The 118230-nt window shown below is 40.8% G+C and overlaps 6 protein-coding genes and 3 long non-coding RNA genes across 18 annotated transcripts; 3 read left to right on the top strand and 6 right to left on the bottom strand.

The window, feature by feature from the left end:
• Positions 1–1558: 1558 nt before the first annotated feature.
• LOC143131501 (alpha-1D adrenergic receptor-like) lies at positions 1559–3111 on the bottom strand. Its single transcript, XM_076291152.1, has 3 exons — positions 2202–3111; positions 1735–1877; positions 1559–1624 (listed from the first exon to the last, which is right to left on the bottom strand). Exons 1-3 carry the CDS (start codon positions 3109–3111, stop codon positions 1559–1561), a joined length of 1119 nt encoding a protein of 372 aa, XP_076147267.1.
• A 4594-nt stretch (positions 3112–7705) lies between these two features.
• Positions 7706–12095, bottom strand: LOC143131500 (uncharacterized). The gene is made up of 3 exons (XM_076291151.1): positions 12077–12095; positions 10816–12016; positions 7706–7709 (listed from the first exon to the last, which is right to left on the bottom strand). The coding sequence occupies exons 1-3, from the start codon at positions 12093–12095 to the stop codon at positions 7706–7708; spliced, it is 1224 nt and encodes a 407-aa protein (XP_076147266.1).
• Positions 12096–14690: 2595 nt separating this feature from the next.
• On the top strand, positions 14691–23290 carry LOC143131203 (uncharacterized). Of its 5 annotated transcripts, XR_012988059.1 has the most exons (7): positions 14691–14829; positions 15398–15503; positions 16062–16134; positions 16661–16726; positions 21480–21978; positions 22071–22193; positions 22309–23290. It is a non-coding gene; the product is annotated as an uncharacterized LOC143131203 (long non-coding RNA). The 5 variants fall into 5 exon arrangements; XR_012988060.1 differs by lacking the exon at positions 15398–15503; XR_012988062.1 differs by lacking the exons at positions 14691–14829; positions 15398–15503 and adding an exon at positions 14836–15342.
• A 2045-nt stretch (positions 23291–25335) lies between these two features.
• LOC143131499 (uncharacterized) lies at positions 25336–31134 on the bottom strand. The gene is made up of 11 exons (XM_076291150.1): positions 30539–31134; positions 29864–30062; positions 29510–29741; positions 29044–29317; positions 28774–28954; positions 28580–28656; positions 28305–28485; positions 27975–28223; positions 27696–27867; positions 27454–27602; positions 25336–27360 (listed from the first exon to the last, which is right to left on the bottom strand). The coding sequence occupies exons 1-11, from the start codon at positions 30806–30808 to the stop codon at positions 27191–27193; spliced, it is 2154 nt and encodes a 717-aa protein (XP_076147265.1). The 5' UTR covers positions 30809–31134; the 3' UTR covers positions 25336–27190.
• Positions 31135–31947: 813 nt separating this feature from the next.
• Positions 31948–37739, bottom strand: LOC143131498 (uncharacterized). Its single transcript, XM_076291149.1, has 11 exons — positions 37150–37739; positions 36475–36673; positions 36121–36352; positions 35655–35928; positions 35385–35565; positions 35191–35267; positions 34916–35096; positions 34586–34834; positions 34307–34478; positions 34065–34213; positions 31948–33971 (listed from the first exon to the last, which is right to left on the bottom strand). The coding sequence occupies exons 1-11, from the start codon at positions 37417–37419 to the stop codon at positions 33802–33804; spliced, it is 2154 nt and encodes a 717-aa protein (XP_076147264.1). The 5' UTR covers positions 37420–37739; the 3' UTR covers positions 31948–33801.
• A 1130-nt stretch (positions 37740–38869) lies between these two features.
• LOC143131202 (uncharacterized) lies at positions 38870–47190 on the bottom strand. 5 transcript variants are annotated; one of them, XR_012988055.1, is made up of 9 exons: positions 47052–47190; positions 45741–45813; positions 45160–45225; positions 41318–41368; positions 39867–39956; positions 39677–39769; positions 39463–39548; positions 39200–39342; positions 38870–39031 (listed from the first exon to the last, which is right to left on the bottom strand). It is a non-coding gene; the product is annotated as an uncharacterized LOC143131202 (long non-coding RNA). The 5 variants fall into 5 exon arrangements; XR_012988053.1 differs by lacking the exon at positions 47052–47190 and adding an exon at positions 46377–47045; XR_012988054.1 differs by lacking the exon at positions 47052–47190 and adding an exon at positions 46377–47045 and having other exon boundaries at positions 39200–39336.
• A 6832-nt stretch (positions 47191–54022) lies between these two features.
• LOC143131712 (uncharacterized) lies at positions 54023–56808 on the top strand. Its single transcript, XR_012988182.1, has 3 exons — positions 54023–54132; positions 54965–55060; positions 55473–56808. It is a non-coding gene; the product is annotated as an uncharacterized LOC143131712 (long non-coding RNA).
• Positions 56809–72924: 16116 nt separating this feature from the next.
• LOC143131201 (matrilin-1-like) lies at positions 72925–83444 on the bottom strand. The gene is made up of 14 exons (XM_076290673.1): positions 83402–83444; positions 82856–82943; positions 82707–82759; positions 82547–82609; positions 75928–76049; positions 75685–75836; positions 75431–75584; positions 75184–75337; positions 74472–74593; positions 74229–74380; positions 73972–74125; positions 73722–73875; positions 73531–73589; positions 72925–73416 (listed from the first exon to the last, which is right to left on the bottom strand). Exons 1-13 carry the CDS (start codon positions 83427–83429, stop codon positions 73540–73542), a joined length of 1446 nt encoding a protein of 481 aa, XP_076146788.1. The 5' UTR covers positions 83430–83444; the 3' UTR covers positions 72925–73416; positions 73531–73539.
• Positions 83445–94355: 10911 nt separating this feature from the next.
• Positions 94356–102134, top strand: xkr9 (XK, Kell blood group complex subunit-related family, member 9). Of its 2 annotated transcripts, none has more exons than XM_076290671.1 (5): positions 94356–94575; positions 96593–96657; positions 97182–97608; positions 99709–99920; positions 100782–102134. In XM_076290671.1, the coding sequence occupies exons 3-5, from the start codon at positions 97283–97285 to the stop codon at positions 101420–101422; spliced, it is 1179 nt and encodes a 392-aa protein (XP_076146786.1). In that variant the 5' UTR covers positions 94356–94575; positions 96593–96657; positions 97182–97282; the 3' UTR covers positions 101423–102134. The 2 variants fall into 2 exon arrangements, with proteins under 2 accessions (XP_076146786.1, XP_076146787.1); XM_076290672.1 differs by having other exon boundaries at positions 97179–97608.
• The last annotated feature ends 16096 nt before the right edge of the window (positions 102135–118230 follow it).

Below are 118230 nucleotides of genomic sequence, written 5' to 3'. Positions count from 1 at the left end.
AAGTTAAGCGATCATGAAATAATACCATACATGATCAGATGTAAACAAGCTAAGAGATAATGAAGATCAGTAGTTCTACTCAAACTACTTGTGCACGTATATAGGCTATGGAAGATTGGTCAAATCTAGCAAGTAGGAAAGTTTAAGTTAATGACGTGAAAGTGAAAGTAAGACATTCGAAAGGCCAACGAAAGTTAAGGTTGCGTTTGGTAGTAGCCTACAAATACTTTCACCACAAAAACTGGTGCTCTAAATAGCGATTCTGTTGTCTTTGAAAGGTTCTCTTATTGACGCATTGAACTGCAATTTGGATTAACACCTGCTTTTACAAGGCGGAAGTATTTAGGTGCAGAATAGACGTGCGCTTTTAGGAGCAGACTTTGTACATACCGCGGAATACATAATTAGGCGCTCTTTACTCTTCCCCTCCCATCTTTTAACGCTAAACTCCCACTTTCCCCTGGATCCTCCCATGAATGCATATGCATGACATGACAAACGCAATCTGCCACTTTCAGTTCCCGCGACAGGCAGTTTGCGCTTTTACATCATTGCGGCCTGTTTGCACATACCTCGCAATGATTTTACACGCACATTGCGAAACAAATACGCCTCTAGTGGGCGCAAAAGCGTTAGTACATCTGGCCCTGTGTGTTTTGTGTTGTTTGGGATGTACACAGGGGGTAGCCGTGGCCTACTGGTTAGCGCTTCGGACTTGCAACCAGAGAGTTGCCGGTTCGAGCCCCGACCAGTATGCATGGCTGAAGTATCTTTGAGCAAGGCACCTAACCCCTCACTGCTCCCCGAGCGCCGCTGTTGTTGCAGGCAGCTCACTGCGCCGGGATTAGTGTGTGCTTCACTTCACTGTGTGCTGAGTGTGTTTCACTAATTCACGGATTGGGATAAATGCAGAGACCAAATTTCCCTCACAGGATCAAAAGAGTATTATACTTATTGTTTTTGTGGGAAAAATAAAATATATTTGTTACCATGTATTTGTGTGTTTTGAGTATAAAAACAATATTCTCAAATATTTTACAACACACATAGGTATGTACTGTCTATAGTAAGTGTAACACTGAACAAAAAAAGGCCTAAGTCATTATGATGAAGGGAGAAGAAGTGTTTTCCATTCATCATGTTTTTCATTGAGTACGTCAGTGTTCAACTAGTTCTTATAAATGTCTATTCGTATGATGGTTGGTCATTTGAAAAAAAAATACCGTTCTGGGAAGAAATAACATTGTTTTAAATGTAAAGTTCATTTTGCAGGAGAATTGAGGGCTATTGCCCATTGTGTGTGTGTGTTTTGATTTGTGTGTAGAGTTCTGAAAGTATGAGGCATGCTTTCAGAAAATGTGTGTAAACAATCAAGAAAAACTGTAACACAGAGACCAGACCCAAGTTGTATATAACTAGTGTGTTACGACCTTTTAGCATGTTAGTCTATAAAATTGTTGCTCAGTTTGTCGACACATTAGAAATTTCCATTGAAACTGAATTAAGGTTTCCTTCCATAGAATTTTGGGTGCTGTTCCTGTGTGACCTACGCCTGACCTTACTGGTCAGCGTGTTCATTATTTCCTGCAGCCATAAGGATGCCCCTCTGAACTGTCTCCACCAGCTAATTGTGAGGTGGAGACCTGTGAGAGGCACTGAGACTTGAAGGGGTGGCCTCTGTGATGGGTTTGTGCCTTGTAAAGAGCAGTCAGACTTCCTGGAGATCAGTGATACCCGCAGCAGTTTCATGAAAGCTCGACGGAACTCCTGGTTGGAGCAAGGGTAGATAAAAGGGTTGATGCAGCTGTTGGAGTAGCCAAGCCAGAACACCACCTTAAAGATGGTCTCAGTCGGCTTTAACATGGGGAACATGGCACCTGCACACACAAACACACACACACACACACACAAACACACCCAGACACACAGAACAAAGATGACAGAGAAAATTCCAATCGGTTAAAGCATCAAGATCTTTCAGTGTGGATGACACAGATGTCAGTACATGTGTGTTTGTGTGTGACATCACATTCAATATTATAAACATCACAATTTGGCCCACACATCATATAACACATATTCTACATGTTTCACATCATGTACACATGAAAACAACAGACAAACAATGTCTACCATGTCAATGTCATTATCTGAGTGCTTGTTGTTGGTGTTGCTGCGGTTGCATATTATTGTGTACATACCCAGTGGTAGTACAATGAAGAAAGGCAGCCAGCAAAGGATGAACACCCCCACCACCATGGCCAGGGTCTTTGCAGCCTTCTTCTCCCGGGTGAAGCGCTGCAGCACGCGGGCGTTCATCCTCCTGGCTCCCCCGGATATGTCCTCCCCCAGCACGGCCCCACGCCGATGGATCCTCAGCACCACCTCCCCGCCCTCCCGCTTCACACCCCTCTCCAGGAAGTGTGTGGTCCGGCGCGCCACCACATACACCTGCGAGTACACCGCCAGCACCACGCCCAGGGGCAGGTAGAAGGAGAGCAATGAGGAGAAGAGTGCGTAGCCGGGTTCCTGGGTGACTGTGCAGATCTTGGCGTCCGGCGGGCGGGCCTCCTTCCAGCCCAGCAACGGCGGCGCCGACAGGGCCACGCACACCGTCCACACACAGACCAGGACTACACCGGCCCGCCGCCTGGTCACCAGGGAGCGGTAGTGCAGGGAGTGGCGCACGCCCACGTAACGGTCTACAGCGATGGCGCACAGGCTCAGGATGGACGCCGAGCAGCACAGGACGTCGAGCGCAGCCCACGCGTCGCAGAACAGGCGGCCAAACGGCCAGCAGCCAAGCACCTCCAGCGTGGCCGAGAACGGCAAAACGCAGACGCTGAGGAGCAGGTCCGCCACTGCCAGGTTGCCAATGAAGAGGTTGGTGGCTGTTTGTAACTGGCGGTTCCACAGCACTGACAGGATGACCAGCGTATTCCCAAAAGCGGCAAGTGAAATAAACATGGCCAGTAAAGATGCCACACCCATGCTGTGAGCATTCAGGGCCAGGTAGGGACAGGAGGTAGAAGGCTCTTCACTGCTGTTGCTATGCAGAGGCAAGCCAGTGATTCGGCTGATAACAGTCACACCTACTTCTTTGTCAGTCATGGTGTTAACACTATTTTTTTCTATTCAGTAGACTTCTTGACCCAAAACTGACAAAATAAAAATCACCACACAAAAGTTGCATTGAATTAATGTACAAAATCTGAAAGTTTCTTAAAGTTACATTACTAACTTTTAAAGACAACAAATTCTACATAGCCTAAAGCTTTCTCACCCGTACGAATGTTTGTGTCATGATGTCGGAGTAGACTGATGTTTTTTTCCCCGTTGTTGTTGAGAGAAAGAGCAGGACGCGTCTGCCGCTGAATCCCGACTGGAACTCGGCTGAAACTGCAGGTCATCGCAGCTCCACCACCGCTCCCTCCACACATACACACGTTCCAACAGGAGGCGACAAAACTACATAGCCTATTTGGTCAGACACTACTTGAACCATAGGCTACATGTTAGAGTAGGCTATAGGCTATGCTTTTTTGTTTTGCTGTGACAGGTCAAAGATAATTTGCCACTAAGTAATCCGGAACACAGCCTCCACAGTGCCCAGTAGGTCTAGTGAAATTTGTTTAACGTAGCCTATTGAGTAGCCAAGTCTTTGCATCTTATTGTGCTGTTAATGTTAATGACATTATCACGCATTTAGTAGGCCTAGTTTTCTAACGCATAGGGATTTATGAAGCATGCATAGCATGAATGTTCCTGAGTTAATTTTCAGATTTAGCCTAAGTGTGATACAGTTTAATTTACAGCTTACTGACAGTTAGCCTTTGAATGTGTTCTTTTTTTTCTTTTTAGCTCTTTTTGCGTTTTCGCCCGGTTCCGTGAAGTGGAACAAGATTATTAAAACGGATAGCCTGGATAGACTATTGTCACACAAGTAGCCTAGGTTCTCCCATTAGAAATTCTTTCAGACGAAGTGTAGGCCTATTATTAGACTTAGTAATGCACATATTGGTTCCAGTCTGTTTTGGCATGGGTTAGGCTACTCTGTCGGGTAGATAGGTTTACCTACTAACCAAGCTAGTAGCTCTTTTTGTGTAACCTAACAAGATCATTTCAGCAAATCTGATATTTTGCCAGTGATGTCGCTGGATTAGCCTTCTTAAAGGAACACCACGAGTGTTCATGACGGTTTAGCTCGTTTGAACCTGCCCAGCCACAGCCAACCTGAATCAGACTATGTGGGAACATGACTGTGAAACGGTCTCACTAGTCCAGGCACAAGTGTACACTCACGCACATCCACAGCTCTTGCAGATATGATGGTTTCTCCCGGTAGCCTAAACGACCCACAGCAGCATTCACTATTAAAAACGGCATCTGCGGCAACAGCTGGCTGGTTGCATCTCACCTCTGCAGCGTACAGGTGCCACATGTAGGCTACGCATTTCATACACATGAACGCTCGCATCCTTTAACGGTCCTATGACCTTTAAGCCACATCATCCATGAATCACTGGAGGACTGCAATCTGGTCCATGGAAACACATTTCGTCAAATGAGAATAAACAAGGTCCAAGGGTGATTGCCACTTGACTGAAATTCCTGAATCAAACAAGCATCACTCATAATTGGCATATAAAAGACATAGGCTATTTATATAGGCCTATATAGATATTTTATATTAGAAGTATTTTGCGCCAAAACATAGGCTATATGCTACCAAAGTCCAAAGACTGTTTTTGAGTCACATTGCAAATCTATGATGATGCATCTTTCTACAAAATGGTTTGTCTTATATCATTAAGTTATTCAATAGGCTAAACATATAGCCTTACATTAAAGCTTTAGGCTTGGGCAGTTCCAGCGTTATGGATGTGACAATTGGACTCATATTGGTAAACAAAATGCCTTAGAGTGGGGGCAAAATTAGTATCAGTGAATTAATTTGCATAACTTTTAATGTAACCTCTGTCCTCTGAATACTGAGAAATCCTCAAATTTCATATAATCAATTTCATCCTAAGAATACAAGGCATTTTATCAGCGTTATGGATGTGACATGAAATGGACACACTTTTGTGAGAGATTACAGGTTTTCTTAGCCTAGAAATCTAGACGCACCCTAGCGGCGGCAAATTAATTTGCTCAGCCTGTACGTCTAGTATCAAACCATAGGGATTTCTATTGGCTGACGCCGTGGACGTCATCCAATCACAGCGCTCTATTTTGTTAGAGAATCTTAAGGCGGGCTTAACAGGATAACGACAGTCCTGCGACGGTGAACAACAAGGAAGGTGGCTATGGCGAACGAAGAGCGGTTGTTTGAATCGGCGTTGGCGTCAACTTTGGAGGAGTTGGACTTGTGCTTTTCTTTGAAAGTTGAGCAACACAATGCACTTAAGTCATTCCTTTTCGAAGAAGGATGTATTTGCCTTTTTGCCGACCGGATACGGATATGGTCGTAGCGCTGGCCTATTACATGCCTAGGCAGTTTGAAAGACAATTCTCTGCCCGCCCCTTGGATTAAGCGAGGTGAATGGTTCGATTCCAGACTATACATTTCAATGATAGGTTTTTCTACAAACTCTGTGAATTTTGAAGGAAACTGCTGAAACTATGATATATGAGGAGACTTGAATGAACACAAAAAGTGTGTTTTTGAAACTATGCGTCATTTTCGTAATGCATTAGGAAAAACTGGCGTTATGGATGTGACGGTTTCACGTTATGGATGTGACGTGTCTGAACCAGTCCTCGACAAACAACATAAAACACATAATTAAGTAGTGAATTTTGATATGAAACAATTGAAATAGTAATCATGAAAAACTAGTGATGAAATGATTGCTTCCTCAGTGCCCACTAAGAGACACAGGAAGAATCAGCACAACAAGTAATTTAAAATATAAAAAATAAATTAATTTTTTTCTTTTACCGTCATCAATTTTGGTCAGTGATTCCCGGGTTACTGAAACACCAGGGAACATGAAACTTGGTGGCCACTCCCTTAAATAACTAGCCCTACCTGAACCGTTGCACCCAAGATGACAAAATATTTATGGTATGTTAGTCTCAAGAGCCCGCATCAACCTAACCCATACCTACTCATTTGTGATTTGCACACATAAAGTACATGCACGCGCATGTGCACACACGCACATGCGCACACACACACGCACACACACACACGCACGCACGCACGCATGCACAGTCGCACACATACAGACAGGCAAGCACACACACACATAAACACATACAGACAGGCAAGCACACACACACACACATGCACAAACACACACCCACATGAATGCAGACACATAAACACACACACAGGCACGCATACGCATGTGCGCATGCAAACACACACACACACACACACACACAAACACAGGCACGCATACGCACATGCACACACACAGACACACACACACACACACACACACACACACTTATAAACAAAAGCAAACTCACATATGCACACACTCATTTACACGCACATGAGTTGCAGGAGTAGGAAATGGAGACAAATTGACAAGCGTGATTTATTTTTACGAAGAGAATATGCAGGACTGAGAGGCGGTCATATTTTGCACCGCTATGCGGTACATCTAGTTTATTGCTGCCGTTACTTATGTTACTCTGTGGGTATTAGCTACAGAGGACCTGACACTTCAAATGCTGGCATATAAATGCGTCACATTTAAAATTAAACTGTGTTAAGCAGAACACAGAAACGGCAGGCTGAACAGATCTGCAACAGAAGGAGGTTGCTATGTTAACTCCAGCTGCAAAGTCAGCCATCTTCACCAGCTAACACGATAATCCAGTTACTGTACAACAACAGTATGACAGTTACAGGAAGATAATCGCTCAGATTTTCTTTATTATGCCACTTGAAAATAGGCTATGGCTAGGCTAATCACTGGAGGTATTTTAATATTATGTTTGTTTTGCTAATGGTTAAGGCCTCCCTGTGGTTTTGATCAACCTAATAATCTTTGAAATGTCAATTGTAAACACTAAGGTGAAATGCGTTGAAACATGACATGCCACCAGAACAGACGTTTTATCGGCTTTGAGGTATAATAAAGTCTCCAGTCTTGTAAATTCACATTATGTAACATCCATAACGTCACATCCATAACGCACCATTAAAGGTTTTAAAAGTAAGAAAGGGGCACAATTTGGTCATCACACTTTACATTGATATAAATCAGCTTTGCACAGACACTATGGACATTGTTGCATCAACACTGTATGTGTAGCATAAACTTTTCCAATAAAACGTTATGGATGTGACATGGCCATGGAACTTGCTGACTTAAAAACAAAAGCCTTACAAATGTAAGGAGTTGTGCTCTTAAAGGTAAGCTAAGCATAGACATTGCTCTACCATTCCCTTGTCAATCTGGAATTTGTCAAATGACACAATTTGTTTGAACCTTGGGTCCATTTATCCACTTTTTAAATATGTATAATATTACCATGTGAAAAATGTTGTTTCTGTATGGTTGCACACCATATTTATGATGTAAAAAGATTGTAATTCTCCATCAAATTCAATCACATCAGTTACAAAAAATTAAATATAGACCTAAATGAAGATTTTAACAACAGTTCTATTTGCGTATGCACAACTTTTTTTTTCCATGGTAAGGATGACCTTTGCATGGAATTGCCCCTTATGTCATTTCGATCAGCTACAGACGAGTGGCAGACAGAGCGTGATGTCACGCAGAGATTGTTGAGTCACATCGTTGCAAAAACTGTAGTGATGCAATGCAATGTAATTTTCATCTGTAAACATATGCAGCTATGCCTAAATTCTGCTTACTACACATTAATTATAGGCTAATACATTATAATATAATATTCAGTATTCATTATTGAATGCTTAGCTGTAATTATGTTTTTCCTTATCATTTAAAGCAGGCATGTCATTGGGATTGGTTTTCTACAGGAATGTTTGAACAGGGACTGCACTAGTGTATTCTAATTTAAACTATGTATGTTAGTACATACATATTTGTAAATTGCTTAGCCATAGAGCTTCCCACCATTATGGTTCTTATATTTTCAGATTCCAGACAATCCCACACAGCTGTATTTCTACTGGCATGTGGAATACTGGAACAATTTCCTAGTGACATGAATGCAAACATAGGCCTACTGTATGAATGATGAGACGCAAATTATTTTTTCTTGATGTAAAGCCTGATATAAGACATGCTAATATTATCACATCAAACTTTCCCAGATATGGGTAGTCCAGACTGTCCTGAAAAAGGAAGATAGCATGTATAGATGGCCATTACATTAAAATTAGATTAACTAGCTGAACTAGGTGACCACTTCTGCATTATTTAATGGAGTGCTGAAATGTACACTATATTTGACTATTTCTGAACTGTTAAACTCAGTAAATATGCTTTGTGATTATCTTAATGCAGTATCATTATAACTACTCCAACTGTGTGTGTATGGTTACAATTGAAGTGCAAAATAGTTTAGGCTATAGCAGAAATATTTCCATCCATAGATAAAAATAAGCATGTCTAACCTAATTTCTAATTAATTCTAATTTCTTTTCAAAGTGCACCAGATTGATACATTTAAACGTTAAAATATGCAATATTTTCTTTTGGGGGCATGCCCCCAGACCCCCCTACGATAATTGGAGGAACACAGATTCAGGCCTTATTTTAAACGAGGTAACAAATGATGACATTCTGGCTTCTCTGGCTTAAAGTGCATGGAGTTGTGCTGTGTCCTAGTGCCTCAGCCTGCTAGGATGTTGTTCAGTTTATTTTGACTTTGTATCTCGAAATTCTGACTTTTTTCCACATTATTTTCACTTTATGTCTCTTTTTTAAATGTCTGAAACAAACATTAACTTAAACATTAACATAATTTTGTTGGCTTCTTACCCAATAACTAGGCCTCATTCCACTAGTTTGTTCTTTGCCAATAGCTCTTTATCAATACATGATATAGACAGCCCTGCCTTACATGTGAAAGGGGGATTGTATAATACTACTACTGATTCTTTTGTAGAAATCTGTTGAGTATGAAATATTTGCAGGGTATTTAAGGGTACTGTGAGGGTATTTTAATAAATCAGTTAGTCATACATTTGCTAGCCTATACATTACCCACTTGTTTTAAAGCAATTTTATTTTGTAATCTCTGTGCACATCCCTATGTGTATAAGAAAGTGTGTAATGCAATATGATGTGACGTGACCTCCACTCTGCTGGGGGTCTGCCATTTACATACAGAGAGTAAATTACATCTCACCTCATTTGACCTCTTATAGAGCATAAACCTCATGTCAGCATGCCCGTTTAGAGGCCAGAGGTCCATAATGTTTGCTTTTTTTTTTTTTTTTTTTTAAATGTATATTTTTTGGCCTTTTTATGCCTTTAATTAGATAGGATAGTGGAGATTGACAGGAAGTGAGTGGGAGAGAGAGTCGGGGTGGGATCCGGAAAGGACCACGGGGCGGGAATCGAACCCGGGTCGCCAGCGTACGGTGCAGGTGCCCCAGCCAGTCGTGCCACTGCTGGGGCCAATGTTTGCTTTTTTATGTTTAATTTTTTATTTTTTTTTGCCCCACTTCAAAGTCACATTTTGACATTTTAGGTGAGGAACTTAAAATTATACCCTACACATTCAATGAAGCAAGAATTGTCAGGGCTACTGTTGACTCTAATTGTTTGTTTCTCTAGCTTGGAGAATCATTTAATGAGCCAGATAATGTGTTCTACTATAACAGAAGCATAAGCCTAGGGGTGTCTTGAGATTTGAGACTTTATTTTAGTAACATATCATGTTGATCCAATGGATTGTCCTTTTTTCCTCACATGTGTGTATCGCATGTGTACCCATCCCCCCCCCCCCCCCCCACACACACACACACACACAAACACAAAAGAAAGAAAAAACAAAGTCAGCTATCCTTTGTGTGTGTGCATGTGCATGCAGGCAAGAGAACAATTCTGACTGGGTGATAGGGCAGCAGAGATGTTCTGAGACTTAAAGGTCAGTTTGCTAATTAAACAACTTAAAGCTGCTAACAACTTCCACCATCCCACTAACACACACACACACACACACACACACACGCACGCACACACACAGTAGCACTTGTGTGTGTGTGTGTGTTTCCTCTAAGGGTTAAGCCCTAAACACAGTGAGAAGTCTGAAGGCATAATCTAACTCAATCTAACCTAAAGGTTATGGAGGTGAGAATATCACCTTATTATTAATGCGCTAATATTAGCGTAATGATCGCTACTTATTCTTGCCATTGGGTGTATGTGTGTTTTAAAAGAAGGATAAAAGACACAGATGGAGATGTTGATAAAGGGAGGACTTGTAATAGAATTACTTTTAATTTCCACTTTTTAATAACATTTTCTTTCTATGGTTATTATCGTCAGATTACAGTTTTAGAGAACCTTTGGTGAAAGAAAACAAGTCAAACTCAGTCAGACAACACACTCACAATATCTCTGGGTCATGTGACATGTGCAGGTTCCATAACCATTCCTGCTTAAAAATGCTCGTGCATTCTGGGAGTTGTAGTTAATATAGTATGCTTGCACAGGAACTGTTGTTTGCTGATCTGTCTTAGATTGTATGTGTGCTTGTTGCTGTCGCTTGACCAAGCATTTCCATGTCAAAATAAAAACAGTCAAAAATAGGAGAGTTGCTGTAGAAACAACAATTGTCCTTTCCATTGCAAGGTGTCTCTTTTGTGGAGGGGCATCAGGAGTGACTGTGAAAGGTTCCACTGCACTGTACTGTTCCTCCTCCTCCTCCTCTTCCTTGTACTCCTCCATTAAAACTTGTTCCGTTGTCTCTGTGACAATGTACCATTCAGTTTCTGTTGTTATGACCACTATGTCTGTCTCAACTGTGATGTCCATTTCTGTGTTGGTGTTTATTTCAACAGTAATGTTTTTCTCTGCGTTGAAGTCCAAAACATGAGGCTGACAGGTTTGAAAAGCATGCACGGCATCTAGAACGTTCTCACCCTCAGCTTCCTCGGGCATCGAGCATACAGGCCCATTGTCTCGTTGTCCACGGTAACGGCCTAACCAAGCTGCCAGGGTGCATATGTTTTGTCCACAGTCCCATGGGTTCCCTGAGAGTGTGAGGTTCTCCAGTGAGACCCAGTTCTGCAGGACGTTGCGTTCAAGAACCTGTAGGTGGTTGGAATGCAGCAGGAGGCTCTTAAGGCGTGGAACCCCGTAGAATGCGGTAGGTTCCACCCACTCCAGGCGGTTTCGAGAAAGGTCCAGGTGCTCAAGCGTGGGCCAGTGCCAGTGTAGGGTTCTGCCCAGCCAAGCAGCCTTGTTCTGGCTCAAGTCGAGTGAGCGCAGTGAGGTGAGGCGTGCAAACAGGCCCAAGTTGACCCGGTTGAGTCTGTTCTGGTCCAGTCTCAGCTCTGTCAGGCTAAGAAGCCCCACAAACGCATTCCTTGCCAGTGTTATCAGACGATTCTCCCCGAGGTCCAAAACCCGAAGCTTGCGCAAATCCTGGAAAATACGAACGGGCACAGACGTGAGCAAGTTCCGGCGCAAACGCAAGACCATCAACTTCCTTAGGCCACGAAACTGGCTGGAGCTCAGCGCCGACACCTGATTGGTGGACAGGTCAAGGAGCCGGAGATTCGGTACAGGCCTGAAAGTCCTGTTGGGCAGCAGCCGAAGCTGATTGGCGCTCAGCTCCAGCTCCTTGAGCCTGCGCATCCCGAGGAAAGCCCGCTCATCCAGGCTCTGGATCTGGTTGTGTCCCAGGAAGAGCCACTGCAGCGTGTTGAGCCGGAACAGAGCCCCCTGGGGCAGGCACAGCAAGTGGTTATAACGCAGCGACAGGCCCGAGGAGCCAATGAGATCCTGTGGAATGGCAGTGAGTTCTGCATTGTCACAGTAGCGAAGCCTCCCCTCACAACGACAGGGCAGAGGACACCTCCCCTCCGAGTCCAAAGAAGTCACAAACACTAACAAACACCAACACAAACACAGGATAACAGAACGCATGGGCCACAAATACATCACACAGTCTGTGGGGAATACCATCGTATAGGAGCCACAGAATCTCTGTCTGACACACTAAGTCACAACAACTCTTTTACAAATGGTAGGAACTGGTCATGAATTTATATACACAGTAATACAGTGCAGTCCTGGATAGGATGGGGATGGTGAAGAAAGTCTTCCTTCAACATTTCCTGTTGAAGAGGAGAAAGGAGATGACACAATGAATATTGATAAAGTCAGACAGGGATACACGAAACAATCATTTATATATCATTACAAAAGGCAAGAAAAGCACATTTAGATTGAAATATTATCCTACACTAAAAATATTCTCTATATTCACATTCAGTTGTGTCCTTCACCACACACTTATGTAAAACATGAATGCACTAGTAGCCTCTATCTTTCACCTGCCCCATATATTTACAGTACAAATACAGTACATTAAAAAAAGGTCTTCCTCTTACCTGCCTCTACGTGAGGTTATCCAGTAAGTAGAGTAAATAATCCAGATACAGTGTATTCCATTTTAAACCTTGGCCCACTATTTTAATTTAGTGATGATGGTGCTTGTTTTTACGGCGTGATCTTGACCCTCCCATCTGACCCTATGCTGTGGGTTACCTCTGAGGAATCTTGGTCTTCACAAGTGCCTTTCAGTGTGGAGAAGAGGAGGTAACTAGGCATGCCTCATTTCTCTCTCTCTCTCTTTCTCTCTCTCTCTCTCTCTCACACACACACACACACACACACACACACACAAACACACACAGCTACCCTCTCCAATGCTTCCCCCAAGTGGCAAAAATGAAAAGTAGATCTTAAAAAAACCCCACATGTTTTTTGTGGGATGTGTAAATCATTAACGAAGTGTCATCATACAAAAAACACTGAAATATGTATGTAATCAACTCTGAATACAACACGTAATTACACATACATTCATTTGGAAGTGTCTAGTCTCACAATATGAAGAGTGAAGTTCAGTTCATGCATGTTGCAATGCCTGTACTCTCTAGCATATTATATAGTATAGATTAAGATATTAATGAAACTCACTGAACCAGCATTTATGTTTATGTGTTTATGTTTATGTGTTTATGTTTATGTATATGTTTATCAAATATAGCAGACACAAAGTAGGACAATACAGTAGTTAAAATTAACAGTAAACAGTTGGTAAGCCTACATTAAGAAAAAATAATATCAGTAATGTTAATACAGTATATCAATGATCAATAATGAAAATAAACAAATATCATACAAACCATAACTCATAGAACCATAAGAATTACAGTTTTTTTAATGATTGCTTACATAAACACTAAAATCAAAAGTATTCCACAGTTAGCGAAACCATACACTCAAGGAGCAAAACATCAGCCCAGATTTGCACAACTATAAGCACATTATCAGCTTCACACTGTTTGCAAAACGCTACACACAGTGATTTACAAAACACTAAATACATTTCTCTACTTTAGACACAGAAGTGAGGGGAATGTTTGCTTTTGAGATGTGTTTGACATTTTGAATGTTGTGCTTCATTTTGCTGGAGATTTGAGGCATTTGGCATTTGTCTATTCATAGATCTATACTAAGGCAATTATTGGATGGTGTTCAGTAATGAGTATTTACAGTACACATGCACTGGTAAATAAGTGTGGCATTTTTATACGTTGTGTTTGAAGTTACCTCCTGATAGATTTTTGTGTGTTAGGTAGAGAATTGTGTGTGGTGTTTTGCAAAGTGTTTCATGAAATTAAAAACTCAGTCAAAGGCTGAGAATTAGTGTATGGTTTTGCAGATTTGGTATGGGGTTATGGTGTTTGAGTGACATGTTTCAAAACATGTGTTATGTGCAAAGATTTTCTGTGTAAACAGTTGAAAAAAACTATAATTCATTTAGCAAAAGATCTGACAAATTCTGCTAATTGTGTGTAGTGTTTTGAAAAAACGGGCCCTGTTTTCAAAATTGTGCTTAAGCAATTGTAAAAAACTGTATTATCACACAATAAAGTTACAGTGCTGTTATCACAATAAGTGGTATTGGATTATAGTGAAAATTATTTTACCCTGTTAAACTTAATGACACAAGCATGATTTTTGGTGCGCAAACAGTTACATACCTTAAGGTGTCATTCACAGACACCTGACCTAATATCTGTCACACACCTGTTAAAATGATTAACTTTCATGGATGTTTCACAGGATTTTCATGTGTGCAGGTCCCTTTCTGGTTTTTCTACTTTTTCTTAATTTTAGAGCCGAGTTTTGCCAAAAGATCTCTTATCATTTTTACAGTCACCCTGTGAGATGACTTACAATAATTTAAGTCTCTGTGAGACATCTTCAGAATTTTACTGATGTTCAATAATGCTCCAGTTGGAAAGTGTTAAAAAAGGAGCAAGAGAAATATGTCCCTGACCATTTTGGCTACTGATTTTTCAATGAAAATAGAAAAAAATGTTGTTCAGTTTGTTCTTCCAGGAGGGTCATAAAGATTAGTGTGTTTACAGATAAATATCTAGGCTGTCGTTTGACAGGTGTCAAATGTCTGTACAAGTATACTGTAGGCTAGTGAAAACCAAAAACCAAGAGTCTGAAGTAGTTGCTGAGATGGGAGGCCAACCCGATCACACTCGCCATGCGTATGATTCCGGACGCAAACCTGTGCACGCCAATGCGTACAGTAATGTACGCAATTGTCAATAATTCGCACATGCGCGATAGCCTGAAATAGGCTTCCTCGAGCTTGCAATGGTTTTCACAGGTAGGCTACAGTAGGCTAGCTTAAATCCGTTCATTTGCTCGTGTTTGCTATTGTTTCTGTTTCAAAATGTGTGTTTAAACTGCTACCCTATTTTAGTTGGATAACATGACCTATCACGCACATCTGTAGGATATTTAATATTTATTGGCGATAGTGTTTTGTTTTTTTAATTGGTATAAGCGAGCGTGCCTTTAATAGGCTACGAGCGAGCCTAATTTTAATAATAATAGCCTGGTAAAGCTGTAATATTTTAATTTGAGCCTTGTTAAACATCCGCGATATATTTAGTAGTTTGTTTGAGATTTGTGGACTGTTTGGAAGGTGACTGCTATAAAGTTCTCGGACATACTTTTTTAAAAAAGTGGCGAAAGTCCAGTTCAAATCGGAGAAATTTTCCATCACGTCCTATTGATGTCATTAGTTTGCGACATAATTGTTCACTCCTCGGCTGCGCAGCCCAGATGGATGCATAGGGATGGATGTTGTGGTCAGCCTTGGTAAATTGGTACAAAAGTATGTCTTTTTTCGTGGTCAGTTAAACTCCTGTTCTGCCTTGTTCGCTTCCAAGTTTTGCAAGTATAAGAAAACAAGGAGATCACGTCAATAGGCCTAGGTTTTAAGACAACAGCTGGCAGCAGTCTGCCTGCCCCGTGTCTTACCATGCCGCCGGTGATGTAAGTAAGCAATGTCCCGTTTAATGTCAATATAACTTACTGTTCACGTTGATAGTTGGCTATTGGGTAATGTTTCCATTTTCTTTTCTAGTGTACTTTGATAATAAAACGATACATTTTCAATGATGGAATGGATCATTCTATACACATCGATGTTACATGCACGCAATGAAAAAGCTAATAAGCTAGCGCTGGCAATAGGCAAACTTCATCAAAATGGACAGTTCAAAACAAACGTTGAATCTTATAATTCTCTGTTGCAGTAACTTAGAAGAGATGGATATTATAACAATATTGCAGTATTACTACAATATTTTCTTCAAATAAATCAACTGGCCGATACAATACTGCACTGAGGTAGCCATCTAGTCATGAGTTTGTGGTTGTAGCTGTTGAGATGCCCAGCTGTTATGGGGAAACAAAAATAACATTGCACCAAAGAATTGTCTTGTTTACAGGGCAATCCATGTATTAGTGAACACATGATGATTTCCTGTGGCCCAGTGGTCAGATAAATAAATGAATGAATTATTGAAAAAAATATTCTTCCCCTTTCAGAAAGAAGCTGTTCTGATGTGTTTTCCTTTCCACCCCAAATCCCTATCCCACATAATTTGACCAGTGGTCCTTGGTATGTCCATCTTGCATTTGCATTGAACACATTCATATTTTTAATTTTCTTTCTCTCAAAATGTATTGCTCGGCATTCTTCGGACATTCGACTCTGGCAGTGATAGTAAGTTGGAAGAGGTTAGCAATGTAAGGAAGGGTATAGTACATATGATTTAATCTGGAGTGTTCAGTAGTATATATTATTTTAACCTGAGTGTCCAGTGTTCAGAAATCAGTCTTAGAATTAATATATAAGACTACTATAGAAATACTATTGCGTCTATAGAATATTATAGAGGTATTACAACATCACAGAATTATGTTATGTTCCGCTTGTGTTGTCCTGCTGTGGCTGTCTGTTGTTGTTGTTGTTGTTGTTGTTGTTGTTCTGTGGTGTATGTGTTGTTGTGTGTGCAATTGTTGTTGTGTGTTGTTTTGGTGGGCTGATGGTTGTTGTTGACTGTTTTTGAAAAAAGAACACTAACTGTAGGCATAATTGCTCTTGGATGGGGATTTAAAGCAAGGTTCCTATTGATCTCCTTCAGATAATGTGGCCTCTTCATTTTCAACTGGGAAGGACCTGCATGGACTTGAGAATACAGAGCCAATCGGTATGTACAGTATTAGACACACACACACACACACACACTCACTCACTCACTCACTCACTCACTCACACACACACACGCACTCTCTCGGAGGAATCAACGCTGTTACACCTATCCTGTAGATGTCAATTAATATGAATTAAGACATGTCACACCTTCCTATTTACTATGGTACATCATATTCAGAAAATACATAGTTTTCATGGCTGCAACTGCTTTGCCTTTGTGTTGGAGCTCAAAACATCATATGCCCCATTCATTCGCCAATATACAAAATAGAGCCATGTATACATTTATGTTCTCCAAAGTTTGCAGGAAGGTGGACCATGTGCTAATGTATGTTAACTCACATGTACAAGTGACAGGCTTTTTTTTTTTTTAGCTCCAATATAAAGGCAAAGCAGTTTCAGCCATGCAAACCATATATTTTCTGAAAGCCTGTCACTTATACATGTGAGTTAACATACATTAACACATGGCCCACCTTCAAGCTAGCAACCACCATAGCAACCAACATGCTTACCCTAACAACCACCATAGCAACCATGTTATTTTGCATAGCAACCACCATATCTACCCTAGCAACACCATAGCAACCATTCAAATTACCCTAGCAACAACTTAGCAACCACCATAATATGACCATAGTAACCACCATAGCAACGCCATTACTGACCTGACCAACAGTGTGTTTTTTTAAAAAAAATTGAAAAATGGTTAAATGTTAAATAGTCAAAAAACAAAAATTTGCAGACACAATGCAATGTGGGTCGTGTGCAGAAGGTCTGACTTGAATTTCAGCCTCGTAGCTCCATGCTACCACCCAAAACTCCACCTCTGAAGTGGGAGTGGTCAACTTTATTAAAGTTTTTCCTTCACAGTTTTTTTTTGTGAGTGTCTCAGAGATCCCACCTTTGGAGCAGTTGTCAGGGGCCTCAAGGCGGTGCCGTTCGTCTTGGTCCCATCCCTCTAGCACCTAGCGTTACCGCGCCAGAAGAGAGAAACCTTGTACGTTTCAAACAGTTTCGAACAGTTTATCTCCTTCCGGGAATAATCCACCGACTCCAAACTGAGCCTGGCTTGTTTGTGATGTCCCGTTGTTCAACATATTCTGATTTCATACTTATCGGACCAACATAAGTGAGTTTTTTTGGCTAAAAATGTAAAAATGGCTAAACGTTAGCAATTCCACTGCTTTGTTATTTTGCATAGCAACCACCATATGTACCCTAGCAACACCCAAGCAACCACCTTAATTACCCTAGCAACACCCTAGCAACCATCTTAATTACCATAGCAACCACTTGAATAATGTCAAGCTAGCAACCACCATAGCAACCAAGATGCTTACCCTAACAACCACCATAGCCACCATGTTATTTTGCATAGCAACCACCATATCTACCCTAGCAACACCATAGCAACCATTCAAATTACCCTAGCAACAACCTGGCAACCACCATAATATGACCATAGTAACCACCATAGCAACGCCAATACTGACCTGACCAACATATGTGTGTTTTTTGGCTAAAAAATGATAAATGGCTAAATGTTAAATATTAAAAAAATATTTTTTTGCAGACACAATGCTTTGCGTTACAGCTAGAGGGATGAAACTTTGCACACTCCATGTGGGTCATGTGCAGAAGGTCTGACTTGAATTTCAGCCTCGTAGCTCCATGCTACCACCCAAAACTCCACCTCTGAAATGGGAGTGGTCAACTTTTTTTATGTTTTTCCTTCACAGTTTTTTTTGTGGGTGTCTCAGAGATCCCACCTTTGGAGCAGTTGTCAGGGGCCTCAAGGCTGTGCCGTGCCTCTTGGTCCCATCCCTCTACCACCTAGCGTTACCGTGCCAGAAGAGGTAAATCGTGTACGTTTCGAACCGTTTATCTCCTTCCGGGAATAATCCACCAACTCAAAACTGAGCCTGGCTTGTTTGTGATGTCCCGTTGTTCAACATATTCTGATTTCATACTTATCGGACCAACATAAGTGAGTTTTTTTGGCTAAAAATGTAAAAATGGCTAAATGTTAAATCTCCAAAAAAGTTGTTTTTGCCAGCACAATGCTTTGCGTTACAGCTAGAGAGATGAAACTTTGCACGCTCCATGTGGGTCATGTGCTAAAGGTCTGACTTAAATTTCAGCCTTGTAGCTCCATGCTACCACCCACAACTCCACCTCTGAAGTGGGAGTGGTCAACTTTTTTTATGTTTTTCCTTCAGTTTTTTTTTGTGGGTGTCTCAGAGATCCCACCTTTGGAGCAGTTGTCAGGGGCCTCAAGGCTGTGCCGTGCCTCTTGGTCCCATCCCTCTAGCACCTAGCGTTACCGTGCCAGAAGAGGTAAACCTTGTACGTTTCAAACTGTTTATCTCCTTCTGGGAATAATCCACTGACTCCAAACTGAGCCTGGCTTGTTTGTGATGTCCCGTTGTTCAACATATTCTGATTTCATACTTATCGGACCAACATAAGTGAGGTTTTTGGCTAAAAATGTAAAAATGGCTAAATGTTAAATCGCCAAAAAATATTTTTTTGCAGACACAATGCTTTGCGTTACAGCTAGAGGGATGAAACTTTGCACACTCCATGTGGGTCATGTGCAGAAGGTCTGACTTGAATTTTAGCCTCGTAGCTCCATGCTACCACCCAAAACTCCACCTCTGAAATGGGAGTGGTCAACTTTTTTTATGTTTTTCTTTCACAGTTTTCTTTGTGGGTGTCTCAGAAATCCCACCTTTGGAGCAGTTGTCAGGGGTCTCAAGGCTGTGCTGTGCCTCTTGGTCCCATCCCTCTAGCACCTAGCGTTACCGTGCCAGAAGAGGTAAACCTTGTACGTTTCAAACCGTTTATCTCTTTCTGGGAATAATCCACTGACTCCAAACTGAGCCTGGCTTGTTTGTGATGTCCCGTTGTTCAACATAATCTGATTTCATACTTATCGGACCAACATAAGTGAGGTTTTTGGCTAAAAATGTAAAAATGGCTAAATGTTAAATCGCCAAAAAAGTCGTTTTTGCCAGCACAATGCTTTGCGTTACAGCTAGAGAGATGAAACTTTGCACGCTCCATGTGGGTCATGTGCTGAAGGTCTGACTTGAATTTCAGCCTTGTAGCTCCATGCTACCACCCACAACTCCACCTCTGAAGTGGGAGTGGTCAACTTTTTGAAAGTTTTTCCTTCACAGTTTTTTTTGTGAGTGTCTCAGAGATCCCACCTTTGGAGCAGTTGTCAGGGGCCTCAAGGCTGTGCCGTGCCTCTTGGTCCCATCCCTCTAGCACCTAGCGTTACCGTGCCAGAAGAGGTAAACCTTGTACGTTTCAAACTGTTTATCTCCTTCTGGGAATAATCCACTGACTCCAAACTGAGCCTGGCTTGTTTGTGATGTCCCGTTGTTCAACATATTCTGATTTCATACTTATCGGACCAACATAAGTGAGGTTTTTGGCTAAAAATGTAAAAATGGCTAAATGTTAAATCGCCAAAAAATATTTGTTTGCAGACACAATGCTTTGCGTTACAGCTAGAGGGATGAAACTTTGCACACTCCATGTGGGTCATGTGCAGAAGGTCTGACTTGAATTTTAGCCTCGTAGCTCCATGCTACCACCCAAAACTCCACCTCTGAAATGGGAGTGGTCAACTTTTTTTATGTTTTTCTTTCAGTTTTCTTTGTGGGTGTCTCAGAAATCCCACCTTTGGAGCAGTTGTCAGGGGTCTCAAGGCTGTGCTGTGCCTCTTGGTCCCATCCCTCTAGCACCTAGCGTTACCGTGCCAGAAGAGGTAAACCTTGTACGTTTCAAACCGTTTATCTCTTTCTGGGAATAATCCACTGACTCCAAACTGAGCCTGGCTTGTTTGTGATGTCCCGTTGTTCAACATAATCTGATTTCATACTTATCGGACCAACATAAGTGAGGTTTTTGGCTAAAAATGTAAAAATGGCTAAATGTTAAATCGCCAAAAAAGTCGTTTTTGCCAGCACAATGCTTTGCGTTACAGCTAGAGAGATGAAACTTTGCACGCTCCATGTGGGTCATGTGCTGAAGGTCTGACTTGAATTTCAGCCTTGTAGCTCCATGCTACCACCCACAACTCCACCTCTGAAGTGGGAGTGGTCAACTTTTTGAAAGTTTTTCCTTCACAGTTTTTTTTGTGAGTGTCTCAGAGATCCCACCTTTGGAGCAGTTGTCAGGGGCCTCAAGGCTGTGCTGTGCCTCTTGGTCCCATCCCTCTAGCACCTAGCGTTACTGTGCCAGAAGAGGTAAACCTTGTATTTTTCAAACCGTTTATCTCCTTCCGGGAATAATCCACTGACTCCAAACTGAGCCTGGCTTGTTTGTGATGTCCCGTTGTTCAACATATTCTGATTTCATACTTATCGGACCAACATAAGTGAGTTTTTTTGGCTAACATAAGTGAGTTTTTTTGGCTAAAAATGGCTAAACGTTAGCAATTCCACTGCTTTGTTATTTTACTATGGGGTGGAGGAGATAATCACGTACAAGAGGTTTCGGTGGGCATGGCTGTCGTTCCTTAAATTGGTGGACATCCAAGTGGTTGAGGGCTTTTGTTGTCCTCAATGCGGGCCTAATCCAAGGTTGGATTATCATCACCATGATCATCATCATCATCATCATCACTATTGCTATTATTATTATTATTATTAGTAGTAGTAGTAGCTATACTAGTAGCAGCATTACAATTGAACACAACTGAACATATAACAACAGATATGTGCTCCTTGCAGGGCTGTGGTGATGGATGGCTTGGTTATCATCGCCGGTTTGCCAAGCAGCCCCAGGCTACACCGCCCACTCAGGACCAAGGGAAAGAAGGAAGATAAGTATTTTTTAACATTGTACTGTATATGTATGCAATCCTTCAACTTTTCTGATATGTATTTACAAATGAACATCAGTCATAGTATGACATATGTCAAGATTATATTATACAAATATAATTATACAAAATAAATGACAGTCATCAATTTTGCTTTTCATTCCAATAGTCATAGTGATCGAATTCTGATCAAGTCCCCACACCTCAGGGAGGCCCTGAAGAGGTATGGGGAAGGTCTAACTGGGCAAGATGAATGGGCTCAACTTCTGGTGGTTGCAGAGAAGGAGGCCCCATTTATTTTGCCCCTTTTGAGGAATATGGCTGAGGAGGGCCACATCATGCGGTAATGGAGTCTCCAGAGTCCGTTGACTTGCCATTTACCGCATTGAAGACCAAATGGCTGACCGGTAAAAACTTCCTTCATGTTTTTGGTAGTACCAATTTCGACAAATTTTCTGCAACTATTGATTTCTGTCTACATTCTTTATATGGGTTTCAGCACCGGATGTTATCATTTATGACAATGCATGCAGGCTGCACAGCTTCAGCCTTAACAGGGATCCAGCTTTCTTCCAGAGCAGCTGGTTCCTCATAGACCGGTTGCACTGGAGGAATCACAAAGGTGAGCAATGTTCTGCAACACAATTTACTGCAATGCATTACACTTGTTGTTCACTTGTTCTTGTCAATGCAAGACAACGATACTATATTTTCTTCAATTGTTTGTGTGTGTGCAGGTTGCAGTGTTGGCTATAATGCTGACAGCTATCCTCAGCTGTCAGGCATAAACACCCAGCAGGCTGAGCAATTTAATGCACGGTTGAAACGGCTGAAGCACCATTTGCCGTACATGACAAGGCAGCACTTCCTGCAGCATTTACGGCTGTATGTTTGGTACCACTCTAGGGTACGGGCTCAACAAACTGTGAAGTAAGTACGCTGGGGCACAGCGCCTCTCATCCCCCCACCCCAGCAGCAGCATCAGGAGCGGCTCTCACCCCCCACCCCCCTCCCCCATGAGGAGCGGCAGCATCATCAGGAGCGGCACCAGCAGCAGCAGTAGCAGTAGCTGCAGCAGGAGCAGCAGGAGCGGCACCACCAGCACAAACCATCACAGCAATTATGCTCAGTTGTTTCATGATTATGACATTTATCCATATCAACAAATCAACATCACATCTGGCCCACGTCTTAGCACTTCAGCAGGTGATTTTCTCTGGTGGATCAAAGCACGGGCTGGTCGATCAAAGCTGGGCTGCAACTAATGATTAATTTCATTGTTAATTTATGATTGTTAATTTATGATCAATTGATTCATCAATTGTCACAGCTCTACATAGTGGGAGGCGTAGTGGTAGTAATCAAGAGATCAAACAGTGGCTGACAAAACAAACACAAAAATTTAGCACACTAAATAGTTGCTATAATATCATTATTGATTATGTTAAAGCAAGATATGGTAGTCATCACAATATGAAGATAAAGCTCATACAAGATTTTTTTTTTATAGTAAAAAGTAAAAGTTATGACACCATCGCTCAGACCAGTACAAACACCTGTACCCCTTGACAAAGAAGGTACAGAGAGAAGTACATACCGGTACATAGTTCCCCAGAAGTGGTTGTGCCTTACCAAATAAAAATGACAAATTCACTGTAATTAATCTGTAATTAATGTTCTGTGTTGCCTTCTTGTGTATAATAAAGTGTATTTTTCCCACCTGCCATCTTTTCTTTGACTTTACACATAAATATCTATTATATGCTGTAAAAGAAATATAATAATAAGCAGCAGTGGCACCACCACCAGCAGCTGCACTACCAATAGTTAGAATTCTATTGTCACACTTTGCTCATATATATTAGTGATGGGCAAATGAAGCTTTGGTGAACCACTGAACCACAGCAGTGTGAACCTAGCGATACTAGCTGAAAAGCAAGAAGATGGCCGCCACACATACATTTTTCAACATAAAAGTCCTTAGCAAACCAATATTTTTGGTTACATATACTGGTTTGGGTAAGGACTTTTATGTTGAAAACTCTACATGTGGCAGCCATATTGGATTTTTTCATTAGTGTTGCTAGCTTCACACTGCTGTGGTTTAGTGGTTCACCAAAGTTTCATTTGCCCATCACTAATATATATATACCAGGGATAACACGGGGCAAACGGTTCAAATGCGACATCCACAAAGTACCATCCACACAGCCATTCGGCTGCATTTTCTGACAGTTTTGGATGCACAAACCAAGCACCTCATAACATCTATATTGTACTTTTATCTGATAAATGCAAGTGTTTTGATATGAAATAAACATGATTTGCATGACATCACCCTGCTGGTCAGTTTTGACCTACGCGACAGCCCTGCAAAGTACCATCCACACAGCCATTCGGCTGCATTTTCTGACAGTTTTGGATGCACAAAAGTTCATGGATCAAACCAAGTACCTCATAACATCTATATTGTGCTTTTATCTGATATATGCAAGTGTTTTGATATGAAATAAACATGATTTGCATGACATCACCCTGCTGGTCAGTTTTGACCTACGCGACAGCCCTGCAAAGTACCATCCACACAGCCATTCGGCTGCATTTTCTGACAGTTTTGGATGCACAAAAGTTCATGGATCAAACCAAGCACCTATAACATCTATATTGTGCTTTTATCTGATATATGCAAGTGTTTTGATATGAAATAAACATGATTTGCATGACATCACCCTGCTGGTCAGTTTTGACCTACGCGGCAGCCCTGCAAAGTACCATCCACACAGCCATTCGGCTGCATTTTCTGACAGTTTTGGATGCACAAAAGTTCATGGATCAAACCAAGCACCTCATAACATCGATATTGTGCTTTTATCTGATATATGCAAGTGTTTTGATATGAAATAAACATGATTTGCATGACATCACCCTGCTGGTCAGTTTTGACCTACGCGGCAGCCCTGCAAGGTACCATCCACACAGCCATTCAGCTGCATTTTCTGACAGTTTTGGATGCACACCAAGTTGGGTTGATGATGCCATCCCAAACCCTCAAAAGCTTCCTCTGCCTTTAAGCCCATGTGAAATGTTTTTTGCCAAAGTTGAAACTATTGCTTTACGTTCTCATCATGTCATGCTCATCCAAATGTAGGCTATGCATGGTCATATTTTGCCCAGTTGAGGAAAAATAAAAATATTCAGAGGGTGAAATAAAATAGCATATGTTGTTCATCCGGATGCAGGGAAGCATCTCCAAGAATTTTTAATGCCCCAGGTACCCCGGTTACCTCAGTAGCGCCCCTCAAAGGTGTAAAAATGTAATATTGTGAGTTGCCAGAATTGTGGAACCACTGGTCAGATTTGTCTGAAATTTGGTATGCTTATTACTTAAGATATGTATTATAAATAATGTTTCTGTCATTTGTGTATCTCATGTGCAAAAATGGGAAAATTACATTTATTTTAACATATTACAAATGTTGCAAGCTTTTGACTTTATAGTCAAGCAGGTGATACATCTTAATAATTCAAGCATGTTTCTCATGTTATGTATAAAAATATTTTTGTAATTTTGAAATTATAGCTATTTCTGTAATTAGACTACGTGCCCCATGACGTGTAGCGTTCATTTCAACGCTGCTTTATAACAATGGCGCCGAATTTGTAGTTCATTAAAACGGTTTTGTATTAAAACATAAACAAAATATTGTTAGGATGCAAAACACTGGCACAGACGACTTTTGCTGGGTATAATATGTATAGAAATAGTTAAAGGGGCCCTATTATGGTATTATTTACTGTTTATTATTTAATTTGTTGGGTCTAATAGAATTGATTTACAACGTTGAAGCGTCGTCGGCCATATTATTTTTCCTCATACATCTATCAGTATTACAACCCCTATGTGAAACGCCCGGTTGCTGAGAATTTTGAGGCAGTTAGAATCTTGGCGCTGACAGAAACGTCTCGTCAGACATTTGTAAATTAGGCGATTATGGCGTCAGTGCTGCCTTACCAATTTGAACCAGAATCCGACCCCGAAAGCGATAATGGAGCTGATGGAGCCAATGATGACCGCGATGTTAGTCGTAGATTGGACCAAGACGTTTCACTGTGGTAAGTTTTTGTTTATTCTATTATCCACACCTGATTTACGAAATGTATCTCTATAGCCTAGCGTCTAATTTAGCCCGAGGCTAGTAGGCTACTCGTACTAACAAGCTTTATTTGCCTGCCTGACATGGAATATAAGTGAACTGCTTTTGTCTGCCAAAAATAGTTATAACTTATAACATCTTTGTTACTTAGGTGCACTTGTGGGAATTGTGCCACTATGCCCAGTGAAGTGGAGAACGTCTGCTGCAGAGAAATCACAAAGGTAAAACTGATGTAACTTTAGGCTAGGCTACTATACGGTTTGTGGAGAATGATCTAATGTCCTAGCATAACATCCCCTTTAGATGAGTAGCTTAGGCCTACTAGTGAACTAGGCTACACATGTTTATGACATCTCTAGCATAAAGCATCAGCATTACACTTGTAATGGTAAACGAGTGATCTCACCAGTTCATTGTAGTCTCAGCCAGGTGCATACTGTATTATAATCATTGTTATGTAAAAAAAAACGAATCAATGATACATTTTTATAGTTAATATGTAATGGTAAACGAGTAATCTCACCAGTTCACTGTAGTCTCAGCCAGCTGCATACTGTATTAAAAATCATTGTTATGTAAAAAAACTAAATCAGTGATAACATTTTGTTGTAAATAAAAGCCTGACAAGAAAACATGTTGCTTCCTGAATCAATATTGTCCATGCAGTCATGTAGCACTCTGAACAATGATGATGCCAAGGTCACTTGTTACACAGTAGTAGTTCTTGTCTTATTTTCTTTATTAGGTAGTAAGACGAATGAGCCAAGTGCCAGTACCCATAATGTGCATGACAGAACATCCAGGCCTAGAACCTGTGTGTCTAAACCCATACAGTCTGCAAAATATCTACAACATTTACAAATATGATTACGGACCTGTTAGGCACAGAACAGAAGAAGAGTAAGTTACTTTGTCTGTAATAAGCTCTTACTAAACAAAACAAAAGCATTATTCTTATGTAATTTGTATGCATGTAAACATTGATAACAGTGCATAGCTTCCAGAGTATGAACCTTTGAGGTAATATTTGAAGAGTTTGGTTTCAAAACGCTATATCTCCATTTTTACATTAAAAAGTCATGTTATTCAATTGTGTATTTCAGATAATATCAATCAACTTGCTGTTTTGTTGTTTTGATTGAGTAAAGGTAAATCAATTAACAATGCCCAATTACAGTTCTACTGAAATTACTTGCAAAACAAAATGTAAAAAAATAATAATTTATCAAAGTTCTTTAAAATGGTCGATGTAGCATTTTGGAACCAAACTCTTAATTTGAAAACAGTTGAACAGAGAACTCTGTGCCTTGTCCCTTCAGGCAGTTGAGGCATCTTGCCTATCGCAGCTTTGTAAGCTGGTGCTGGGGTTACTTAGGACCTAGTCGTCGGGTCATCATCCCGTCATGTGTGGTGCAACGGATACGGCAGCAGTTCCCGTCTGGTGATTACATAGGCTTCAGACCACCTATTGATTGAAGCGGGAGACGTGACGGGCAACCAGCTCAGCCTTTGGAGTTTTTGGGAATTCTGCTGAGAGGTCTGGAGGGATGGGGATGGTCTTCAATTCCTCTGCAAAAGATGTGGGGTCCTCAAAAACTTCCTGCATGAGCAGCCTCATGAGTTCACGTACATAGTCTGGAAGATATAGCATTCAAATCCAATAAATGTATCCATAACAATCTGTAAACTGGTGTGGCTGTATTTAAAGAAAATCTTTAACAAACTTACTGAAGGTTGGATTTGTTTTCACGGGCTTCACAATGCCTTCCCCCCTCTTCGCCTTTGGAAAAACAACCTTGAAAACAGCCTGTCCTGTAGATGTTGTGGCTTGCTCCCGCATAGCATTTTCATTGTGGTGCATTGCTGCTAGATACAACCTATGGTAACAACACAGCAACATTATTAAATACATAGAATGACTGACAGTCATCTCAATTAGTCACTTTTAAAATAATGACATTGTGTATTACCTGCACAACATTCCCATGAAGGGGAAAACTACATTCTTTGGTGCAAATCGTAGTATCAGGCTGTGAAAGGACTCCAGTGATGAGGTCTGGTGATGGTGGCTGAGTTTCTCTACATCCTTCAGGACTCTCTTGTTGAGCAGTATTTTCTCAGCTTTGTGAAGTGCAACTGATCCTTCAGTAAAATAAGAACACATGGTGAAATATCAACCCCTGCATCACAACAAAAGACTGGAAAAATGTAATACTTGATTTTCTGAGTAAAGATAATTTGGCACATACCAGGTTGTAGCCATTTGCTAGGGTCCCTTGAGACGTGGTCGGGATGCAGACATTTGGGGAAAAGGGGGTCTTCATGAACATGAACATTTTGTAGGTGGTTTAGCAGTGATGTCCACTTTGCCACCTTTTCTGGTCCAGTGCTTGATGACGTGGCACACCAGTAGACATGGTTTTTGATGCTCTGTAGCCACTTCTTCAGAACATCACAGTCTTCATTGTGCGAAGCTTTCTCAAGTTTCTTGGACAAACCTGTTTACCACACACACTAATTATACGATCTGTTAATTGCTAACTTCAAAGTTTAGAATATGAATTAGGAAAACACTTTACCTTTCTCAAAGTGCCAAACGTCATAGAACTGAGTTACGCTGCGTTCCCTCAGAAATTTCTGGATCTGTGGATGACGGTCTGTCACAATGTAATCCACCTTCAATCCATTCGACTCCAGATGATCTAGGCATCTTTTCAGTCCTTCCTTCTCCATATGATAGCTGCCACCTACTTCATTGCTCTGGTAGTGAATGGTCATTACAAACAAAAAACATTAGACAAAATCACACACTTTTAAGATTCAAATTCAAACAAATCCAAAGAGAGAAACATACCTGAACAAGTTGGATGTCCATAATGGTGTTGCTCTCCAGATTCATTAGAGTGTAGCTGCCAAACTTTGCAGAGTGCCCTAAAAAAATGTATTACAGAGTGTGTAAAGCTTTTCAGCACACCATAAAGGGATGTCATTTGATTCAGAATGCAAACTAATAATTTAGTTGCCAGACTATTTCAAATTTCAACAAACCTGGAGAATCGGCCCTCATGTCTCCTCCCACTGCAACCACCCCACCAAGGTGCAATTGATGCTGGAAATGACTCTGCTGATCCATCTTCCACTTGTGAACAATAGCCGGTTCCATGTAATTCCTTGCATGCCTTCTGAAGGTGTCATACTGAAATATCTGGAGTTGCATGGCCTTGCACAGCTTTAAAGAAAAGACAAATAAGAGGCGTTTTAGACCAGTTTAGTTCATCACTAGAAAGATTCACATGTTTGAAATGGTAAAATGCTTACCTTTTCCAGTTGGATGAAGGAGGTCCCTGTAAAGTAGGTAGCCGCCGAAAGTTGTAGGTTGCCGACAGGGGTACTTCCAACCATGGGTTGACTCTCCCACTCTCTGAAGTAACTGCAGTGTGGACATCGCTGAGTGTAAGCCACATAGGTTCCCATCCTTCGTCGTTGGAGATTACAGCCCTTCTTACACACTGGACAGTTTTCAAACAGCTGTTTGAGGCAGCTTTCAAAAACAATATACTTTTCCTCATCATGTGTGGACTGTGTCTCAAACCTAACAGATTAGAAACAAAACATAATATTAGCTTTCAAATATGTTTTCTAGAATAATAGTAATATTAGCTTTCAAATATGTTTTCTAGAATAATAGCAATGTTGTATAGCTGGTAACCATATACTGAAAACAGTAGCCAATACTGCTTTTAGTACAGCCAATACTATACAGTAGCCAATGCTAAAAACTTACGAGATGTCAGATTCCTCTGTAAGTACAGAATCTCCAGGGTTGTAAGTCGAGTCCAGAGGCTCCTTATGAAATTCATTTGAGGAGTCGCTCTCCTCCTCGTCCTCCAACTCAAGCCGTGGTCTCTTGCTAGGTCGACAACTTGGGCCCTTTATTGGTGTAGACGCCAGTGGTGAGTCTATACCAGAAATTATTCCAGTGCCTACACTGAGAAGAGGCAGCTTTGTCTGGATACCTACGAATAATATAGACAAATCTTATTAGAAAATAAAAAAATAATTCAGCTGATGATTTTGTCCTGGGTACTGAAGATATAATACAGAGTAGACCTTGGTTAACAACTACATCACACAATACCTTTGCTTCTCATGTGTGCCGTTTTCAGCGATCCCATGGACAACTGTGTGCCGACTGAAGTCGCCTTCAATGGCGCACTTTGTACTCCCACAGAATGCATTCCCACGGTGGTACTTGTCTGGGTTCCCGCCGAAATAAGCTGAGGAGAGTCGGTCTGACATCCGACGTGCTGGAAGGGGCTATATGGGGCACTGGAGTCCTGTAATTATAACACCAAAATCGGTTACGAAAATAATTTTATACAACCTAACAGTTAACATCTGAAACAAAAACTATAACCATTCAACCAAATAGTACCCCTCACATAGCTGACGTTAATTCATGTTACCGTTTAGAATTTGTTTGAGATCCCCCGCGAAAACTAACGTTAACTTATAACGTTAGGCTACAAATAGCACCAGTGAAAAAATAATCAGCCTTGCGTCAAGACTACAGACTGAATTCGCTCTACTTCAACATGGTAGTCTCACTATCAGAGCTAACTGCTACACATTGGTTTAATTATACCACTGAGCTACTGTAATTACACCTTTGCTCAGCTCAGACCACGAACTCAGTCAGCCTCGCTAGCACTAGTTAGCTATCTCCGCTTGCAAGCTTGTAGGGTTAATTACCCCAACTAACGTTAACCTTACACACAACAACTTTTGTTAATATCACAATAGGTTTACTTACATGTCGAGCGACATCTTCACCCATGGGGCCACACAAAGTTGGAACAGCATCTTCCCTCAGAGCTAGCAGCTTCGCAAATCCTGTGCTGAACAAACGCAGGTTGCTGAAGCAGCCATCCGTGAAGTGACGGGGACACAGAAAAATGGTCGGTAAAGTTGGGGGAATAGAGTTAAAAATAAACTCTAGCCAACAGGTACGTGTAGGCTCTGCCTTTGGCAAAGCATACAAGGGAGACGTCCCTTCACAACGAAGAAAACACCTTCTACCCATTGCTAACCGAAACTTTACTTGCTGAGAAACGCGAAATCGAACTGTTCTAGACTGACTGTGAAATCATCTGATGACGCTGTCCCATTTACTCCCAGCAAAAGTACGAGGTTACGTCACCTCGTACCGGAACTAAAATAAAGCAACGGCTGAAATTCGCATCGAGGCGTTTCTAGGCAGCTCAGTAGTCTGTCTTTGCGATATTCATTTACTCCCCCCTAGTGGTTACTTTTGATATTGTGTCTTTGGCGACCATTTACATACACAAAAAGCTATGTAATCCACGATAGGACAAGGAAAAAACGAAAAAGCATAATAGCACCCCTTTAAAGCAAGTTGGTACATGACTCACGACATTGGCATTCAATGAAAATAAGTATAATTCCACAAAATATCGAAAAACGTGTACTTCTGACCCTTGTTGCTAGGCAACGCCCCGTAGGCCTACCTGCTTGGCTGAAGAATAAGGAGGCTCGTTATCCTAATCTTTGCTGTTCAAAGCAACATAAATAGATAACAATATAACACTTAAATTGAACAGGTAACAAATGAAGATGTTGGTCAGACTGTAATTAGGACAATAGCAATAGGCTAGGCAATAGGCTAATAAACAAATGCCCATTCAATCAATGATAAATAACAAGTTATAGTGCTTTACTGCTTAATGGACTAAGTGCATGTTGAACAAATGTGCCTTTAGACGCCTTTTAAAAACACTGTAAACTATCACAGGAACAGAGAGCAGTGTGCAACGTATTGCACCCACATGGAACCACTGAGGAAGTCTTGAATTTAGCGTTCATGAGAGTAGGCCTAGTCGACAGAACAAATGGTAATCAGAAGACAGCATGGCGGTTGGGGAAGTACATCTTGATTACACAGACACTAAAAAAGGCAATAAAAATCGAACTGAATGTATCAAAAGTGTGTTTCCCAATAAGATAACAACGTCCGTTGAGCGAAATCTGCACTCAGTTGTTTAAACGGGGATCCGTGAAATAGCCACGGGATATGAGTGTCATTAACTTGCATTGAATCGAAATCCGTGTGAGTTTCACGGAAATTTCAGTGATTCCGTGGGCATTGAATTGAAATAACAAGGAGCAGATCCAGTCAGTGTCCCATAGGCCAAAGTGAGAGATTTAAAGGGGCCCTATTATGGTATTATTTACTGTTTATTATTTAATTTGTTGGGTCTAATAGAATTGATTTACAACGTTGAAGCGTCGTCGGCCATATTATTTTTCCTCATACATCTATCAGTATTACAACCCCTATGTGAAACGCCCGGTTGCTGAGAATTTTGAGGCAGTTAGAATCTTGGCGCTGACAGAAACGTCTCGTCAGACATTTGTAAATTAGGCGATTATGGCGTCAGTGCTGCCTTACCAATTTGAACCAGAATCCGACCCCGAAAGCGATAATGGAGCTGATGGAGCCAATGATGACCGCGATGTTAGTCGTAGATTGGACCAAGACGTTTCACTGTGGTAAGTTTTTGTTTATTCTATTATCCACACCTGATTTACGAAATGTATCTCTATAGCCTAGCGTCTAATTTAGCCCGAGGCTAGTAGGCTACTCGTACTAACAAGCTTTATTTGCCTGCCTGACATGGAATATAAGTGAACTGCTTTTGTCTGCCAAAAATAGTTATAACTTATAACATCTTTGTTACTTAGGTGCACTTGTGGGAATTGTGCCACTATGCCCAGTGAAGTGGAGAACGTCTGCTGCAGAGAAATCACAAAGGTAAAACTGATGTAACTTTAGGCTAGGCTACTATACGGTTTGTGGAGAATGATCTAATGTCCTAGCATAACATCCCCTTTAGATGAGTAGCTTAGGCCTACTAGTGAACTAGGCTACACATGTTTATGACATCTCTAGCATAAAGCATCAGCATTACACTTGTAATGGTAAACGAGTGATCTCACCAGTTCATTGTAGTCTCAGCCAGGTGCATACTGTATTATAATCATTGTTATGTAAAAAAAAACGAATCAATGATACATTTTTATAGTTAATATGTAATGGTAAACGAGTAATCTCACCAGTTCACTGTAGTCTCAGCCAGCTGCATACTGTATTAAAAATCATTGTTATGTAAAAAAACTAAATCAGTGATAACATTTTGTTGTAAATAAAAGCCTGACAAGAAAACATGTTGCTTCCTGAATCAATATTGTCCATGCAGTCATGTAGCACTCTGAACAATGATGATGCCAAGGTCACTTGTTACACAGTAGTAGTTCTTGTCTTATTTTCTTTATTAGGTAGTAAGACGAATGAGCCAAGTGCCAGTACCCATAATGTGCATGACAGAACATCCAGGCCTAGAACCTGTGTGTCTAAACCCATACAGTCTGCAAAATATCTACAACATTTACAAATATGATTACGGACCTGTTAGGCACAGAACAGAAGAAGAGTAAGTTACTTTGTCTGTAATAAGCTCTTACTAAACAAAACAAAAGCATTATTCTTATGTAATTTGTATGCATGTAAACATTGATAACAGTGCATAGCTTCCAGAGTATGAACCTTTGAGGTAATATTTGAAGAGTTTGGTTTCAAAACGCTATATCTCCATTTTTACATTAAAAAGTCATGTTATTCAATTGTGTATTTCAGATAATATCAATCAACTTGCTGTTTTGTTGTTTTGATTGAGTAAAGGTAAATCAATTAACAATGCCCAATTACAGTTCTACTGAAATTACTTGCAAAACAAAATGTAAAAAAATAATAATTTATCAAAGTTCTTTAAAATGGTCGATGTAGCATTTTGGAACCAAACTCTTAATTTGAAAACAGTTGAACAGAGAACTCTGTGCCTTGTCCCTTCAGGCAGTTGAGGCATCTTGCCTATCGCAGCTTTGTAAGCTGGTGCTGGGGTTACTTAGGACCTAGTCGTCGGGTCATCATCCCGTCATGTGTGGTGCAACGGATACGGCAGCAGTTCCCGTCTGGTGATTACATAGGCTTCAGACCACCTATTGATTGAAGCGGGAGACGTGACGGGCAACCAGCTCAGCCTTTGGAGTTTTTGGGAATTCTGCTGAGAGGTCTGGAGGGATGGGGATGGTCTTCAATTCCTCTGCAAAAGATGTGGGGTCCTCAAAAACTTCCTGCATGAGCAGCCTCATGAGTTCACGTACATAGTCTGGAAGATATAGCATTCAAATCCAATAAATGTATCCATAACAATCTGTAAACTGGTGTGGCTGTATTTAAAGAAAATCTTTAACAAACTTACTGAAGGTTGGATTTGTTTTCACGGGCTTCACAATGCCTTCCCCCCTCTTCGCCTTTGGAAAAACAACCTTGAAAACAGCCTGTCCTGTAGATGTTGTGGCTTGCTCCCGCATAGCATTTTCATTGTGGTGCATTGCTGCTAGATACAACCTATGGTAACAACACAGCAACATTATTAAATACATAGAATGACTGACAGTCATCTCAATTAGTCACTTTTAAAATAATGACATTGTGTATTACCTGCACAACATTCCCATGAAGGGGAAAACTACATTCTTTGGTGCAAATCGTAGTATCAGGCTGTGAAAGGACTCCAGTGATGAGGTCTGGTGATGGTGGCTGAGTTTCTCTACATCCTTCAGGACTCTCTTGTTGAGCAGTATTTTCTCAGCTTTGTGAAGTGCAACTGATCCTTCAGTAAAATAAGAACACATGGTGAAATATCAACCCCTGCATCACAACAAAAGACTGGAAAAATGTAATACTTGATTTTCTGAGTAAAGATAATTTGGCACATACCAGGTTGTAGCCATTTGCTAGGGTCCCTTGAGACGTGGTCGGGATGCAGACATTTGGGGAAAAGGGGGTCTTCATGAACATGAACATTTTGTAGGTGGTTTAGCAGTGATGTCCACTTTGCCACCTTTTCTGGTCCAGTGCTTGATGACGTGGCACACCAGTAGACATGGTTTTTGATGCTCTGTAGCCACTTCTTCAGAACATCACAGTCTTCATTGTGCGAAGCTTTCTCAAGTTTCTTGGACAAACCTGTTTACCACACACACTAATTATACGATCTGTTAATTGCTAACTTCAAAGTTTAGAATATGAATTAGGAAAACACTTTACCTTTCTCAAAGTGCCAAACGTCATAGAACTGAGTTACGCTGCGTTCCCTCAGAAATTTCTGGATCTGTGGATGACGGTCTGTCACAATGTAATCCACCTTCAATCCATTCGACTCCAGATGATCTAGGCATCTTTTCAGTCCTTCCTTCTCCATATGATAGCTGCCACCTACTTCATTGCTCTGGTAGTGAATGGTCATTACAAACAAAAAACATTAGACAAAATCACACACTTTTAAGATTCAAATTCAAACAAATCCAAAGAGAGAAACATACCTGAACAAGTTGGATGTCCATAATGGTGTTGCTCTCCAGATTCATTAGAGTGTAGCTGCCAAACTTTGCAGAGTGCCCTAAAAAAATGTATTACAGAGTGTGTAAAGCTTTTCAGCACACCATAAAGGGATGTCATTTGATTCAGAATGCAAACTAATAATTTAGTTGCCAGACTATTTCAAATTTCAACAAACCTGGAGAATCGGCCCTCATGTCTCCTCCCACTGCAACCACCCCACCAAGGTGCAATTGATGCTGGAAATGACTCTGCTGATCCATCTTCCACTTGTGAACAATAGCCGGTTCCATGTAATTCCTTGCATGCCTTCTGAAGGTGTCATACTGAAATATCTGGAGTTGCATGGCCTTGCACAGCTTTAAAGAAAAGACAAATAAGAGGCGTTTTAGACCAGTTTAGTTCATCACTAGAAAGATTCACATGTTTGAAATGGTAAAATGCTTACCTTTTCCAGTTGGATGAAGGAGGTCCCTGTAAAGTAGGTAGCCGCCGAAAGTTGTAGGTTGCCGACAGGGGTACTTCCAACCATGGGTTGACTCTCCCACTCTCTGAAGTAACTGCAGTGTGGACATCGCTGAGTGTAAGCCACATAGGTTCCCATCCTTCGTCGTTGGAGATTACAGCCCTTCTTACACACTGGACAGTTTTCAAACAGCTGTTTGAGGCAGCTTTCAAAAACAATATACTTTTCCTCATCATGTGTGGACTGTGTCTCAAACCTAACAGATTAGAAACAAAACATAATATTAGCTTTCAAATATGTTTTCTAGAATAATAGTAATATTAGCTTTCAAATATGTTTTCTAGAATAATAGCAATGTTGTATAGCTGGTAACCATATACTGAAAACAGTAGCCAATACTGCTTTTAGTACAGCCAATACTATACAGTAGCCAATGCTAAAAACTTACGAGATGTCAGATTCCTCTGTAAGTACAGAATCTCCAGGGTTGTAAGTCGAGTCCAGAGGCTCCTTATGAAATTCATTTGAGGAGTCGCTCTCCTCCTCGTCCTCCAACTCAAGCCGTGGTCTCTTGCTAGGTCGACAACTTGGGCCCTTTATTGGTGTAGACGCCAGTGGTGAGTCTATACCAGAAATTATTCCAGTGCCTACACTGAGAAGAGGCAGCTTTGTCTGGATACCTACGAATAATATAGACAAATCTTATTAGAAAATAAAAAAATAATTCAGCTGATGATTTTGTCCTGGGTACTGAAGATATAATACAGAGTAGACCTTGGTTAACAACTACATCACACAATACCTTTGCTTCTCATGTGTGCCGTTTTCAGCGATCCCATGGACAACTGTGTGCCGACTGAAGTCGCCTTCAATGGCGCACTTTGTACTCCCACAGAATGCATTCCCACGGTGGTACTTGTCTGGGTTCCCGCCGAAATAAGCTGAGGAGAGTCGGTCTGACATCCGACGTGCTGGAAGGGGCTATATGGGGCACTGGAGTCCTGTAATTATAACACCAAAATCGGTTACGAAAATAATTTTATACAACCTAACAGTTAACATCTGAAACAAAAACTATAACCATTCAACCAAATAGTACCCCTCACATAGCTGACGTTAATTCATGTTACCGTTTAGAATTTGTTTGAGATCCCCCGCGAAAACTAACGTTAACTTATAACGTTAGGCTACAAATAGCACCAGTGAAAAAATAATCAGCCTTGCGTCAAGACTACAGACTGAATTCGCTCTACTTCAACATGGTAGTCTCACTATCAGAGCTAACTGCTACACATTGGTTTAATTATACCACTGAGCTACTGTAATTACACCTTTGCTCAGCTCAGACCACGAACTCAGTCAGCCTCGCTAGCACTAGTTAGCTATCTCCGCTTGCAAGCTTGTAGGGTTAATTACCCCAACTAACGTTAACCTTACACACAACAACTTTTGTTAATATCACAATAGGTTTACTTACATGTCGAGCGACATCTTCACCCATGGGGCCACACAAAGTTGGAACAGCATCTTCCCTCAGAGCTAGCAGCTTCGCAAATCCTGTGCTGAACAAACGCAGGTTGCTGAAGCAGCCATCCGTGAAGTGACGGGGACACAGAAAAATGGTCGGTAAAGTTGGGGGAATAGAGTTAAAAATAAACTCTAGCCAACAGGTACGTGTAGGCTCTGCCTTTGGCAAAGCATACAAGGGAGACGTCCCTTCACAACGAAGAAAACACCTTCTACCCATTGCTAACCGAAACTTTACTTGCTGAGAAACGCGAAATCGAACTGTTCTAGACTGACTGTGAAATCATCTGATGACGCTGTCCCATTTACTCCCAGCAAAAGTACGAGGTTACGTCACCTCGTACCGGAACTAAAATAAAGCAACGGCTGAAATTCGCATCGAGGCGTTTCTAGGCAGCTCAGTAGTCTGTCTTTGCGATATTCATTTACTCCCCCCTAGTGGTTACTTTTGATATTGTGTCTTTGGCGACCATTTACATACACAAAAAGCTATGTAATCCACGATAGGACAAGGAAAAAACGAAAAAGCATAATAGCACCCCTTTAAATGTAAAATGTAATGCTGGCTACTAGGCTACAGGGGGAGTATAGGAGAATAAGCCTAGGAGTGGATATGCATGTCCAATATCCATACCCCATGCATCTTCCTCCTTGCTTGAATGCCATGAACATGTAAAGCCCAAATTCTTTTGCCCGGCTCCTATTTGCAGATTTCTCATCTGCCTTTAACACCATTCAACCTCACATGCTGGCTAAAAAACGTATGGACTATTTCAACCTGGATCATCAGCTAATTCTGTGGATTACAGACTTTCTGACCCAAAGAACACAGACGGTGCTGGTCAACAAGAGGTTCTCTGACATCAGATACACGTCCACTGGCTCACCCCAAGGTTGTGTCCTCTCACCACTACTTTTCATCTTGTACACAGATGACTGTAGAAGGAAGCTTTACTCCTTTGGAGTGAACAGGAAGATTCTTAGCATTTTTTACACTTCTTTATTGAAAGTATACTGACCTTTTCATCCATGTGCTGGTTTCACTCCCTCTCAGTCAAAAATAAGAAACACCTCCAGAGCATTGTGAACACATGTTCTAAAATCATTGGCCACCCTCTTCAGTCTCTGACATCACTGCACGACAAGGCAACATTAAGGAAAGCCTACTGCATCCTAGAAGACTCTACCCATGTCCTACACAGGGTTTTTGAATGGCTGCCCTCTGGCAGGCGTCTGCGCTGTCCTCTGGCTAGGACTAACAGGAGGAAGGCCACCTTTACTTTTGAGGCTATTCGCCTTTTGAACTTGAATCCAAGCCCCCTCCAATTCCATCTCCTGGGACTACCCCCCCCCCCTACACTCCTGTCTGTCCTATTCTTTCTTTGTCTGTCCTGTCTTATATGTTGTGTTATGTCTTATATGTTGTGTTATGTCTTATATGTCACTATGACTGCATAGAAAAATTGCCCCTCGGGGATAAATAAAGTTTTTTGAATTGAAATTGAATTGAATTGCTGGAACAGTTGGCTACATATAATGTATTTTCACTGTAGGCCTATTAAGACACATTATCTATGTATCTATCTAATTTTAATTATGGTAGCCATAGTACATGTGAGATTACAACAATAATAATGACTGTAGTAATACAAACTAAAATGACTAATGAGTAAATGAATGAATGCCTTTATTGTTATTGCATTGGGTGTTTGTGGTGCTGATGGTGTTTGTGCTGCTGTTGGTGCTGCTCCTGCCACTGACACAGCTGCAGCTGCAGCTGGTACTGCTACTGTTGCTGGTGGTGCCTCAACAAACTGCTGCACATTCTCTGACTAAGGGAAAAGCGCATCGTTGTTAGATATGTATGTACAAATGTCTTTAAACACAATGGTTGCACTTGAAATCATTCATCCTTCTCTTTTTAAGTATTTTCTGTGTTTTTAAGGAATGAAGCAAAACTACAGCAATTTAGACAGCTTGATACAATTGTACATATATACCTGGAGATTGAAATCTGCATTAAAGGCTGGAAGTGGTGATGCTGCTGCTGGTGCCCAGCGCCCTTGCATCATGGGGGTGGGTGGGGGGTCGTTGCTGGTGCTGGTGATGGGGGTGATGGTGGTGCCTCAACAGATTGCTGCAGCTCAACAGATTAAAGGAAAAGCGCATTATTGTTAGATATGTATGTACAAATCTGTTTTAGTCTGTAAAACACACTGGTATGCAAAAGGTTTTAGACAGGTTCATACAATTGTATATATACCTGGAGATTGTAATACAATATATTGTATGAGTGTACCACCTGCCTCAGCTTTTCAGCAGTGAAAGCTTTACGCCCTTCACCTTTTCCTTTAAAAAATGCATCAAAGTGTATCAAAATGACCATAGTGAGAAACAAAGTTAAAGTCAAATCATGTTGCAACAGCTGTGTGCATGCAGTCGAAACAGTAATAGCTGGTTATTCAATATTAACGTACCGTCACTGGCTGAGGCAAAGGGCAACTCCTCAGGCCACCAAGGCGGCCTGTGTTGTGGCAGATATTCAGGCCGAGACAAACCCTGACTCAGTGCTGAGATAGAAGGGTGTTAAAGTGTAATCAGATTCAGTAGTCTGCATCATTTTGATCTTTAAATAAGGAAATTGAAAACATAGAATGCCAGTCATACCATGTTCTTTTATCAGACGGCCAATTGCCATCCGGCAATGTGTGCCACTGATATCAGGGTCAACGTACGGCCTCTCACCCCCCAAAGCATCTGTAAGACAGTACGCTCAGTGTCATTAAAAACAAATGTTAAGGTTCCTTTTCTGAACTTCAAGAAAGGATTGACACAAAAACAAACCTTAACACCACTTTCATTTATACATACCACTTGACACACCCCTATTAGTGTATATATAGAGTATATATGTTCAGCAGCTCAGCCTTCCTGTCATTGGTCCAAAAGGCCTCAAGATACTTTGGCCCTAAATGAACCGTAATCTAGGGTTAACCCCCCCCCCCTTAAAATCCATTATCAATTAGGTTTGTGTTGCCATGTCAATATAATTTGTATCAAAACTCAGGGCCAGATTGTGACCATACTAAAATAATTGTTCTTCCATTGAATGTCATCTTCGATAGATCTAATCTAGAGGCGATTGCTCTAAGACTACAGGGGAAGCGCAGCCTCCTCTAAAATATCACGGGATATCGCATCAAATAACACTATTACATTAGCTTCTAGCCTACTATATTCCAACTAGAACATGCTGAAAAATTGTTCATCTTCATGGCTAGTTTGTTCAGCAGTAGGGTTTTGCCGGTCATTTATCGTGATTTCGCACCCGTAAAAAAATTATACTTTACCTCTCTTTTAAAAGCAGCCTCCCTCCCTTTCTTTCTTCACTGTACCCAATATTAGCGGGTGCACATCTTTACCGTCTAGCTCTCCAAAGTCACCAACTTTAACATTACAGCTACACTGTCAGGCTAAAAAATACCCTGCCAGTGATTGAACTCCACGAGGCCCGGCTGGCCCTCCTTCTCTTTTGCACCACCGTCCTCTGTCCCTTCAAACCTTTAATTATGAAGAAAATGATTTAACATTTAACATGAATTGAGACATGTCCCACTGTATATATTCTGAAAGCCTGACCTACTTTCCTGCAGACTTTTGCATATCATACGATCGATCAGTTGTAGGTGTGATTTAACATACAATAGGACATGTCCCACTTTCCTGCAAACTTTGGAGGACATAAATCTATACATGGCTCTATTTTGCATATTGGCGAACGAGGTACACATATGATACGTTTTGAGCTCCAACTCAAAGGCAAAGCAGTTTCAGCCATGCAAACCATATCCATAACCATACCTACCATAACCGTACCTACCGTAGATAGCCTAAATTATATATTTTTTGAACGCCTGTAGTGTGGAGATGTGATTTAAGCTATAATAAGTTATATTCCTCCCTTCTGTGTGATTAATAAAACCATATGCCAGGATGAGATCACTGTTCAGAGTGACGTGACGAGTGCAGGTAGTTTTTAGTGCTTAATAAAACCATATGCCAGAATGAGATTAAGCAAACATAAGGGTGGAATATACTGTAGGTTAGACATGTCTCACCTTGATGAGGCAAAGGAGCAGCACTGCATACGAGAGATCCCTCTTGAACTTCTGCAGGATGTAAAGGTAAAACTGTTAGAAAATATATGCTGGTGGTGTTGCTAGGGTAGATATGGTGGTTGCTATGCAAAATAACATGGTTGCTATGGTGGTTGTTAGGGTAGGCATGTTGGTTGATATGGTGGTTGCTAGCTTGACATTATTCAAGTGGTTGCTAGGGTAATTAAGATGGTTGCTAGGATGTTGCTAGGGTAATTAAGGTGGTTGCTTGGGTGTTGCTAGGGTACATATGGTGGTTGCAATACCAAATAACAAAGCAGTGGAATTGCTAACGTTTAGCCATTTTTACATTTTTAGCCAAAAAACTCACTTATGTTGATCCGATAAGTATGAAATCAGAATATGTTGAACAACGGGACATCACAAACAAGCCAGGCTCAGTTTGGAGTCGGTGGATTATTCCCGGAAGGAGATAAACGGTTCGAAACGTACACGATTTACCTCTTCTGGCACGGTAACGCTAGGTGGTAGAGGGATGGGACCAAGAGGCACGGCACCGCCTTGAGGCCCCTGACAACTGCTCCAAAGGTGGGATCTCTGAGACACCCACAAAAAAAACTGTGAAGGAAAAACATAAAAAAAGTTGACCACTCCCATTTCAGAGGTGGAGTTTTGGGTGGTAGCATGGAGCTACGAGGCTGAAATTCAAGTCAGACCTTCTGCACATGACCCGCATGGAGTGTGCAAAGTTTCATCCCTCTAGCTGTAACGCAAAGCATTGTGTCTGCAAAAAATTATTTTTTGACTATTTAAAGGAACACGCCACCCAAAATCAGTAGTAATATATGTTCTTACCTTAACTTTCACGAGTTGAGTCATACCTCTCCCGCGCCGGTAGGTGCACTCAAACGCTCTGTCGCGCGGCACGAATGTGTTAGCATGTTGCTATGCTAGCGGGCTCTGCCGTGGCCGTAGAGAGAGGAACATAGCAGTAATCAAACACCTCCACATTTTCCCTACTTAAATACAGTTGCACGAGTAGTTGATAAAAATGTGTACGTCACAACATGAAACGTGGCGATTTTCCAAGCGAATAAACAGGAGAACTACAATGTGTGGCGCAATAGCACTTGGGAGTACTTCGACCTAGCGTGGTAATATTATTAACACCTAATTGTAGATCCTATCCACCACAGAGTTTAGAATCCATGCTGGATCGACCCTCAGCCTCTCCCTCCCCTCTGAGCGAGAGAGAGGCACACACACTAGAGATGCGCTGATGGGCTATTATTTCAACCATAACTGCATAGCAAAACTTATCATCCATCAGCCATCCATCAGCACCAAAGTTTGTTGACCAATTTTCAAAACCGCACCCGCCCACCATCCGTTGTTTTAATGTAGGCTAGCCTATATGGGTGATGCAGCGCTGCTGACGTGAGGCTAGAAAGCCCTTGCCTGTTCTAGAAAGACTGATCTAATGCAACAAACTTTGGTGCTGATGGATGATAAGTTTTGCAATGCAGTTATGGTTGAAATAATAGCCCATCAGCGCATCTCTAGTGTGTGTGCCTCTCTCTCGCTCAGAGGAGAGGGAGAGGCTGAGGGTCGATCCAGCATGGATTCTAAACTCTGTGGTGGATAGGATCTACAATTAGGTGTTAATAATATTAATAATGTGGAGGTGTTTGATTACTGCTATGTTCCTCTCTCTACGGCCACGGCAGAGCCCGCTAGCATAGCAACATGCTAACACATTCGCGCCGCGCGACAGAGCGTTTGAGTGCACTTACCGGCGCGGGAGAGGTATGACTCAACTCGTGAAAGTTAAGGTAAGAACATATATTACTACTGATTTTGGGTGGCGTGTTCCTTTAACATGAAGCCATTTTTCAATTTTTAGCCAAAAAACACACATATGTTGGTCAGGTCAGTAATGGCATTGCTATGGTGGTTACTATGGTCATATTATGGTGGTTGCTAGGTTGTTGCTAGGGTAATTTGAATGGTTGCTATGGTGTTGCTAGGGTAGATATGGTGGTTGCTATGCAAAATAACATGGTTGCTATGGTGGTTGTTAGGGTAAGCATGTTGGTTGCTATGGTGGTTGCTAGCTTGACATTATTCAAGTGGTTGCTAGGGTAATTAAGATGGTTGCTAGGGTGTTGCTAGGGTAATTAAGGTGGTTGCTTGGGTGTTGCTAGGGTACATATGGTGGTTGCTATGCAAAATAACAAAGAAGTGGAATTGCTAACGTTTAGCCATTTTTACATTTTTAGCCAAAAAAAAACTCACTTATGTTGGTCCGATAAGTATGAAATCAGAATATGTTGAACAACGGGACATCACAAACAAGCCAGGCTCAGTTTGGAGTCGGTGGATTATTCCCGTTAGGAGATAAACGGTTCGAAACGTACAAGGTTTACCTCTTCTGGCACGGTAACGCTAGGTGCTAGAGGGATGGGACCAAGAGGCACAGCACAGCCTTGAGGCCCCTGACAACTGCTCCAAAGGTGGGATCTCTGAGACACCCACAAAAAAAACTGTGAAGGAAAAACATAAAAAAAGTTGACCACTCCCATTTCAGAGGTGTTTTGGGTGGTAGCATGGAGCTACGAGGCTGAAATTCAAGTCAGACCTTCTGCACATGACCCGCATGGAGTGTGCAAAGTTTCATCCCTCTAGCTGTAACGCAAAGCATTGTGTCTGCAAAAAAATATTTTTTGACTATTTAACATTAAGCCATTTTTCAATTTTTAGCCAAAAAACACACATATGTTGGTCAGGTCAGTAATGGCATTGCTATGGTGGTTACTATGGTCATATTATGGTGGTTGCTAGGTTGTTGCTAGGGTAATTTGAATGGTTGCTATGGTGTTGCTAGGGTAGATATGGTGGTTGCTATGCAAAATAACATGGTTGCTATGGTGGTTGTTAGGGTAAGCATCTTGGTTGCTATAGTGGTTGCTAGCTTGACATTATTCAAGCGGTTCCTATGGTAATTAAGATGGTTGCTAGGGTGTTGCTAGGGTAATTAAGGTGGTTGCTTCGGTGTTGCTAGGGTACATATGGTGGTTGCTATGCAAAATAACAAAGCAGTGGAATTGCTAACGTTTAGCCATTTTTACATTTTTAGCCAAAAAAACTCACTTTTGTTGGTCTGATAAGTATGAAATCAGAATATGTTGAACAACGGGACATCACAAACAAGCCAGGCTCAGTTTGGAGTCGGTGGATTATTCCCGGAAGGAGATAAACTGTTCGAAACGTACAAGGTTTCTCTCTTCTGGCGCGGTAACGCTAGGTGCTAGAGGGATGGGACCAAGACGAACGGCACCGCCTTGAGGCCCCTGACAACTGCTCCAAAGGTGGGATCTCTGAGACACTAACAAAAAAAACTGTGAAGGAAAAACTTTAAAAAAGTTGACCACTCCCACTTCAGAGGTGGAGTTTTGGGTGGTAGCATGGAGCTACGAACTGAAATTCTAGTCAGACCTTCTGCACATGACCCACATGGAGTGTGCAAAGTTTCATCCCTCTAGCTGTAACGCAAAGCATTGTGTCTGCAAAAAAATTATTTTTCTATTTTGTATATTGGCGAATGAATGGGGCATTTGATGTTTTGAGCTCCAACACAAAGGCAAAGCAGTTGCAGCCATGAAAACTATGTATTTTCTGAATATGATGTACCATAGTAAATAGGAAGGTGTGACATGTCTTAATTCATATTAATTGACATCTACAGGATAGGTGTAACAGCGTTGATTCCTCTGAGAGAGTGCGTGTGTGTGAGTGAGTGAGTGAGTGAGTGAGTGTGTGTGTGTGTCTAATACTGTACATACCGATTGGCTCTGTATTCTCAAGTCCATGCAGGTCCTTCCCAGTTGAAAATGAAGAGGCCACATTATCTGAAAGAGATCAATAGGAACCTTGCTTTAAATCCCCATCCAAGAGCAATTATGCCTACAGTTAGTGTTCTTTTTTCAAAAACAGTCAACAACAACCATCAGCCCACCAAAAATACACACAACAATTGCACACACAACAACACATACACCACAGAACAACAACAACAACAACAACAACAGACAGCCACAGCAGGACAACACAAGCGGAACATAACATAATTCTGTGATGTTGTAATACCTCTATAATATTCTAGACGCTATAGTATTTCTATAGTAGTCTTATATATTAATTCTAAGACTGATTTCTGAACACTGGACACTCAGGTTAAAATAATATATACTACTGAACACTCCAGATTAAATCATATGTACTATACCCTTCCTTACATTGCTAACCTCTTCCAACTTACAATCACTGCCAGAGTCGAATGTCCGAAGAATGCCGAGCAATACATTTTGAGAGAAAGAAAATAAAAAATATGAATGTGTTCAATGCAAATGCAAGATGGACATACCAAGGACCACTGGTCAAATTATGTGGGATAGGGATTTGGGGTGGAAAGGAAAACACATCAGAACAGCTTCTTTCTGAAAGGGGAAGAATATTTTTTTCAATAATTCATTCATTTATTTATCTGACCACTGGGCCACAGGAAATCATCATGTGTTCACTAATACATGGATTGCCCTGTAAACAAGACAATTCTTTGGTGCCATGTTATTTTTGTTTCCCCATAACAGCTGGGCATCTCAACAGCTATAACCACAAACTCATGACTAGATGGCTACCTCAGTGCAGTATTGTATCGGCCAGTTGATTTATTTGAAGAAATATTGTAGTAATACTGCAATATTGTTATAATATCCATCTCTTCTAAGGTACTGCAACAGAGAATGATAAGATTCAACGTTTGTTTTGAACTGTCCATTTTGATGAAGTTTGCCTATTGCCATTGCCAGCGCTAGCTTATTAGCTTTTTCATTGCGTGCATGTAACATCGATGTGTATAGAATGATCCATTCCATCATTGAAAATGTTTCGTTTTCTTATCAAAGTACACTAGAAAAGAAAATGGAAACATTACCCAATAGCCAACTATCAAGGTGAACAGTAAGTTATATTGACATTAAACGGGACATTGCTTACTTACATCACCGGCGGCATGGTAAGACACGGGGCAGGCAGACTGCTGCCAGCTGTTGTCTTAAAACCTAGGCCTATTGACGTGATCCTTGTTTTCTTATACTTGCAAAACTTGGAAGCGAACAAGGCAGAACAGGAGTTTAACTGACCACGAAAAAAGACATACTTTTGTACCAATTTACCAAGGCTGACCACAACATCCATCCCTATGCATCCATCTGGGCTGCGGCAGCCGAGGAGTGAACAATTATGTCGCAAACTAATGACATCAATATAGGACGTGATGGAAAATTTCTCCGATTTGAACTGGACTTTCGCCACTTTTTTAAAAAAGTATGTCCGAGAACTTTATAGCAGTCACCTTCCAAACAGTCCACAAATCTCAAACAAACTACTAAATATATCGCGGATGTTTAACAAGGCTCAAATTAAAATATTACAGCTTTACCAGGCTATTATTATTAAAATTAGGCTCGCTCGTAGCCTATTAAAGGCACGCTCGCTTATACCAATTAAAAAAACAAAACACTATCGCCAATAAATATTAAATATCCTACAGATGTGCGTGATAGGTCATGTTATCCAACTAAAATAGGGTAGCAGTTTAAACACACATTTTGAAACAGAAACAATAGCAAACACGAGCAAATGAACGGATTTAAGCTAGCCTACTGTAGCCTACCTGTGAAAACCATTGCAAGCTCGAGGAAGCCTATTTCAGGCTATCGCGCATGTGCGAATTATTGACAATTGCGTACATTACTGTACGCATTGGCGTGCACAGGTTTGCGTCCGGAATCATACGCATGGCGAGTGTGATCGGGTTGGGGAGGCATAACTTTGCAGACCTTCCTTAAATTGAGATGTAGAGGCACAAAATATCAGTGAATAAAGAAAATGTGAGCAGGTCCAGTGGGAAGGTTTTCCAAAATTGGCTCATTTCATGTGGTATGACCAAATAGTCTTATTGGAATGACCCAAATACTCGTTGGATTTCTTGTAGATATATGTTGGAAACAATTATTGACACATTAATTAACATTTCACTTGCATTTATTGATTGTTGGTTACATTAACCTGCAGAAACAATTACATTTTGTGTATAACATTCACTTGATTGCCATTCAAAACAGAGATAAGAAGAAAAAAGCTTACTACCGGCATATAGAGAAAATAAGGTGTAATAATAAAAGCTGAAGAAGAACAAGGGTGAAAGACAATGGTATCCCTTGCGTTGGCTTTACCTCTGGCCTGCAGATTCATCTATTCATCCCAAGGCTTGGTTGTGGCTACTTTAGAACCTTGCTGGTTAATAACCTTAAGGCAGGCCGAGGATCTTATTTTGTGTTCGTCATAAACGTACTCATAAACATCAAATTCTGCAAACTGATAAACTTTTTGGACAATATTCTGTATATACACCCAAGCCGAATATGAAGACCCTGTATTCAAATAATAACCTATATACCAATTTAAAAAATTCACCTTCCAGTCGTATGACTTTTTGACATAGAATCGTACACCGGCTGTTCTGTTTCTTGCGAAAAGCTGCACACTGGCATAAGAGTTTAAAATCAATGGATTCTTGCCGTTGGCATCATCAAGCTCTGGGCCTCTCCAGAGAGTTTTATTTGGCTTCAGTAGGAGCCTCACCTGAAGCCCCGCGTCCAGACTTATTTCAGTGGGGAAAGAGCCCGAGGTGAGGCCGTCGACAGCTTTTTCGGCAAGGGCGTCTGAGCTGTGGTCGTTTTCAAACAGTGCCACCACCAAGCCCTCCTCTTCAACTCTGGTGTGTGGTATGTTAGCCCAGTTCAGTACAGCGTGGCCATCATCTGTGGTGCCCACCTTCAGGCTCGTCGGGGCCCAGTCACAAACTTCGCCATACTTATTGCCCGGTATGCAGTGCAGGCTGTTTGTGCACCCCCTGACTCCTTGGGTGTAGTCAGAGCAGTGGGAGCTGCTGAGACAAAGCTCTCGGTAGGAGACATCGTAATCGGCAAGGGTGAGGAACCACGCGAGGTTCGGGTCTTCAAACATACTGTGAGCTTGCTCTTCCTTCAACTTCAGAGATGGACAGAGAATGGCTGCTTTGTGCTGCATGATATCTGTGATCTCCCTCAGAAGTTGCATTGTGACCTCATAGGTATGGGTGTGACTCAAACGGAGACCTGTGGCGGTGGTCTGCGTGATGTAGACCTCTTTTATATGGAAACCACTAGAGAGAGCTTTCAGCCGGAATATGATTCGGTCTTGGTTCTTGTTGGTGTTGTCTTGGGTGGTGCTGTACTGACTATCTTTCAAATTACAGTAAGCATTGTAGTAATCTTGGTTAACATAAGTGGGAAATTTAGCTGCCGCATTTTTGAGATTCCCAATGATATAGTATGACTCATCTTTAGTGTAATGTGATATCATTGGGAAAAGCCCCTCTCTGTTGCCATACATTGTGCATCCATAGTCGCCCATACTGGGATTCAAATCTTTAGGCACAATGGCATCTTCACTGGTAAAATCTGTATGTGCAGTGAACCAGTAGAGTAACATGAGACCATTGTGGGGGAACTTCTGAAATGAGCTGCTCGTCAGATCTAACATGTGATTAAGTCTTCTGATGGTTGAGACTGGTCCCATACAGAGACTTAGCACGGTGAGGGCGAGCACTGCTGTCAGCCTCACCATCCTAGGAAAGAAAAGATGGAAAGTTGTGTTTGGTGAATATGTATTGTTTCATTTGATCTAATAAAAGAAATAGAAATATACTGTGGGCCTACCTGTTGGCATGTACTCCTTGTTATTTTCGGATCTTCTCCGAAACTCCTGGGTCTTCAAAATGGTAAATTTTTCTGGAATAAAAAAATAAATAATATTTCATAAGACCAAATCCTTTAATCAAAATAATTTAAAACATTCTCAATGTATTTATAAGAAAAAGTAAATATATCAAGACTGCATTATTGTAGAATTTGTTTGTTAAACATCACTTAGGACCTTCAACAACATATATTTGTTTGTCTTTTTGTTAGCTTTTAGTTATAAAGAGAAAAATCTTACCCAGATACCTAGTGCTCAGTATGCTGAAGAAATAGGCTCTGAGATGGTTGGTGCGCTGATGCACTTAAGTAGCCAGCATCAGAGGGGACGTCCACTCAACTTCTCCCCTCCCCTTGACAACGTCACATCAATTCAGTTACAGTTTTTTTCTCATTGCAGAGAAAATACCTTCTGTACGGAGCCCCTAAGGGGACATGAGCAAAAAAAAATTGAAAGTTTAGTTTCATGTGCTCACGCGAAACTTTCATGTGCTCACCTGAAACTTTCATGTGTGCACGTGAAACTTTCGCGTGCGTACATGAAAGTTTCACGTGAGCACATGAAAGTTTCATGTGAGCACATGAAACTAAACTTTAGATTTTATTTTGCTCATATCCCCTTAGGGGCTCCGTACTTCTCTCTATGTCTGGCCTGATAATTTCATCCACATCACAGGCGATGTTGTCTTACAGCACCATGGGATCTCTTAGGCCTCGTCCTTCACCTCCTCTTGTCTTTCTTCTTCTCCTCTTCACCCAGAGGGACCTGCTCAGTGACGGACTGGGATTAAAAAGCGGCCCTGGCATTTTCACTAACCTGCGGCCCACACAGGGCCCGCAACACACAGATATAACTTCACATGCACGGAAATAACACGCACGTTTGTAGCCCCATTGGTGATGAACTCTAACTTTAATATACATAGACTGAACCAAGACTGAACCAAGAACATGCACAACTCCAAAAAAAATGAATGCAATATGAAATATGAAAATGAAAAAAGAATAGCCTAGAATAGATCATCAGAGCAGCCGCTCCACAAACGTGTCTTAATTAACGTCATGCAGTTCACAAGGTGCGAAGGAGCTTGCTCTTCTCCGCAACACTGTCCATCACGTCATCAGCATCCAAGTTCATTATGACCTGTTTCTCTGTCACCATCAGCATAAAGGCCTCCAAATTATCCTGTGACAATCGTGTCCTTAGGTGATTCTTGATGAATTTAAGTGGAAAAACTCTGTTTGCATGCCACTTGAGTACATGACAGTGTTTTATATGCTAACCTATTGTTGTAGGCACAGGTAAAGAGGTTTAACTGCTGGAGAAGGAAATAGCAACAGATTGCACAATTCTTGCAGGTAGCACATTTCTTGCTCACCAGGTTTATTTCTGTATCTTCCTCTATCTCCGCGGCATCATCAAAGTCCGGTCACTGACTGTGTACTCGTTTAGAGGAAACTTTTTCAGGCTGTCCCAGTGCGTAGCGAGGTGTGTCAATTCCGACTGTAGATTTTTGACCGTAGCATCTTCACTAAATTTAAGCAGACATTCACTTATGTTTCGAAGTGCATTTGGGGGCAGTTTATTAGCTTTTATAAGGGGAAAATTCTGAGGATCAAGGCATGCTAGATTGGCATACAATTCCCCGTGCTGAAGGAAGTAGATGCATTCGAAATTCCCAGAAGTCATTGCTTCATATAACTTTTGTAAACCAATAATAAAATAAAAGATACAGGCATATTTATTGTATTTCAATTTCAAACAATGCACTTTTTAAACATTTGATTAAATAAGGCTACAAAAGAATGTAGACTGATGTAAATATTGAGGGTCACCATGACTGTAGTATAGAGACTCATATCTGGTATAAATACTGATAAGTTTCCCATTGCATCAGGAGGAAGAGGGAGTTAGATTTAAATGGCTGATTTGAAGCTATTTAACACTATTGATACTTGATAATGGGCCGAGAGATAATGTGGAACCGGCCTTACGATGAAGGGGCCGCGCAAACCCGACAAGCATGCCGGCCCACGAGAGGCTGCGGCCCTTCTGGCATCTGCCCAAATGCCAGACCGTCCAGTCCGTCACTGGACATGCTGACTTTCTCAAAGTAAATTGTAACACTAAAACAAGGGGCTACATTAAGATTCTGGAAGAACAGATCAGGCAGTCTGCCGAGAGAACTGCCCTAATAGGCAGCATTCGACCATTAAACCACACAATGATCCAAAACATACAGCCAAACAAGGTCTGGACTTTCTGGTTAACAGAGAACAATATCAACATTTTAGAGTGGCCCAGCCAGAGTCCAGACCTCAATCCGTCAAAAAAGTGAGCACAAGGCCACAGGAGTGATGGCAAAGAATCATTCCTGCCTCAAAACCCGAATTGCTGCTAAAAAGGTAAAGATAGGCTTGGTAGGTATTATAAGAACCATTTTGATAGCTTTGCATGCAAATAAAGATAAATAAAGTTTCCATTGATTAGTTAAAAAGGGTATGAAAGGCCATTTTTCATAAAGTGTGATGAAAATGCTTCTTTTTTGATTCTATGTTTCTACCACATTGTCAGAACAAACATATTGATCGAAAGAAAAACAACATTAAATCAATATTTGCCAGGGGTATGGATAATTTTGTTCCTAACAGTATCCACTGTCTTGCAATCAACCCCCTCCACACACAATAATGTGTAACTTTGTAGTTTTGAAATAGAAAATAGTGCTACCTTGCACACACATTGTACCTTAAATACTTAGAGTAATCTGTCATATTGACAATAAGACAAAACAGTCTGACTATCTTGACATAATCAATGGCATCATGACTTGTCATTTTAATTACACTGACTGTTTCATTGGTATTTGCTTTTGAGACATAAAGTAAACATTTTGAGCAAGATACTCCTTTTGCAGGTTATCCACTATGCGATGCAGTTTGCACTAATTGTTTTGAGAAATTGAGAAACCGTTGTGCAAATGTGCATTATGATTCAAGAAATACACCAAACCGACTGAGAAATACAATGAAAAGCCAAACACACAATTATAAATATGCACTTGGACTTATGGCACTTATTGTATTGGATAAGGTGTGCCTATAACTTTGTGTTTTTTATCTGCAGTCACTCAAAATATTACTTTTGAATAATCTTGTGAAAGACAAGAGCAAGAGTTATATGTTTCATGTTTAAAATGAACATGAGGTTAAGATTTTTTATCAACTTCATGGAAGTTCAAGGTATTCCATACGTTGTCCTACAGTTAATTATATGTTATCTGACTCCAAATGTGAAAGAAAGGCAGAATTGTTTTTTAGTTTTTTTTTTAGATGTGTCACGACTGAGTGGCTTAGATTTGGTTACATTGCCATTTAAAAAACAAACAGTGCATTTGTAACTTTTATTGGCAGAAGGGACTATTGGCCAACGGGCATCTTCACATTATAAAATCTGGTCCTCATAAAAAAGTTTGGACACCCCTGTTTTATATTACCCGTATAATTGTACTTGCCTCTTTACTCCTCATTTCTAAAACCTACTGGAGAATTGTTTTCAGCATGACAATGGAAAGTATATGATGATCACCAACCACATACATACCTCTTCTACAAGCAATGGAAGAGGCATGCAGTGACATTGTGGGGTCAGGGTGACACTTTCCCTATTTCTTAGTCTGTGAGGATATAATTGTTTGATGTAGATCAGTGGTTCTCAAACTTTTCACAATGAGTACCACCCACAAAAACAATTGGCTCTCCAAGTACCACCATTATGACCAGCATTAAAATACAGGTGCGTATAGGCCAATTCAACTACATATTTTACATTGTACATACTGTTTTGCGTTGTCAAGTCTTTATGAAAAGACACCTTGGAGACTCCCTGAGTACCACTAGTTAGAGTTCGCATACCACCAGTGGTACCCGTACCACAGTTTGAGAACCACTGATATAGATGAAGTTACTTCAGTATATATGGCCAGATCCCAATTTAAGGCGAACCTATAGACCTGCCACTCTATATCCCTTACAATTACAGTTTTTTACAACTGCTACACACATTTTCAAAGCTCTGTGTCTTACTGTATTTTCAACAACAGCAAGCATTTGCCTCACATTGTAAACACCTTTGTCATAATGACATTTCTTTGAGACATCATGTTGCTCAAAACCTTTTTAAGCTTTTCTGTATTTCATGGGCGATAATAATTCCAAACAAGAGTGAAAGTCATCTGCAGAGAGAAATATACACAGTAACCATGTTAGCAATATTGAAACCAAATATTCCAAATATTTTGCTGTCGTGACAGTATATTACAGCACACACACACAAAAAAACACACTTTTGAGAGAGGAATTCATGTATTTTTTGTGTTGTTACAAGAACAACATTTTGAAAAAGGATTGTTAGGTGTTGACTTCAGATTTTCATTTTGTCATAGATGTGAGTTGTTTAACTAAGTGCTATGTCTTATTTGGCTTGCATGTAGTTTTGACACATTGAGCCAAATTGTGCACACATTGAGCAAAAAGTGTACACTGTAAAAATTAGAACTTGCATTTTTTCAGCCAGAATATGTAAAGGAGTACACAGAACTGGAAAGACCAGAAAAATATACTAAACTCATATAATGAATTTATCTTATCAAGTTTTGTGACTTCATCTCACATACTTTTGTAACTCAGTTGACTCAACTTCAATATTTAATTGCCTGTGTCTGTAAAGTCACCTGAAAAAAAAATCATCATGTTGGCACATGCGTACTTTGAATCACTACGGCGATTCCCCCACTGATCTATAAAGAATAAGGATTCCCCACTGAGCCAGAAGGAGCTCAAGTCAAAGCCAAGAAGAACTACTCCATGCGGTGGATTGCGTGCGCGGGGAAGATCTCCAGAAAGTTTGTGATTTCTCTCTACAGCGACCAGGAACATCGCAGTAAAGCTTAGGTAAAGTACAAAATCAATCTACACAGTCTTTTTATCGCCTTAAACTCAAGTCTTGTATAGTTTGTTGAACATTGCAATGGCTAGCTAGCGTTAGTCTACTCAGCTGGCGAGCTAATGTTAATGGAAGCTAACATAAACCGACATCTTTGGTGAGACTTTGGCCAATGATATTGACTATAAAGTTATGCGTACACCTCTGAACAACGAAAGTTTCCCTTGCTTCACGTAATTCAGCTTATTATTGTCCAGTTGTGTCCATAGCCAAATTGCTGGGGAACAGTTTGTGTTGTAGCTGAAAATGTGAAATGCCATAGCTTGTCATGCAAAGTTGCTTCTTTACAATCTAAATAAGACTACTATTTATAAACGTTGGACCAGTCCTTTTAGGGTATCACTTTTCTGTTTTCAATGACTTCATTTAATGTTAGCCAAACTTTGCTTAATAACAATACAAAGTGATATGTAAATGTTTCTCCTGTAAAGGGGTTTTCACATTGCCAGCAGTATGCCCCTTTGCTTTCCGTTCTGCTCAATGCTGGCAAGTTTCACTGCTGCTTTGCTACTTTTGCTCAGAGCAAAAACACTTTACGCCACGAATTTAAATTTAAATTTAACATTAGCCTTAGCATTATATCAGGGGAGCAGGAAAATAGACACAACCTTTTCACAACAATAGTTTGATCCTATGACATGAAGTTATTTCCATGATTGCCAGCTTTAGCTTGCCTCAACCCATGTAATGTGTTGCATGCACTTTAAGGACTACAGATTAATTCTGAATTATGAAAATTTGGGAATTAAATAATCTTTGTATCTCTGTCTGTGTGCCCAGGTGATGGCGATTGCAGAACACCATAAAAGAATAGCCTTGGAAGGATTGCCCCTCTACCTCAGGGAGGACCCAAAAAGTCTTTTCAAGAAATGTCTGGTAATAATCAATCTTATTCTTTGTGCATGTTGTCTTATCTCACCACCTGTGTTTCTTCCTCTACTTCTTTGGCCCCTCTCTTTTATCTTGCCTCTCCTCCTTTTTCCTATCTCCAATCTCCTTGTGTCCTTTTACCAACTTGTCCCTGTCTTCTGTCCGTCTCTTTGGCATCCCTTTTGCCGTCTTCCTCGTCCTATGATATTGAATGACACTTTGTATTGTAATGTGTTTTTATTTATTATAAAACAGTTGGATACACACTATATCATAGTACACAAGCCAAGTAGTGTATTTATGATGACTTTCTAAAGTATTTTGATTGTGTTAACAAATTGATTAATCTATACAGCTTTTTTTGTTTTAATTATGTTTGACTCAATCAGTGGTGTCTTCTGTGTTTGCACACTCTCAGGATACAGATGCTGAGGAAGACTACACCAAAGGTGTGAAAATTGGGATCCTCACAGTGATAGAAGATGACGTTGCAGCAGTCAAGTCTCTTCCTACGGTAATCAACACAGCCATCATTTTGGAAGAGACTGTTTTTCTCCAGGATATTAAGGATGTACCATCTGCATTTGCGTATTTGATGGGCCTTGTTTATGCAATCAATATGCAATACCCCAAAAGGTTTTTCTCAACCTAGGAGCTACCAGCTGTTCTGCGAGAACCCTGTCTTTCAGAAATAAAATGCAGGGACATCTGCGATAGTTTGATTGATGTAATGGCACATTATTGGAAGTTTTACTGATTGTTAGGACTGTGAGACCTTTTAAGTTTAATTTTATGCATTTGGTAACACTTTACTTGACGGGTGAGTACATAACATATTCATAGTAGCTGTAGTGACCGTTTCAGAAGACATGACAACATTCATACCCAACCCTTCAAAAATGTGGCAGTCAAGAATGGCGATATTTATTGCCATTTATGCTTGTCATCTGATCATATCATATCTAAATATTTTTATGAATAGCTTATATTATTACTATACAGGTTGTGAAGTATTCATAATCACTTATCCGAGTTTAAGACTGAGAGGTAAACTACATATAGCTGACCAGTATTTGTTGACCCTGATTTGTTGACACCTTGAGGTAATTATAATATTTTGCCGCTTTGCCCACACTCAAGGGAAAATGTCCAAAGTTCACGGGTCATCTCTATGTAGTTTACTTCCCAGTGTTAAACTTAGATGTGAATGAATGTTGAGTCATGTTTTATGAATAAATTATAAATACTTAGTTTGATAATTTCACAGCTGCTATGAATGTGATATGTACTTACCCATCATGTAAAATGTTACCATGCATTTTTATAAAATTTTTGTTGCTTTGCGACTAAAGGTACAACAATGTGCATTTTATTATTCAATTTTGAAAACGATGGCATTTTCTTTTCAAAGCCATTTATCCCATGTTTTATCCTCATTACACAGAGTTCCCTCATTACAGTTCGTATTATGAGGCCCATAGCACTCAGGATCTTAACACTACAGCACCTATTGTGTATTAAGTGATTTTTTTATTTTTTATTATTATTTTATTATTATGATTGTATGCAGCTCAAAGATCACTGAATATAGTTGAAACCCCATTGTTTCAAAACATTTCTGATATATTCTTTTATTGTGTGCAGATGAAAGTTCACTGATTAGAGGTGAAAACCTGTAGTTTCAAAACATTTTTGAAAAATATCTGTGTATTCTATGCTGCATAAGGCTGTGTAAAAGATCATTTTGAGGCTACTTGTGTGTGCAGTGCTTCTACACTGATTTCTGCAATAAATCACTTGCATTCATTGTTGCTCTGGGTTTTCCTTACTTTTTATCTTAAGTTGTACCAACTAGTAACTTAAACTTGTGTTTTGAAGTCCTCCCAATAGTTGGTAGAAAAAGCTTTTTATAGTTGAAAGATTTTTTTATTTCAAATTGATTATGTAAGTTCTGCCCTCTCTTCGAGTATACTCAAAAAAACATTTACAATAAGTTGCCTTATTTCTAGTTGTGTTTACTCAAAAAAGCCCTTGTAATAGGTTGCATTACTTTTTTGAGTAAACTAGGCAGATATTTTTTTTACAGTGTACAAGCAATCGGCAAAACTATAATACTCTAACAATATCTCTGAAAAATAATAAACCTATCAATATCCAAAATGTGTAATTGATGCAAACAGAATCACACCAGTGTTTAATGTGTTAAAGATGTGCGATGCTGTGCTATTAGGGTGTGGGGTTGTTTTAATTGTGTGAAATGTTTTGGTAAAATGGGCCCTATTTTCAAAATTGTTTTTAAGCAATCGAAGAGTTTCCTCTTGCAGTGATCTTTGCTGATCATGTTTCCGTGCTGCACCCCACAGATAAGACATTGCAGATCTTTCACAATGCATGCACCCTTTCAGAATGTACAGAACATCTAGAGTTTAAACGGATTAGGAAATACTTTCCTGACCTTTGTTTATGCCTTATGGTACATGATTTGCCTAAGTGAATGGTACTGATAGGCCTAAGTGAAGCATATTTATTTAGAGAGTTAGACACTGACTAGGCTATTTGGCTGATGAAGAATTGAGACAGGCCGGCGGTCATTGGATGGACAGCTTGGTCTGCTCATGGCTATGTTTCTGTCCATAGACCTTCGTCAGGTCCACAAGAGGTGTGCCAAAGTCCCTTTTTATTTTTAATTAAGGCGAACAATAAAAAGCTGATCATTGTTTTTAAAACATATTGTGTGTAAGAACTGCTGTATGAGTATGATAAATTAATTATCTGTAATTTATACTTAAGAAGTTTGTCGATCATGTGGAATTTGATCGATAACGTTCATTAATGACTCATTGTGATGAATAGCCTATAAATTCTCTGTATTCTGATTGGATTACATTAGAATATCAAGACGAAAGTGTATATTTCAGTTGAATAACCTATACATGGCATCTGTATGTGCTCCCTACTGTACAGTTGCTATATACAGTAAAAGTTAAACTAAAACTTCAGTGACCGGTGTTTCTTCCATTGATATTTTTTATATATGTAGGCCTTATACAGGCTATAATTTATAATATATGACAATGAATGATAATTAATGGTTAAATATCATGATGATTGACTAAGGAACTTTCTTCAAACGCCCTCCTTAGTATGAGTACTATTAACCTCCATGAACTCCACATCCCTTTTTCCCAATCCTGACTTCCAATACCATACACAGGGGCGCAACTACCCATTTTTGAGGGGTATGCAACAACAATATTGGCGCCCCCCCCCCCCCCCAAAAAAAAGAAAAAACACAAACTAAAGCAAAACAAAAGACCAATAATTTACACTATACACTATTACTGTGTATTAGTGTCTATTGAATATGTTTTTAAAGAAATGCTGCCAATTTGATGTTTAACTTGATGTTATACTTGATAAGTATTGATAAACGGTGCATTGCCACTTTAAGAGAGTCTAAACTGTTCTCATAACGTCCTTTTGCCAGCTAATTAGGGGTTTGCACAGACGTCATGTTCTGGCCGTTAACTATGGTAACCCAGCACGCGCGGCCATATTGGCGGTACTCAGTGAATGAAGTACAATGGAGTATTATGCACTTTGGATATCTTACGTGATTGTAGCCGTGTCTAAACAACAGAAAAGCTCATCAAAATGCGTGTAAGATGCAAAGGCATATAGGGCAGGACTTGGACCACAAGAAAAGGCGCGATATTTCGAGAAATTACGGTTTATTGGCAGCGCAGATCCATATGAGTTGGGTGAGGGAGACGAAGTACCAAGTTCAACCACAAGCGCCCCCCTTCCTCTGATAACTTCTGTCATTATTCTCCTTTCTCCCTGGTTTTTTAATAACTTGTGGAAGTCGATACCTATACCAGATGTTTTTAGGGTGACCAGATGAGATTGGCTGAAATTCGGGACGCTTTTTTTGTTTTTCGCGGGGGGGGGGCGGGGGGGGGGCGGTGGTAGGCTTACAGCGAATTTTCAAACCTGTACCAAAACACATTTTTATTCAAATGGAAAAAAAAAAAAACAATGACTGCGTAACAGTGCAAATCAGACCTTTCAGAATAAGGATAATAGCCTAACGCTAATAACAAGTCTTGCCAAAATTATGGGTCATTAAGTAAGAATACAAAATAATTGTTAGATTAAGTAGATTATGTTAAAATGACATTAGATCATTAGAATTAGAATGGACATTAGGCCGAACTTCCGACGTATTTTTTTGCACACACGCTGGCTCTGCCTGCTGCGCTGCCTGCACAATGCCCTCGGCTTCGCGAAATCAGTGCATATTCGCGCCTAATTATAGAACGTCAAAAAGAAACAAAGTAGCCGGGCTGCATCCAGACACTTGGCTGCCGTCGGGGGCTGCATGCAGTCGACTCAGACTCTCTACTGACAGTTTTTAATGTTTATCAGAAAATAACTACTCAGTATTCTGATTGAGTATAATTTTCGGGACAATTAGGGCAGGATTCGGGATTCGGGAAAACTGCTTGGATATCGGGACTGTCCCGAATTTTTCGGGACGTCTGGTCACCCTAGATGTTTTTCTCAGTCTGACCTATTGGTACGACCTAAAACACGGCAATAATTAACCATTTTCCTTGACGATCTTTTGGATTTACTTCAGTGCCTAATGCTTTCTAATGAGGCGAGTATCTCCAATATGGCGACGTCCAGATCTGATGACACGCCGTGCAAACCCCTAATGCTCACAATGGATAAGGCTGATAGCCTTGTTTGTTTGCACCACATTGACAACACAATATTGAGTTATTACAAGAAACCTTCATTTTTAGGATATGGAAAAATGTAATGAGTTACTGCTAGCATGACATTTCTGTTTGCAGTTGGCCATTAAAAGTGCAGTATGGTAGCCACCTAGCTATCTGAATGGAATAGGCTATGTTTCAATCGGCATTATGCTTAACAAACGCTAGTTAGTCTGTTAACATTCATATTTGCAAGCCTCCAAGTACAGACGTCATCACTTTAAATCCTACCTGTTGCCTTTCATCGTCCACTTATTTAACTGCTGTTGAATCCCTTGACATGCCATCTCCTTTTCCCTCTTTCTTTTTCTATTTTTAGTCGTCAACAGCTTTTTTTTTGCTGTATCCATCTTTTTTCCATAGACGGCAACTCACTACTCGTAGGCCTATCTGCTCGCCCAGCACTCACGGCGCCCCCACTCCCTCTTCTATGTCAAAATTCTATAATGGAATCTTATGAGATAGGGCGCCTACTCTAGCCTGTTAGTCCTCTAAAATGTTATTGAACATTGAGAAAAAGTTTAAATGATTTAGAAACGGACAGCAGTAGCTACATATAGAAAATACCAAATATATATATATATATTTTTTTTTTTACCATCGCTTTGGCGCCCCCATGGAGCTGCGCCCCTATGCGCCGCATATAGCGCATACCCACTTTTTGCGCCACTGACCATACAACATCATGCATCCCTCTTCTTCACTATTCCAGCTGTGTCTGTGCGGGCTAACTAATCACAACTGAGAGGAGAGGATGGAATTAGAGGAAGAGTTACAGTAATACTGTAACACTACCTACATTAATGGAAGTGCAATGCTACAACAAAGGCAACAATTTTGGAATATTACGTCAATCATGCCATTTCCAACAATGCGGTTGGTTACTTACATTACAGGAAGGGGCGGGATATGTGTCGACAACGGCCATATTGGCATTTTTAACTAACCACATACATTTCTATGGATGATTCTTTGAGTGCTGTGTCTCTTCATTTTAAAGTCTCTGCTTGTATGGGCAGAACAACAAGCTGGAGCTCCCCATCCACAGTCTGAATTAAGAGTACAGGGTGACATGTACTATAGGGAGGCGCTGAAATACCATAGTACATAGGGCTCTGGTGGCTGCAGTGTCTCGTGCTAGTGCTGGACAGGGATGCAGCTCTACACCTCACTACAATAGAGCCCAGGGGAAGGACAGCTGGTTAGAAGAGAAGCGAGCCAGCAGGATGATTGGAATGAGGCCGCAGGGAGTCTGGACGAGATGCGAGCAAGCAGTGGAGTGCAAACGTCTCTTGGGCCGAGCTTTGGAAAGCTGAGCTCCAATGGCTAAAACTCCTAATCCAGGCAGTCTACAGTATGGCGTCCTACCAAGCCCATCTATTTTATTCTACTGGGTGAAGGCAGAGTCAACATCTTGGTCTTACTGTGCCTGAAAAGAGACCCTTGAGCACATCTTCAGTAGCTGTCCGAGAGCCTTGGGCAAAAAGACTCCTCTTTGCAAAGTCATCTTTGCAATATCATGTTTCCGTGCTGTACCTCACAGATAAGACATGTATTGCAGGCTTTTCACAACAAATGCACACTTTCAAAAGGTCAACATCAAGAATTTGGAAATAGAATAGAATCGAACCACAATGCACCTCTCACAATCCTGGATCCGTCTTCGCGCACTGCATGTGCCAAAAATGTTTCAACACACCTGACTCATGTTCATGAAAATTGTGCCTATCCATCATTGTATTTAAGCAAAATTAAATGTGACATTCCCAAATTTCTTAAACTATAGGTTAATGTAGGTTCCCTCTTACTCTACATGTGGCCTCACTTTACCTTTCCAGAAGTTAGTTTGTTTCAGTCTGTCTCTGATATTTATCTACATGTAAATGAAGATAATGAAGATACAAATATATTGGATAGAAGTTAAAGCGATGGTTCGGAGTAATTTCACCCTAGGGTCCTTTGCACCATGACCCCGAGCCAAACACCCTCCCAGAACCTGTTTTCCCTTGGTCGAACCCTGGTCGAGTATCGCTGTCAGAAACGAATGAGTTTCTGCAGTCGTAATGGTACCAACTTTAATCTCGTAAATTACCCCACTAATAATGCCCTGAATGGTACGAAACTTCTAAGGTAGTACAACTATGTTCTTTACTCATAAAACGAGGCATTGAAAAGTTTGTAAATACACCAGGAGTTTATTTAAATAACACTTGCCTGATGGATGCTACTATCTGCTACTATACTGCTGCGTTGACGTTACTTCCGTGATTTGGGAAAAGCCCGTAAAAGTCCTGGCAGCGATTACATCAACGTTTTTTGGTATATCAAGTTTTTAATATTTACAACTTAGTGTTAACTAATAATTGTTGCAAACTGGTACTACGAACAAAATATTAGTGCATTCCTGGATCTACATCCTTATGCATGCTTCCTGCTGTGGTGAATAATTACTTAATATTAACTTAGACTGGCAAACTTCAGGAACACTCAGGAATCAGGTTTATTCTGTTACAAGCAGAGAGGGTAAAAAATGGTCTATGGTCTGTGTAGGCCATGGCACAGAGGCCACTGTTGGATCAACCTCTCCCTCTCTTCCTCAGTTCTCCATCCTTCTCGTTTGTCTTACAATGCAAGTAGTCACTTTTGTATGGGTTAAACAAAGGAAGAATTGGCGGCAAAACATGCCCACATGGTTGGTTCTCCAGTTGGCATCAGACACACCTACACACACACCTACTTCACACCTATCTGAAGAACATGAGGAGAGATATCTTATATACCAGAAATATCACTTATAGAATGTTCCAAACATTCTCACAATCAAATCATTACAATCCTTGTACTGAGACTATTACAATGATACCGAATATATTTACATTTCAGGACACATGGATTCAGTATAGCAAGGTAACATCCTTTGTCTTGTGGATCTGATAACCCTTGGAACCAGTACATTAGCATTTCATTGGGGGAGGGGAGGGTGTCTTTATTTTAATGCCAAGAGGGGCCACATTCCACTTGATGCACGATGCACAATAAAAAACTTGCTTTCTGCATTTTTGTTTGGGTAAGGCTATTTGCACCCCTGGTACAATTAGCAGTGTATGCTATTCGTACCCTGGTGCAATAAGAAGTGAAATCTATTTGTACCCCGGTGCACACAGCAATGTGTCCTATTAGTACCCCGTCTGGTACAAATATCAATGTATGCTATTCGTACCCCGGTGCACACAGCAATGTGTTCTATTAGTACCCCGTCTGGTACAAATATCAATGTATGCTATTCGTACCCCGGTGCACACAGCAATGTGTTCTATTACAGTTTTTTTCAATCGCTAACAAGCGCGTACCCATACTTCAGATACTTTTTCTAAACTTTTAACACAGACTCACACCTACAAAACACAATTGGCCAAATGGATAATTTCCTTCTCAAAAACACATTTTGTTAAATATATACTAACTCTTCATTTCAAAACAGAACACATATTTCTCTGCACACACTAACTTTACCAAAACCCTGGAAATCTGACTCAAAATGAAATGATTTTGTCAAAGAATAAGACAAGGTACAAGGTACAAGGTACTTCACAAGGTACATGAAGTCAATCAAAGTACACCAGGTTTCAAAATACTGGCTATTGTTGACATTACAAAAACTGCATAGACTTTTATGTCTCAGTTTTACAGGTATTTGCATGCAAAACATTCTCTATCCACAGTTTTTACACTAAATTTCTTGGTTGGGAACTGTATATGTCCACATGTAATGTTCACATTCAAAAGCATTCCAGTAAAAAGCAAATCAGGTTTTTTCCCTTTACTGTTTACTACAGGAGGCACAGTAGAAATACTGTTTACAGTATGATAGAACATAACAAGTTTTACAGTATTGCTTACAGTGAACAAAATATCCATGAAACACACAAGAGTATTCTGAACAAAAAACAACAGCAAAAAGACCAGATAAAAAGTGAAAAAGGGGGGGGGGGACTAAAAAACACAAAATTACTGTATCTAATCTCTGCGATCTTCAGGGTTAGGCCACATGTTTTCATCAACATCGCATCTGATATTATCCAAGGCGATGCACCTGGGATAAAACCATTTGGTAGCAGAGGCAGAGCAGAAGCAGAGGTTTTTATAATGTATCTAAGGTTTGGAATATTGTGTTTGCTATTGTGGGATGTTGTGTGTTAACATTCGCAAATACTACAAAAACAATCCATAGTTTTGTTGGGAGGTACAGCTTGTCTGTTAAGAAAATGTAAGTATTGTGGAAATGCTATACCCTGGTGTTTATAGTACTGTATGGTATTTACACCCTGGTGCATGAACTAGCTAATTGTTGCAATCAAAACTTCGGTTTGAGAACCGATTTCTTGTTCAAATTGCTCCCTTCTCTCCAGAGACGTTGGTACACATGCACACTCACTCTGCCAAAATGCATCACATGGGAAGTGAAACCCGGTCTCCCACATGCTAACCCTTGTCTGTGACCACTGCACTGTCTTCTTCCAGAAGCAAATGGTGTTTGCAGGTAAACTTATAGTTTATAGGCCTGAACGTCATATTCACGAAATTTCTGTTAATTAACAAACTGACAGTTGTATGTGTTCACTGAACCAAGATTATGAAAATAAAACACAACTTTTCAATCTAAAACTTAATTTGAACAGATATTAGTGCCGAAACCTTTCAGAATTCTTCACTTTCTGCTGACTAAAAAACGAATGTCCGCCATGTTTTTTGTGCACGTGAGCAACGTCTTTTTGTTGTTATGTCACAGGGTGTGAATAGCTCAGCTGTGTGGCCAAGGCTATTCGTACCAGGGGTGTAAATAGACACTCTTTTTGTTTTGCTTTTCCCTCCATTATACCGAACTCGTACTGAACCGTGATGTCTGAACTGAGGTATGAACCATGACTTCAGTGTACCGTTCCACCTCTAGGGCTCTATTTTAATGGTCTAAAACGGAAGTGTCTTTGCGCAAAACGCAAGTCACTTTGTGGGCGGATCTTGGGTGCTGATGCTATTTTACCGGCGGGATAATTGACTGTTGCGCCCGACGCAAATCTAAAATGGGGTGGTCTGAAGTAGCTACATTAATTATGGGTGTGGTTTGGGCGTAACGTGCAATAAACCAATCAGAGAGTCATCTCACATTCCCTTTAACAACAGGCACGCACGCTTGTTCCATAGCTGATTGCTATTATGGTGGCGTATTTGCCAGGCGCAGCCAGGAGCGTTCCCAGCGCTATAATCACTGTTCAGTTGGGAACAGTTAGCTATTGATTTTTCCTCTTGACAAAATGTAATACAGAATTGTCACAAAGACATACTTTCCGATGTTTTGGGATCACTCTCACTGAATCACGAGGTTATGAATGCATGGTGATATTTTTGCAATGTACAATGTAATCTAACATTACCTCTCTATCAGGGGTGAAAGTAGTTTTTATTTCTTGGTGGTACTATGGAGTTATAATGTGCGCGCATAGCGCGCCGAAAATCTGACTTAGCCTAATTATTTATTATTTATTTATTTGTTTATTTACTGTATTATAGTCTTATCAAGCATTCACTAGGACTTCTTATCACTCTAGTATCACTCTTTAACCCACCTGTATCTGTTTTTGATTATGAATAAATTGCAAACACTTAATTTCAACATTTATTTATTTATTTAGCCTACTCTTCTCGCTCCCACTTCCAATCGTCTTTTTTTATATAGGCTACTGTATATCATGAAACACATTTCTTTGAGTCATGCCTTTTTATTTGGGAGACTGCAACATACTTCTGTCCGCTAAAACACGTTCATTATTGCTGCGCAAGATCTGGTTAAGCCTTACACGCGCTGTCTGACTTGTCTCTCCAGCGAAACACTGCACACATAAAACCAGAATAGGCTATTGAAACATCAACATATTTTTCTTTAGCCTGTATGTTTTTTTTTTATTTGGGAGACTTTCCAAAAAACGTCCGTCTGCTAAAACACTTTGGATACCAGTGCACGTTGGCGCAATTACTGTAGGCTACTGTACGCGCGCTATAGCTTGCTCGTTGTCTGTCCAGCTGCACGGGAGGTTTAGACACAATTCAGATACAGTTCAGAACGATGTAGTATATTAAATATATTTTGGGGGAAACGTGTTGCTTCTGGTAATTTGACGTTAGCAGTTGTGTTGTCATGCTGAAAGTGCAATATTTTTCAGAGACAGTATAGTTTTCTTTCCGGTGTTGCACCAAATTCTGTGACCTGTCGAATTTTGTGACTCTAGAGGGCGCTGTTTTATTGGAGTCTATGAATGTACTGAGCTGTACTGACACACTGATGAGGCAATTCTGTTATGTGTATAATTCTTGTAATAAACTTTGTACATTTTTGAAACATGGAACATTGTCTGGGTGTGGGTGTATTACTCTACAGGCCTGCCTGTGTATCTTCCTCTCTATACTATCTCTATAGAGTAGAGCTAAAGCCTACCCCACCACTCCAGCGAAGAGGTGGACCTCAGCAGGACAGGTCACATATGTTGATAAGCCTACTGTCAAATTATGTTACCCCACTATAACTCTGCAGAAATGGACTGATATTGTACATTGTCATTGACATCAGCAAACACTTTATTTACATTATTGACAAACTCCTTGTCATTGTCTGTTAATTTACTTTTTGGCACCTCAAACTGATATACAAACTTAAGGAGGCAGTTAGTGATCTCCACAGCATTTTTTTCTGCAGTTACAGTGACATAATTTGACAGTAGCCTATCAAAATATGTGACCTGTCCTGCTGAAGTCCATCTGTTCACAGGAGTGGTGAGGGGTAGGCTTTAGCTCTACTCTAGAATAATACACCCACACCCAGTCAATGTTCCATGTTTCAAAAATTTACAAAGTTTATTAGAAGAATTATACACATAACAGAATTGCCAGTTATGTGCCAGAATTGTCAGTGTGTCAGTACAACTCAGTACATTCATAGACTCCAATAAAACAGCGCCCTCTAGAGTCACAAAATTCGACAGGTCACAGAATTTGGTGCAACACCGGCTTACTTTCACCCCTGCTCTCTATAGACAATGCATATCTTCTGTCAGTTAATCTCTTCTCGCCCGTGCTGCCGCTGGGGCATTTGGGTTAAATGGCATCGGCATGCAATTCAACATCACGTCTCCTTAAGTCCTCTAATATTTCCTAATTTATGTCATCAACACATCCGTGATTCGTGAAAATGTATATGCTAGATTTATGCCTATTTTTTCACATCTTAATGGACACCACACTGATTTCCCTCGAGTGGTAATATTTTTCTTTGAAATTATGTATGGTTTACAGAATTGGGAACTACGTTGTATAGATGAGAGGAACGAAGTGTGCGTTGCGCAGCACAGGCGGCCAAGCAAGGGCTCCTTACCATCAGGCAACTCAAGAAACAGTTTCCAAGTTGACCTAACTTTCAACTCTGCACAGTATCCCATTAACTGCATGACAGTAGGCTATTTACAATATTTTCTGTAAAGTAGTTTGTAAGCACGTTATCATCAACTTAATACATGCACAACATTTGTTTGAGCAGGAGAGAGAATAACAATGAATGGATGCAGCAACTACAGAAATTGTAGCCATACTTGCTGCTTTCTTGTACTATCTATGGTTGCTGGTTAACAGCACATAAAAAGCTGATTTAAAGGAATTATCCGGAGTTAAATGCACTTTAGATCAATTTACGGATGATTGGGAGTACATACGTTGAGTTGACATCAAATTATGTCATCCGGATGTGTTTTGAGAAAGTTCAATCTTACCGTTTTTAGTCAAAACTTGTTAGCCTGGAAGTGACCCGGGCATGTAATTTCGCCACTACAAAACGCTATTTTTATACCTCTTCTACAGTTCCAAACAACATTACACTTACGTGGTAGTGAGTAGAGGGTCCCTAAAGCCAAACCGAAGTATCCCGAGGTCTTTATGTGGTCGGATAGAGAGTCCAGAATGAATTTCATCAAGCCAGTACCTTTCCGGAAATGTTGCTGCTGCAGCTGCCATCTTTAGGGGAAAGTCCGTAGGAGTCGATTGCCGAGTGTGGAGTAGCACGCTCTGGAAATTCACAATTTCGTCGCCGTTTAAAAAAATAATAATATATATAGTCCAGTATTGCTCTCCTTCTTTCCTCTTCCAATTCTTTTAATTCCTAGTCTGTATATTCAGGTTCGAATTGGTATGGCATTCACTAACTCAAGACTTCAAGGCCATCATGGATATCAGGGACGTGCACAGGGGGGTTGCTCAGGTTGCCCGGGCAACTGCCCATATGGCCTTCTCGACTCACGTTGCCCTTCCGAGGGGAAAATAAATAAATAAATAAATCGTACAATGGATGCAGAATTTCACGTAGGCCTAGATAAAAAAATCGCAAAGCCTCATTCACTTCCATTCAGGCACCGGAAGTGAAAGTCAGTAGGGTAGAGGAAGGGCTGTTTAAACTCTGTTTACGTGGCTGCAGCCCTGCACGCGACCGGCACCTGAGCTGAGCCTGCATGAGCGGCCTTAGAAAGAGATAGTAGCGAAACCACGTTGTCGGAAAAAGTGAGTTCGTGATGTATAACAAACGAACGATCATCAAGTTTTATGAAATGAATTCAAATCTTCGTATATCCAGGCTGAGTTTGCCACGTTTAGCCTAAATAATCAGACAGATAGCTCGCAGACAAGCAGCCCGCACCTATTCCAAGATCAAATTCAAGCACTTTTCAAGCACTTTCAAGGTCAATTTTCAAGCTTTTCCAGCACTTTACAGCGGTGGCAAATGACATAATACGAATATACTAACCCAAAATGATTTTTACTTTTTTATAATTTAGAGATGGTTTTAACTGACAAAATTGTATTTCTTAATAGCAGGAAAAGAAATTAAAGGAAAAGTTAAAACTGTGTCACCTGTCTGGAAGTAGACTTTGCTTGCTATCTAACTATCTAACTGGCTGAGTCAATATACCAAAAAAAAAAAAAAATCATAAATAAAATAAAATAAGAAAATAATCACTCAACAAATAACTATTCTTTGCTGAATATGTGAACTCAAACTAATGTTAAGGCTCGCTCTTTCATGACAGTCGAGACTGATTATGTCTCTTTCTTGCCTACAACTGTTATCATGAGCTATGTACCAACCAGTAGGCTAGCAATGCGGAGATGTGACGTTGGGTGACGTGAAGATGACGGAGTTGTCATATCATTGGATAAATTTTACTTCTTGCCAAATGGCACGATATGCACATATGCATGGTGTTTTAATGTCCTTTCCACTTGTAGGGCCTATAAGCATTAAACCACAAAACTGAGCTGAAGTTTGAGACATGACCAAGGCCGTAGGATTCAAATACAGAGGTCTGGGGTGTTGGTAGAAATGTTGCCCCCCACGCAAAATACTATGGGGGTCTGGGGTATGCCCCCAAGAAAGAAAGATGTGAAAAATAACCCCTTAAATGATGACTTGTGGTGAATATTGCGGAAACTAATAGATAAATTGACATAAATATAATGTATACGTTACAGCATAAATCACACTTGGAAATACAGCCTATGCAGCCTATTAAAGAGCAAAGTAGCCTATATATGCCTATGAAAGACTTAACTATAGAGGGCTGTAATGTAAAGGCTATCATGATCATTTATAACATGTTTTGTTTATAACTTAAACCAACACACTTTTCCCACAATGTTCTACTTTTTTAGATGCACCTGTATATTTCAAGAGCCTTTCTCCAATTGGTTTTGAGGATTTTTATACTGATCTCTGCTCCATCTTTAATTAAGAATGCCCTGCTTCTCCTCATCAGAGTAGTAAATGTTGCATTTATAAATTGCAGGGTCATAGGCTGCAGAGCTTGTACCTTCTGACACAGTGAGTGTCACATCTCTCACTCACTTGTGAGGGCCCTTTGCCTATTATTTCCCTCTCTTCTCCTCTTTCTCCTCATTTCCACCTTTCTGCCTGATTTCCCTTCTCCTGTCTCCTGTGTAAATAACTGACCAATAATCAATATCATGCTTAGATAATATCCATATACATATCTACTATTATCTACTATCTAGGCTACTATCTATATGCTACTATTGGTCCAGACTCTGATATCTAATTTTCAGTGCAGGTTAGCTATAGCTGCAACTCCACTGAATTTCAGCATAATATTTTGAGTAGGCCTTGAAGCCAGCCTTTGTTCAGGTCTGACGATTATTTATTTTGGACAATGGATTTGTGGGTAGGCCTATTTAAGTTTATTTGAGCTGCGTGAGACACTGTGTTGCGTTCGTTAGTTAGGACATAGCTCCCCGATAGTAGAGTCAACTCTACTTTTGTTTTGACATGTCAGAGGTGTCTAAGTGTTGCGTGACGGTGCGTTGATGCAAGGGTAATTGTCTTGTTGGCTATTTTAAGTTAATAAATAAAACGAAATTTGAAGAAAGGAAGGTGACCTCTATGGTAGATACGGCCATAGACATGACTGGTGCGGTTTTGCATTCACATACCATAAAGTTTCGTCTCCCTCTTCAACCTTTAATGGCGACCTAGCTAGCAATGCATCTGCATCACCCTGAATGATTTCTGCTCAGCAGTCCGAAATAGATGTTTTCTAACCAACGCTCATTAAAACGGCAACCTCACTTCATGTTGATGGTCATCTCCGACTGTCACGCATGAAAACAGACTGGCAGATTCATAGACTGGACAGATCAGTCACACACGCAGAGGCGCAAGCCAGGACCATGGCGGAGAAGTTTTAATTTGAAACTCTCCGACTTTCTGCATCTAATAGGCTAAGCTAACTATTCCGTCAGATAGCTATTTGTGTCAAAAGAACATTTTAAGCATTTTCAAGCACTTTATCCGAAATGCAAGCACTTTTCAAACCTTGAAAACTTTTCAAACCTAAATCCTATCCACTATTTTGTGTATTGTTTGAAGCCAAGATGCCAACTGAAAAGAGGCGGATTCAGCAGGTGAGACAGAAACTTTCTGTGATGAAGATGACATGACACTGTGTAAGCGAACTGATTAATTAATCAGACTCATAGTTTAGCCTACTAATGGCAATGTTTCATAATTACATTACATTTAACATGAGGAGCAGTCACAAGCCTCCAGAACATGTGAGGAAAATGTGGACCAGGAGGAGGCACACAGGGCAGGTAGGCCTAAGTGATGATCACCAAATATGAGATGAGAGGACCATGCTAGAAAGTACAGGGTTAAAGAGCTGCATGCTAAATAATTGTAATCTAAAAAAACATACAGTAGGCTATCATTTCAAAGATCTTGCCTGAGCAGAACATAAATACCACTAGTGGGCATTAAAATAATAATAATAATGGCAATAACAATAATATGTAATTGGTCAGATGATGAGCCCACATTTGGAGAAACCTATCAGTGACTTGATAGAATATTGATAGGGATATTGATGTTGGTGATTTTCATGACTCAAGTCATGTTTTTCTGTGTTATTAGTTAAGGTGATTGAGTGCTATATTTCAGTGTTTTACTTCTATATATATATATATATATATAGGCTATATATATATATTTTTTTTTTAATAAAGACTCTGAGTTATTCTCAGTCCTTCATAATATAGCCTGTGAGTTTTTTTTTTTTTCTTTGGTTTTTTTTATTTTTTTGGGGGGGTGGGTGCCCCTTTTTCAGGTCAGAGCAACTGCCCCTCAAAATTCCTGTGCACGTCCCTGATGGATATAAAACGTTTTTTGAAAATAACGAAAGGATGGAGGGAACATAGCAAAGCTTGGGGTTATTTTAGATGGGCTACAACAAGGTAGGCAAAATTATGGTGCTTAAAACCTTAGCGCAGCTGGAATAATGCTTAGGCTGATGTTAAAGCGCACGCAATGTTTAAAGCCATACACAACGGTAAATTGGAACAAAACTAAAGGTAACTTTAGCCTTTATAGGGCTGTATAAAGTTGTCCTAATTAATAGGTCGTAATTAGGCACAGACTTTAGACCAGGGAGTTCCTGGTCTGTGGCGGAATTGTTTTCTGAAACTGCAAAATATCAACAGTGAACGTTTGCGCCGGAACATGCCCCGTCTTTTCGCTGAACCGCCCCCGTGGGCGCAATCGAATTCCCTAATTTACAGGCATGTACCTGGGAAAATTCAATATGCGCTGATTGCAAAATAGGAAAGACAAAAGCGCGAGTATACAAAGTCAATTGCGCTGGGACGCAAGATAGAGCCCCTAGTGTGTGTTTATGTGTGTGTGTGTTTGTGAGAGAATGTGTGTGAGATACATGGCCGTAGCTACCATAGAGGACACCGAGGTCATGTCCTCTGTATTTTTCTTCTTCAAGTTTCGTTTAATTTATTAAGTACAAATAGCCGACGAGACAATCAATAGAGTACTAAAGTGTGACATCACGTTCCCGTAGGGAGTGGCCCCCGGGGCCCAAACAATTTTTTTCCGTAAAAGGGAGGGGGGGGGGGGGGGGGGTGTCAAAATTAATTGCATAATATGATGTCTTTCAGTTCCTTATTTCAACATTCTTGTCCCATCTACTTAGAACAAACTTCACTCTCCCCGACCAGGAGAATCACAAATTATAATAGCCTATTACCTTGTCAGTCAAATCCATGTGTAGGCCTACAGTGTTCAGGGGGAAAGGTGCAAGCCATGAGTGTAACCTATTTATGACAGTTATACTCTGTAGGGGGAGCCCTGTAGTGGACAAAAATGAAACATTGGATGGGATTGCTTGGTAGCCTATAAGGAAATAATTGCTTAGGATATGACTAGATGTCTTTTAGTTCCTTATGTCAACATTCTTGACCTGTTTGTTACATTTTAGCAGACATGTGAGAAGACTTGTTGGCTCTCTCTGATGATGTGGTAACATTAATTTACTGTATCTGATATGTTCTCATAATACACCAGGAGAAATGCACTGAGAATGTCCCAAATTAGACAAATTATACAGGCTATACAAATGTCAAATTTCTGAGGGACAAAAAAATATCAGATCATATCTAAAACATTTCACAATGCACAAATGACTCCCCAAAACATTAATTGAAAACTCAAGTTTATTTAAACAAATAATCATTTTAAATCATAGGATAGTAACGTTACAGTAATTGAGAAAGCACAAATTCATGGAGCAAGTCAAGCTAGCATAATAGCTTTACAACTAACAACAGATGTCTGTGTGTGTGTGTGTGTGTGTGTGTGTGTCTCAATGAGCCTCAATGCTCTCAAAAAAGGTTTTAAGCTGGTAACTGGTACCGGTGCTGGTACTTAAAACAGATAGAAGTGGTCATACATGCAAGAGAAGTTGAAGTGTACATTATGAGATAAAATCTCTTGAAAACAATTTATGAATAAAATGAAAATTAAGCTCTAAAATGATGCATTGAATGCTTCATCATATTGGCACAAATCCAAACAATATGCTGTTAAACACATTGTAGGATCCGGTCATCTGTGACCAGGTAAACAAAAGCCCTGGAGCCAAACTTATTTCTCCTCTTCGTCTTCATCATCATCATCATCACCCACATCTGAGGAGAAAAAAATGGAGAGATATTGTAAGAGCTTTCATTTTTCTGAAAGGATTGTTTTATGGGTTTATGTTTCAGTTGTCAACATTGTATTCAAAACATGATCAAATTTACCATCTGTCCTTATTGGTGAGGTGGAAGGGATGGGAAAGATTGTTGATGGGCATTGTTATCTAAAAGGGAAATCATGGACACATTTTAAAAGTGTATAGATTTTAATAGGACTATTTCATATGTCTTAAGCTTACAACCAGATGGTAAAAAATGTTAGATTGTGCACAAAGCATATTACAGAAGTCATTTACCATCTATCCCAGTAACGGCCAACTGTAAATGACGCACAATGGTTTCCAATGCTGAATACTCTTCAAGTTTAAAAAAGTGTTCATCATCTGGGTCTGAGGCAATCTCCCTCATCTCTTTCAGTGCTATGGTATGGGTCAACACCTCTGGCCCAACCTGTGAGACAAAAGGATGTATCAATTTATTCAAATGGAAATGGAAATCCAAATGCAACATAGCGATACAGGTTAAGTTTGTTCTAAGGAAACTCACCCCAATAACAAAGCGGGTGATATTTTCTATTTTGGGGTTTTGCAAAACCTCTGTCAGGTTCATAGCGTCCATAAAGATACGTCCATCAGTTATTACAATTATACATTTTTTAGAATTCTCATTTGATCCATCTTCTTTGACGAAAACGTGTTCTCTGTAAATGAAATGAAATTTGTTGAAATCCTTAGATGTCATGCACATACATCAGATTAGGAATTAAATGCTTGTGAATATGATTATGTTTCAGAAGAACTTACAGAACGTGATTGATTGCTGAAGCTGTAATGGTGAACTTTGTGATTTGCTTTATGCCTGCAACTTTAGTCAAGGCTTTGGTTATGTTGTCATTTTCCTTCAGTGAAAGTTCAGTTTTGACGTAGTATCCATATTGTACAACTGCAAACTTGCACTGCAGTTAAAAAGGCAGTATTATATTAAACCCCATTAATTTGTCTATTTGTTTACTTCATCAACAGTTAAGATGTAAACATCATACTTACATTAAAACATGTTGACCAAACTGTTGTCATTACATCAGCAATAAATTGTTTAGCCAATTCAAAGTCAGGAGGATCAATACTGCCAGAGCCATCCAGCACAAAAGCAATCTCTTTCCCTGGATCTGCAAATATGGAAGACATTTCACCTGATGGAACAGCTAATAACTAGATGTACCGCAAAGCGGTACAAAATATAACAGTCGCTCAGTCCTGCACATTCTCTCCGCACAAATAAATCACACTTGTCAATTGGTCCCCATCTCCTACTCTTGCAACTTTTTTGTACGTAAATGAGTGTGTGCATGTGTACGTTTGCTTTTGTGTATATACTGTATGTGCTTCTCTGTGTGTGTGTGTTCGCTTGTGAGAGTATGTGTGGGGGTAATGGGCTGTGTGTGTGTGTGTGTGTGTGTGTGTGTGTGTGTGTGTGTGTGTGTGTATGTGTGTTTGCGTGTCTGCTTGCCTGCATGTGTGTGTTTGTGTTTTATGTTTGCACTCACTTGTGAAGGTGTGTGTGTGTAGGGGTCATGGGGTGTGAGTTTATGTGTGTGTGTGTGTGTATGTGTATGGGTGCACGTGCCTGCCCGCCTGCATGTGTGTGTTTTTATGTGTTTGTGTGTGGGTGTATGTACAAATGTGTTGTTTTTAAAAAGTGTTGTTTTACATGTTTGTGGTTTAATTGTCATATGGATCAAAGCATATGAGGTCATACCATCTAACCCAGTAATGGACATCTGTAAGGAGTCCAGAATGGCTGGCAATGCTTTATAATCATCTGCTTTAAAAAAGTGTTTCTCATCTGGGTCTGAGGCTATCGATCTCATCTCTTCCAGTGCTACGATATGGTTCAGTACATCTGGACCAACCTGTAAGACAGAATGAGAGATTAATGAAATGCTAATGAAAATTGCAAACCCAAATGTATGGCACAGGTTCCATTTTTATGTGAGGACACTCACCCCAATAGCAAAACGGGTGATATCTTTCATTTTGGGGTTTTGCAAAACCTCTGTCAGTGTCATATTGTCCCTATATATACGTCCATCAGTTATCATAATTATATATTTTTTGGAATTGTCATTTGATCCATCTTCTTTGACGAAAATGTGCTCTCTGTAAATGAAATGAAATTTGTTGAAATCCTTAGATGTCATGCACAGATTAGGAATTAGATGCTTGATTGTGAATATGATTATGTTTCAGAAGGACTTACAGAACGTGATTGATTGCTGAAGCTGTAATGGTGACCTTTGTGATTTGCTTTATGCCTGCAACTTTAGTCAAGGCTTTGGCTCTGTTGTCATTTTCCTTCAGTGAAAGTTCAGTTTTGACGTAGTCTCCATATTGCACAACTGCAAACTTGCACTGCAGTTAAAAAGGCAGTATTACATTAAACCCCATTCATTTGTCTATTTGTTTACTTCATCCACAGTTAAAATATAAACATCATACTTACATTAAAACATTTTGACCAAACTGTTGTCATGACATCAGCAATAAATCGTTTAGCCAATTCAAAGTCAGGGGGATCAATACTGCCAGAGCCATCCAGCACAAAAGCAATCTCTTTTCCTGGATCTGCAAATATGGAAGACATTTCACCTGGAAAAGCTAATAACTGTGCATGTGTACGTTTGCTTTATGTGTGCTTCTGTGTGTGTGTGTGTGGGGGGGGGGATAATGGGGTGTATGTGTGTGTGTGTGTTTGTGCATCTGCTTGCCTGCATGTGTGTGTGTGTTTTATGTGTGTGCTCGTGAGTGAGTGTGTGTGTGTATGTGTGTGTGTGTGTGTGCGTGTACCTGCTTGCCTACATGTGTGTGTTTTTATGTGTGTGTGTGTGTGTGCTTGTGTGCATGCCTGTGTGTGTGAGTCTGTGCATGCATGCCATTTTTATGTGTGTGTTTTTCGTGTGTTAATGAGTGTGTGTGTGTGTGGGGGGGGGGGGGATAATGGGGTGTATGTGTGTGTGTGTTTGTGCATCTGCTTGCCTGCATGTGTGTGTGTGTTTTATGTGTGTACTCGTGAGTGAGTGTGTGTGTGTGTGTATGTGTGTGTGTGTGTGTGTGTGCACGTGTACCTGCTCGCCTACATGTGTGTGTTTTTATGTGTGTGTGTGTGTGCTTGTGTGCATGCCTGTGTGTGAGTCTGTGCATGCATGCCATCTTTATGTGTGTGTTTTTTTGTGTGTTAATGAGTGTGTACTGTATGTGTGTGTATGTGTGTGTGTGTGTGTGTGTGCGCATGCATAGTGTACAGTCACTAAATGTACACATATATTCATTTATTGTATGGTCCCCATGAACAGAATTTCACGAAACTTGGCATACATTTAGAGGATGTCATAATGATCTTACACTTAAAATTTTGTGCCAATGAATGTAATGGGCTACATTACATATTTCATGCCACTAGATGGCGGCATTTCACTGCACTTTGGGCCTTTTTTGGATGGAAAAGCAAGCAGTGAAACGGCGTTATCTGATGGCTGTGCAGCGCAACAGCGCCATGAAATATTGAATTTAACAGGAAATTGTGGTAGAAATCTTGTTTTTCCTTACTAATTATTCGTGTAATCCCTCTGATATATTGTGTTTTTCCTTTTTAAACTTCCTTTATTTATAAATTGTAATGTAATATGAAGGTATGTTTTTAAATGTAATTACTCTGAAAAGTAAGGAATAACGGCCGCCAGAACCTGTTATACGTGACTCATGGACAAGGGGAAATGCAAAGCACTCCCCGTCATGCAGCGTTAATTTTCTTCCTCCTGAGATTTCTCCACGTTGTTTGATCCAAATTCTGTTATTTTTGCTGTATATATGTTGTACGAAAATGCAGTTTCTTATCAAAGTGGAATGGTTGCTGGCATAAGTCAGCAGTGTTAGTTTGAGCACCTAATTGACGTTTTGTTTAGGCTACATGTGTTCAATGTCAGTCAATGGGAGCCGGAAATCGGCCAATAGCGGTGACCAAAGATTATTTTTCCGGATGACGTGACAGCGGTCATACGGGGACAGTGCTTAGTTTGCAGTGTTCACTAGTGTGAAGTGTGAAACGCCGTGTCAGTGTGTGTAAGGCCCATTTTGTGTGAAGTGTCTCCTGCAGTATTGGATTGTGTCTTAGATTGTGTATGTGAATAGTATTTAGTTATTTATTTGACTTTATACACTGTAACTCATCTACTGTGAGACTTATTCACTGACTTATTAGAGTGCACTGTTATCCGATTTCTTCTTCGTATTATTTTCCTTCTAACGCTTTTTCCACGTTTAGGTTCAACCGTGTAACGTAGAAACTTCATTCAAACTGCGTTACGTAGGTCTTAGGCCTACTTAGGAGGACAGTGGTGGAATGCATTTTTCATCTTTGTAAATAATTTAACTATTTAAACTAGGCTACTCAACTATTTAACTGTTCAGCCATTCCAACTGTCAGTTGTCATCAACTATGACTCCCCACCAAACTTTTTTCTCTATCTGACCTCCATCTTTTTACTTGGATTATACTTAGGCCTAAACAATATTCAACAATATTTTACTCAGCATATGCAGCCATTTTTGCATTTTCATGCACTCGTAATTCCCTGGAATTACATTCTCTAGTTTATTGTAGCCTATAATTCCATCTACTGTTAGCCCAATGTGATCAGGCTGGTTATACCTATGTGGAAAATTTGCTTGTCCTGATTGCCAACCAGTGTATTTATTGTGTCTGTCTAGTGTTTAATAAATGTATATTTTTTATTACATCTGTTCCATTTCTGTTCCTCATTGTACATAACCATAACCTGCCTAGATAGTTTGAAGGAGAGCTCGGTTTGTTTTTCTAGTTTATACAAATAGTGAGCTTGAGCGCCCCCTGGGGGTCACACTAGCTACACAACTAATAGTATAAAGCTGAAGATCACATCAAGTTGCTGGATATGATTAATTTGAATTTCCTCTGCAGAAAAGCAGTTTTGTTTTTCTACCTGGCAAGTCCACCATTATAAAACCAATCCACCATGGTGTAAGTGAGAGAGGACACTCTGGCCTATTGGATCATGCTACAACCACACAACAACCCCTCTGAAGAATGCTTGGACAGTTTTTCCACTGTTAAACTGATATTAAAGTGAATTTGGACACACCCTAAATGTACTTTTCCACTGTTAAACTGGTGTTAAAGCGAATTTGGACACATCCTAAATGCACTTATGCACATGCTTCAGACCGTGTCCCTGATATAGGACCCTTATTTGCAAATATATTATTATAGGGGTGTTATTTCCAAACTGATCTTATGGTATTTGATGAGCAGAACTCAATATGATTATATGAGAACTCAATAAGTGACAGTGAACTCAAATATACGACGGAGTATTAGGGCCACACATGAAGAAAAACATATTTTTGCCATGGCGAGATTAAACTCGACATGTTGACTTTAAAGTCGCCATGTCGACATTAAACTTGACATTTCGAGAATAAAGTTGATATGTCATGTCGACTTTCATCTCGACGTGTCGACTTTAAAGTCGCCATGTCGACATTAAACTCGACATTTCGAGAATATAAAGTTGAAATATCATATCTACTTTAATCTCGACATGTCGACTTTAAAGTCGACATGCTGACATTAAACTCGCAATAGCCTACAATTTAAACATAGCATACACAGTTTAAGATAGCCTACACTAACACACAATATGTTACATGAATAATGGGCTTCAAATCAAATAGGTGTCATTTCAGATAGATTGCTAGATTGCAGATATTCAGATAGATTGTGTCTTGTCTGTTAACTACTCATTGCCGTCATCGTGCTGTATCTCGCGGTTGGAAATACCGTGCACTATGCCGTTTAGACTATCCCGACAAACACGGGACGTCCCCCGGACCTTATGCCGACATTCACGACGTCCCCGATTGGTCCCGAACGTCATGTTCTCTAGCGGACATTCCGGTGACCTTATTGACGTCCGGAGCAAGTTATCGTTTGGTTATTGCGTGACGTCCGGTGCAGGACTTTCTGGGGACGTCACCGTCAGGTCCCTTGGATGACATTTGCATTTGGTCATTTCAAATACCTTCTAAGGACCCGACAATAACGTTATACCGGGGACATGAGGGGGACGTTTGTTTATTCACACATGGCAGCGGAGTTGAGAGCGCTCTGGCTACCGCCTGCAGGACGGAGACATCACATCCATGCACGACTTCACGTTATGTCTGGGGATGACTAAAGTATCTATCTATCTAGTATCTCTAGCAGTAGCTGCATTAGCCTACCGTAGTCTAAGGCAACATATCATATACAGTTTATGAAGTTGTGCGTCTATGAATAGGCCTACTTTGCTCATAGACGCACAACTTCATAAACTGGGAAAAGGGTTGTTAACGTTAAACTCAAAATGTAGGCTATATGCTACATAATTCAGCATACATGCTGAATTATGTAGCACATACATTTTGAGTTTAACGTTAATGTATAATGTTACAAACTAGGGAAGGGATTTTATCAAATTCGCTGATGTGATGCTTGGTGTAACGTTAGCAAAGTCGCTGTTCTTCTAGCTTAGCCTACAATGCGCATTTCTTCAGATAACTGTCATTACGTGATGCATGTAACATGCTCTAAATAGGCAGTGGTTTATTTAACGTAGTCACCTACTTATTATCTGTTTTATTTTCAGAAACACACACACGGCCGAATTGGGACTGAACCGACTTTTTGAGCTGAATACGATGCAATAAAACTAGAGAAATGTTAAAAACAGACCACGTAGCATTTGTTTAGGGTTGTCTAGCAACAGAAGTGACTAGGCTACTTAATTTGTAAAGCAAAACGATCTAGCTCTACATCGCAGAAGAATTAAGGATACTGCTTCTTCATGACTTGTTTAAATGTCATTGTAATTTATTTGACGCATGCTCGCGTTTAAAAGTGTCACGCAGCTGTCCCCAATGTTACAGCAGCTCCTTGTGGAAACAGCAAATTGGGCACTCTTTGCTGTTTCCACAAGGAGCTTCTGTAACATCGGGGACAGCTGCGTGACACTTTTAAACGCGAGCATGCGTTTAAAATAGCCTATCCGATGAGATCCGATGAGATTTCTGACGAGGAGCAAGCTCTCTGCCTCACTGTTTATTAATAAAACAATGATATAGAATAGAAACATCTTTCTATTTATTTCATCTTAAAGTTGGCTACAAAGAGCATTCAGGGAAAACGATACATTTTTCTTTATCTGCAATGTTCCAGGAAGATAGGCTTACATTAGGCTGTGCCTGTTTGATCACAGGTCCAAGAAAACGAGTGGATATAACGTCAATGCATTCTAGTTATGTTTCATGTAGCCTACTTTATTTCATGTTGAGTTTTGCTTCCCAGCATGCATTGCGATTCATTTAGTATTTTTGGCTATTATTAGTTTTTAATATTTTGAAACAATATGATTTGAACTATTTATCTTGGGCTAGCCTAGGCCTACTCTGATGATGTATGCTACGGGATATGCCCATTAAAACGTCGTACTAGTTTATGAAGAAAATGACACCGTAGATGTGAAAGCAGCACATCCTAGCCCGGTATAAATATCCATGTCTACTCATCGTTAGTGTAATATATTCGGAGGACGTGATTTGTCATACATGCGTGAAAATATGAGGTGAGTGACGTTGATTGTGTAGTTGTAGAACAAGTCGTTGATGCGTGTTGTCGTTGCTGTTCCGTCCCCCTCTCTCCTAGCAACGCTGAGACTTACAGGATGTAATAGCCTACCATACTAAATCGCGCTTTATGTTTTTTTTTTTTTTTTAACCATCGCGGAAATATAAACGTCGCGCGCATAACGTCGCGGTGACCATTACAGGACGTCCTCTCAAAGTCTCGTGGACGTCTTTTAGACCTCCCGAACAGAGGTCCGCGGGACATAAAGGGAACCCTACACAATGTCGAGGAGGTGACGTTCGCCAGGGGACCTTTAGGGGACGTCGCCAGGACTTTATTTTGTTTACTGGGATATGGCTAGAATAATACATGTATCCAATGATATAATGTTTCTATACAAAATGCTATTTCACTCTGTTTTACATGGGTAAGGCCACCGCACATTCAAATAACTGCCCTTCATGAACCACAGGCCGTCACTCTCCATAGGTTAACTAATTTCTCTAAAACTGCTTTTCCATGTCTCACCTGCAATAGGAGGCTATAAAACACAGGTATAGCCTAAGCATATATACTATTTTGATCCCGTGAGGGAATATGTGTGCATGTATATTTTATTTATGCACTATGTGTGCATATGTGCGCATGTAAGCTACTAGTACATGGGGTGGTCGGGAGGAGGACAGCTTCATTCGTCCCTAGACATTCAGCAATAGGCTGTTTTGCATCCATTACAAACAAACAATGTGAAATTCTAGGATTGGGGAGAGCGCCTAGTAGGCTAGCCTATGCCTAGTCTAGTGCATAAGCATGAAGTTGAACCTTTAGATGAAAAACACTCTTTAATAATAGGCCTACAATAAATAAATAAACCGCTAATGACGTTTAGGCTACTTTTGACCATCGCATTTATCGCCTGTAACTCCGTGATAAGGACCTACAGGAAAGTATTTGGCTGAGCAATGGAGGTTAATGTTTTATATTTTGTTCACATGATATAGGCCTATCTCTAATCATTGTTGCAGTCGAAGAAAACTGGAATGTTTAATTCGTCCTCCCTTTCAATCGTCCCGAGCGGTCGTTCTCTCTCCAAACTAACTTTATTCTCAAAATGTTGAGTTTAATGTCGACACGTCGAGATTAACGTCGACATGATATTTCAACTTTATTCTCGAAATGTCGAGTTTAATGTCGACATGGCGACTTTAAAGTCGATACATTGAGATTAAAGTCGACATTACATTTCAACTTTATTCTCGAAATGTCGAGTTTAATGTCGACATGGCGAGTTTAATCTCGTCATGGCAAAAATATTTTTTCCTTCATGTGTGGCCCTAATACTCCGTCGTACAAATAGGACTGTCATACAAGTCATGATATTCAGTATGTACCTATAAACTACAAGTAAACTATTGTGGATTACCGTTATTGTTGTTATTGTTGTTGTTGTTGTTGTAGCTTCTGATGTTTAAATTTATGTTTTTCTCTGAAAATAGAAGAAGTCAAGAAGTTAAATGTGTGTGCAAGAAAGTAAGTCAGGTTTATCTGCTAATGTGATTATGTGTAACTTGAGTGTTTTTAACCTGCGAAGATAAAATAATCATTCCTCAGGCTGCACCCTGAGGATTTTGCAGTGCTGAGAGGAGAGACATTGGGGAAACACAGTGAGATTACAAGCCTAAATAGGCTATTTCAATGCTACAGTATAATATCACACTTAAATCCCACTTACCCATCACTGGACTGAGTTGTTTCTTGTCCATTTCGACAATGATACACAGCATTTTCCACAACACTGAAAATTGCGGTGGTAACCAGCACTAAAAACACAAAAAACACTAAAAGTCAGTGTCACCTGATCATGCTGCAGCCTTCAAAGTAATTTATTATTATTTATAATATCCACGCTAATTCATCTTGGTTATTAAATCACTTTAAAATGACTGCATACATCAGTTTATATGTTCAATGCAAAAATGTGCAGAGCACACAGTACACCAGAGTTGTGCATATCAAGAGCAACACAATCTGTTTAGTGTGTAGCCAAAAAGCCGTCTCCAAGTAAACTGTTATCAACCATAAAAATCAAGGTAATGTATTAATTTCAGTTAAACACAGGATATAGGTTACAATCCTTGTGTTTTTAGTTGGGGACTTCTTACAGTGACCAATGAACAACCAAACTAAATGAATACTATACAAAATGACACAGAATTCAGGAACAGCTGAATGCCTAATTGGCTATAAACACTTAATGGAATTTGATCATAAAACTTACAAATGACAAATTGAATTCCTCCTATCATCGTGTTCCTGGTGTGCTACAGTCTTGAATGTTAACTGGCGTTCATTTATATATAGCTTGCTTCCTCTTTCATTTCAATCCAATCACAATGCAATGATGCTGAACCTTTTGGGACATGTCCATATGATCTTCACTGTAACTGAACCACCCATATAAAATATATTGACAAAAAATAGCTAAAATGTTATCAGAGGTTGTCTGGTGCTTATGGGATCATGAAACATGCATACAGTGCGTATAAAAAGTATTCATCCTCTTCGGTATTTCCCCTTTTATAAATCTCGATCAATTTAATTCGGCCTTTTCTTTTACCAAAAAAATAAAACTTAAAAAACAACAACAACAAAAAAAAAAACAAAGTAAAAGTAAAGTGAAAATGAATTTGGCAAAATATTTGGAAATCCTGGAGTAAAATCTGATTTAGTCTGCAAGAGAATTATGACTTGCAAGACAATGAGCTGAAGCATACAGCGAAAACGACACAGAAATTGTTTAGACACCAAGGTGAATGTTCTGGAGTGGCCGACTCAAATCCCAGACCTCAATCCTATAGAAAATCTGTTTCTGGACTTAAAAAAAGGGCTGTTCACACCCGATCCCCTTCCAACCGGACAGAGCAGTTTTGCAAAGAAAAATAGAGTACAATTGCAGTATCCAGATGTGCAAGCCTAATTGAGAGCTATCCACACAGCACAGATGCTTTAATGGCAGCCAAAGTTGCATCTACTTAATGCTAACTTGAGGGGGTGAGTATTTATGCAACTGCTTATTTTGCATTATGTACATGTAGTTTTAATGAATTAACATTACTTAGTATAAATCTGCTTTCACTTTCACATTAAAGAGGGGATTATTTGTAAATGATTGTAAAAAAAGACCAAATTAAACTGATCAAGATTCCATTCATAAATGCAGTAAAAGGGGAAATGTCCAAGGGGACTGACTACTTTTTATAGGCACTGTAGATTGCACAGGTTCTATTTCGTTTTGTCCTCTTATTATGGCATGCTGAATGACTCTCTGGACTGTAAGAGAAATCGTCTGTATACAAAAATATTTTTTTTTTACTTTAGTGAGCAGTGACTATTTCCTCCTTGCATATCTGCATGGCCCAATTGAGTGAAGATAGTGGCTTTGTGCAGGAGGTCCACAGAAATTAAGGTTCATGAAAATCAAATCAGTGTTTGTGGGACTATGAAACTTGCTGTCTATAACTGAGATGCATGGTGTCTCAAAAGTAGTTTCAAATAAATAAAATTACCGGTATTGTGTTTAATATTGTGGAAAGTATAAAACTAAAAAGGTGGTCTTTACCAATAACACAATAGCACAGCAGCAAAATCATTTTTTGAGATTAATTCCACTTGCAAGGGGATGCCACGCATCTCATAGTCTCAACAGTGTATGTATGTATTTATTGCATAGCATATCTTAATTGTCTTGCCTCAGCAAAACAGGACCACAGGATATTGCATGAACAGCTAAATCAAGATAATTCTGCAAAAATATTGCTGACCCAAGTCATTTGCCAGCCCCCCCCCCCCCACACACACACCCACAGGCACTGCACATATTGCCCAATCAAAACAGCTATTTCCCAACTCAACCGCCAGAATTTGTTGGATTGTGTAATTAAGTCATGTTTTGGTTCCGGTTTCTTGTTTTATAACATTAGAAAACAAAATGAACTGTTTATATTATAACAAAATCCAGTTATAATCAAAATAAGATTAAATTCAGGAAAAAAAAAACATTAAGTACCATTTTGAAGTAAAGAAAAAAACACAAAAACAATATAAATCATATCATAAAGTTTGCCTCAAATAAATGAATAATATATAGCATATCGTTTTAGGTAATGAATACTTTGTGAGTAATTTTTTGTTACAAATTACAAATACTGGCTCATGAAATGTAACAAAATAAAATACAAAATACTGCTGATGTGTAAAATACAAGTAATTAGTAATTTGGAAATACAAAAATACCCACACAATAATCATGATATACTAACAAGGCATATTATTGAAAATGTATCCCCAAGACACAAGAAATACTATTTTTGATTGGCTGACAGGGGGCTATTAATTCTGTACATTGGGGCACCTATGAAGTAGATCTGGTAAAAAATGTAATCACCATCCCATATGAATGTAAACAATGATTGAACTGACAAGCAGGCTTCGCAACAGTGGAATCAACTGTAACAAAGCAAACTACCCACCATAATTTTCCGTAACCAATGAAAGTAGTACAACAAATTGAACAGGTTGGCCTCTTTTTAAACTGAACTACATTTCCCTTGTTGTGCTATAAATGCATGCCTACTGGCAACATCGGAGATAAACAGAATAACAACCTATAAGGTGTCCCAATATACGGAATGAATTAACTTGGGAGAGAATTCCACTCCGGGAGGTCTTTGTCTCTGTCTCCTCCATTATTTCTGCATATCAGGACACCTCAGCGGATGTTACTCCTTACATAAATCCTCATGTCAAATCCAAGTTTTAATACTGTCCTGTAGTAAGAATGAACATCAGCTATTAGGTACTCAAGGTCATGGGGTCAAAGGCCGTGGTCCTAATATTCTCCCTCAGTATCTTATCTGTATCGTTTTCAAATTTTTGTCTTGTAGCACTTAACACACCTGACAATTCAAGCTCCTAGTTACTTTTTTAATTTCTTTCTACTTCCTGACATGTTCTAAGGGGCTTTAAGTTGTCTGCAGGGTGACAAAAATTGACATAAACAAACAAATTGGGTTTACACCCCATGTTGTCCTAACAGAAAGGTGATAAAGTTGACCATTTTGGCTCCCACAATTGACTTTTCTTTTCATTTTTTTTTCAACTTTACACATGTTCAGAGGGGATCGTAATAGAAGAAAGTTGGATCTAACACTTTTAAGTTGGTCACAATGTGGCATACCGCAGCAAGAAAAATGGAAAATGGGTAAACATTTCATGCTTTTCTTCCAAAAAGGTAATGAAATGTTTAGGTCAACTTTACAGTTGAATATAGGGAATTGCCCAAAGGATATCTCTAGGCACCCAGCCTATTCTTAAAACCAGATTCACCAAGATTCTGGCCTTTTTGCTTTATGATAAGCATTGCCTATTGTCATGGTTATAGCGGGTAGTATATTTAATTGAGTGATGACATTTTGGCTTATTTGAGAAGTATTTAAGTAGTTGAAATACTCAAATACAATCCCTCAAAGTATTTTGTTACAAACTACATTTGAGTTTTTCCATTCCTGCAAAATACAAATTACAAAATACGCTAAAGTAATTAAATACGTATTTTAAATACATATAATTGAAATACTGCCTGTCCCCTATATCACATCCTATATCAAAACAAAAAAAGTGTGTTTGAGTCTAAGCAGATAACTTTAATATTGTTAAAGTATATATCATATATGTCAAGTTGTTCATGCATTAATGTTCTTTTTCTGTTCACTGGCTTCAGTGAAGGAAAAGTTCACTGGTTCGCCAGGTGTGTGGTATATGATCGACAACTAAAAGGCCACTTTGACTGAGGGTGTACTGATCTAAAAGGGCCGTTCTGTGACTCCAGAAATTTCTTTGCCAATTTCTCACTTTTGTTGTCCCATTTTTCTCTACGGAGCTACAGAGCTTTGTGGTGCATATTTCACAACCGTCTCTTTGGGTTTGTCGCTGGCTCTGCCATGATGAACATCTAAAAAATGAAGCCATTTTATAGTTAGCCGGCATGGCTAACCAGTGCTTGAGAGGGGCATGTGTATGTCCAGAGAATTTTAAGCATTTTGTGTTTTTCGGCATGTTTCTCGCTCGTACTCGCTTCTCACGGGACTTCCGGATTCAGACACTGCCGAGACGCTGGTGCAGATCTTGCAAGGCTGGTTTTCCCGCTAGGAGACGGTAGAGGGAGCACGGAAAGCCGCCATTCTCACCACATCTCTTGCATTATTGCACTTTTGCACATCTTTCTGTTCTATCACAACACGTCATATACAATTTATTTGCTGACGGTTACATTCTTGTGATTTTGTCTTGTGATATTGTTGTTATTTATTGTTTAGTGTTAAAAATGTCTTCTGTTGCACTTTTTGTCTTATCTGTTAGAGAGAGAAAAGCTATTTCAATTCCTCTGTCTAGTATATTTGAAGAAATTGACAATAGCAAAGCTGACTTTGACATTTAGTGACTGTACACCAACTGGCTTGTAGATGGCTGGACACAGTTTTCTGTGAATATCTTGAGAACCGTAAGGCCTAAGACGACCAATATTTTTTTGGCCTCCAGGGGCCATGTCAACCCATCACATATCCACTCATTTGTTGTATAGCACTACCTAGTTAAAAATGAAAAAGCAAAAACGAGGCATTGTATTCGCAGGTATCTTTGGCTGACAGGTTCAAAACTGCACGGAATTTGAAGTGTAGGATCATTATGACATCATGGCGGACCATACAATAAGTAATGGATAATGTATAGAACGCCGGTCATTACTGGGAAAATAAGTCCCGACAGGGCGAACCGGACCCCGATGCGCAGCGGAGTGGTCTTGTTCTGCCCTGAAGGGACTTATTTTCACAGTAATGACCGGCGTTCTATACATTATCCCGCTTATTATACGGCTACTTGCCAAAACGAAATAATACTCCCCACGATATGACTTTAGCCTACATAACCTAGCCTATTTGTTACCCAGGCCCATTCATGTGAATGGAACTTTCTGCAGCACTCTGAAGAGCCGTGTAATAAACACAAAATAATACACACACACAAACACACGCACATAAAGATACATGCACACACATGCAGGCACACACACACACACACACACACACACACACACACACACACAGGTACGCACAGACACACACACACACACACACACACACACAGGTACGCACACGCATGCACACACACACACACACAGGTACGCACAGACACACACACACACACACACACACACACACACACACACACACACACACACACACACAGGTACGCACAGACACACACACACACACACACACACACACACACACACACACACACACCATTACCCCCACATACAAACTCACAAGTGAAAATACACACATACACACACATGCAAGCAATCAGACACACGCGCACACACACACACACACACCATTACCCCCCCACACACACTTACAAGCGAAAACACACAGAGAAGCACATAAAGCAGAAGTGAACGTAGAGATACCCTTGGTAAAATATTATTCCAGTAAAAGTACAAGTCTTTCTTTTAAATTTTCTTTTTAAAAAGTACAAAAGTACTTGCCTTCACATGTACTTAAGTTTCATGGAATTGTTGTTGGAAATGTTGTCATTATTGTTGTTGTTATTGTTGTTGTTGTTGTTATTGTTGTTGTTATTATTGTTGTGTTGTTGTTATTGTTGTGTTGTTGTTATTGTTGTCGTTATACAGATACACCTACTCACCTTTTCATCCTGCTCACTCATTATTTCTTATCTAGACTATTTACTACATTGTAGACTGAAGGTCAAAACTAAGAAATACTACATGAATTACAGTATACAGTAGGCTATGCAAGTAACAATTAACACATCAAACTCTGATTACATTTTAGATTCTTTATAGCCACCTTTTGCTTTGATGACAGATTTGAACACTCTTGACATTCTCAACCAGTTTCAGGAAGTAACCTGAAATAATTTTCTAAGGAAGGTACCTGGTGTGAGGAAGCAAGGATGATTCCAAAGAAGTAACCTGATCACAATGAGCACTTGTTGACTGATTTTGATTTACTCATGGTAATTAAAAAGCATTCCACAACAGTGTGTGAAGAGGTCAAGGTAAACGGCAGCTACTCTGAAGAATCTGAAACATGGCATGGGCTAGGTTGTTTTTTAACATGTGTTATGTCATCATTTTGCTGTCTCCAGTAGTGTACTGCAATGCAGAAAATTATAAATATAAAATAGGTGTGTCCAAAACCAGATATCAAACTAGATGTACCACAGAGTGGTACAAAACACGCTTGTCAATTTGTCTCCATCCCCTACTTTTGTGTATGTAAATGAGTATGTGCATACTGTGTGTTTGCGTTGTGTATACTGTATGTGTGCTTCTGTGTGTCTGTGTGTGTGTGTGTGGGTTCACTTGTGAGTGTGTGTGTGGGGATAATGGTGTGTGTGTGCCTGTTTGCCTGCATGTGTGTTTTTTTATGTGGGTATGTTTATGTGTGTGCATGCATGCGTGTGGTGTGTGTGTGTGTGTGTGTGTGTGTGTGTGTGTGTGTGTGTGTGTGTGTGTGTGTGTGTGTGTGTGTGTGTGTGTGTGTGTGCATGTTTGCATGCCTGTGTGTGTGTGTGTGTGTGTACCTATGTGTGTGTGTGCATGTGTACTGTGTGTGTGTATGTGTCTTTATGTGTGTGTGTGTGTGTGTGTGTGTGTGTGTGTGCGTTCATGTGTGTGCATGCGTGTATGTGTTTATGTGTGTGTGTGTGCGTACATGCGCGTGTTTGTGTGTGTGTGTGTGTGTGTGTGCGCGTGTGTGTAAGTAGCTGATATGGCCCCCCTCGAAACTTGGCCTGCATTCAGAGGGTGTCATAATGATCCTATACTTTAAATTTTGTGCAGTTTTGAAACTGTCAGCCAAAGATACCTATCACAATGCCTCGTTTTTGCCTTTTCATTTTTAACTAGGTGGCACTATACCTCAAATGAGTGGATATGGGATGTGTTGACAAAGCCCCTGGAGACCAACATACAAAAAATAAATTGGTCATCCTAGGCCCTACGGTTCTCGAGATATTCACAGAAAAACTGTGTCCAGCCATCTACAGGCCGATTGGTGTACAGTATTGTATGGCCTGCCATGAACGGAATTTCACGAAACTTGGCATGCATTCAGAGGGTGTCGTAATGATCCTACTTTTCAAATTTTGCGATTACAACACCTCGTTTTTGCTTTGTCATTATTAACTAGGTGGTGCTAAACCTAAAATGAGTGGATATGGATTGGGTTGATTGGGTTGATACAAAAAAATGGTCATCCTAGGCCCTATGGTTCTCGAGATATTCACAGAAAACTGTGTTCAGCCTACCCTCTTTTTGGGGGGACGTAAAACAATGGTCATCCTTGTGGGGCTACATGCCCACCAAGTTTCGTGCAGCCTTTCCAGTCTTGGCAAGGCTGCAGGCAATCAGGCACATGCACACACACACACACACACACACACACACACTTCTTTTACAGAGATATCGTGGTATCATAGATTCATCGTTTGCAATGTATTGAGTATTGGAGAATGCTAGTATCGCTATTGTGGGCAAAGTATTGTGACAGTATAGATTTGTGAGCTACTCTGTGATTCCCAGCCCTGATATTTAAACGTGTGATTCTATACTTCATGTTTTTTTTAAGGCTGCTCCCATCTTTGCTTTATCACACTTCTTTATTTATGCACCAGTAAAAAGTCCAAATCAATAAAGAAATAAAAAGGAGAGAGAATGAACACAAGTCAGGTCTTCAACTCTCTGGTTACAAGTCCGAAGCGCTAACCAGTAGGCCACGGCTGCCCCCAAAAAAAACTAGAGAGAGAGAAAGAGAGAGAGATCATGTACACACAGAGCCACTTCTTACCTTATCAGGCTGAGCAACATGCCACAACTGAGATTCCATTTCATGTTTCGTTTTGAATGATTAGACCAAACCCACTAAACACACTGAACAAGATGGCCTGTTCAGACACATCATAACTGTAACATTACGCAGATTATGCAACATTATGCACATGCACAGTATGTGTGAACACTGAACAGTGTGCTGAATATGGTACATTTCACATCCCTCTGGGAAAAGACTGAGGAACTTGATGTGTGCATTTAGTCTTTGATCTCAGCTTTTTTTCCCACCGTATGAATGACCAGGCTCATGACTGCGTTCACATTATGACTGTTGACCAAAGGCTGTGGTTCATGATACTACACTACACGAAGAGAGTACTGAACTGAAACTGAGAGTGCACTCCTACACCTTTGACATGACATTTAGCATGTGACAGACTTCTGAGAAAAGACTACGTAGGGGCCTTTCTAGTGTCCCATCAGAGATGAAGATTTGTCTTGACTTGACTTCACTATAAGTCTTCAGAGATCAGAAATGAAAATGTGACATGACTTCCCTAAGGGTAGAATGGGGATTGTTGGCTATGAGCAGTCTAGCACACACTTGTCTACCAAACTTCTTTTCTGAACAATACTTTAAGACTAGGAGCTCAGCTGGAGTCAAAATTTAGTATGGCATGATGTCAACATTTCATTAAAGTTGAAGGTGTTGAATTGTGGTTCAAGTAACCAAATTTAATTATTGTGGATTGCTCACTCATCTTGTCGATTAGCACAACCAGAGGCACTCATTGGAATGACAGAGTTGGCAAAAACCATAGGTCATAGCTTCAACCCTCTCCAGAATAACTGCTGTGCCATCCGGACAAAGATCGTATCTTTCAAAACCTTTACACTATGCAGCATAGCACCATGGGATATAATTTAATGGCAGTTAAAAATTAATATTGTACTTTTTTTTAAGATAAGAATATTTGTAATGGTGGATATTTTTGAATATACCATGAAATATAGTCAATATATTTCCCGCTGTGGTCCAACTCTAAAATTATGCGTCTGCCTCCTTCCAATGTAGGCTGAGACCAAGTCAAGAAAGACCGAGTATTTTTGCTTTCAATTCCGAGACAAGACCAAGTAAGCAAAAAATGGTCTCGAGACCAAGACCAGACTCAAGTACTACACCACTAGCTCCAACCGTAGCAAAGAGGGATCAATAAGTAAGTATATCGAAACTGTCATGGAAGGATATCTTGCAACTTTATACATTATTTTAAATTCGTTGTCATATAGGTGATGTTGTTATCCAGAGCAACCTACAGTGTAACAGCAGGAACAACCCTCTATTAGTAACTACGTTTCAAGTGCCTTACACAGGGCAGGGCACAATGTGGGTGCAATTGGGAACCACATTTAAAGGCTTGAGATGTATAACTGTTAGTAGTTGAACTAATTTGAATTAACAGTTAAGAGCCTGCACTTAAAATATGAACAAAACAGTACTAAGAGGAATCCAATCTGATTTACAGGAAAGTAGAAGTGTTTGATTCCATTGAAGCCCAGGGTGCATGTGATAAAGACGTTCAAATAATGAGGATCTTCACCTGACCTTAGCTTCTCCCACAAACCCACACTAGATGGCCTGCTAATGCTACTACACAATGATACAGCTTTAGCTTTAGCATGTGACTGACTTCTGAGAAAAGGCTACATGAGTGCCTTTCAAGTGACCTGCACCTGGCATGTGAAATTGCTGTCGAGGCCTATCTACTGACTTTTTACATTATTTGTATTATTTGTCATTTAGTTGACATTCTTATTTGGAGTAACTTACGAAAGACGAAAGAAGTAAGCCGAATGTATCTATTAGGAACCAAAGGCTTGAAATGCAAGAAGTTCAACTAATATAGACATACTGACAAAGCCTGAACAATATGAATCCGATCTCTGATTTACTGGAAAGTAGAAGTGCTTAATGACTCCAGGGTGCAGGTAAATGTACACTAAATACGTCCTAGCAGCTGGCCAGTGTGACACACACACACACACACACACACACACACACACACACACACACACAGACACACACAGACACACACACACACACACACACACTTGAAACAGTGGGTAAGCATTTCTATAGGGGAGCCTATAGGGGACTTACGTGACTTGGATGTGGACTAGAAGAGCGCTGTTCAATCATATCCACCTTCAACATTTTTCCTGCCGGTTAGGAAATCACACAGGTGACCCTTAGGTTACAAGTCTGATACCCCTGACTGGTAGGCCATGACTGCCCCATGTGACAAAGAAGTAGAAATAACAACTGATGTTATGTTATAGTTGTTGTCATTTTGCAGATACACCTACTCACCTTTTCATCCTACTTACTCATTACTTCTTATGCAAATCTTCACCTGATCTTAACTTCTTCCTCAAACCCAAGATGGCTTTGTCATGCATACAAAGTAATGTTACAGCTGTTGCATGTGACTTCTGATCAAAGACTAGACATGTGGGGTAGCTGTGGCACAAGTGACCTGGTTCAAGTCTGGCCTGAGGTCATTTCTCAATCCCCCTCTGCATCTCTCTCTCTCTCTTATTTCCTTATTTGTCTATTCTCCACCGCCCAATGAATAAAAACTAGAGAAGCCTACAAAAATCAACATGGGTGTATTTTAGTTGTCAAGCAAAGCTGCTGTGGAAGGATATCTACCAAATCTTTACATTATTTTATTTATTTGTTATTTATCTAATGTTGTTATACAGAATGATTTGAATTATCTACAGGGACAGTCCCCCCTGGAGAAACTCAGGGTAAGGTGCCTTGGTCAGTGGCACAGTGGCATTTGGGAACAAACTCACAACCTTTAGGTGTTCCATTTCAAATTCCAGAAACATTAGACCACCTTCTCCCCAACTTTGTGTATAAAGAAATGTATTTATTGGGATCTGTGATTTATGGGAAAGTATAAGTATTTAATGGATTGCGGTAAAGTCCAGCGGGCATGTGACAAAGGCGTTCAAATGGATGATGCTTCCCGTGGTGCACATACGTATCTTCACCTGACCTCAACTTCACCAACAAACCCACTCTTCAAGAAGGCCTGCTCACACACATACACTTCTCCAAATGTCTTGTGTTAGAGATATGACCACCCGCCCCCCCCCCCCCCACACACACACACTGCTCCTTTTCTGACCACTATTCATCTCATTGCAGTGACGTAGGTTTAAGGTCCAGCAAATCAGTACATAACAATGACATACGCCCATAGGGAAGATGAATAGAAAGCTAATACCACCCTCCATAGACGGAGCCCTTCCCTGTTATTATAAATAATGTGCAATTCTGTTTTAAAGTTTACCTTCTCCGCGTAGAGACACACTTCGGCATCTCTACTCAGCTGCTTGAGTTTGGTCCCATAGTACAGGTTTCTCAGAACTACTGGGCTGGAATCTGAAATACCTCAACCCAGAAACAGAAGACAGGATACTTTTTCCTCCATAGTGGACAACATACAAACTCCAGAACAGTGAGTACACATTTCTTTCAAGTCTTTAAAATTCATGTCTAGTTGGTGTTTCTCTTTCTTAACCCAGACAGAATTATAGGACAATTTATTTCAAATGCTAAAAACGGCTGAGTTAATCCTATGTGGCAGGTACAGTTGATTAGATCTCCGTGTACTGCATGTTTATGGTGATAAACTGAAAATTGCCAGAATACAAATTATGTGAATAGAACTGGTCAAGGCTTAAATAAAGACAATACCAATAGAAGTATAAGTATAAACTCTTTTGATCCTGTGAGCGACATTTGATCTCTGCAATTATCCCAATCTGTGAATTAGTCAAACACACTCAGCGGCGCTTGGGAAGCAGTGAGGGGTTAGGTGCCTTGTTAAAGGGCACTTCAGACGTTACTACTGGTCGGGGTTTGAACCAGCAGCCCTCCGGTTACAAGCCCGAGGCGCTAACCAGTAGGCCACGTCTGCCCCATAACGATCTACAGTACTAATAATAACAATAGTAATTCAAGAGTTTGGTTCCAATACGCAATATCTCCATTTTTTAAAAACATTAAAAAGTCATGTAATTTAATTGTGTATTTCATGTAATAATCAATACAATAGCAATTGTGTTGTTTTGATTGAGTAAAGACATATCAAACAACAATACCCAATTACAGTTTTACTGAAATTAGCCTATTTGGAAAACAAAATGTGGAAAAAAGATTTAGGGAAATTTCATGAATATGGAGGATATAGCATTTTGGAACCAAACTCTTCAATTGGAATTGAAAATGAATATACAGTTGCATTCCGAATATAGTTCAGCATTATGATTGACCTACCTTTGCATGTATTAATATCATGCTGGACATTTGGATCTATCAACATGGAGAAGAACATCCAAGAAAGAGAACAATCAGGCATATCAGGACATATCAGAATCATTGTATAACACATAAATGAAAGTAACACATTTTGTAAGTAAATCTTGCTTCCTATCTGGACACAATGTACCCCACATGCAACTTATAATGACACAAAGACCAAATCAAATACAAAGATGATGATTTCTGTAACCTAGAGAGTTTGTATGTCAGTAGCACAAGAGAGAGCCTTAGAGTGTGTGTGTGTGAGTGTGTAAGTGTGTGTGTGAGAGAGAGAGAGAAAGACGGAGAGAGAGAGTAGGAAATCAGGCCTTTAAACACACAGAAATAGAATTAGAATAGAATAGAAATAGAACAGTAATTATACACATAGCCTACATAGTATACATATTGTATAGTATTTATCTTAAGTGGCTTCATCTTGATCTTGATCTTGATCTTAAGTGGCAATTCAAAAGAAGTCAATCCAAAAGAACGGCTCTTGTCCACGCGTTAATGAACATGCCGTTGAGAAGTGGACTTTTGTTGGGGTGGATTTGTGCAACAATGTTGAGTTGAAACCCTCGCCTGAATGCACAGAGACAGTGTTTTGGGAGGATATAGGAATTACTAAATAACAGACTCATAACAGTCAGAAGAAATTCCTTGAAATCCATTCTATGATGAACAGGACAGACAACATATTTTAACAAGATTTCCTTAACAACCCGCCTTAAAAGGGTTTCCGTCTAGTGGTAACAAGGAATCGTGTAACCCCTCCCATGTGCCCTGCACACTGTACCGGACAGAATGCTCTCATACTCTCACATGTAAGGTTAGTTTGTACCTGTGCTGATGTTTAGGCTGTAGTTTGAAAATACAGTCAGGATATTTATCTACAGTAGCTATGAATAATGCCATGTATTTAAATAGATGGCTGTTAGATAGCATTATGCCTGTCCAAGTGCATGGATCATTAGTTTTATAGCAGTTGTCAGACAAAGACCGTGTTTAATTATGTCTTGTGGGAGCAGCACTGAGAGGGTGCGGCTTGAGCGACAGGTGACTTCTGAGAAGAGACATTATTTTGTGTCTGGGACCATGAACGAATCAACAGGTTCCTAAATGTCCTTGTTTTTGGGGCACCTCAAACTTTTTTTAACCTATATTGACAGAAACACACCCCTAGACTGAAGAAGTGAAGAAGTGTATTTTCAGAGAGACTGCACTTTACAAAGTGGTAAGTGAACTCTGAAATGATTGGTTTCCAAAATAATGATTGTGATCAAATGTGCTATAGATTATTTAAACATTACATATTGCACTGTACCTTAATATAACAGTCCCAGCATCTGATTATTCAAAAGGAGAATATAACAAAATTTAGCTTAAGAAATCTTGGTAACTATAGTAATGTCATATTTCCCATATTCATTCACATGTTTATGCACAAATGCATTCTGAACTGTGTAAACTGTTGCTGTGCCCTTCTCTTTGAGGGTGTTATATAAATGCAATCATGCAAGCCTTGTGTTATGGTGGTTTATGGCATTCTATCTACTGCCGTCAAGAGGTTACTGTGTACAGAGCAAACATACCTACCCCTGTACTTTGGATATTGTAAAGTGTGTCTTTGATGCAGTCATGTGTGATATAATATTCTAAAATTAGTACTGACTATGTAGGCATACATCTTCATGCAATGCTTGACTTATATTGAAATTTTGAGGAAGGAGTTTTATAATGCATTTCTGTGTTCAGCAGCAGACGTTGTGCGAATTGATCTACAGCAAGAGCAAGGTGCCTGCGACTCTGGGAGACATTACAGTTATTATAGCTATACGTGAAAGACTCTGAGACATCTGATGGGAACTGCTGAGATCTCGATTCTCAAAAAGGAAGCAACCAACGCAGAAGTGAAAATGAATGTGAAGAGCCGATTCACAAAAAGACGATGGATTCTAACACTGATTGGAAGTCTCCTCTACACCGCGGACATTGTGCTTGATATCTTTCTTGGAGTCAAGCATATAAATAATGGACACATCAACTGGGGCATTCTGACGTTGGCATTTGTCCTTTGTGCGTCAGTATGTACACAAATATTCAGCTACATGTGGTTCAGAGATGACAAGTCTGGAGGTGGCACTATTGTTGGACTACACCTTATACACATGGGCATCTTCACCAGGTACAGTACTTCAGAAAGACTGGGCTGGGACTTGTAAAGGGACTACTGAATTATTCAGGTTTCATTTCAGTGGAACGTCAAAAGTTTCATTATATAACTATGAAAAAGTCAGATAAGTGTTAGGCATGCTGACATCACACTATTGCATAACTCACGTGTGCTTCTGTATGTGTCATCACATGCTCTTTGGTATGTCACTGAAGAAGTCAGACAGGCATGTGAAAAATGTTGTGGTTTACGTGGTGACACACTAGAAGCCTTAACTTCCCATTCAAACTCAGGACAAATGTTGTAATGCTGATTTAACACAGCCACTTGTAGTGTTCAAAAGAACATTTGTCAAAAGTGATCACAACACACAATACAGGTCTACTTAGCCTCTGCACTACTGTGGACTAAAATGAAGTCTGTTAAAGGTACACTCCACTATTTCAGCAAAAGTGTCATTGATTTACATTTAAATGTCTTCATTTAGCACACTTATCTTAATGGCAAAGGAGACCTTAGGTAAAAGTTAAAACTATATACAAATACCACAAGACTACCAGAGGATGAGAGTGCTTCAGTATATAACCCATTAGGGGGGCGTTACAGTAGTCGAGGCAAGAGATAACCGTAGTCTGTACCAAGAACTGGGTGGTGTTGGGATAGGTATGGCCTGATTGTTTTTATTATAATGTGACATGGCACAACTGGGCAACATGGTCAGAAAAGGTCAGCAATTCATTAATCATGACTCAAGATGGTTGCAACTTTGGTAGGAGCAAGAGACAGGAGATAATTTTAATTAATTGTCAACATTAATTAATTAATTAATTTTAATATGATGTATAGATTGGATAGGAAGACCAGTAGTTTGGTCTTAGAGAAGCTTAGTTGGATATCCCTTCATCCATATGGATATATCAGAGAAAATCAAAGATCCATGCTTAGACCGTGGGGTTGTCAGGGTTGCAGGAATGATATAGTTGGGTATCATCTGTGTACCAGTGATATGAGAAGCCATGATGCAAGCATATAATTGGGCCCAATTAGGTGACGCACATGGCTAAGAGAAGGGGCCTCAGCACCAAGCCTTGGGGCACCCCTTGTGGTGAGACTGTGAGATGCAGATGTTTGTCCTAGCCATGACACATTGAACAATCGCCCAGTGAGCTAGGATTCAAACCAGGAGTGTACTTTTGAGAATATTATAGTAGGATGTGGTGGTTGACCATGTCAAAAGCAGCTGATAAGTTGAACAAGTTGAGTACAGAGGGCCGAGCTGATGCTCTGGCTGCCTTAAAGGCTTCTGTCACAGACAACAGAGCCGTTTCAGTGGAATGGCCACTTTTAAAGCCAGATTGATTAGGATTGATAAGTGGTTGATATTTTAGCTCAACATCCATTAATATTGGAATCCTCCCTTCTGTGCCACTCGATTGGCTTGAATTGTTTATGTCTTTTTTCAACAAGCTATGGGTCCGAGTTTCGCGGCAATATATCCTGGTGAAATGTGCTATTCTCCCGCCCAGGCGTATTAAATTTCTCCGGCGATATGGGAACTCTATGTCAAGGCGAGGACTCTGAAATGGGCGAGATGTTTCTGGTGAAGTGAATTTGAATAAACCAATCACATGCAAGCAGTGTTAAATTCTAATCTATTTATTGACAAATAAACGTCAACATCCCTTTATCCTTATGATTAACACATCAATGCAGGTGCCCAAAACAGTAGGTAGCTTACATATGTCATTATATCATTAAAGTAATTTGCTGAATTGATATTTGGAGTTCAGAAAGGTTTTACTTCATTTTTCAAACTATCAAACCATGCATGCTTTACCATATTTGTCGAGGACACATGACTGCCAAACTCGCACCTTATGCTTTTACCCACGTACAAATCTAGAACTGTATAAGAATATAGAATGTACATACTAAAAGCACTTACTGTATAGAAGACTGTGGAGCAAAGATCTGAATTTGACTAATAGCGAGTTAAAGTCATGGACTGTAATTTTAATCATCTGATGTTTGTTGTTCTACTTGTTGTTCAAAGGCGCATTCTTCCATGTGCAGTGCATAACAGTGTGTGTGCTTCTGACTTATCACCTGAAGGTATTACAAGCTGCTCAGAAAAAGCTTCAAGTTGGTTTGGTGCAAATCCACCACAGTTGTCAACGACATTTGGGACCACCTCAAGTTGTTTGGCCAGGCCACAGATCTGAGCATGCTCCGTCTGTTTGAGGCCTTCTTGGAGAGCGTTCCGCAGTTGTTGCTCCAGCTCTACATCTTCCTCCTGGGGCATGGACACAACTCAATCATTCACTGTAAGGAAACACAAACACACACACACACACCTGGGCCTTGTGTGAGAAAGAAACATCGGCTGAACTTGACTCAGCTTTGCAGTGAAGACCAGCAAATGACAAATAATGTGCTCAGTTGGAGTTAATTGCATTTATGCAGTACACTATTACATAAGCTCGATGGTGTTTTATGCCCTCAACGTCGTCATCCAGGCAGCGCTGCCACCGCTGACTTAAATTCACCTAATCCTAAACCTAACCCCAACCCTAACCTTAACCCATGGCTAAACCTAGTGCCTTCCAGGCAGCGCTGCCTTGAAGACAACGTTGGGGGCATAAAACACCAAGAAACTTACAATTTACATGTTACAAGTACAATACATAATAAATCATAATTAAGAGAGCATGCATTGTACATAAAACAAACTCTGGGCCTCATGTGAGAAAGAAGCACAGAACTCAGACATATCAAATAATAAATAAAAAACAGTGAACTGTCAACTGAATTTAAAACAGCACTTATATAGTGCTTTCCCCCACTTGACTACATATAAAAAAATATTTGCAGAATCTACAGTATAAACTAAAACTTTGCTTGAGTGCCAAAGCAACACAGGCACTGTTGAATACAGACTCAAAAGCCTATGGCTTTTATGGCTAGCACAGAATGCACTTTGTAATAGTTAATTTTACATGAGTTCAAATGCATTTATGTGGTTCTTTCCATGACATATTTAGTTATTTCTTATTTCTAATCACCAGTAACTGAACAGATATTAACCTGAGCACATGAGAAGTAGTGACACTATGCAAGATATTTCTTACACATAGGACACAGTGACTTTATAGCTGATTATGTTTTGGTGTGTGTTATTTGTGCAGATCTCTCCATGGCTGCATCCTTCTTCAACGTTGCCTGGGCCGTGGTAGACTACCGCCGCTGCCTCCGGAGGTCTCTCCCCCAGCTGAAGGAGATGCCCAATGGTCTGCCCACCATCATTTACCTCCTCTACAAGCTCTTCGCCATCACCACTCGTATCTTCAGTCTCAGCTTGCTCCTGGTGCTGAGTCCCTTCAGTATCTTGTACATGGCCCTGGTGTGGCTCCTCAGCACAGCGTGGGCCTTCTTCCAGCGCACCGACTTCTGCACATCGAAAGCCCTGGAGGTCTTGTACCGCGCCATCGTCGGCATCATCCTCGTCTTCACCTTTTTCAACATCCAGGGCCAGGCGACGAGGGCGCCCATGACCATCTACTACATCTTCTACGTCTTCCAGAGCCTCTCAGCCCCGTTATTCTTGTGCATGTGGAAGCCAGAGGTGCTGAGGTACGAGTACAGCACTGGGATCATCAGCGCGGGCCTGTGCGTGGGGCTGGGCCTGCTGTGTGTGTACTACGGCCTCTTACACCAGGGGGAAGAGGTGAAGACAGAGGAGCGAGTGGCTGATGAGGTGGACAACATGGAGAGACAGGGGCCTGAGTTGGTCATATCACCACGAATGAAACGCTTCCTTCAGATCTGATAGGCTCAAACAGTTTTCTAAGCACTTTAATGCATTGTGTGAAAGTTATTGGGTTGAACTGTACATTTCTTTATATTTATTAAGCAGAATTTTAAAGGCACTTTTTACTTCTCCCTTACCTACAAGCACACTTCCTAAAGTATTGTGACTAATTCGGCACTTGTATTCAACATGTGACTAATGGCACTGTTTACGGCTGGATTGAAGGACTTCAGCACTGTTCATATCAGCTTTGGTTCACATGGATCTTAATAGCACTATATAACTATCTAAACCATCTGTGACCCAATAAGATAACAAAATGTGAATTAATTCCCTTTGAACGTGTACCTCAACTTGTTTCTGTGGTTCTCATACAGGCTTACTGGAAAACATACTTTCAAATCCCATGATATCAACTTTTAGTGCAGATTTTGTTGGTGCTTACTCTCAACTGTAGCATAATACAAGACTACAGATCCAGTTTCCACTAGATGGCAGCATTGTTTAAAGACAATAATTACTATCGGAAGTTTTGGTCACCTTTCTGGACTGATAAGCCAGGTTCAGATGAAATTTGACATGGACACTCTTTATGTGGATGTAGTTTTTTTTACAGTAAGTTTATTCTGTGTATAGTAACTGTGTTTACTTATTTATTTGTTTTCCTTCAGTCTGTATTATCTATAAATTCCTCTATGGGTTGAAAATAGAGGTTTTCTACATTGTTGAATGTGTGGCGTCTCATGACTTTATAACCTCTGAATGGCCCATGAAACCGGCCACAAAAAAGTGTATTCATGATGACAAGAGTGAGTTCATGGACAAACACATGACCTTACCAGCTCGCCATGCTGACCTGGATCTCTTCTGAGTCCTGAGCTAATTTTTAAGATAACAAACCCATCTAATTTTGTTTTGACTACCAGCAAAATATTGTATGAGCCAGCTGAATAGGGGTGGGGGTGGGGGGGGGGGGTAGTGAGAGAAAGGGAAGGTGGAAGAGAGAGAATCAGGGAGTGAGGGATAAGGAAAGAGGAGAGAGAAAGGGAAAGAGGAAGTGGTGAAGGAGAAGAAGGCAAAAAAATGAGAGGGAAAAGAAAGAAAGAAAGAAAGAAAGAAAGAGAAAGAAAGAAAGAAAGAAAGAAAGAAAGAAAGAGAAAGAGAGGGAGAGAAAGAGCTGGGCACTGGTCTCACTCTGGCCTCCATCCTGACATGTGCGGTGGTGGTGGGTGAGCTCACCTGCGAGGCACGCTGACAAACCACAGATTCCTGAAACAGTAGTTAGCCTTCAAATAAACACCCGCATTTTTCCAGCGCACGATGGCAGCCTTTTCCTTGTTTATTTAAGGAAGAGAGAGGAATAGAGGGGGAGAGAGAGAGAGGGGAAAAAAAGAATTGCACAGCACTTAAACTTTCATCTGACCGTTGTCTCCTGTCAGAATCACTCTATAAAATGGCGGGGCCTTGATGAAGAAACGGTGCCATGGCAAACCACCAGCCAATTGTTGCGACGACGGCTCGCTCTTGGTTTTGGCGCGCGGCTGTTGCGGAGCTGGCCGAAGGGCTTATGTCTTTTCCATCCATGTTCAAAATGAGGGAAATAAAGAGAGAGAAAAAAAACCCACCTCCTTCATCTCTTGTTTATTCTCAGGCCCATGCCAAATTTCGGAGGAGAGGTCTGCCTTTTCGTCTGTGTGTATTTTCGCCACATCCCTCACGTTTGCTGCTTCTGGCCCGCTGGCCTTTTCTAGAGGTTAACGCAGTTGTCTTTGGCTGTGAGGCTTTTTTCGGCTCCGAGGCAGTGCAGGCCTAGGTGCTTCACACAGCCAGAACCAAGTGGTCACAGTGCCCCCCCTATAATGGAATGGATCCCCACTTCACAGAGCCTCTGGGCCTCTGAGTGAGTCCAACTGGCCTCTACACACATACAACTGGGAGGTGGGTGTGGAAGAAACTCACTGTAATGATTACAGTCCAAAGTCATGTTCCCCAATACCTGCAAATGCACATCTTTGCTATTTTCATTGCTTCACGCAAGTGGTGTTCTCATGAGCTATACCAGAGACTTTCTAATAAGGAGACACAGCACTCAAAAAATACTCCATAGAAATGCATGGGGCTATAGTTTGTCACGCCAACATGGCCGTTGTCTACACATATCCCACCCCTTCCTCGGCAAAACGTCGACATGTGAATACATTGAGCCAATCATGTGGTGTGATGTGAATACATTGAGCCAATCATATGGTGTGTTGTGAAGACATCGTGCCAATCATGTGTTGTGATCTCGCCGCTGGAGCAAGATTGGTGTCGTGAAGCCTTGCGCACGCGCAGTTCGACCCAAAGACTGTGCCCGATGAGTGCCCATAAAACGTTGGTATATGGCCGCCGAGTGGAGGGACTTGCCTAAAAGGACTTTGGCTATACCCAACCTTTGGGGAAACTATCTGTGATAGTTATGGTCTTGATGAAGGTGCCCGCTTATCTGGAAATTTGGACAAACCAACACAAGCTGTCCAGTAAATGATTAAAGGTAGATTATTTCTGTAGCTTCAGACTCATAGTAACTCCAAAGAATCTCCTTCTGAGCCTTTAGGCCCATGCCCCCCCCCCCCCACACACACACACACACACCACTGTGCTGTACATCTTCATCAGCAGCACGGCAAAATAAAAGCCCTCACAAAAAGCCGATATATCACGTTTTACGGGTGAGAGTGAAGACACAGTGTCTCTGTTCTCTCTCTCTCTCTCTGCCGCATCTTCCTGATACGTCTCCCATGCATTTTTTTTACAGTCATTCCGATGTGTGTGCCAGATTTCAGTCATTTCGAACAGCGGCACAGTTGTTGTTATGTGAAGCACAGCCTCGGTCGGTCCTTTGACAGTAGGAAAGCAGTGTTTTGGGGGGATAAAACATTGAGCCACTAAAAGACAACAACACTTAATTCTGCAGTTATGGACCTGAGCCTTTTATATTCAACAACCCTGTCGGGTAATATATGCTTCTTAATAGCAGAGAATCCCCAGGCTGAGCGTAATAATTGCGAGGCTCTCCAGAATTGGCCACTCACCAAAACTGGGCTTTGTGTCGCTACGCATTTCTTCTGTCATCAATCACCTATGGATCTCTCTCATGAATAAGCACAAATCTATATTACACCAGCAAATGATGTTACTGGACCCAACGTTACTCGGTGCTGAAGACGGCTGCAGCACTGTGTCTCATCATTAACACATCCCAAACAGCACAGCACACAACTCCGACCGCAAGCTCTTAATGGTTTTCATTAACATAAAACATGCTACCCCCCCCCCCCCCCCCTAAACTACTCCCTTCCACACAGAGAAACAACAAGTCTTATCTTTTTGGCTTTTCATGTTCGTTTCCTGTATGTGTGTGTGTGTGTGTGTGTGTGTGTGTGTGTGTGTGTGTGTGTGAGTGTGTGTGTGTGTGTGTGTGTGCACAGAGTTTGTGTGTTTGGGGGGGTGAGGGGTTTGGTCAGAAATGGGGCATACCGCCTTGCACTTCCCTCAATTTGTATAGACACAATAAACCAGCGCTTTGGCCTTTGGTCAGGCTGTTTTTCATTATGGCTTCAAAGTCCATATAAGCCATGATTAATGAGGGGCCAAGATGCAGCGTATCTTTAATTATTATGGCTGAGATTGTCGAAGCAGGCAGAGATACATTAACGGCACCAGCGATCTGTACACGTCGGCCGAGCAGAACCGGAACATGACGGGACATGATGTGGGGATTTGCCTCACTGCTGGAGAATTCCCTCAGAACCAAGCTGAGGCAGCTGCGTTTGTTGTCTGATTTTGTGTATGTATGAGTGTGCTTGTACAGTGTGTGTGAGTGTGTGTATGTCTGTATATACAGTATGTGCATGTGTATGCTGCATATGCATCTACACGTGTGTGTATGCCTGTGTGTATGCATGTGTGTGTGCGTGCGTGTGTGTATGCATGCATGTGTGTGTTTGTGTGTGTGTGGGTATGTGTATGCGTGTTTGTATGTGTATGCGCATGTCTGTGTGTATGTGTGTGTGTGTGTGTGCTTGTGTGTCTATGTGTATATATGTGTATGTGTATACATATGTGTGTGTGTGTGTGTGTGTGAGTGTGTGTGTGCGTGTGCGTGTGTGTGTGTGCGTGTGTGTGCATGTAGTCAGCACTCGTCGGCGCTGGAGCGAGGGGCACAGGGAGTTCTTTAATCACAGAGCACATGCTGGTAAATGAACGCAGTCAGTGACAGATTGTACGATGAGGAGAGCTTTAATTAAATCCAATCCGGTCCGAGCTGATCAGAGAGTGGCATTGCATTTTTTTTGTTTCTTTTCTTTCTTTTTTTTCCTCTCTCGGAGGTTCTCCAAATAAAGTCCACATGCAAGGGCCGAAGAACTGCAGACTGTTTTCCCTCCTTTTATACACTGTTTTATGGACCCATAGCTGTACAATGGCCCAGCAGTGGTGGCAGCTGTGATATCTTAACCAGATCATTACAAAGAATTTCAAGAACTGGCATCCTTTCAGGGTGAAGAGGGAAGGAAGCCTGCAGTGTTACAGAAATCTGGGGAGATCAGTCACTGCAACGGCCCAGACATGAGGCTACTTTTTGTGCCATAAAGGTCTGAGAGGACTGTTTGAGTGGACTGTCGGTAGGACACATCGATGGTGGGAAGGATGTGGATGGAGGAGGTGTCCAAACACATGATGGACACATTTAACCAGTGTTTAATCAACTTATCAACTATCTCTCTCAGTAACAAATACACACACACACACACAGAGAGAGAGAGAGAGAGAGAGAGAGAGAGAGAAAGAGAGAGAGAGAATCAGTATCACACAAATAAGCAGACTGGTGCAGACTGTTATTGTGTGAGATTTTGTCCATATGTAGATATGTAATCCTGGCCACGAGTGTGCATAATGGATGAGTGAGGAGGGTACTGTGGGTGTGTTTATGTGTGTGTGTCTGTGTGATTTAAAAGAGTATAGCTGCACAGTGACAGACCACACATTAATGTTGTTATGGTGCTTTAAATTTATATTAAATCCTTTATCAGATGCACTCCACAATAAGGTCTATGAATTAGGCACTTTGACTTCACATTCATGTTTAAAAAAAAATTCTAATTGCAGAATAAATTAAAATATATCTACCCTTTCCAAATGGACATTAAAAGACTAAGTGTTCTTATACAGTTTATTTTCCTAGACTAATTAACAACGCTACTCTGATGTATCATGATAAACTATAACGCCAGATTAATTAGTGTTTCCATGACTTCACCTTTATCATGTAAGCCAAAAAAAGCAAAAGTGTTATTATAGGTTTATTCTGTTTGTAGAGTATAATTATGAAAAAGTTCAAAGATCGATTGTGTATTTGGTGTACCTTAGTGAACGAAGTTTAAAATAATACATAGTGTTCCATTGCAAAAATACTTTTAGATGTGTCCCCATTTGAATCCCATGCTGTAATACATCCAACCACTAGGAGCGGTACAGCTCTTTAATGTCTGTGTTCTGGCCAGTAAACGTGAAAGGAAATTGCTGATGAAAGATGCTGGAGAAATATAGTGGTTGTTGAGATGTTGTGGCCTAGCCACGGGCTTGATGAAGCATGGTCTTTGCAGTGAGTACAAATCCAAAGATTGTTGCTCCTTGAATAAAGCTTATGCTTTAAACACCACAAACAGCCTGCCTAAAGGCATATAAATCTGCAGCACACTGTAATTCTGCATCAAACTGTATTGACAACTACATAATAACAAAAACAAATTCATGGCTACTACACACATATGTTTGTAAATATGTACAAGAAAACCTTTCCTATGACAATGTAATGTTGTAAAACTGATTTACAAAATGTACATTTGGACATATCTATATGCATTATTCCTGTTTCCACATCACAGCTACAGTTACTCTGTACACTCTCAGATCTGTGTTGCACAAGCTGCTTTACCACTTAACACATAGCCTAGTGTGGGATACAGTACACATATTGACTTTATACACCTCACTCTTAATCACTAAATAATGTTTTCCTTATGCACATCTGGTTAGATCGCAACTGCATTTCATTTCTTTTGTATCTGCACTTTGCTCAGTGCCAATAAAGCCAAATCTGATGTCATGTAAATTACAAAAGTCGGTAATGCACTGGCATCAATGCACGATAAAATGAACCGTGCTTTGCATGAGCCAGATATACATTGAATTAGCATCGAATGACATGGCAGAAGAGAGATAATTTCGTAGCACAAGTCAGATGTCATGCACCTGGAGGCTGTGGCAAAACGCCGCTCAGATGGTTAGACGGCTGGTGACAAACCAAACAATCCCTTGGCCAAGGCAGCTATCCCGGGAGTCCTCCGCAAATACCCGTTCCGAATCGCAGACCATAATCACTGCCACTTACGTTCGAAATAACCACCACTTCTGAAGCCTGGGCGAGCAGTGTGGACACCCCTGAAGAATGTTAAAATGCAGAATGACAGTAAATGTTTGTAAGTAGGGTGTACATTAAGCCTTAATTACAAGCTCAGAAAGACGGAGGTGGAGAGAAAGAGGGAGAAAGAGAAAGGGGGAAAAAAGAAACTAATTTGTATAATCCTAGTTTAGAAGCTGTGGTTTTGTGTTTCAGTGCCGTGACTATCAAAGCGTGCCACCTGAAGTACTCTATGACATCCTCCTGTTTTTTGCATTTGACACAGTCCCTGCATGACACACACCCATACACACACACACACACACACACACACACATACAGACAGACAGAAAGAGAGAGAGAGAAAAAGACACACACATACACACACACACACACACACTCCCTCAGATGGAAAACAGAAGCCTTGTTTTTGTTGGGCATGCTCCTGCTGTGCTGTGTGGTGGAATCAGGATCATGATGGATGATGGGACATTCCTGTTTATTTATGCAAGGGGCAGAGAGCGCAGGGACGATGGAGAGATTTCACATGTGCCCACCACCCCCCACCCCACACACACACACACACCACCAACACCATCACCACCCACCCCACACACACACACACACCACCAACACCATCACCACCCATGTCATCCTGCCCATGAGGAGTGCACACACAATCAGCACCTAAATGAGATTAGAGATTATGAATAAGCGATGGGCCAATGAAGGGGAGGCTGAAGGAGGTGGGAAATGGTGAACATAGAGAGAGAGAGAGAGAGAGAGAGAGAGAGAGAAGATGAGTAGAAGGAGAGCAACCCACCAAGTTATAAGGAAAAATGTTGTATGTGTGTTAATGTGTGTGTGTGTGAGTGAGAGAGAGAGAGAGAGAGAGCGAGAGAGAGCGTATGAGTGCGAGTGCATGTGTATAATTAGGGCAAAAGAGTGAGTCTATGTATGTATGTGACAGACCGGGAAACAGCAGAGGAGAGATGGTGTGAGAGAGAGAGAGAGAGAGAGAGAGAGAGAGAGATGCATGCTGCCTCCCTGTCCCAGTAGAGGAAGCCTGCCTTGATTAGCTCGAGCACCGCTGCCCTGCACTACATGTTTGTACTCTTACATCATAAGCCGGCTCCCTCAGCCCCAGACTCATGGAAGCCATCCATCCTCCCACCGTGTTTCCAATTTACACCACAACACTCTGGCTCATCCCAGCCGAACACAAGTGACGAAAGCAAACTATCACTAGCCCACTATTTTACAGCATGTTTATAGGCCTGCATGTAAAAAAAGGGTCAAGGCAGATCTATCTGTTTTAAAGGGAAGGCAGCCCACATGTTGCTAGGTGAGTGATGATCTATGGATCATTGTCATGACAACCACTTTAGCCTTGCACGGTCTGGAAAGGAGAGATTGTCTGTAGTTGTAGGCTATGCTCCTCCTGAGACAAGTTTTGCTGTATTGTCCATTAAAATAACGACAACAGATAATTAAGGGCGTTTTCAGCCTGAAAGTGTTTTTTAACCAACATTTTGGCAGCTGGCGTTGGAAGTTGGAGTGATCGGAAATTGAGCGGCTAATTAAACTGGCTGTATTGTCTCACCGCACATCTGTTAGCAGGAACGAGGAGCGCACACAAGCACCGCTGGGGTGGCCCGCTCTGCATAGCGAACGAGGCCGTGATAAAACAAACCATTAGTGATATTTTCCCACAGAGCTCGTAGGAGATCGCCCACTATTTATCCCTCTGCATTTATTACCATCCTCTGAAGATATGTGTGCACGCTTCGACTCAGCCTAATGCGGATGACCCTGCATACATACTGTACAGTGAATCCCCTACAGGAAATGAGTCTTAAATTGCGACATTATGTCTGTAAAAATTCCACATTAAAAACATTTGGGGGGGGGTCAAGACATGTGCCTGCATGTGTAACTGCTTACAAAAAGTATGTCTTACTCTCTTCTCTCCTCTTATGAGACTACTCCATATCCTGTTTAATCTGTTACAAGCCTGCCATACCAGTAGTCTGCCCTACTTCAATTCTGGTACAAATATTGAATTTTAAAAAGATCCTATTCTCCGGGAATAATGTGTTTTTTTTTTTTTTAAGTTGGCCTAGTGAAATTTGTTATACATTAAGCCAGTGATAATCTGATTATGGATTGTGATCCATTAAATCTACTGTAAAAATGCACTGTGCACTAGTTTGAACTCAATACCAGCACGAAACCTGAGAGTAACTGTGAAACATTAAAGGGCCTTTGATGTCATATTTAACCCATCTGCAGAAGAGAAGGGGGGAATGTACATAAAATGCAATTTTGACCATGAAGAGAAAGGCGGGTGTGAGAAATGAGATGTGTGATTTCTCTCTCTCTCTCTGATCGCTTTCTCTCTCTCTCTCCGATTGTTCTTCATAAGCTTAGGCATGAGACAAGGAGGCTGCCCGTCTGACTCAGTCCATTTCACCCCCCCCCCCCCTGCTGCACTGTTTTATCGGGGGGCAATAAAACCAAACTCCCCGCGTCTCGCCAGGGGTGCGTCCGGCCACGGGACAAAGGCTGGTTTCCTCCCAGGACCAACGAGGACCGCTGCTGTCACTTCCCCTTCACCTCAGTCAGGTAACAAACCCCTGGCTGATGCTTTACTTTTTAAAACTGGTCAGCATAGAGCATGCCAAATAGTTTTTTTTTTCTAATGTGGAGGGTTGTTCTGACGGGTTGGTAGATAACCTACTGGAGTTCTCCTCACAGCTTATCACCGTGCTGTCTTCTAGGAGCTCCTAAGCTGACATATTATGGGATGTCTCTCTGTCTTAAGATGTTCTTAGGTGGCCGCAAAAAGAATTTGTCACATGAGGTCAAGTGATTTGCATGCCGCCTAGCCTACATCACACAACAAAGTCTGCTGTCAACAGCGGAAGACGTAGGACGGTCTCAAATGGCGAGCTAGGTATTCTCGGTCTTGTTTTTGTGCATACATTAGTCTTACTGTATCATACTATTAAGCACTAAAACAAAACATTCAGACTAGCTGCCCTGTATTTATCGTGCATAGCATCATGTTGTGGGAGTATTCAAATAACTTTAAAACCATCTCAAACGGAGTTGTCCCAACGTGGGGCATTTTTTGTTGGTCGTCAGAAAGAGATGGTGGAGCAGGGCAGAGCAGGGTAGGGTCGGGCAGGGGGCGGTCCAGCGCATTCCTGATCGTCCCCGTGCAGGCAGGCATTTGCCCTCTACGCTGGCGTTGCGAGCGCCGCGCTGACAGTGTGGGGTCTCTGCGGGACCTCGACCGGCTTATTGCTATTCAGGAATGTAATACAACAAAGATGTGACGCTTTGCTAATCCCTCCAAAACAAGAAAGAAATGCCTCCTGCAATAATGCCGACCCCGGGAAAGAGAGTGTGCGGGCTCAGAAAAATCATTACCCTGCCAGCACCCCCCAACACACACACACACACACACGCTAAGCCAGGGGAGGAAATGTCACGGTGCTGATCTCCGCCATGACATCACCAACCAGGAAAAAATCCCCGACGTTCCCCTGGTAGCCTGGGCCCTTGACCAGGCCAGGCCATCTGAATAATAATCATGTATTCTACTCCGCACCGGGCAATTGGGCTTCGACCGCTGCAGTGCCCGTGCAGCCAAGCAAAATACGAATCAGGAGGATGACGGCCGGAGCACCACAATTAACTGGTTTTTCGTTTGAATGCTGTGCACGCCAGAAGGGCCGAGGCTATAATTTGGACAGGGAGACATTTTTCATTCACAGCGCCTAGACCTGTAAGTCTGAAAAACATGGGAAAACAACAGTGGGAGTGAGAGAGAGAGAGTAAGTGAGAGAGAGAGATAGAGAGAGAGGGGGGAAGACATTATTGAGGATGAGAGAATATCTGTTTTTCTCATGTTCTGTAGAATAGACTGAACACTCAAGTCTGTTGCTGTTCATCATGACTGCTATGGGCTATCCAGGGAGAGGGAAATGTGTGAGTGTGTGATGGACAAAAAAGTGAAGGGATCCCAGACAAAGGGAGAGAAAGAGAGAGAGGAATAGGAGAGTGCAACTACTGAAAAAGTGATATGGAGAGAAAGTGGAGAAACAGAATGGGGAGAGAAAAACGGCATACACACAGAGGCTGAGCGAAAGAGGGGGAGGGCGAGAGAGACAGACAGAGCGAGAGCGAGAGTGAGACTGAAGGAAAGAGAGAAGTTGGGGTTCATGTGGAAATCAGGAGGCAGACGGCAGTTTCAGACTCTGTCCTCATACGTCAGCCCACACTTCCAGACAAGCTGCCCCCGGCGTCCCACACTGATCTCCCTGGGCTTCTGAAGGGGGGGCTGAGGCTGGGACTGGGACTCGGGGTGGGGGCTGCAGGCAGACAGACAGGGCCTCTCTGCTCACAGGCCCAGGCTTTGAAGCTGACACACACACGGCTGAAGTTCCCTGGACAGGGATGTCAGGCCTGAGCACTGACCACCAGAACCCCCAGACCAAAACACTCACTGGCACGTATAGACACACACACACACATGCACTCCTTCACTCAAAACTTGTGCACACACAAACACACTCACATTCACACATGCATGCACACTCACATTCACACATGCATGCACACTCAGTCACGCTGTCATTCACACACGCACACACTTTACTCACTCACACACACATGCACTAAACTCACACCATCCCCATATCCTCCAGAGGCCCTAATGTCACAGACCTCACAGCCTTCTCATTGACCGCTGACGCAGGGGGCGCTGGGATATCCTCCCGTTGACGGAGCGCTTGTTTTTCAAGGGCCTCCGGGGAGTTCCACCAGCTTTCTCAAGGGCCCCAGTATTAACAAATTAGCCTGTGATAGCGCATCCAAGGAAGGGGCAACGTTACGGGACAGGCCCAGGCGGAGGCCTGCATGACTTATGATGATTATTTATCATTTATGGACCCTCTTGAAGCTCATGCATCATTAATGCCACCCCTGGGTCCACTCTGGGCCTGATGGAGGCCTCGCTCCCCGTTACCAGAGACAAGGACCCCAGGGTTCAGTCCGTAACTGAGCCCTTAACAGCTCGCGGGGTCGTTACTGAAGTTCCCATAGCACCTGTGCGCTAGGCAGCAGCCCTTTGGGGCTTTCGGTTATTTATGTGGCTGTGAGGACCCTGCATCATTACTTTAGCCTGCTGGGCGAGGTGGGGTCGCGGCAGCAAAAGTTTCGGTTAAGGGACAGTTCCCAGGAATATGCTTCACAGTGGCCCAGTGAATAGCACTCAGACCATTAAACAATGAAATGCAATCTGAGCTATGCACCCGACGTCTCTCTCCACCCCATTTAAGAACCTATTGTGAGAACTCTTAATTTACTGCAGTCGGATGTGCCGTTCGATTGAACAAGTATGAGGGCGCAACATTTTTGTAACGTAAATGTAAAGTAGTAGCCTAACTCGACTCTGTTAAGTCTCGCATTAACTTGCATTTAAATTTTACTAGGTCTCAAAACTCACGACACACCGGCCATTTTGTTTACAACACCGGTCCATGCAGAGGTGGATTCATTTTCTTCAACTTTCCGGCAGATGGCGGTGCATATGCATGCATCTCTGAGCAGAGACTGAAGACGAATCGGCAGTGTTTTGAAAGCAAGAAAGACGATAGCTTACAGCCTCATTATCATAATAAGATCTTTTGGCTATAGGTTAGTGGAGAGGTTTTTCATGGTGGTGTTTACAAACGTGTTGCCTGATTAGTTTGTTGGACTATGCGTAAATTTGTGCAATTTGTTTCTCCCGTTGTTGATTTTTTCAAGAATTTACCTGCATGTGAAAACATTTTTAGATTTAAATGTATTTTATTTCCCTGTCTTCACATTAGTATTAATTATGTGGGGGATATTTAATGTTGGACATTGAATGTGGAAGAACGGGCAGGCTATATGTGCGTTAGCCTAAGGGTCATCTCAAATTATGCTTTAAAATGGTATTTGGATATTCATCGGAGTGACATATACTAAGCTATAGGCCTAGTTGACAGCTTTGGTCAATTCTCTTAAATGCTGAATAATTAGTAATTTTCTATATAATTAGTTTAAACAAAAAAGTTGTTAAATTAGTTAAAACATATTTTACATATTTTAATTACGCTATGCATTTAAAAAGGAAAATGAGTTTGCTGCCCTCATCAACTTGGATCGGGTGTCATGTTTTTGGACAAGAATTAAATTGAGAAACTATAATGCATTCTTTTCTTTTCCTTTTATGTGTTTCATATACCTTAATTCAGTTACAGTTCTTTCCCAAATGATTAATAAAAATTAATTTAATCACGCGTTGCCTATTCAATAAGTTATATAGTTACACACACTGCTAATATTATGGATATTTCATATTAATAAAAGGAAAGAGTTAATTATGAAGGGAAATATTTTGCGTGTATCCCAGTTCTCAAGGGTTTCTTGTTGCATAATAAGGCGTGGAGCCTACTAAAATAATAATTTAAAAAATGAACAAAAGGCGATAATAAAATATGTTGTTAAAAATGTCCATATATGCAAACTATGTAATAGCATATAGCATAGCTTAGCCTATTATTATTAACCTTTATAATTATAATTATTATTATTATTATTATTATTATTAAATAATACTACTACTACTACTAATAATAATGATGTTGATGTTGTTCTTTGTAAACCGGCAAAAATACAACCCTCTCAGTGTCCTGACAAAATAAAAGACACAGAAGACGTTTTGTGGTTTACAAACCATCCTTGCCCGTGTTCGCCATGTTACAGCAACCCAACGTCATAGAAGACAGATCAATAATCATGGTGGCTTAGGATGAGGGACTCAAATCACATGATGACAAATTCCATAAGGGAGTCGGCGAGAGCAAATCTCTGGTCGCACAAAGAATATTGAATTTCAGGACGCTTGATTGAGTTCAGTTCAAGTTCCCATCTTCAGACCATAATAAAATATCTCGATTATAAACGGAGCATAAGAAAACATACAAATGCTTGATATATAAGCAACGCACGGAAACAAGACATCATCCAATTTGTAAAATGAAAACTTAGTTTTTCAATGCATTCTGCATTAACAGATGTGTTTGTTTTGTGAGTTGAAAACAATGTACAGCAGGAACAGCAGGGCACACCTAACTTCAAACTTGCACTTATTAATTGTATCTAAAATGAATCTACCCCAAAACCACGGTCTTTACTTAAATTGAATCAAATATATTTACCACCTTTTGAGGAAATATTGTCAATTGCTTCAGTGTAATACATGTAGCTATTTTGCTATTCAGAAGGGTATTTCAGTGGCAGGCATTAGGCTGTGTATGTTCAGACATGGAATAAAAAGTCTGAATGAAAGGGAAAAAAGAAAGAAAAGGAAAGTAAAGAAAAGGTGATCACCTGCCCATCAGTCAGGAAGTGATGGCCTAATGCTCAATTTTAATGATTTTCACAGGAGCACTGGACCTTGACAGACATTTCTAAAGGATCTGCCTACACACACACACACAGACACACACACACACAAACTCAAATATATCCAACGTGATATGAAAGTCAATGCGTCCTGCTCAGTGTTTGCATAAGCTTGATTTTCACAACGGGAAAGTGATAGCCATCTGCACAAGGCAGGCCGGACTGAGCCATCGGATATGAACAGGTAACTGACTGACTGCTGTTAAAATGCATACAATCTGCCTTGCCACTGCACCCCATGACTCATTCACACTTTATCTCGGTCACACACACACACACACACACACACACACTCTCTCTCTCTCCCTCTTTCTTTTTCTCTATCTCTCTCTCATATGCGCACACGCAGAGGCAGACATACATGTACATGCATGCACACATATTTTTACATGAACACAGTTCATGCACACATACCCAGACATGCATATGCATGAATGCATATACGTCTGTGTACATGCACAAGTACATTCATACATGCATGCACACAAGGAACCATAATCTTCCAACTACAAAATCACAACATGCATAAACAAAGTCACTCACACAAACTCTGTAACTTATATAAAGTAGTGATGGTGGTGTGTGTAGGGAGTAGAATTTGTATGATTATCCTGCCCACCAGGGGCCTGTCCAGGACAGAGAGCCAGCCATCTCACAGGTGTCCGTCTTCTTGTCGCAGGGAAGGAGAGACACGGCCCAGCCCTGATCAATGGGTGGGTGGGGGTGGGTTTGGGGGCAGAGTGAGGTTGGGGGAGGGGGGTGTTTAGTGGCGCGTCTCTCTCAGGTGTCTCTCCCACGCCCGCCAAAGCCACCCCCCCCCCCTTTTCCCCCGCCACAGGAGTCGCGGATGACCCTGCGATGACATGCGGCCTCCTCCTCAATGCCCGCCTAAGCTCCACATCTGTCATCCCACAATGCCTCCCTAGACCCCCCCCCCAACCAACCCCCCACACACTCACACACCCCACCTCACCATGTGTGTAAGCCTGAAATTACAGGAAGGGATGGAGGATGTCTTCCTCAGTCTAGCCCAGGTTCAATTATACAGCCTTTAGCCAGGCTCCCATGGACTGGGGGAGTGCTGATGTGAACCAGGGCTGCTGGGAGATTCAATCGACAGCCCACACCCACCCGAAAAAATCACAGCACCCGTGTCACTGCCCTCAGTCCCCTGGTATCATTTCTGTGTACTCTTGCCTGTTCTGCTGTGTGCTAATTTGTGTGCAATCTCCAGAGGAGTCAGTAAAAAGCGCAGAGTAAGCAAAAGTGATGTTCCAAGAGGTTTGAATTTGCTGGCACCACTGCCACATTCGACCCAGTTATATTCACATTTGTATAGTGGTCACATTCAGCAAAAGCCCATTTATCCAAATGACACCATAATTATGCCCCCCCCCCCCACACACACACACACAAACACACACATACATACATTCAGGCCTTCGCCCAAGTCGCCATAAATGTTCCTTTAATGTTGTGAAAACATTGATTTAAGTGTTATGTTACTTTCAATTTTCACCTCGCCATCGTCTGAACAGAAGAATCGCAAAACAGACGCTGAAATTACATGATTGTAGCCTAGCAGGGCAAACACTACCAGACTTTCAATAACACCTTGACTCAGGGCAGGCCGAGTGTGGGGCAGGCAAAATATACACGCAGAGAAACAAAAACACGTCTTACAAATACCGCACTTTAAAAAAGACGAAAAAACAACACACTTTTTTACGCAGGAACCCACTTTAACCCAAATGGCCTGCAACAGTGCAGCTGTAGATGAAAGTACTCCAGTGATAGCTTCATAACAAAGCCTCTGAAGACCACAGTGGGTAGATGTGTGGGGTGTATTGGTGGGGAAGGAGCATGATAAGGGAGGTTTGGCTAAGTGTGTGTGTGTGCGTGTGTGTGTGTGTGTGTGTGGGAGGTAACATTTGACATAGCTCTGTGAGCTTTACAGGGCGAGTGCTCCAGAGTGCTTCTGGCCCGTCTGGTCCTAACCAAGTGATCCTCGACGGAAGTCACTGAGGTGGAAAATGCAGGGGAGGGTTCCTGACAAGATAAAGATATCAGGCGCAGACAAGGGCAAAGGAACATATTGATGGAGCAGAGAGGGGCTCTGTGGACCGACACCAGATACCTGCTATTTAAAAACGCTGCTTTCGCTGGCTCATGGCTTTACCTCTCTCTCTCTCTCTCTTTCTTTCTCTCTCTCTCTCTCTATCTGTATTTCTATATATCTCTCTCCCTTCAACTATCTCTCACTTTCTTTCCCCCTCTCTCTGTTTCATTCCACATCCATCTTTTCATCCTACTTCCCTTCCTCTCTATCACTCTGTTATTCCATTTCTCTCTCTCTCTACATGTCACCCCCTCTCTCTCTTTATCTTACTGTATGCCTCTGTCAGACCTGGGATGAATGGCTTGGGTGGGGTGGATGGGGGGGTTGGTGGTGTGGTGATCCATGTTGGAAGAGAGCTGGGGAGCACCGTCTCCCCTCGGCACGTAAAGCACTGACCCCCTTTTACAGTGTGTCAAACAGACAAACACTGTCACCCCAATAACCATTTATGAAGCCTATGCTCACTCCTTTCCCTGCACTTGTGAAAGAGGGACAGCTGTTAAAATGGAACCACTGGCTGGATCATATTATTGCCGCACAATAGTATTTTTGTTTGTCCCGTTCTCGTTTAACTGGTGGAAATGACCGGACTATTGGTGTTGTGAAGGTGCAGTGAGCCCTGATAACTTGCTAGCTGAGAGCAATGATTCTTTTGTGGCAGCAGGAAGGTTTTTTTTCCCCCCCAACGATTGGCTGGGCTGAGAATGGAGGTCGACAGTGAGGCCTTCAGAACAGCTGAGGTGAATTGAGATTGGTAGGGGG

The sequence above is a fragment of the Alosa pseudoharengus genome, unplaced genomic scaffold (assembly GCF_046254945.1).
Source record: "Alosa pseudoharengus isolate Yale_2024_CS ecotype anadromous, Long Island Sound unplaced genomic scaffold, YU_APseudo_1.1 YU_APseudo_1.1_scf_18, whole genome shotgun sequence".
NCBI lineage: Eukaryota > Metazoa > Chordata > Actinopteri > Clupeiformes > Clupeidae > Alosa > Alosa pseudoharengus.
Note: the sequence above shows the minus strand (reverse complement) of the source record. Positions and strands in the feature narration are given on the sequence as shown.

Coding starts and splice junctions, on each gene's coding strand:
- xkr9 (XM_076290671.1), top strand. CDS start 97,283: ATGGGAACTGCTGAGATCTCGATTCTCAAAAAGGAAGCAACCAACGCA. Junction 97,609..99,708: donor CACATGGGCATCTTCACCAG/GTACAGTACTTC, acceptor TATCACCTGAAG/GTATTACAAGCTGCTCAGAA. Junction 99,921..100,781: donor ACACAACTCAATCATTCACT/GTAAGGAAACAC, acceptor TTATTTGTGCAG/ATCTCTCCATGGCTGCATCC.
- LOC143131201 (XM_076290673.1), bottom strand. CDS start 83,429: ATGATAGGAGGAATTCAATTTGTCATTT. Junction 76,050..82,546: donor CAACAATAACAACAATAACG/GTAATCCACAAT, acceptor CCATATTTGCAG/ATCCAGGAAAAGAGATTGCT. Junction 74,381..74,471: donor TTTGGTCAACATGTTTTAAT/GTAAGTATGATG, acceptor TTTTAACTGCAG/TGCAAGTTTGCAGTTGTACA.
- LOC143131501 (XM_076291152.1), bottom strand. CDS start 3,111: ATGACTGACAAAGAAGTAGGTGTGACTGTTATCAGCCGAATCACTGGC. Junction 1,878..2,201: donor CTTCATTGTACTACCACTGG/GTATGTACACAA, acceptor TTGTGTGTGCAG/GTGCCATGTTCCCCATGTTA. Junction 1,625..1,734: donor CTTTCATGAAACTGCTGCGG/GTATCACTGATC, acceptor CCTCACAATTAG/CTGGTGGAGACAGTTCAGAG.
- LOC143131498 (XM_076291149.1), bottom strand. CDS start 37,419: ATGGGTAGAAGGTGTTTTCTTCGTTGTGAAGGGACGTCTCCCTTGTAT. Junction 35,268..35,384: donor CATGAGGGCCGATTCTCCAG/GTTTGTTGAAAT, acceptor ACATTTTTTTAG/GGCACTCTGCAAAGTTTGGC. Junction 34,214..34,306: donor TTCATGGGAATGTTGTGCAG/GTAATACACAAT, acceptor TTGTTACCATAG/GTTGTATCTAGCAGCAATGC.
- LOC143131499 (XM_076291150.1), bottom strand. CDS start 30,808: ATGGGTAGAAGGTGTTTTCTTCGTTGTGAAGGGACGTCTCCCTTGTAT. Junction 29,742..29,863: donor GGCACACATGAGAAGCAAAG/GTATTGTGTGAT, acceptor TATTATTCGTAG/GTATCCAGACAAAGCTGCCT. Junction 27,868..27,974: donor TAGCAAATGGCTACAACCTG/GTATGTGCCAAA, acceptor ATTTTACTGAAG/GATCAGTTGCACTTCACAAA.